The sequence below is a fragment of the Carassius carassius genome, chromosome 48, assembly GCF_963082965.1.
Source record: "Carassius carassius chromosome 48, fCarCar2.1, whole genome shotgun sequence".
NCBI lineage: Eukaryota > Metazoa > Chordata > Actinopteri > Cypriniformes > Cyprinidae > Carassius > Carassius carassius.
The window spans coordinates 2538865-2679020 of record NC_081802.1 but is presented as its reverse complement, the minus strand read 5'-3'; the positions used below and the strand labels follow the sequence as shown (position 1 = coordinate 2679020).

General features: G+C 36.9%; 16 protein-coding genes and 1 long non-coding RNA gene across 26 annotated transcripts; 11 read left to right on the top strand and 6 right to left on the bottom strand.

Moving 5' to 3' along the window:
* The first annotated feature begins 17870 nt into the window (after positions 1–17870).
* LOC132131344 (uncharacterized) lies at positions 17871–22917 on the top strand. The gene is made up of 4 exons (XM_059543364.1): positions 17871–17961; positions 21173–21502; positions 22159–22491; positions 22748–22917. Exons 1-4 carry the CDS (start codon positions 17871–17873, stop codon positions 22915–22917), a joined length of 924 nt encoding a protein of 307 aa, XP_059399347.1.
* Positions 22918–24650: 1733 nt separating this feature from the next.
* Positions 24651–42717, top strand: LOC132131141 (ceramide synthase 5-like). Of its 2 annotated transcripts, none has more exons than XM_059543124.1 (10): positions 24651–25120; positions 32333–32438; positions 33875–34005; positions 34789–34846; positions 34939–34989; positions 36692–36784; positions 37344–37472; positions 38002–38108; positions 40783–40939; positions 41042–41153. In XM_059543124.1, the coding sequence occupies exons 1-10, from the start codon at positions 24948–24950 to the stop codon at positions 41105–41107; spliced, it is 1071 nt and encodes a 356-aa protein (XP_059399107.1). In that variant the 5' UTR covers positions 24651–24947; the 3' UTR covers positions 41108–41153. The 2 variants fall into 2 exon arrangements, with proteins under 2 accessions (XP_059399107.1, XP_059399106.1); XM_059543123.1 differs by lacking the exon at positions 41042–41153 and adding an exon at positions 42058–42717 and having other exon boundaries at positions 24655–25120.
* A 715-nt stretch (positions 42718–43432) lies between these two features.
* On the bottom strand, positions 43433–44806 carry LOC132131143 (cytochrome c oxidase assembly protein COX14 homolog). Its single transcript, XM_059543125.1, has 2 exons — positions 44701–44806; positions 43433–43762 (listed from the first exon to the last, which is right to left on the bottom strand). The coding sequence occupies exons 1-2, from the start codon at positions 44796–44798 to the stop codon at positions 43573–43575; spliced, it is 288 nt and encodes a 95-aa protein (XP_059399108.1). The 5' UTR covers positions 44799–44806; the 3' UTR covers positions 43433–43572.
* A 1077-nt stretch (positions 44807–45883) lies between these two features.
* On the top strand, positions 45884–50320 carry LOC132131768 (uncharacterized). Of its 2 annotated transcripts, none has more exons than XR_009428942.1 (3): positions 45884–46194; positions 49864–50055; positions 50219–50320. It is a non-coding gene; the product is annotated as an uncharacterized LOC132131768 (long non-coding RNA). The 2 variants fall into 2 exon arrangements; XR_009428943.1 differs by having other exon boundaries at positions 50178–50320.
* On the bottom strand, positions 49006–55883 carry LOC132131767 (keratin, type II cytoskeletal cochleal-like). 2 transcript variants are annotated; one of them, XM_059543866.1, is made up of 10 exons: positions 55280–55883; positions 53709–53917; positions 53406–53466; positions 52822–52917; positions 50718–50882; positions 50443–50481; positions 50145–50270; positions 49844–50064; positions 49684–49730; positions 49006–49133 (listed from the first exon to the last, which is right to left on the bottom strand). In XM_059543866.1, the coding sequence occupies exons 1-10, from the start codon at positions 55808–55810 to the stop codon at positions 49030–49032; spliced, it is 1599 nt and encodes a 532-aa protein (XP_059399849.1). In that variant the 5' UTR covers positions 55811–55883; the 3' UTR covers positions 49006–49029. The 2 variants fall into 2 exon arrangements, with proteins under 2 accessions (XP_059399849.1, XP_059399850.1); XM_059543867.1 differs by lacking the exon at positions 50443–50481 and having other exon boundaries at positions 55280–55878.
* A 5715-nt stretch (positions 55884–61598) lies between these two features.
* On the top strand, positions 61599–66669 carry LOC132131697 (piggyBac transposable element-derived protein 4-like). The gene is made up of 3 exons (XM_059543763.1): positions 61599–61791; positions 64404–65675; positions 66017–66669. The coding sequence occupies exons 1-3, from the start codon at positions 61640–61642 to the stop codon at positions 66456–66458; spliced, it is 1866 nt and encodes a 621-aa protein (XP_059399746.1). The 5' UTR covers positions 61599–61639; the 3' UTR covers positions 66459–66669.
* Positions 66670–70737: 4068 nt separating this feature from the next.
* Positions 70738–75233, top strand: LOC132131811 (piggyBac transposable element-derived protein 4-like). Its single transcript, XM_059543933.1, has 3 exons — positions 70738–71093; positions 73085–74356; positions 74449–75233. Exons 1-3 carry the CDS (start codon positions 70906–70908, stop codon positions 74879–74881), a joined length of 1893 nt encoding a protein of 630 aa, XP_059399916.1. The 5' UTR covers positions 70738–70905; the 3' UTR covers positions 74882–75233.
* A 3105-nt stretch (positions 75234–78338) lies between these two features.
* Positions 78339–83521, bottom strand: LOC132131813 (deoxyribonuclease gamma-like). Of its 3 annotated transcripts, XM_059543937.1 has the most exons (10): positions 83425–83476; positions 82278–82338; positions 81688–81777; positions 81505–81599; positions 81325–81411; positions 80996–81108; positions 80560–80672; positions 80212–80369; positions 78736–78832; positions 78339–78652 (listed from the first exon to the last, which is right to left on the bottom strand). In XM_059543937.1, exons 3-10 carry the CDS (start codon positions 81766–81768, stop codon positions 78545–78547), a joined length of 852 nt encoding a protein of 283 aa, XP_059399920.1. In that variant the 5' UTR covers positions 81769–81777; positions 82278–82338; positions 83425–83476; the 3' UTR covers positions 78339–78544. The 3 variants fall into 3 exon arrangements, with proteins under 3 accessions (XP_059399920.1, XP_059399921.1, XP_059399919.1); XM_059543938.1 differs by lacking the exon at positions 82278–82338 and having other exon boundaries at positions 83425–83521; XM_059543936.1 differs by lacking the exon at positions 83425–83476 and having other exon boundaries at positions 82278–82609.
* Positions 83522–83525: 4 nt separating this feature from the next.
* LOC132131815 (deoxyribonuclease gamma-like) lies at positions 83526–88941 on the top strand. The gene is made up of 10 exons (XM_059543939.1): positions 83526–83641; positions 84987–85072; positions 85222–85310; positions 85397–85483; positions 86859–86971; positions 87289–87401; positions 88197–88354; positions 88437–88533; positions 88652–88724; positions 88803–88941. The coding sequence occupies exons 2-10, from the start codon at positions 84992–84994 to the stop codon at positions 88805–88807; spliced, it is 816 nt and encodes a 271-aa protein (XP_059399922.1). The 5' UTR covers positions 83526–83641; positions 84987–84991; the 3' UTR covers positions 88808–88941.
* On the bottom strand, positions 88548–89950 carry LOC132131816 (translation machinery-associated protein 7). Its single transcript, XM_059543940.1, has 4 exons — positions 89855–89950; positions 89477–89532; positions 89240–89327; positions 88548–89158 (listed from the first exon to the last, which is right to left on the bottom strand). The coding sequence occupies exons 1-4, from the start codon at positions 89868–89870 to the stop codon at positions 89124–89126; spliced, it is 195 nt and encodes a 64-aa protein (XP_059399923.1). The 5' UTR covers positions 89871–89950; the 3' UTR covers positions 88548–89123.
* Positions 89951–90202: 252 nt separating this feature from the next.
* On the top strand, positions 90203–93267 carry LOC132131812 (mitochondrial potassium channel-like). 2 transcript variants are annotated; one of them, XM_059543934.1, is made up of 4 exons: positions 90203–90347; positions 90739–91097; positions 91296–91460; positions 92375–93267. In XM_059543934.1, the coding sequence occupies exons 2-4, from the start codon at positions 90783–90785 to the stop codon at positions 93152–93154; spliced, it is 1260 nt and encodes a 419-aa protein (XP_059399917.1). In that variant the 5' UTR covers positions 90203–90347; positions 90739–90782; the 3' UTR covers positions 93155–93267. The 2 variants fall into 2 exon arrangements, with proteins under 2 accessions (XP_059399917.1, XP_059399918.1); XM_059543935.1 differs by having other exon boundaries at positions 90209–90362.
* Positions 93268–93684: 417 nt separating this feature from the next.
* On the top strand, positions 93685–100233 carry LOC132131284 (DNA replication licensing factor mcm2). The gene is made up of 16 exons (XM_059543312.1): positions 93685–93801; positions 94470–94654; positions 95112–95284; positions 95377–95649; positions 95729–95948; positions 96056–96263; positions 96584–96718; positions 97225–97416; positions 97495–97588; positions 97676–97926; positions 98072–98198; positions 98386–98498; positions 98978–99220; positions 99317–99499; positions 99622–99777; positions 99877–100233. Exons 1-16 carry the CDS (start codon positions 93796–93798, stop codon positions 99985–99987), a joined length of 2670 nt encoding a protein of 889 aa, XP_059399295.1. The 5' UTR covers positions 93685–93795; the 3' UTR covers positions 99988–100233.
* A 593-nt stretch (positions 100234–100826) lies between these two features.
* On the top strand, positions 100827–116629 carry LOC132131221 (podocalyxin-like protein 2). Of its 2 annotated transcripts, XM_059543231.1 has the most exons (9): positions 100829–101213; positions 105571–105795; positions 107800–107970; positions 109371–110056; positions 110737–110811; positions 114584–114740; positions 115429–115490; positions 115606–115785; positions 116029–116629. In XM_059543231.1, the coding sequence occupies exons 1-9, from the start codon at positions 101180–101182 to the stop codon at positions 116254–116256; spliced, it is 1818 nt and encodes a 605-aa protein (XP_059399214.1). In that variant the 5' UTR covers positions 100829–101179; the 3' UTR covers positions 116257–116629. The 2 variants fall into 2 exon arrangements, with proteins under 2 accessions (XP_059399215.1, XP_059399214.1); XM_059543232.1 differs by lacking the exon at positions 107800–107970 and having other exon boundaries at positions 100827–101213.
* A 1167-nt stretch (positions 116630–117796) lies between these two features.
* On the bottom strand, positions 117797–122257 carry LOC132131685 (gamma-glutamyl hydrolase-like). The gene is made up of 9 exons (XM_059543749.1): positions 121929–122257; positions 121040–121154; positions 120887–120937; positions 120681–120765; positions 120447–120585; positions 119963–120069; positions 119199–119289; positions 118826–118963; positions 117797–118643 (listed from the first exon to the last, which is right to left on the bottom strand). The coding sequence occupies exons 1-9, from the start codon at positions 122023–122025 to the stop codon at positions 118522–118524; spliced, it is 945 nt and encodes a 314-aa protein (XP_059399732.1). The 5' UTR covers positions 122026–122257; the 3' UTR covers positions 117797–118521.
* Positions 122258–123578: 1321 nt separating this feature from the next.
* On the bottom strand, positions 123579–126835 carry LOC132131717 (natural killer cell receptor 2B4-like). 2 transcript variants are annotated; one of them, XM_059543807.1, is made up of 4 exons: positions 126702–126835; positions 124287–124607; positions 123917–124213; positions 123579–123812 (listed from the first exon to the last, which is right to left on the bottom strand). In XM_059543807.1, the coding sequence occupies exons 2-4, from the start codon at positions 124561–124563 to the stop codon at positions 123655–123657; spliced, it is 732 nt and encodes a 243-aa protein (XP_059399790.1). In that variant the 5' UTR covers positions 124564–124607; positions 126702–126835; the 3' UTR covers positions 123579–123654. The 2 variants fall into 2 exon arrangements, with proteins under 2 accessions (XP_059399790.1, XP_059399789.1); XM_059543806.1 differs by lacking the exon at positions 126702–126835 and adding an exon at positions 125143–125269.
* zgc:171601 (SLAM family member 5) lies at positions 126391–129473 on the top strand. Of its 2 annotated transcripts, none has more exons than XM_059543805.1 (6): positions 126391–126510; positions 127053–127379; positions 127840–128121; positions 128218–128361; positions 128724–129095; positions 129220–129473. In XM_059543805.1, exons 2-6 carry the CDS (start codon positions 127082–127084, stop codon positions 129300–129302), a joined length of 1179 nt encoding a protein of 392 aa, XP_059399788.1. In that variant the 5' UTR covers positions 126391–126510; positions 127053–127081; the 3' UTR covers positions 129303–129473. The 2 variants fall into 2 exon arrangements, with proteins under 2 accessions (XP_059399788.1, XP_059399787.1); XM_059543804.1 differs by lacking the exon at positions 126391–126510 and adding an exon at positions 126578–126748.
* A 4522-nt stretch (positions 129474–133995) lies between these two features.
* On the top strand, positions 133996–135873 carry LOC132131343 (SLAM family member 5-like). Its single transcript, XM_059543363.1, has 3 exons — positions 133996–134886; positions 135025–135321; positions 135417–135873. The coding sequence occupies exons 1-3, from the start codon at positions 134580–134582 to the stop codon at positions 135578–135580; spliced, it is 768 nt and encodes a 255-aa protein (XP_059399346.1). The 5' UTR covers positions 133996–134579; the 3' UTR covers positions 135581–135873.
* Positions 135874–140156: the final 4283 nt, after the last annotated feature.

Sequence of the window (140156 nt, the reverse complement as noted above, 5' to 3'; positions counted from 1 at the left end):
GTCACATGACCTGCAAAACATCAAATATTTATTTTTTTTATTAAATGATTGCAAAAAAATGACATTTTTGGTTCACATATAGCTTATATATACATGCAGTATTAATGAAACTCAAACATCATCGTACACTATGTAAAATGTTGCTGCAGTTCCTCAAACTCACTGCTAGAGGTCATCAAACGGAAAAGGACTTGACGTGTAGCCAATAGTGATGGGAAGTTCGGCTCTTTTCAGAGAGCCGGCTCTTTCGACGCCTGAATGGCTCTTAATTTAGGATTTTATGTAGGCCTTTGTTTTACCATAACAAAAATTAATGGTTTGTGTGTTGAAAACTCTTTCATGGGCAGTGTTTTTATGAGAATCCTTATAATTGCCTAATGTTGTGCATTTATTTTGTTACAAAACCACTCTTTTTTTCATATTTTAATCAAACATTTTATTGCACAAATTAACAACAAAACCGCAAATAAATCTACAGAACTAGAACCAAACTCAAGCAAACAGTATTAATGTCCTCAGTGAAGATTGGCATTCAAAAAAATCAGATGCCTCAGCTTTGATGGACTGATCCTATTTCTTCTTTCTGTGATTATCTGCCCTGTTTTTGAGAAGATTCTCTCTGAAGGAACCGATGTTGCCACAATACAGTCTCCCCTCCATTAACGTTGTTACGACTCGTTAACTTGCAGTGGAGTGCCGCTTCACTTCACCCCCCTCTGTTTTTACATAATGGTATGATCCCATATACTCACATCTGATTGGCCGCGATGCGATTGCTGACCAATCAAAACAAAGTTCTGCCTTGAGTTAAGCAGTCAAAAGAAAAAAACTGGGTCACTCGATGCGAGCCGGCTCTTCTGATTCACTACAAAGCATCGGCTCTCAGAGCCGCATCTTTTGACCATGACCCATCACTAGCCAAGTGTGGTGACTCATACTGGGAATTGTGCTCTGTATTTCACCCATCCAAGTGCACACACACACTGGTGAGTAGTGAACACAAACACACACACAGTGAACACACACCTGAAGCAGCGGCACAGTGTTGCCAACTTGGCAACTTCTCCTTCCAAAAGCAAATAGCAACAAAATTAGCTATTTTTATTATTATTATTTGGCAAATTTTAGTAAGTGACTCCTTCAAACGATAAACATTTTCCATTCAAACTTCACAAAAAAAAAAAGGAAACCAAAGATGCCTAGCAGTAGCCTACACACATCATGTGATTTAAGTTAACAGATTTGGTGTTTAACCCACCAAAAACACTCAACCTGTGTGATTCCTCCCCCAACAGAGTTTGACCCTCCTCTTCCCACACACACACCTACACACACAAACATACACTCACTTTTAACAGAGTATAGTTATATATAATTGCTGTCATCTATTATTGAATCTTCAACTGTTCTTAATGGGGAAACAGAAACAAACAAAAAAATAAAAATTTAAAAATTTAACCATCTCCCATTTCACCATCAGTAAATGGCACTAGCAGCTCATCTGAGTCAAACCGAAACCTGCTGTGGTCTGTTTTCTTTGAAATCTGGATTGAGCTGCTATATGAAGCTTGCGTGAGTGACCATTTAGAGTATGTGTGATTAGTTCGGTGAAGAGCTTCCTCTTGTGCTGTTAACTCACAAGCTATGTTTCCGTTCACCTATTTTATGCGCATTTTGGATTATCACATAAAAACCGCTGGATGGAAATGTCAAGATGCGCTTAAAATCTAAAAATGTATGCGCACAAGTGAGTGAATAAATGTTTTACCCGTTAATTAGAAATGCGCATTAACTACGATGGAAACACATTTACCGAATATTGCTCCATGTGCAGGAGTAGCCCATGTTCCTGCAAAACCGGGGGCTGCATTTTCAGAACCGCATTTCTAGGACCCTAGGTTTTCAGTGACAACACCTCCTAACTAATTAGAAGACCAACGAAGATGGATGACAATCAGATTGTGAGTATCATATAAGAATCAATCATTATTTGTTTAACATTAAAAACAAATGTGATGCATTTCATTGGAAAGTTAACGCAACCGAGGTGATATGCTAAATAGTCTTGAATGCATATAGTCATCCTATATTAGCCTCTAATGCTGTAAAATGAATGAGCACATTCGTTTAACTAAGTACAATAAACTATAGCACGTTCGTTGTGAAAGCTTGTTAATTACTCATTGTTTTTCCATTTTAATCATGGTAAAATAATGTAAGTTAATGTTTTAACTGTCACGTGCTCACAATCAGCCTCTTTAATATTACTTCATGTTATGAGTGCGTCTCTTCATTTTGAGGTGGTTTTATAATGTTGATTGAACACATTACATTTTAACCACTTAGTTGCCCCACTAACAAAAAGGCATTTGAATTTTTTTTTTTTTTTGCATTTCTTGTCTCCTTATGTTGCTAGTTACCACACTCAATGTATTTTTTTTTCAACACACCCCATTATTATTCTTTTTTTTAATATCGGCCTCTAACAAATGGTTGATATGTCAGTTTAAGGTAAAAGTACTGGAATTCATACACATACTATGAAGATCAGAAAATATGAACTATAATAATAATTTATTTAAAAACAATCAAAATAAGACAGTTTTGTATATTCAATATTCTTTATTTATTGAAGTATGCCATAAAATATTTCAGGTTTTCATTTTAACACAGGAAATTATACGTTTACTTGTTTTTAGCAATAAACAGAAATAACTAAAAGTAACAAAGCCAAAGGCATTAAATTCTTTTTGTATAAAAAAAAGAAAAGCAAAAGATAATATAATGGCATTTTAGACTTTCATGATTCAAGAAACATGCCGTAAAGTGTGGTAGTGCAACAGGATTTTTTTTCTTTCTTTTTGTAGATAAATGAACATTTCTTTGTAAATCAGCAATACTGTGTAGTGTAAGTCTTGAGCCAGGAGTGTCCTCTGGCTCCTTCAAAGAAACTGTTTTTAGAGTGTGTTTTCTTCTTTTCTAACATGGAAGCTTAGTAGAGGATGTGCTTGTTGAGAGAGCATCATTTTCATCCAGGGACTCTGGAAACTGTCACTAGCTACCTCTTCTTGGAAGGGGTAATAATTCAGATTCTCTATGTCAGTGGTTCTCAAACCTCTCCATGAAGTACCCCCATCACAGCACGTGTTGTATGTCTCCCTATATGAAAGGGAAAGTGAAAGTCGTGACATTTGCCTAGTATGTTAACCCATACTCGGAATTGGTGCTCTGCATTTAACCCATCCAAGTGCACACACACTGCAGTGAGAAGTGAACACACACCCAGTGCAGTGGGCAGCTATAGATCCAGCTCCGGGTAGCAACTGGGGGTTCAGTGACTTGCTCAAGGGCACTTCAGCCACGGGTATTGAGGGTGGAAGAGAGCACTGTTCATTCTCTGTTAATTATGATTTCCATACATTTACTCTATGAATTCATTATATTTACTTAAATATCCAAAAGTGGCCAAAAAATGCACACTTAAGAAATTATCTCAGTATATTAATGAAGAATTAACAAGAGCGTGTCATATTCATAGCTATGAAAGATCAGAAGTTTATATTTCTCAGCAAATTGTACATTCTGACTTCCAGAGGTGGGTAATAACGAATTACATTTACTTCGTTACATTTACTTGAATAATTTTTGGGGGTAACTAATACTTTTCGGAGTATATTTAAAGATGGGTACTTTATACTCTTACTTGAGTAAATTTTTGGGGAAACATCTGTACTTTTACTTCGTTACTGTGTGTTACGCTCCTCTCGTTACTTTATCTTAATGCAATAAATGTTATAAATGCTTCAGTTTATTCCAAACGCACCGTCTACTTTTCTCTGGGCAATGAGCGATGCCCATTCGCGAATGATTCATTCTTTTGAGTCAATTCTGTTCAAAGGCTTGATCAAACCAATTGGCAAACGAGTGAATTGGTTCATGAATCAGTTTGAATGAGTCGTTCAGTTCCCTGCCGCACGCGCTGAGCATCTGAAGTGGTTCACTCAGAGTTGTAACGTTTAAGAACAGAAAGAGCGTTGAAAACGTGGCTGGAACTGCACTGAATTGAAATCTGCAAAGGTTATTATTTGCTAGCGATGGAGATCCTTATTAGATGAACACCACGTGTGCTGTCTACTGTTTAACAGGTAATAACTTGGGCTACATTCGATTACAGTACACGATACTGTGACATTAGTTTGTTGTACGTGTGACTTATAACAGAGGGGAGTCAAGTTGAATGCAGCTTCCAAAAGACAAAAAATAGCCGATTAAGATTTAATTAATTTTAATACATATCATCAGCTGTTAAATTCAGATCTGTGATTGCTTGCTAGCGCTGAGCCAGAGGTAGATGTGTTTTTACAGCGCTGCGCATTATAACCAATCACACATGATTCTTTTGAGCTTATTAAAGCATTGGCCAATCAGAGGTGTTCCGATGAGTCATCACTGAAATGCGGTGCTTCCTTCACTCGCTCACTGACTGAATACCTCTTTCTGGCGAATTCTCTCGCAGGAACAACAAAGTGCAGATGTGTGTACGAATCTTTAATTAAGATATTGATTTCACAGTGTTAACAGTTTCAGTGATTTTAATGGGAGTTTCTGAGAGTGATTGAAATCTAGACTGTCAGTGAAAATGATCTTTGATAATGTAAATGTTATTTGCTCTCTTTCTGAACAATGAAAGATTAGTAGCAATATTTATATCACATTAACTTTCAATGTTAAATTCACATTTAATATAAAGTCAGTCGTATTAAAAATATGTTATGGCATAACACCTATATCTGTTACTTAATAAACAGACAGGGTTTTATAATAAATTACATAAATTGGAGTAAAGGCTGATGAAATATATACATTTATACACGCACACATACATTACATACATTTTATCTATATATCTAAATAAAAATAGGCTCAGTATATATGACCCAAAGTAACTAGTAACTAACTACTTGAGTAGATTTTTTATCCGATACTCTTTTACTCTTACTCAAGTAACTATTCAAGACTAGTACTTTTACTTTTACTTGAGTAAATATTTCTAGAAGTACTTTTACTTTTACTTGAGTACAGTTTTTGGGTACCCACCTCTGCTGACTTCAGAAATGGATGGTCTGAAAACATTAGCTAAGCTTTTCTAAGTTTACATAAAGTGACAAATCAACCGTTTGGTCGAGCACGTTTTTGAAAAATTATTATAAACGTAAAGTTTTTGCATGGCACCAAGTAACATCATTTTGTAAAGTTAGAGCTCTTACAGTGTAATATGTAAAAAATGTATATGATTACTGTGATGTATGCTGGTTCTTACAACTAGGTGGTGCTCTGTATTCAAGTAATCAGAGAACAGAATATTATCAGAATAAGAAACACAGTCAGAGTGAACAGTTCGTGTGTCGTGTCTTCATTAATATCTTTGAACTCTTAAACCAGTAAGTTTAAACAGCTGACAAGAGTTACCAAAATATATCACATGGTGTCAGAAGTTAAAGATGGATCAGCTAAAACCGCTAAACAAATTACTTTTTGAAGGCAACACTGCAGAGAATTGGAGAATTTGGATTCAGAAATGTGTGCTATATATTGCCAGGGATGAAGCACTGAAGGTATTGAATACCATGGATTTTTCTGAGAAGGAAGCTAATGATTACAGTGTACTGAAAGAAAAGTGCAGACGTTACTGTCAACCAAGGAAAAATCTAACATATCTAAGACACTTTTTCTTGACTCGTGCACTGGCACGATGCATATGTGACTGATTTAAAAAAACAAGGCTATAGAATGCGAATTCGCACCATTGACAGAATCACTGATACGAGACAGTGTGTGGTGTGAACAATGATCAAATCACAGCTAGACTCTTGAGAGAACCGGATCTGGTTCTGAACAAAGCCATAGATATCTGCATAGCTAGTGAAGTCACAAAAAGCCAGATTAAAGCCCTTCACGAGGAAACTGCAGTGACAGTAAACAAAATTAGTAAAATGCAGCTTACAAAGAAGTCAACTGAGAAGAATGCTCTTTCAAGTGCAGTGTCCAAGAAAGAAGCAGAGTGTACTAGATGAGTTTATAGCCACGGCATATGGACAAATATGCAAGATATGTTGCAGAAAAAACAAAGTAGAGATGCAAGTTAATAGAGTAACTGATGCCACAGTACTGAAGAAAGACAAATGGACTGAAACACTAAAAGTAAACAAAAAAGCACTTTCTTCTAAATTGGATAGGGGAGCAGAGTGCAACATCATCTCGTACAAAGATTTTCAAGTTGTTTCAGGGAAATCAGAGTCACTGTGAAAGTCAAACTGTATGTTAGTTTTGTATTGTGGCCACAAGATGGAGCCAAAAGGTACAACAAAACTCATCTGCCAGTTTAAAGACGGTGAAGCTGAGATTGCCATCCTGGGAAGATCAGTGTTAGGACTGGTAAAAAGAATCTACCGAGTAGACTGTGAAGGAAACACAGACATCCTGAAAGAATTTGATGATGTGTTCAATGGTTTGTGGTGCATCACATCAAGATTGATCCAGCCATGGCACCTGTGATACATCCACCCAGAAAAGTCCCAATAGCACTAAAATACAAAATAAAGACAGAACTCAACGTCATTGGAGTCATTGAGTAACAAACAGAACCAACAGATTGGGTCAATAGTATGGTGACTGTTGTAAAACCAAACAAACTTTGCATCAGCTTTGACCCAAAAGACTTAAACAAAGCCATAAAAAGAGAACACTTTCCACTCAAGACAGTTGAAGAAGTTGTGAGTGAAATGCCAAAAGCAAATGTTTCCTGAGTTTTAAATGCTAATCCATCTATTTTGGCAGTTAGATGAAGAAAGTTCCAAGCTTTGCACGTTCAATACACCTTTCGGAAAGTACTCTTTCAAGAGGTTACCCTTTGGCATATCTTCAGCTCCAGAAGTCTTCCAGAAGTGCATAGCTCAAAGGTTTGAAGACCTGGAAGGTGTTGTAAATATCATGGATGATATACTCGTATGGGGAGAAAATGTGGAACAGCATGATGCAAGGCTTAGGCAGCTACTGGAGAGAGAAAGAAGTATCAATTTGAAATTGAGTCTGGAAAAGTGAGATCAGAATGGATGAAATAAAGTACATCGAGCATGTACTAAGTGGAGAAGGTCTGAAGCCATCCAAGCCAAGATCAAAGCAATTCTGGAGATGCCCAAACCACAAGACAAATCTGCTTTAATGAGGTTTCTTGGCATGGTTCAATACCTTGCAAAGTTTGTTCCAATCCTGTCTGAGACCAGTGCGCCACTGAGGAAACCTTTGGAAAGTGGAGTGGCACATGGAAACGTCACAGCAAAAGAGTTTTGAGGCACTTAAGTTACAGCTGAGCACTGCCCCAGTTCTCAGATACTTTGATGTCAACAAGGAAGTGACTCATTCTGCTGATGATAGTTCGGAGGGTTTGGGAGCTGTTAGCCTGCAGGAAGAACATCCTGTAGCATATGGTTCGAGATCACTGACTGACTGCCAGAAAAGATATGCTCCGATTGAAAAAGCTTTAAAAAAAGCTCCGATTGAAAAAGCTTTAAGCCATCGTGTATGGATGTGAAAAATTCAGCCAATACCTTTTATGGAAAGACAGTAAGGGTACAGTCAGACCACAAGCCACTGGAGACGGTGTTTAAAAAGCCTCTTCAGAAAGTCCCACCACATTTGTAGAGGATGTTGATGAAACTCCAGCCATATGACCTGCAGGTAATCTATAAACCTAGAAAAGAGTTTAAAATAGCAGATACGCTTAGCAGAGCCTACCTCGTGGAAGAAACAGAACAACTACTGGACAGAGACTTGGGAGTACATCAGTTGTCAGAATGTCTGCCTATTTCGGAAGAGAAATTGAGAGCTGTCAAGCAAGCTACTGCAGCAGATAAAGAACAGATGGTGTTGGCAGTAGTCAAAACAGGATGGCCTAAACAAATAAGAAGTGTGCCACCTGCAATACGGAAGTACTGGACTTTCAAAGAAGAACTGACAATCTCAGAAGGACTGTTGTTCAAAAATACAAGACTCGTAGTGCCACAGAGCCTGCAAGCAGAAATACTGAAGAAAAAAATTCATGAAGCTCATTTGGGAGTGGTGAAATGCAAAGAGCGAGCGAGAGATGTACTGTTCTGGCTGGGAATGGGAAAACAAATTGAAGATATAGTGTCAATGTTTGCTGTGTGCAATACCTTCAGAAGGAACAACACCAGACAAAGTTACTTATCAGACAGAGCGTGGGCAAAGGTAGGAGTTGACCTCTTTCATTTCAACCAAGCAGACTCTCTGCTATGTGTGGACTACTTCTTGAAATTTCCTGAAATTGCGAAATTAACACAGACAACAAGCCAAAGTTTATTTTTGCAAGACATGGGATTCCAGACGAAGTTATCTAAGATAACCAGCCACAATTTGTGAGTGCACAATTTAGAAACTTCAGGGATAAATGGGAGTTCAAACACTCAACTTCAAGCCCCATAAATCCTCAGTCGAATGGTCAAAGTGAAAGAGCTATACAGACCATTTAGAATCTGCTCAAGAAAGCACAAGAAAGTCATGGAGACCCGTACATTGTTTCTTGAGTACCGGAATATGCCACTTGAAGATTTAAAGTTGTCTCCTGCACAACTGCGAGTAAGTTGTTACAAGCACAGCTTTATAAAGGAGTTCTGAAAAGCCTAAAAGACAGACAGTTAAAGCAAAAGCTCTACTGTGATCAAGGAGCAAGAGATCTACCTGCTCTGAAGGAACGCAAAAATGTGAGGTTGAGAGCAGAAAAGTCACTAGCAGCCAGCTGTCGTGGTGGAAAAGCATGAAAGCCAAGGTCATACCTGGTTCAAACGCAGGATGGAGAAATTTACAGCAGAAATCAAAATCACCTGCTGAAGACGAAATAAGTTTCCAGAATTTGCATATTCAGGATTCATTTGATCCAGTGATAAATGACTGTGTCCCAGATGTAGTGGCTGAAATACCAGTGTCACTGCCAATGAAAAAACATGGACTCTTTCAAAACCTGAAATTGTTTCAGAAGAGACTATAAAAGTGACACATTCTGGCAGAGTGGGTAGGCCACCAAAACATTATTCTTGCTTAAAGTTCTAAGGACTTTATCTCTAGTTAAGCAATTGTCTGAGAGTTTAAAACCTATCATTTTGATTAGTGACACAGAGTTAAAAAATTTAAAGTACGTTTCAAAACCAAAGTTTTAAAAGAAGAGTATTGTATTGTTCTTTCAAAAAAAAAGGAAGATGTGATGTATGCTGGTTCTTACCACTAGGTGGTGCTCTGTATTCAAGTATCCTGTGGAATCAGAGAACAGAATATTATCAGAATAAGAAACACAGTCAGAGTGAACAGTTCTTGTGTGTTGTGTCTTCATTAATATCTTTGAAGTCTTAAACCAGTAAGTCTAAACAGCTGGCAAGAGTTACCAAAAGACATCATAATTACCTTACAAAATGTCAACAAGAAGGGCTCACATGGCAGCGGTGATTTCTTTGTTTCTGACACCCATGTTAGAAGAAGGATTGTGATGATTGCTGTTGATTGACACTCTGACATCTAGGGGATTTTTTTTGGCATAACATACATCAACCAGATGGTAGAGATGGCTCAATTAGCTTGAGTTAAATTAGATACTTCTCTCAATAAAACAAAGTGACTCAAAATGTGCTCAACCATTTGGTCGAGCAGGCAGTTAAAGGTTAATAGTCAGACATAACAGAGAGGGCATCATAATAATTGACTGTTAAAATACCACGTGTTAGATTTAATCATGTTTTGGCTAGTTCTTTTAGCCTAATGTCTCAGAGGTCCAGTTTGGTTTTCTTTTATGTTTGCATGTCTTACTATCAGCCATGATTATTCTGCTAATTAAAAGGCTGTTTATATGCATATTACCAAAATTTTATTAGGTGCATAATCACAGGGAAAAAAAATCACATGAAGTGGTGAAATCATTCAGTCGGTGATGGACAAATCATTAATGGCTGTGGTAATATAGTACATTGGGCATCCATATGGACATCCATATGCTCACCTAATATTCATCTACCTCAAATATTGCGTATCATCTGAGATATGTATGTAGTAGCAACTTTTTTATGGCAGCTAAATCTAGTGTTAAGTATTCTAGTGTGGAAGCTAAACAGTAGTGCACTTGGGCTACTGCATGATAGATGGAGGCACCGCTGCGATCATTTGCTCTCAAAATACTTTATCATTTTGGGTCATACAGATAAGAGTAATGCATCTTTTGTATCTGTAAAGACTCATTTATTTTATTTGTCTGCAGTCACAATAGCAAGGAAATGTTGTGCTTTTGTAAAATAATGAAAGCAAACAGGATGCACTTTCTGCAGTCTTGGACTCTGTGAATGTGAGCATGTAACTTTGAAACTCTGTGGATGCTTGCCTTATTACAGACATGAAAAATATATATATAGAGAGTGAAACTTTTAAATGAACCAATTCATCAGAAACCAAATATCCTCATGTTATCGGTATTAAACATGCGTACAAGTGCTGTGGAGATGAGTCACTATCGCAGACATAATTTCTTAAACCAAAAACAGAAAGCACTAGTGTAATAACAAATTATGACATTACAATAAATTAAAACATTAATGCAGTGTACTTGATGTTTTTTTCCTAACATATACATAATTATTTTATTTGCTGGTGCTTATTAGGCTATGTAGGCAATTAAAGGCTCATTATTATGATTTATATGGTTTATTAATAAAAGTGGGACCAATAGTCGACTAATGCTTAAAATGAACGACTTCTAGTCGGCTAGAAAAATCTTTAGTCGAGGGCAGCCCTAATGCATATTGACTAACTGTTTATGAGAAGCATACAGAGGCTGACAATTAGCTTAATAAATAGCCTACTTGTTCAATTCGTGACACTTAGCATGCATTTTAAAATCTTTATTTGAATGTGGCAATTAACATTTTTATTTTAAAACCTTTATTTGAATGTGGCAACATAATATTGTGCCCTGCAATATTTCTATGAATACATCTCTGACAGAGACTATCAGCCAATCACATCATCAATGAGGTCAACCGCGCCCTTGCTCTTAGCTTAAGACTTCTGTCTATTACTTAGTAAAAGTTTGTCTCAGCAGCTTTGTGAATAGGTTTTAAGAAAAAACTCTTAACTAAAAACTTTTACTGCTATTTATGAGAACTCTTAGTGGTAAGATAAAATATTGACCCAGATCTGTGGAAATGACTGTGGGATTTTTATGCTTATGGTACAGTGTTTTTATTTTTTTATTTTTTTTGTCGAAACCATTTGCATTTTTTTGTCCACATAGTAAATTAAACATTTTCCTTCTTCTCTATTTCAGTATACACTTACCATTGTGACAAGCACAGGGTTTCAATTCAAGAGGTGAGTTGATTCAAAAATGTATATAAGGATGAAATTGATACTTTAAATGTTTCTTATATACATCCTTGTTTATCTTGAAGGAAAGAGGTATATTAAAAACTAAAGACTCTCCTTATCATTGTCAAATTTATTTCAGATGGACATGTCTTTGATTCGGAAGTGGTGTCTTCTTCTGATGGAGCATTTTAAAATTGATGGGTATGACAGCCCTAAACAATAAACAATGTGTATATTTACCTGTTGACTACATTAACTTAATGTTATAAGTAGACCTGAATCATTTTTATGCAATACTTTATATTAATCTTGTTGTTGTGAATGTTTGAAAGGAATGGCCAGAAGTTTGCCTTCTGGACTAATGAGGCCAGAAGCTTGTTGCAGGGAACCCTTCAGCCAATATTCAGAGTGCCAAGAAAGTGCCATCACTGAGTAAATTCCAGCCCACGTGCAGGCTGTCTTTAACCGCACTGTAGAGGAAATGAGTAGGGTTGGGTATCGATTGGGTTTTTTACAATACAGGTGCTAATCGATACTTTTAAAACAGTACTGGTGCCTAAACAGTGCCTGAACCGATACTTTAAAAAAAGAAGCACAAACTATGGATAACATAAAAAATATTTAAAATAATTCCATATCATTCACACGCTCCTTGGATGCTCTCATTTTCCAAGTTGTGCTTCCCTTGCTCTGAGGCTAAGAAATGTATTTCACGATCTGGGTCATTAATTAATACAAAACCACACACAATGTTTCTACTGTATCTCTGTCAATCACTCTGATATTTAGTTAAAATGAGTGCTGTCTGTCACTGTCTTTAATCAGTCCTGTGAATGTCTGTACGGTCATTCTTTATAAAGTAGCAACAATGTCGTTTGTAAAATACAGTACTGTACAAACGTCTTAGGCACATTCGTATTTTCACCCCAAAAAAAGGTTTTAAGCCAGTTATTTATATCTTTTGTTGTAATCAGTTTACATTTCCAAACATTAATTTTGCCATTAATTTAAATAATAATCTAGTGAGATTTTTGAACGCACAAGCAGTCTCACAACAGCCGGTGCTCCACACAGAGATCTGATCTCATTATCATCGAATCTGTCTGTGATTACATGAAGAAACAGATGAAACTGAGACAAACTAAATGTCTCTACAGCAAACAGACACACTACAGCAAAAGATGTAAATAACTGGCCGAACACCATTCACTAGCTAGGACCACGCCACAAACAAGCTATGAAACTGTTAGTTGAACAGAGTGTTGGGGAAGAGTAGAAAGAGGATGAAGGGGTAGAGGGAATGGGATGATGGTCAGGTTGATCAGGGCATCTAGAACTGATGGCTCAGAGAGAATGGGGGTTCCATCTCTATCATATATTTAGGCCAGACCTTTTGGGCCCCCAAATTTGGGAAGAGCTGAGTTGAGCGGGAGCTTGAGCTTGGAATGCCTGTGTCATGTACGGGAACACAGGAGACAGAAGATCCAAGTGCAGTGTGGTTTTATTAAGGGTAATCCAAATCAGGGTCAAAAACAAGCCGGGTCGTAACCAACATAATCCAAACAAACAGGAACAAGAACAGGAACTCAAGGACTAGGAAACGCGAGGAAACTAGGTGACGGAAAGTAAGGACTCCTTGACAAAAACAGAACGGTTTAAATAGGCAGGATAATGACTATGAAATTGAAGACACCTGAGTGCAATTAACAGGTGTGCAATTACCGTGATGAAGGGACAAGGCTTGTGGGAATTGTAGTGCCTGCGGTGAGGTGCCTATGGGGAAGTAAGACCACAAGTGGACACCCAGGGAAACAGAGACCAGACAGCGTGACAGCCTGATCATATGGAGAGGATGCAGAGGCTAAATAGTTCAGGCGTTCAACGGTTAATGCAGTTCCTTCTCTTCGTAAGCCTTTAGTACAAATGTGTGAGAATGAGAGAAAGCTGGGCAATCATAGCCAGTGGTTGTTCATAGGAGTAGTTGATACCTGGCAAGTTTAGAAATGCACATGTGGATCTTAAGAAGGAATGAGCGTAAGATATTAAGATGTGAATGGACGGCGGGTCAGTTGATGGGAAAGAAAGCTTTGAGACAGTTCCAGCCGGAGAGGTATTCGGTAATCATGCTTGGAGCAAGGCAATTAAGAATGGACCATTGGATAGACCATTTGGAATAGAATTGGAGGTTGAAGAAGTCCAGACTGCACCACATGAAGTAGTGGCACTGGACAAGGCTTTTGGACTGTAAGGGTAGCTATTGAGAATAACTAGGATGCATGAGAGCCATATTGCTGAAGAAATGGATGAAGGAAGGATGAAAGAATGGATGCTAGGATGAAAGGATGTCTTTGATATTGGTGGGGGTGGGGTAGAGTGAGGGAGGGAAAGAGGGAGGGAAGGAGAGAATGAGAGAGGGAGGTAGGGAGAAAGAGAGTGTGATTGGGAGGTATAGAGAGGAAAGAATAAGAAGCAATTGAGTAATATATTTTAATTTAATACCAGATCAACATCTTATGCTATTTTCATGGCAAACAATTAAAGGCCCGTTTTTCATGCTTTTTTGAAGCTTTGATTGTGTTTACAGTGTGCAATATAACATGTGTTCATGTTTTGAGTGTAAAAAAACCACAGTATTTTTCACACAATTCACCTATCTGTATACCGCTGTTTTCACTGTCATAAAAACGGGCTGATGTCTTCCTTGTTCTATGAAGTCCCTCCTTCAGAAATACGTAACGAGTTCTGATTGGGCCAGCGGTTCCTGTGTTGTGATTCGACAGCAGCTGAGCGCGCGCTGCCCTCCTGGAAACGCGATAGGGCTAGTTTTGGACTAGTTGTGAGAAGCAAGTGGGCAGGAGCATGTGCAGGAGATGTACTTATAATCACAGGAGCGTTTTTACTGACGAGATGAGCATGAAAATCGTATTTGTTTTTTTGCACAGCCCTAACATCTAGTTAACAAAGCTAAACAGCGTTGCCCTTTGTGTAATAAGTTACAGAAACTGTTAAACGCACCAACTTAAATAATAAAATACACTTACCGGTTGTGGTCTATAAACAACGCCTTCTCCAGACAAAGAGGGAACTGCTCCATCTTTCAAGAATAATCTTTGTGCGAATCCGGCATTAAACTGATTGAGATTGAGGAAGCTGTCCTCAGCAAAATGTGCTGCACATAGTTTTACATGTGGATTATAATTTTCGGGAGCCGAGTTAAACATAAATTGTAACCATTAATCTCCAAGTACAGCGTCCCTGGGAAGCCCAAACAAAGATGATTGGACTCCGAGATGAAAATCACAGCATTTCGACGACGTGGCGACAAACACAAACGCAGCTGTTCCTCTTCTCGGTCGGAGCACAACAAGACCACGCCCCCCTTTTTGTGTATTCATGTGGGCGGAGGTTAGTCAAAAAACTGTTTTTGTGATGTCATTCCTGCAGGAACTAAAGGGTCGTTTTTTGTAGGCGAATTCTGTTAAATAAAATATCTCGCTTGGCATTGAACTTTGAGCTTTAGAGTTTTACAGATATTATTTATACTCTAACAACAACATTACACACTAAATAAAGTTTAAAACATGGGATCACAAAGAACGGGACCTTTAAAATACAAGTATAGCAAATGCAATAGAACCTAAATACCTAAACTTTCTAAGTAGCTATTGAGAATTATTAGAAACACGAGAGATGAATTGCTGATAATGGCTGAAGGAAAGGGTGGAAGAATGGATGTTGGGATGAAAGGATGTTTATGAGTGGGGTGTGTTGCAAGATGCAGAGAGGGAGGGAGGGGAGAATGGATAGAAGATTTGGAAATAAAATTGGAGGTTTAAGAAGACCAGCTGGTCTGCGTGAGCAAACACTATAGAATGCCCAATACATATCACTCCTTTAGCTTCATATTTCCAATATGAAATTGATTCTTAAGCCTAGTGAACAGTTTTGGAGAATGTAATGTTTCCCCATACAAAGAGATAGGAGTTACTCTTGCATGCCCAAGAGGCGTATCAAAGATAGCCGTCAAGTGACATGACTTGTCTTAAAAGGACTTTGGCCTGAGGTAAAGTCTCAAGGGACAGTGAAAGGGCATCTGGAATTTGATTTGGCTTCTAAAACTGATTTTGGACAGGCTTCTGAGGCAGAGTAATGGTTTAATGATCTACAGCAAAATATAGACAGCTTTGGTGATAACTAAGTGGATTATTCATTACTGCAATATTAATTTCTCGCTAGAAATGACATAAAAAGTGGAAAACGTTGATCAAAAACATACATTTACACACAAACTGATCACTGACCGCAAGTTTTCAGACGCCATCTTTATTTTTTTGCTTAACTGTCACAAACTGGAATGCACAGGATTGTGGGATATCAAAGGCAGCGAAGGATACATCTATGCTGCCTTCAAAAATCAGCCAGACGAAGGCATCTCAGGAGACAGAAACTGAAGCTAACATTGAATTCGGATGCAGACCTGATGTCAACTTTCCTCGATGCTCTCAATGGCCAAATCACGCCGCGCTGCTGCTAGACGCTTCTCGACGCCAGCTCACATTGCAAATGAATGACTTCCGGCCACTTTGACGCTCTCGACGGTGGCGGTGTGAACACATGGTAAGACTAAAATAAGTATAATTAAATTAAGTATATTTAAATAAGTATAATTAAAGTGTTAAAGGATCATATGTGTTAAGGGCTATTTTTTCGCTGGAGGAAACAGCTGTTGTGTGATGAGTGGTGAACGGAACGAAAACTTTTCAGTACATGGGAAACCGACTGCTCCCTCGTGACCTTTTGTAAACTGTATTTATGTCAAAAAACTGCACAGATATAGATATTGTAGCAGTCTATCGATAAACACACCTTGTGTCCCGGTGGCAGCTCATGGGTTTTAAAAAAAGAGGAGGCAAACTAATTGTATTGGTCTGGGATCCCTACCGATTATTACTATTATTATTTGCTTAAGCACATTAAAATGGCTTTTTGGTTGCTTTTATGTTTTCAGAAAATGTAAAGAAAAGGACAACAAGATAATATAAGTTCACTTACATGGCCTTTCACTTAAAGCAAACATTCATCTCTTAAAAGTCTGTTTTAAAAGAGAGCTGTCTGTTGTGCCATTTAATTAATCCGGCTGCTGTAGCCTATATCCAGCTTAAGCGTGTTTTCTCTCTTTTTTTTATATATATATATACTTTTTGAATAACAGCTTGGTACATCTGTTGGCGATCAAATATTCAATATCGGTACTCATAATAAGTACTTGGATCATAATCAGCGCAGCGCAAGACGTTCAAACGAATAGCATATAATTTACGTCTCTATGATTGGTTGATACCAGAAGGGAGGCTAGCCTCCTTTACGAGGTTTCTTTTCTCAACACTTCTCAGTACTGAATGTGAACACGCAATGATAATTGGCTAATTTTTTTTTTACCATCAGAGGCACGAGAGCTCAACTTTCCCACAGCCTCCACTTCCCTTCTCTATCACTTATCAGTTGTAATTACATCAGCAGATTTAGCACATTTGTGAAAAGAAAAGAGTGCTTTCCAACTTCAGTAACGTGTTATGGTATTACAGCTGTGAAATTACAAAACAAAAATACACATTCTGAGACATTAACTGAAATGAATTGTGAATTTTATTAACATTAAATAGTCTCTCATTTTCACCTAAAAATTTTTAGGAGGCTGTGCCTCCCCTGATGAGCTGCCACTGTTGTGTCCTCTGTTGTTTGAGTCTGCTCGTGCTGATCCGCCGCGGTCTACGGATTGAAGAGCGCACTGAAAGACGGGGAGGAGAACGGTCTGCTGCTGTTTTTATATGAAATTTAAGAGAATTGACACTGAGGTCATTGCGATTTGTGTGCTGTTTGGTGATGGTGCAATATTTTCGGTTGATTGCTTTCAAAATCTACCTTAGTCTTTCTCGTTTCTCCAATTCTGCATATTCTAGTTTTAAAGTCAGTTGTTCCTTCACTAACAACTATCACACAATACACTTTAAAATCCTATTACCACATAATAATTGTGGCAAAATAATTTGCCTGTCTAACTTAACAGTGAAGAACAATAGGACAACCTTTTTTTGCTTTTCTCTACATAAAACACAGCAACTGAGCTTCATGGATGAAGTGCAGTTAATCTGTGGTGTTCTATTGGTGTTCTATTTCCAGAGGTATGCGTAGCTATATGATGTATTAAATAGTTTTTTGTTTTTCTACTATGGAAATACCACCAACTGTTTGATTACACGTAATCTTCAAAATATCTACTTTGATGTACAAAATAAGAAAGCAACTCATACATTTTTAGAACGACACAAGGGTGAGCAAATGATGACAGAATTTTTGGGTGAACTATCCCTTTAAATGCACAAAAGCACCTTTTGACTAATCTGCTGGAGCGGAACGTAAATTAAATTACTGTGCACGTGCACATCAGCATGGCGGCTGTGCTACTGCTAACCGGAGAATTCTGTCTGAAAAAGAAGTTTATCCTTAGTTTGTTCGCAGTATTTGGATTCCTCGTGCGCGGTAAGACAGTTGTTACAATTAATCTTCCTGTCAAAGATAAAACAATGAATGAATAAATAAATAAATAACCGCGGAACCGGTGTTACAGCAAACTATGTGACAATCGCATCCTGTGACCCTAGTAGGCGCTGTTACACTGTTTGGCTTGAACTCGATCACACAGTAAATCACCTATCCAGGAAAGAAGCTTGGTCTAATATGAACAGTACAGATGTTACATTAAATGATTTGTATTTATTTATTCATTTTGAAATACTTTTAAATGGATAAAAATCTACTTTTTTATATAAAAAAAATCTGCTCATGTTTTAACCTATGTAAGCTAATGTAGATACTCTTAAATGTTTTTTAATAGGTTAGTTCAAATTCTTAACCGTTTCTCAAATAAAAATTTAAGTGGAATGTTTGTTTAGAAATGCTCGTTATTCTACAGACTTAAAACCAATTAAAATTTGTCACGAGAATGAACACATTTTGTATGTAATGTAAATGTTTAACAATGTTCATGAAGCCGATTTCACAAAAACAGGCTACTAATGTTTTTATAGGGGTCATCAGAATAAACAAAATATAAAACATAGCTAGCTGCGATGCATATACTGTGTGTACAGTATTCTCTTAAGAAAGATGTAGCATGCATGAATGGGGCCTCAGCATGATCAGAGCACTGAGATGTTTTGTTTTTCTCCTGTTTTGGGACAGTTAGGAAGACAAGGAAGATGCCTGTATTTTTTGTTAATTTTTATTTTGTAAGGCTATGATAGTGCTTAAAGTCAGCACTGCTATGTTCGTTGTTTTGGCATTTCCCGTCTCGAAGCTTGTGATGTGGAATTTATTGGAAAATGACCTGAATGCTCCCACAATAAATGAAAATGAATTGTACTCCTTGTTGCTGATATTCATCTGTTGCATGTTGCTCCTCTCTGCTCATTCACTGGGCTGTAGCAAAAATGAACAAAAATATAGCTGTCATCCCTGTCTGTTCTAAAACAGACACCCATCTCACACAAAACAATCACTTACTTATGCATGCAGTCAACACAATAACTTTTAAAACTGATACAATAAAAATAATAAAGAAAAAGGAAATATTGTCTCTCTTTACAGTTTACCTTTTAATACTGATATAGGATAATAATAATAATAGTAATAACAGAAAAGGTAAAGAGATAAAAGCCAACAAAGTGTTGTGTGTAAAAGTATCTTGACTAGCTTTGAAACAACAGTTGTAAAGGAACGGGACGCTAACACCTCTCGGTCCTCTCAATACAACACATCCGCAATCACTCAGTCTTGTATGGATGTGACTTTTAAAAGATGCACACGTGCAGAAGAAGCCAATCCACTTCTCCATGAGCATGAACCTGGAGTAAAGGAGAGAGAGCAACTGGACACAGAGAAGAGAAACAATGCACAAAAAAAACACAATTTCACACCATTATTTTTAAAATAGAAAGTACAAATGTAAAAATTTTAACTATTAGAAAATGAATAAATAAATTCCAGTTAAATATTGTAAAAACTGTACTGTTCATATTAAAACTTCTTAAAATGTTTAGTGTATTTTTTATTTATAAAGTACACCGTGCATTTGGAGAACATCAGTCTTTCTGTGTGAAAGAATTTCCCTTAGACTATATGTATATATATATGTGTGTGTGTGTGTGTTGATGTAAAGAAATCTTTTGTGAACCGTTCATTTGCCGCACGCGACCAGACTGTTGAGATGCGCTCATTCAATATGCACTGGCGCAAGGAACCTGCGTTTGTATCTAATTGTGTATAAATTAAACATTAATGCTGTTGCCTGCTAATATTTTGGCCTACTACTAAGAATGGTTTCTTTATGAGATGTTTAGCACTTATTACGTAAGCTATAACAAATTCTGAATATCTGATAAATCTAGGTCTTTATTCTTATTACTGTTTACTGTAATTACCCAATAATGTTGGAGAACCCACAGTTTGCTCCTTGCAAATACGTGAGTTTGTCATGGTCACTGAATCTGACAAGTAAAAATATCATAAGCTAGAAATTTTTCCACTCTTAATTTCATAATAACCGACTATAAATGTTTAATAGCATGGCTCTATGTATGAACTCCTTGTTCTTTCTATTTTATAAAGCATATTTATCAGATATAGTATGGTACGATAGGTCAAAATTATAGCTAACCAAAATGTCACCCGTCTTTAAGTCTGTATTCTTTAAAATCTTTCAAGTGATGTAAAGATTTCTCCTTTTTCCTATAAGTTTATTCTTGTTGTCTTTTGAGTAGTAGTCACCATTACCATTACAGAAAAAAAAAAAAACAATTATTTAGTTTTTTGTTTAGGTTATCATTCGTTTCTTGTTGCACCTCTAACATTGCTGATTACAATTATCCACTGTAAATTCAGTAAATTAAAAAAGATTACTTTAAGTTTAAGTAGCCTACAGTCAACATAGCTGTATAATTCGTTTCAACTTTAATTACATTAAACTGACTTAAAAACATGTGTTTCTTAACACACCTTTGTCTAGACAATGCATTTATTAGTGTTTTTCCTCCTAACACAGAAAGTTTGTTAAAATTCTTTACACACTAATGTGTCACAGTTACACAATTTGTGTCAAGTATGTGCTATTTTTGATCAAACATTGTATGCAATAAAAACACTGCAACTCACATATAGATTATTGAAGTGAGGAAACTTGCCCTTCAGCAGAGTAATAGCTCATGAAGTGATGGAAGCAGCAGTATGATTGGTTGATAAATAAAAAAAAAACAGCTTTTGCTTTTCTCAATTCCTTTACAACTTTATTACATAAGTGCTGAAACATCCTTCTATCATGAGCTGATAGAAAACGGTTTTCAAATAAGCCTGAAGGACTTGCTTACCAGGATAAGGGTGTGTTTAATTGGGGCTGCATCTAAACTCTGCTGGGTTGCGGCCCTCCAGGACACCCCTGATCTACACCACTGTGTATTATAGCCAAAAGAAATCTGAATATCAAACCGCAAACTACTTTACTTCAACAAGAGCCGGTCCTACAAATACATGCAAAACTGAAACGATATATGTGACAGAAATATTTCGAATAGGTATTTTAAAGGGACAGTATTCATCGGGGATCTGAGAGTTTGTGAAAGAATATTCAAAATTATCATTTTATTTTTTCTTTCTATCTAAAAACAGAAGTATAATCAGCTGTTTATTTCTTCCCCAGGTGCATCTGATGATGTCAGCGCAGTCTCCGTGTCAGCGATGGAGGGAGATTCAGTCACTCTACACACTGATGTTAAAATAAACCAACGGGAACGAGTTAGATGGTATTTTAATGACACTCGCATCGCTCAAATCAATGGAGATCTCCGTCATATCTGTACAGATGTTCAGTGTGAAGGCGGTACTGAGAGATTCAGAGACAGACTGAAGCTGGACAATCAGACTGGATCTCTGACCATCACAAACCTCACAAACACAGACTCTGGACTTTATAAACTAGTGGTAATCAGCAGCAGACCCACTGGAAAGGATTTTGATGTTGTTGTCTATGGTGAGTCATTAATGGATGTTTAAAAGCAGGTTATATGTGTTCGAATCACAGAGTGAATATGTTTATTGTAATACGGACATTCAGAACTGCTTTCAGACATTACAAGAAGAATCACTATGATTTTCAACATCTCATTTCTGACCACCTTTTAAATTTCTCTGTTGTTTCATACTCATTGTTTTTTAGTTTACTGGATTGCAGAGGATTTGTAAACACATAAATTGAGTAATGTTGCTTTACATATTGACGGTAAAGAAACCTAAAATAATTGCTACAAATATACTCCAGCGACTTCAGACTGGTTTAGTACTCCAGGGTCACATTTTTCGATCACAAGAATATTCCAAATGTGTAATTTATATTCTCCTGTAGTAATACGTTTCTTGTGTAGTAATAAAAACTCTGTATTATGCATGTCTGTGTGTAATACATGTATCGGTCAATGATACATTTTTTTATTCTGCAGAGACATTCCTAAATCTGTATGAATAAAGATAGATGGACAGAATGCTTTTAAACACAGTTAATTTTATAGTTTGCATTTAATGCTGGTTCTACTGATTTTATTAATATCCGAGAAATTAATCTGCTAAATGATTTTTCCTAGTTTGTTCCTATTGTAGAGTTTCCTCAGCGGCTTTTGTTTTGTGTTTAAGATGATGCTGCTGCCGGTGTGAAGAGAAAGTCAGTGGCAGAGGGAGAATCTGTCACTTTAGATTCTGGAGAAATAAGAAAGTCTAATAGGTCAGTGATGTGGTATTTTAATGACATTCTCATCGCTGATATCACTGGAGATCAGAGTAAGATCTGTACAGATGATCAGTGTGATGAGAGATTCAGAGACAGACTGAAGCTGGATCATCAGACTGGATCTCTGACCATCACAAACACGAGAACCACAGACTCTGGACTTTATCATCTACAGATCAGCATCAGCAGAAACCGCTACAGTACCACCAGCATTAAGAGCTTCACTGTGTCTGTTACTGGTGGTGAGTATTGCTTTGGCCATATGGAAGGAGAACAACTCTTACAAGACAATGCAATGTAAAGAAAAATGTTGTTACATCATTTTTTTATTTTTAGTACATTGATGTCTTGGAACTAAAACATTGGTGCTTTTGACGTCACTATGAAACCAATTCAGATGCACTCTCTGAGACGAGCTGATATCTCTTATTGTTTGCTATAGATCGGTCCAGCATACTGACTCACACTAATGACTGTCTGTCTCTTTTGTTTCAGATTCAGGTCCATCTTCAGCTGCTGTAACAGGAATATTTGCTGCTGTTTTTGTTCTGGTGGTAATTGCAGCTTTTGGTGTGATTAACTATTGCAATAAGAGGAAAGAAAATTATTGTTGTGCCTTTGGATATCAGAATCGTAATACAAATCATTTTTACACAGACGTTTAAACAGACAGACTATGGATGAAACCTGCTATGATTACCCTACTTTTAATGCATGGATCTGATCTAAATAGGTCTATATATTGTATTAGCCCTAGAGTTGAAATACATGCATGAAATTCTGTTTTAACCTATAACATTTACTTATTTCACTATTCTGACCTTTTTTCTTGCAAATGCATATTTATTTCTCCTAGTTCAGACTTTATACGTTTTTATAATTGTGAGTTTGTCAATTCTGAGGGAGGAAAAAAGCCAGAAGTGTGGGATTATAAACTAAAGAGAAAGAATGAAGAGTGGGTATTTCTCACCAGAATTCCGAGATATAATCTCGAATTGCAAAAAAAAACATTTTAGTTCAGAATTTTAAAATACAAACTCAATTACATTTTTAATTATTTTATTCCATGGCTTGAATAGACTGCTATGTTAAAACTGTCATTTTTTGCCACCAGAATTGCATGCTTTCTTGAGCCTCAGCAAATGCACACGGCTCATTTGCTCATTTGGGCCCCCTCTAGAAATCTAAAATAAATATAAATTATCCATTACTGTAAGCATAGATCGTTTTAGCAATGTATATGCCTTCAATTATGTGTTTTAATGATTTGATAGTTGCAGCTTATAAGAGTATATTTATTCATTTGTGGTAGCATCTTTATAAGAAGTGTCAAATAAGCAAGAAAATATAAACAAAACTATTATAATAAGTGTTTTTGTTTACTGGTTGTGGGTTAGTTAAGGGCTTGTGGAGAAAGTTTCATATTTCAGCAGATCCAGGTAAATGTGTCTTAAGTAAAGCTTCCGGAAAGAGCCTCCTCACTATAATGTAACCAGCTGGTACTTTTTATCTTCATCCTCAAAGGACTATTGTTCTGCTTTATATTTGTAATTGTAGCATTCAGCTTTCTTGCTAAGATTTTGCAACACATGCTTTATGAGCATTAGGAAGATGGAAACACACTTTTCAGCATTTAACACTCATTTAAACCCAGTGTTTAAACCTTTAAAAACAGAGGATCATGAACTCTCAGGTTATCAGTCAATGCTTCTGTTAAAGCCACTTTAACATCATCGGTAACAAAATATATTATTTATTTCCATTCATGACATTCACTATGCATCATGGGCTCTTATTTCTTCATAAAAGGCATCAATTAGCAAGTCTTATACTTTTGTTTTTCCTTTTCCCTGTTTTCATGTGCCATTTTTCTTTTAAAAAAAGTTTGTATTATTATTTTTCAGATCAGAGCTGTTTTGTTTGTACTGTAGATAATCCACCTTATTTTTAATTTGCACAGCCAATTGTAACTTGAATGTGTGAGGCTCCTGTTTCATTCCTTTGGACTTTATAACGTAATAGCTTTACTGTTTACTGCACTTTGTTATAGTGGTTGGCTGTCACTTTTGCACTCTTATTTGTATGTTTAAGTTATTGAAAATCTGCTGTAGATATATTGTGTAAATTCATAAATTATTTCCATGTGGTTAATGTTGACATATTTAAGCCCTTGACCGATGTCTAAAAATAAATACATTTTGTTACAGTTGTTATTCATATTTTGTCCACAACGGGTCACCATATAACAAGCGGCGAAGTTGTCATTATTATGCGACGACGGATATGATTCATTCTAGCGAATCGATTCGTTCGCTCGGCTCGCTTAAAGAATCGATTCAAGAATCGATTCAAATTTTTAATTTTCTGCTGTTTATAACTACGTTTTCGATCACAATAGCTCGCTGATAATATGCGAAACGCATCAGCAATAATACCTATCTTTGCTCCATGCATTATGTATTATTAATGAGCATTCTGTAATGTCGTAACATGTTTTGTGCTCTACGTAGTGCGGGTGGATCAGTGCACTTCCTCACGACGGGTGTGTGTGGAAACACCTTCAACACGTCTACACACACTCCAGAGGAAGAGAGAGGGAGAAAGGGGGCGGTGAATTGTTTGCCACCCGCAAATCTTCTTTCTCTGTGTCCTCTTCTCTCTCTAAACCTCTAAGTTAGTTTGTTCTCTTCCTGACATGGCTGCGCTCTCAGCCTGGTTCTGGAACGAGCGCTTCTGGCTTCCGCACAATGTCACTTGGGCGGATCTGGCCGACCCTGCGCCCGGGGTGGAGTACCCGAAAGCCGGCCACTTGCTCTCCGCGCTGCCGCTGGCCTTCGGGATCTTCGCGGTGCGGATCTTTTTCGAGAGGTATGGTTTGATGGTTTGGCCTCTGGGACCATCCAACACTTCAGCCTAGCTTTAAGTGATCTATAAATTTCAGTCTTTTAAACTCACATCACATGCTTTCCCTGGTCTTAATACTAAACTAGCTTATGCATGCACGTGTCTAAAAACATAGTTTTGATGTCCATTTGGGCTGGTTGACGTTATGAACTTTCAGCCTGATGCATCTGTCAGCTGACCAGCATAAGGCCTCGATTTATTAAGAGAATTGCATTTATTTTTCTTTGCTTTTTGTGTGTACTTTTTTCATCCCTACCTTTACAAACGCACTCTCAAAAGCATGCTTTTTAGTCAGACTTCCTTGTTGAGCAGAAGTGCAGGCACATGTGTAATGATTCTCCTAATGTTGATTTTGCATAATATCTGAAATCGTGTCAGAAATGAACACCACATGTCTCAAATATGCTTTGAATTTGAGTGGAAATGACATCAGCGTGTCAGGAAAGCTTGGTTTTAAAGGCACAGCGCGCTCAAAAATGAGCAACCCTTTTCTGTCAAAGCCCACACACCATCATGTTTTTTTGCAAACCCTTTTTTGGTTTTTGAAGATTTATTTATATGTGGAATATGACTGGAGACATTTGGTACTATGTTCACGCTGCTTTTTTCCATAAACTGAAAGTGAATGGGAACCGGTGCTGTCAAGCTCTAAAGAAAACACTAAACTGCTTGTGTGCCAAGTTAAGAATGACTTAAAAGTTCTGTAGGTTTGTTAAACTATCTTCAAAAGTGTGAGTAATGCATGATAATCTTTTAAGTTTTGGGTGAACTATTCATTTAAAACTAAACATTTTAAAAAGGCGAATTACTCAATAATGATTATGTTCATGTATAATGAATGCCTCCAATGTGTTACGTCCAAAACAACCTCTTTTTTATTTAGGTTTCATTGGAGTGTGATAAGTATCTTGAGGAACCTGTTAGGAGAAACTACTTCTTACCGATCCAGTTGTGGTAAAAATATTTGTGGATTTGATTCTAGTCGCACCAGTTCTGTTGAAATGGTTTAAAATTTGCCTTTGACTAGTTTCAATTACGTGGTTTGTGGCACGTCGCTAAAAACAGCGAGTGAAACCAGTCCACAGAACCAACTTGGACACAAGGCATCACCAAATGTTTTTTGGTTTCCTCTTAAAACGTGAAACATTGACGTAGCTGTGTCAATTCTCTTGACGCTTTTGTTTTGGGGCCAGTCTTTTTCAGATTACATACAAGTTACATACGAAATAGTGTTAATTAAAATAGCCAACTTCTGTAGGTTTTATTAGTATTTTGAATTTGTTTTTATTGATATATTTTCCATGCTAATTTTAGATAAAATATTAGCAACATAATTGTCATTTTATTAACATGTCTATATAGGTTTTATACATTTTTTATTTCAGTTTTAATTATTTTAGCGCGTTAAACTAAATGGATATGAGAAATGTTGCATTGGCAACTAGATATATCTCGTTAACTCTCGTTTTACATTCTTTATATTCTTGTTTGTTTGTTTGTTTTTCTCTCCAAGTTACGTTTCTCATCACTGTTTAGTCGTTTGATTTTCCTTCAGGGAAGTCTAAAGCTTTGTTTGTGGATAAGCAAGTTCTGCAAATCCCACCAGACCTCATTCTTGCCAAAGAACTCGTAAATGTTCAGTATATCTCTCGAGGAGTGTTCAGTTTATGGACCGGTTCATGGTTTATGATGGTTCATGGTTGTTTAGTTTCCTGATAGAACATATCACATTGACTCTGGGTGAATAGGGCTTCTTTTGTTGTGCTGGCCGTCTTGGTTTCACAGAAGAGCGTTGTCAAACAAACACCCATGTCATGTTTCACTGTCATGTCCTCATGTTTGGGGTCTGACCGAGCCTCTGAGGAGGCCAATTAGCCTAGTTGGTCCAGAGGGGGTTGGTCTGGTTACAGGGGGCAGTTGCATGCATTCGGTCAGGATGACTTCAGCATTCTCTCTCTTCATTTATTTATCAGTGGCAACTGCAGACCACAGATAGTGTTGATGTGCTTTAGCAATGATCAGTTACACACTTGCACGGTTTTAAACATCTAAACCAGAGACTTTTCTTTTTTTAACTATGGGAGTTTTTGATGATATTCTAGCAGTTCATTTTTATGGAACTCAACAGATTTCAGACTCAAAGTTCTTTCGTTGATATATTAGGGGAATTTAAAGAGGGGATCTTTTTTATTACTTCGCAAATATACTGAAATATTTGAATACTGCATAAACTGAAATAGATTCACAGGGCTGTTCTGGAAATGTGTCAACACCCGTTTCCAGGATCCTTCCCTCTAGAGTTAAGTCTGTCACTGAATAGTTAATGCTCTAGACAGCTCTAGTACTGTGGGATTATTGGGTTTTTCTGAATCAAACGTTGCCTTGGTTTGGTTTTAACTTACATGCATTGTCATGAGTATGTGGCATCTTATTTGATTATATCATTGCATTTAACTAACAAATAACATATTCAATTACATTATATTTTTACATAGGATACACTAGTTATTTTTGGAACATAAGCAACCACAACCTCTTTTGAATTTGACAGAGTTTTCTATTTTAAAGTTTTTAATTTAGGATTAAATAAAAAAAACTATAAATTCAGAACGACCACTCCAGTCGTCACTTTACCAACTAGAGTTTAAAAGCATTTTTTTTTACCTGGATTGAAAAATATTAATTATGCATTAATTTTTTTTGAAAGCCACTTAAGCGATAACTTTTTTTAGTGGCCCAAAATTTCAATGTAGGGGGAAAAAACATGGTTACGTTAATGGATCCAAACCATCAGAAATTAAAATCTTAAATCTTGGTTGTACTTGGTTTTAATGATGTTGGGATTTTTGTATTTAATTTTTTTTAATAAATGTGGTCTAAATGGAAAACATGGTTATTGTTATTTTTAAGTATTTCACAGTGATGTTAATGATCTTTAATTTATGAATTGTACTAATATGATCAAATCTCGATTCTTGAACTGAATGATAATCAGAAGTCAGATTCCATGATGCATCACATCATTTAGTGTAAAACTGTAATCAAATCGACCTAATTTGAAATTTTGTAAAGACTCTCAACTGTATTGAATTCAATTGTACCCAAATTTCTTGTTTTCTGATGCATTAAATCTAATTGTTGGTAAAATTTTCATCCGTATCTTTAGCTTATTCTAAAAATGTAACATTGAAAACTTCTTAAGTATGTGATTATCAAAATGTAATTCACTTTATTTTTATTTGAAGTTAAAGGGAAAGTTCACCCAAAAATTCTAATTCTGTCATTTGCTCGCCCTCAGTTGATGGTAGCCATTGACTTCCATAGTCAATATTGAAGGAAACACTATGGAAGTCTACGGGTACAGCCAACTATCCAGATACCCATATTCTTCAAAATATCTTTTTTAGCATTCAGCAGAAGAAAGAAACTCATACAGGTTTTTTTTAAGGTGAGTAAATGATGACCAAATTTAAATTTTTAGGTGAACTATCCCTTTAACCTTGACTGTCACATAGTTTTATTAGTCATTGAGTTATCTGTAGACTTTTGTTGGGGTTACGTTGAGCTGACTTTTTTTCAGGGGCAGGTGTCACATTCTGCTTTTACGTCCGGTTAAGACATAGAGACACACAGATCAAGTGTCCACGCACATGGGTCACGCTCAGGTCATGTTTCACGAAATCGAATTAGTGAGGAAATGGCAAACGTTGTTAGCTGGTTGTCCTGGCATGGCGAGGTTGCATGCAGCATTGAACACGAGCCTGATACACAAACGCCCACACAATTGGCAAAACGTTAATCATTCAGTGTCCCTGCTATGACAGCATCAGCAAAATCTGTGCCAGAAATTGTGTGTGTGACATCAGTGATGTGATCCGCATGAATCGAGCATTCAGCTTTTGACCCTGAGCTGTTGCACCACTTCATCCTGTTTCACAGAGCACCAGTGCTGTTGCTTTTTACCGCTTCGTTTTGGGTCATCACCCTTTGTTTCAGAAGCTCTTCAAAACCTTGTGATTTCATTCAAACCAGCATGGAAATGCTCTACTTCCCTTTCATAGTTCATATAAAGAAGTGCGGTTCTTCCTTAGCTTTGCTTTGTTTTCCAGTACTGATATATAGACTTTTTTTAATATCAAGATACATTTACATTCATGGCCAAAAGTATTGGCACCCTTGAAAATCTTCCAGAAAATTACGTATATCTCACAGACAAGTATTGCAATTACATACGTTTTGCTATACACTTATCAATTCCCTTTGTGGGTATTGGATCAAATATTTTAAAAAAAATTAAAAAGAGGAAAAAAAGCTAATTTGACAATTTCACACAAAACTCCAAAAATGGGCCATGATTGTACTTGAAAAGAATGACTTAAGTCTTATTTTCTAAGCATGTATAAAATTACATTAAATTGTTGAAATAAAAAAAAAAAAACTTTCAGTGTGGTGAGAAAAATACACTTAAATTGAATGGAAAACCAAGTGATTTTTCTCAACCAACTGATAGATATTTGCGCACAGCAAATCATTTTGCTAGAACTCAGAGACTCAGACTTTTCCAACGGTGTGCATTTTGTCAATATTGTGAAAAGTTTTGATTATAAAACATTGCAGTACAGTTTAAGGAGGAGTTCATTTTCCACTTTTTTTAAATTTTGTTTTAGAAAGTACATTTTCTAAAATGGTTTTCACATAAACAATTTTTGAGTTTTTAAGCTTTCAAATTCTATTTAATTTACGATGATTACTAAAATATGTGCAAGGGAATAAAAAAAGAGCACAGAGTGTCCCGCTAGTTTAAACGTAGCATAATTGTAAATTTAAACTTAGTCTTGTTTTCTGAGAAATTCATCAAAATTATCTTGTCATATAAATAATCTTCCTTCTCAAGTAAATGTTTGGTATTTGTAATGGGAAAACAAGAGTAAAATACTGATGAATAACACTTTTTTTTTTTTTCTTCTTATTTAATTTTCCCAGTTTAAACAGGCAGTTATGCACCTAGATCAGGTTTTATACCCAACAAAAGATCACGTGTGTGCTTTGACAAGACCTTCTATTGTCTCAAACTAGGAAAAGCCCTTGTCCCACGAGGACTCTGCTCTCTTGGAGCTGACCGTTTGTGTCTTCTGCAGCCCACCGGCCTGAAACAAAACACAGACGGTCATGTGATGCAACACGCCAAGTCCGCCTGGTGCAGCTTTAGTGATTGAGATTTTTGCTGAGACTGGCTTTCACAGATTAACTGAGATTGCATTGTTCAAAACATCTGTTTACTGTTGAACTAGCTGAGATTTTAGAGTAGTCTCTCAGCGGGCTAATGTTTAGACCCACGTGTCACTTTGACCCTGCTGGCAAAGGGACTATTGTGAATGTGTTAAATAGGGAACGTCACTGTTTACTCGGTTTAAGTCTTAGCCTTAGATGCTTAACTTCGCCATGAGAAACACAAAATGTCTTTCCCTCTGCTTTAGTTAAGACATATTGTAAGCTTTTTAAGGTGAGGGTCAGATTCTGCAGTTCACTATGTAGTGTCTGTGGGCCGGCGGGGGAAGTATAATGGGCTTGGAGACATAGTTCACCCGCGTGTGCCAATTCTGGGTTAATGAACTGGTGAAAACAACCATTGCCAACACATTGCTAGTAAGGCCAGTGAGCGGTGTGTTTATTAAGCTGGTCCGGTTTTATTTGAGAGACATGAAGCGAGTTTTATATTAAGAACTTTGACCATAATTAACTGCCATTTTTGTTGTTATGTGTTGTTTAAATACAGTACAAATCTGCAATAAGAATGACTATATTTGACTAAAACTTACATTTCAATGAACATTTCTAAGTGATGATAAATGACGAGTGTTTAGAAAATCATTTAATGAAACTATCATACATTTAAAAGTTGAATTACAGAAACTCTGTTGTGTAGTTTTCCAAATTTGCCAAAGATAATGATAATTCATTATTTCTTTTTATCTCAAAATTGCTTTCACTTTTTCATTCCATGCACTTTTTTTATTTTAGTTTAATAGTTTTATATAATTGTATTATTTAAAAAAAATGTATAGCATCTTAACAGCTTTTTGGAGATGTTATGAAAATGGCATTCAGAAATTGCATTGTGAAATAAACCTATAGATTTTTTTTCCATTTACTCATTTATAGATTTTTTTTTTTTTTACTTGATGAGAAATTCTGAAAAGTTTTGTTTGAATGTTTTGTATACAACCTGTTTTCGCTTGTGAGATTTTTATATATTTTTTCTGTATTTTGCCTGTATTTTGTATTTATTTTCAGAAGCCATATTTTTGATCAAGTAATATCAATTATTGCTAAGAGCATTAAAAATGTTCAATGAAAAACATAAAAAAATGTTTAATATATAAATACCCACAACAATATTTTTATCTAACAATTACAATTTTTTTCACCAAATTAACAATAAATAAAAGTAAATGGCAATATTTTACTACATATATTTTTTCTAAAACTTTACCAAATTTTACCAATACATTTTTTTTTACAAAAACACATATTTTTGTGAACATTTTTGTGCCAGAAATTCATGTTTTGCAAAAGATTTTCTTGCCCAAAATTCACCTCATTGGTTGAATTAAGTGCAATGTTTGGAAACACCACGATGTTCATAGTTTTCAAAGAAATTTGCATTCAGTGAGGTTTTAGGAATGTAGCTGGATTTTGCATGAGTCAAATCAATGGCTTTTTGTATGTGCTGTCAGAAAAGAAAACTAGTTAAACTAGCCACTAAGTTTAACTTTATTTTTTAACTGTAAGTTTTAGGGCAATTTTTTCCCCTTTTTCTAGATCTATGTTAATTGTGTTAATTTGATTTGTTTGAGTAAAAGGTTTTAATTAAATTGAAAAAAAGGTTTTAAACGTAGCACATTGTTCAAATGTTTACGCAAAGTTGGTAGCATGTTAGCATGTTTTAGCACATTGATAGCATGATTATAACATGTCAGATCAGTCTGAAGGAGTCGATGGAGCTCAGTGTTTGTAGCTTGAAAACTGTGCCAAGCCACCATAATAATAAGATCTGTAAAACAGTTTATATAAGTGCCTGGTTTTGATCTAGAAGAGTAGGAAGGTATGTAAATCACATGAATTCTGTCTAGATGGCGAAGGATAAGATGTTTAATCTCTGCTTTCGTCCCGCAGGTGTATCGCAGGTCCGTGTGCCTCCATCCTTCAGATCCAGACGGAGGTGAGTCGGAGAGCTCAGCCCAACGCCGTCCTGGAGAAAGTGTTTACATCCATCACAAAGGTATGCTAACGCCATGAGAGAGAAAGAGTCATTCACCAAAGCTGAGGCTCCATGTAAAGTAATATGATTAAAATACAATCAGCCCCATTTGTAGACATTTTTTTTTGTCTATTATCCCTGGGTTTTCTTTTTTATGAACCTGTTAATTTTCTGCTGTCACTGTGTGTGTGTTTTATGAGGCCCACAGAGCAATATCTTCAACTTTAGTCTAGAAACTGACTATAAATACAGCTCAAACAGGTTTAACATTAGCAAACATGTGAATAGAGTTGTGACGCTCTTTACAATCATCAAAGGCCTGTTTGTGGAGCTGCTGTAAATCGTCTTTCTTGAACTTCAGGCATCTTTGTGTATTTTATTTATTATATTAAAGCAATTTATGTTCCACGTTTTTTGTTGTTGTTTTTGTTTTTTATATGTTATATATAAATATATTTATATATTATATATAATTAAATAAGTGCAACTAATTAATCATTTATTGTGTGATTTACACAAATTGTTACATTAACTTCAGCATATTTATGTTAGATGTTTGATTTTCTTTTCAGTTTTTTTTGGGTTTTTTTTTTTTTTTTTGTCTTTTGAATGAAAACTATAATTTATTTACATTTGTCTCAGACCCAGACTTTAAAGACTTTGTCAAAACCCATTATAAATATATTATTTCCAATTTAAAACTGACACGAAGAAAAAGAAATTAAAATAAATGTAACTTATTCAATATTTATTGTGATTTACATACATGTTAACATAAATTATGCCTATGACAATTTTCGCGTATAAAATGATTTACCTTACAATGTTTTATTACTTTATTAAGTATTTATTAATATACAAATGTGTCAGTTAAGATCTTGAGACATAAGACCTAAGTAAAATCAAATCAATTGAGTTACTAAAGCAATGAGCCCCAAGAAGCCGTGGTTTATTGTGAATTTATAACAGCTAAAGGGCGTTAGCTGTTATAAATGTACTGTAAACCACGGCTTCACGGGGCTTACTGCTTTTATAAAACAGTTATTCCATACGTAGTAAGGTTTCACAAAATAAAACGGCACATAAAATGTAATGATATTAATAAAAACAATATTCTTACACCAAACAATGTGGTTGTTGTGGTCCCAACAAAGTGGTTGCCGAGCAACACACGAACGTAAACAAAGGCGTATGTTTGTAGCAGCTTAGAACATGGCTCAGCCAATCAGAATCAAGGACCGGAACTCTCAGTTTTAAATTAATAATTTTATGGAATTCTAATTCTGTGTCATTTCCTGTTTAGCTGTAGTTCTGTCAAATTATGCAAAAAGTGTGAAAACCTTAATTGCCCGTGTGTATTTAGGACAAATATATCACATGCTAGCTACAGTGTATTCATAATTTCAGAATTATGCTTACATGATTACATTTTCTCTCCATTTGTCTTTTTAATTTAGTCCCCGGACTCGAGGCACTTAGAGGGTCTGTCTAAGCAGCTGGACTGGGACGTGAGGAAGATCCAGCGATGGTTTCGACAACGGAGGAACCAGGACAAACCCAGCACAAGAACCAAGTTTTGCGAGAGCATGTATGGTTTTCCATTTATTTTAATTGCATTTTTTAAGCAAACTTGCATGCTAGTGCTGTACCATATAAAAACATGGCATTTAAACCCTGAGCTTTTACATTTATTAGACACTTTTATTGAAAATGATGAGGAATTTAACAGGAATATTTGCTGTACATTATGCCCTTTTCACTATTTTTTTATATCTTACTTTATTCATCATTTAGCATATTAACAGTTTCTTGGTTATATAGTGGAAATGCCATTCAGAAATATAATTGAGAAATGTATGCATTTACATTTATTCATTTATTTAATGCTTTTATTGGAAGTAATGAGGAATTTATCAATAATATTTGCACTACACCATGCTTCCAGTTTCTAGTCTAATTCCTCTTGGTTTGCTTCATTAGAAATCTTTACTGAGGAATATTTTGAAGGTTAAATGGAAATTGAATGGAAAAGTACTCCTGGAGTAGTAGTGGGTGGAGACTCCTCCTGCATTGGTCAGTTTTTCTGTCACAGTTTTGCAATGTAAGTGCTCTAGAAGGCTGTAAAAGTATAAATGCATGTTGAAGTTTTCACATTTTTACATCATTCGTCCTATATTTTGGAAACAGAGCCATATGTGGTCTTTCCTGATTTTGCTGGTTGTGTTCAGATGCATTTGTTGTCACCACCCACGTTCTGTGATTCACCAGTAAAATCCGGCCTCTGGTTTGACTGAATGCAGTACTGTGGTTCCTCTTACATGCAGTCGTGTATTTGAGTTTCAGATATCTGTTTTCTCTGATTTCTCTGCAGGTGGAGGTTTACATTTTATCTGTGTATATTTATATATGGGATCCGTTTCCTGTGGCAGGTGACTTACAACTGCAAGATTTGACTTTTTTTAGGGTCTATTATACAATTTATCAATTGACTGTGTGTGTGTGTGCGTGTGTGTTTTTCTAGTCTCTCTGGATGTGGGATACGAGACAATGCTGGTACAATTACCCCTATCAGGTAATGCTTAAATGTTGTCCATTCTCTAATGTAAGTTTAATTCAATCTTTTGGCCATTACGTGTACATTTTGCGAACACAATGGGCCCTATTTTAACGATCTAAACTCAAAGTGTAAAGCACAGGTGCACTCAGGGCGTGTTCAAATCCACTTTTGCTATTTTAACGACGGTAAAACGGTTGGCGCACGCGGGCGCATGGTCTAAACGGGTTGTCCCTATTCTTTTAATGAGTAATGGTTGTTTTTTGGGCATAACGTGCAATAAACCAATCAGAGTCTCATCTTCCATTCCCTTTAAGAGGCAGTTGCGCTCGTGCCATGACGGATTTACTATTTACACAGCTGAATTTGGCAAGCGCAAAGACAGAACGAGTCACCGAGATGAAACGGAGCTGCTCGTGTGTGAGCAAATAGCCTAACTCTGATACATGTGATGTCTATCCAATATGACATGTAGGCATTTATATATTTAATTAGCCTACAAAAAATCTTATGCATTGCAATCCTTTAATTTTTCATATTTGGCATGTTTGTGTGCTGCTGTGCATCCCTGTGTTTAATAAGCAGCATGTACGCTCTTTTTAAATTACAAAGAAAAAACACTGCGCCAGACTTAAGACCAGGTTTGAGTTGGTCTATGGGGCAGTCTATTTTTTTTAGCTCCTTAAAATAGCAATGCGCCTGACAATGCGAAAGGCGCCGGACTGAAACTAGCGCTGCGCCTTGCGTCGCATTATGCCCGGTGTATTATAGGGCCCTAATGTCTACAATTGTGCATGTGAAAGAAACTAGTTAACATGTTATTCTGAAACCAAGAATGGAAAAGAAAAGCAATTATATTTCGCATAAAGAAAGTTTGGAGTATTTAGTTTTTGATGCATTTTGACATTATTTTATAGTTATAACCTTGTTTTTAACTCAATGTAATGTAAAAAAAAAATGTATAATATAAATGGTATGTTATATATAAAATTCAATTATAATACATAATATATTATGTAGTAGTTTATATATAATTGACTTTATTATATTAACAGAACATCTGTCACTGTCAAATGTATGCAGATTTAAATATCATCTTAAAATGAAATAATAAGTATATAAATGATTGCATTGCTGTATGATAGAAATTAAATAAAACTTGAATGATAATCTCAAAGGAGAATGCAAAAATGTATTTTATTCAGTTGTATTTATAATAATAATGATAAGGATTTAGGGAGTAAATGTGCTTAGTTGTTATTAAAGTTTGCATAAAATAAATAAGATCCTAAAATTGCTGTCACTTCATGCATTTTATTTTATTTATTATTTAATTGTATTTATTTAGTTAAAATGGAAGATTATTCACTGTCGTGAATAAAATTTGACATTAAAACTTTTTTTGATTTTATGCACATTTAAAAATAAAAATGTCTTATTTTTTGCCATATTTAATTGCGTTGTGTTTAATTTAATTTGTTCTGTATTTTATTTTATTTACTGAATTGTAAAATAATGAGAATTTATGGAGTAACTGCACTATCATGAATAAAATTTCACTATAAAAACAACTTTTTAAATGAATGCAATTTTTTTTTATTGTTTTATATTTGTGTATTTAATTTTATTGTTATTATTTATTTATCACCTGACATATTGACCATTTGCTCTGATGCAGTGTCTTATCTATAATCTGTGCGTGTGTGTGTGTGTGTCGCAGGTGCTGACCTCAGGCCTGTATAATTATTATATAGCAGAACTGGCCTTCTACTGGTCGCTCATGTTCTCACAGTTCACAGACATCAAAAGAAAGGTGAGCGTTGATGGATCAAACATCAACTGTTCATTTCTGTTGTGTTTAATACACTTCTCTCACACTTCTAAACTTCCCTCCACATCAGACACACTCAGACGAGTTGCTTATGAGGTCAAAATCCTGCAGTTTTACATGTTTAACACAGCATTGTTCTCGACAGCAGCTCCGTCATGTGATACAGATTAAAACAGGTGGTGTGTTAGAGAAGGAGAAGGCCTTCAACTGAATCAGCAGCTGTCAGATGCACATCTGTCAGGTTTTCAGCCACATGTAAAGAGCGTCTTCAGGGCACGGCTCGTCTGTTTGTTTAGGACACGGCCCGCGGCGGTGACCATTATGAGCTGACAGATTTGTATAATAACTTACAGCGAGTGAATCATAACAGAGAGAGATTGTTCTTTTTTATTTGACACGGCGGAAACAATCTGAAGAATTCGGCTTGTGTCCAGCAGAAAGGAAGAGTTACAAATCTGACTCAATGCTTCTGTATTTCATTTGCATCATATTTTCATGTCCTGCTGGTAGTTTTGAACACATTTCTGGTGTATTTCTGCAGGATTTCCTCATCATGTTCGTCCATCATCTAGCGACGATCAGCCTGATCAGTTTCTCGTATGCAAATAACATGTTGCGTGTTGGGAGTCTGGTCATGTGTATTCACGACTCTTCGGACTTCCTGCTGGAGGTAAGAATGCAACAACGCTTTTACGGTCTTGTTATATTCATAAACTAGCATTTAAATGAGGGGCCATGTGAAATTTTATGCATAATTACCTGCATGACCTTTTTTTTTTTTTTAATGATTCATGAATAATTGCTTTATAAATCAACATTTAACTAGATTTTGATGTAAAATTGCACCTACAATTACTAGTATTTTGGTACTTTTATAAAAAGACATACATACATTAAAAAAAAAATATATATATATATATATATATATATATATAATTTTTTTTTTTTATTATTAGTTAAAAACATGTTATTGTAGTATCATTAATACGCTAATATAGTATTTATTACTGATATTTTTTATTTTCAAATTGATGTCATTTTAATTTGTTATATTTTTAGTTCTAGTATTCTTGTTTTACCCCCAAGAACATTTACGTTTTAACTGTATTTAAATGAATAATTCCATCCCAGTGTATTTTTTCCCAATGCAACGTAATTAATTTTTATGAATATTTTTCTGTTTATTTTTTATCTTGCAGGCTGCAAAGTTAGCAAACTATGCCAAATCCCAGCGTTTATGTGACTTCTTGTTTGTGGTGTTCGGGATGATCTTCTTTGTGACGAGGCTGGTCATTTTCCCATTCTGGTCAGTATCGTGTGTGTGTGTGTGTGTGTGTGTGTGTGTTTGCTCATTTAATAGACCAATCAACTATGTTTGAGAGCCGCTGATGGTCTCCTGCAGAGCCAAACCACTGTTTGAAATCACTGTTATATGCATATATTATAAGATTATTTGTACTGTTTTAGAAAACCATTGGCTCCAGTCCTTGATTCTGATTGGTCAACAGCTGTGTTTTATTGACTGCTTCACCCAACGGTAACATAAATGGTCAATAATATAGTCTCGAAACAGTTCCATGTGTTACATACACACCGTTTATTATTTATGTAATGAATTATGAGTGAAGGGTTTCGAGCCGTGACTCACTCACTATACAGCACAGGCCTCTCATACCTTATCACAATCTATTATATTAAATATTGCATACTATTAATGCTTAAATAAGTATTAAAGGTGTTGAAACTGTCATGCATTTTGGAAAGAAACTGAATTTTTAGGATCATTGAGATTTTTTGCACCGTGACCCAAAATGGGAGGAAATAATCAAATATTATTTCAGTGGTTCATTGTTTTATTACTTCAAAGTATTTATGTATGATGGTAGTATTTCTCATTGTCGACATTTATGCAAATTTAAATTAAAGGATCTCAAATTAACTAATGATTTAGAAAGTATATAAATAATTGCATTGCTGTTATCATTATAATTAAATTCCTGTTTAACTTTAATTAAAATGGCAATGGGGAATGCAAATGTTTATAAATGATTTCATGTTGCACAAAAAAAGATCCTAAAATCTCCTTCATTTATTTAATTTTATTTGGATGAGGATTTAGGGATGCTGTTTTAAAAGTTAAAGATTACGTTAATAATTCAAACATTGTTTACAAATTTTTAGTTTTTTTAAATTGTTTTATTGTTTTTTTATCAAAACAACAAATTAATGTTTATGTAAATAATGATTATTAGAATTTTAATGTTATTAAATTTGATAAATTATTTTGGAAAATTCTAAGCAGCTATGTTTCTATATATTTATTTTATGTTATTTTGTGTTTGTGTGCGTGTGTGTGTCTGTATGGATTTTGGGATATCACATGAAAAATACTGGACGGAAACACCAAGATTAGCATAAAATCTTTAAATGTGCTTTAAAAAAAACTCCATTAAAGGCGGGTGGACACGGTGCGATTTTTGCTGCCGTACGAACTCGCTGACGTTTTTCTTTCTTTCGGGGGATAGTTTCAGATGCTCGCGGCTTGTACTTTGTGAGAATAATTACAGACCGATCCGAGAACGTTACGAGCATCTCCGATAATTTTCAAACATGTAAAAAAAAAATGGGACACTGATGTACTTAAATTTATGACGATTTGGCGATCCATCTGAAGTTGACCAATCAGAATACAAAACCCACATATTTATATAAGTAATCTATATAGTAATTTTAGTTAATTATACAACTCTTTCTTTTTTTTTGTTATTCCGAATTGTGCTAAATTTGCCAAATTCAGAAATAGCCTTCTAACCTCGAGTTGTTAATGAAGAACAAAGTCCAAAGCCATAGCTGCCACAAAGAAAACAATTTTGTCCTCAGTCAGAATACATATTTTTATAAATGACGCAAAACGTAATGTTTACGTCAGAGTTTGTCAAATCAAATCGTGTGTGACTGCCTCATTGTCGTTTTTACGCCCGCCTTTAAGTGGATTTTTTTTAATCCAATAATAATATATCCAATATTTTTATTGTTGATACTTTTTGCACTATTTCCCAAAACATGTGTTTTCTTGAGTACATGGGATAGAAACAGTGCTTTATTCACAAAAGTTAGATATTTCACGTTCAAATTCACAACTTTTAAGCTATTATATATATGAAAAATGTTACACATGATACACATTGTCAATATAAAGTATTTTTTTTTCATATAAACTAATGTTAGTAGTATACAAAATAGTAAATAAGATGTAGATTAGTTTCTTCACACCAGACGCGAATGAAGCTTTAAGCGCGAGTGATTTACATGTTAAGTCAATGCAAAGACGTGAATAGACAACATGTGGCGTGATCCCCGCGAGTTGAAAAATCTGAACTTTGGCGAAAATTTGCGCTACGTTAACCAATCAGGAGTTTGGTCTAGTAGTGACGTGATTACGACGTAGCAAGCTGAGGCAAAATCCAAAACAATAATGGAGGAATTATTTTTCAGTTGAGTCAAGACTGAGCTCCTGCTGATCACATAGAGCTGATCGTCTCTGAAATCAGCGAAACACATTAAATAGGCGCTGTCTTTATAAATAAACTACATATTTGAGTTTAAAACAACTACATTCTCGCCTGAAATACTTTTAAAACTACATTTCATGACACGATAACAGTAATATTTTGAAAATTATCCGAATAAATGGCGGTTGAAATCAGAATGTTGCGTAAACTCAACTTTCAGAAGCCCCTCCCATGACGCGAATTCGAGTCTGAAGTGAGTTTCACACAGGAATGGAGCGAGTAAACTCAAAATGTTCAAGCGTCCAACTACGCGCTATTTATTCGCCCAAGTCGCGTCTGGTGTGAACGCCCCATTAGAAACAAATCCATAACTTTTTACTTCAACCATTGTTTCTGGCTGAAATACGAGTCCATGATAATGCACAGTAATGCAGTTTTAGATGAGATGAAGTGTTTTGGATGTTGCAGGATCCTGAACACGACACTCTTCGAGAGCTGGGAGATCATCGGGCCGTACCCGTCCTGGTGGCTCTTCAACTCTCTGCTGCTGGTGCTGCAGCTGCTGCACATCATCTGGTTCTACCTCATCGCCCGCATCGCCTTCAAAGCCATCATGAGAGGAAAGGTGCGCGCGCACACTCCCGCCGCTCTGAGCCACATGTTCAGGAGGATCACCTTAATGTTGTGTAGTTACATTTGTTTCCTCTCTTTTTCTCTTTCTCTCTAGCTACTGGAAGGCTGTTCCCATCTTTCAGCTTCTGTCCTGATAGAAATCTTTTCCTATTTCTGCTAAACTCACTCGCTTTAGAGTCTTTCCCTCTCTGTCTCTGTCGCTTAGGCTGTAAGTCTGCTTTCTTTACTTGTTTTCCTGGTTGGTTTTCTAGAGGTTTTGTATCCCAGACTATGTATTTAATCTGTTTAATGTGTTTCAAAAGAATAGTTCACCTAAAAACGCAATTCCGCATAACATTTCCTCACCCTCAGGTCATGCAACATTAGGATGAGTTTGTTTCTTCATCAGATTTTGAGAAATGTAGCACTTGCTCAGCAATGGATGCTCTGCAGTTAATTGGTGGCATCAGAATGAGAGTCCAAACAGCTGATAAACACATTACAGTAATTCACACCGCTTTAGTCCATCAGTTAATGTCTTGAGAAACCAAAATCTGTGTGTTTGTAAGAAACAAATCCATCACTGAGACATATTTAACTTCTAACTGTCGATTCTGGCCGAAAGAGAAACTGTTGTCATGGATTATGGATTATGGATTTTAAGCAACAGTTTGAGGTTAAAAAGAAAAAACTTGATGGATTTTTTTCCTACAAATACACAGCTTTTGGCTTCTCAAGACATTGACTGATGGACAGGAATGGTGTGAATAACAGTAATGTTTTTATCAGCTGTTTGGACTCTCATTCTGACGGCACCCATTCACTGCAGAGCATCCATTGCTGAGCAAGTGATGCAATGCTTCATTTCTCTAAATCTGATTGAAAAACAAACTCATCCTAATCTTTGAGTGGAGGATTTGGAATTTAAGCGCCCTCTTGAGGAAGCCTGCTAACATTTCCCAACCAGAGTACTGAACTAAACCAGTACTTTAATTAAAAGCCCACCACTGGATTGGTCTGCATATTAAAACAGTTGAACTTGATAAAATAATGAAACAATTTTTAACCATACTCACTACATCCAAACCATTAAAAGTACTACAGCTAATAACCCCAATGTGTCCAACCCAGGTGTCCAAAGACGACCGCAGTGACATTGAAAGCAGCTCGGAGGAAGAAACTGAAACGATACCCAAAGAGCGACTCAAGATGGCTTTAACCCGAGGAGAAAATGGCACAAACGGCCATTTTGGCTCCAAAACCTGGAGCCAGAATCACAACAACTGGTGACGCTCTCTCCGTTTGGCCTCGCGCTCAAAGAACTCGTGTCCTAGAAATATCACAACGGGACTATCCCTCATCCCTGTACCTCACTCCAACAACAAAAACACCAATGAAATAAGCCTGATGTGGGACTTTTGAGACTCGATGACGGAGTTTGGGGCGTCATTCCGGTGATGATGGGACATTAATGACAACATGGCCACTGTGAGAAGCTTGTGAAAGAGAAAAACGATTAAATTAGTGATATTTGCATTCCCTCGTTTCCTTGTTTCGGGAGCTGAGAAGATGTTTCTGTTCCACACTTCGTTTTACTGAAGTCACAGAAGATTATTCTCTTCAGATTTTAACTGTCGGATGTACTTGAGTTCCTATATACAGTTGCGTTACTTTATGTTTTGGTTTCTGACATGTTTGTAATTTGTTTCCTGTGCTGTTTTTCATTTTACTTTTTTATTTTTGGAAACCAAATAAGGTTATTAAAATGAAAGCTGGGCGTTTGTTCTGTAATGAGATGCTGTTTTGATTAAAAATGTGTTGTTGTTGTTTTTTTTAATCTTCCACTGGAAATCAGGGTAGATTAAATGAAATAAATATATGAAAAGTGAAATAAGTTTAGGGTTCCCATGTTCATCCTAGAAATGTCTTGGTTTTGAAACTCTGGTTTCCAGTCTTGTAGCCAATTTTGACATCTATAAAATGTACATTTCTATACTGCAGAAATTTTTTTATTTTCTGATCATAAAGAGCTTTGGAAATGCTAAACGCAAATAATAAATTAGTTTTTAAATATCTAGGTCCTGGAGCAAAACCAGTTGAGAAGCACTGGTATGGTGAATAAAACTGTTAATTTAATATTTTTTCCACTTTTATAGCGTTTATTAATATTGTCATTTTATTTTATATTTCCATTTAGTTTTTAAGATATAGGATTATTTTAGCACTCCAACCTAAATTTGTTTTCGGTAAGCTGATGCATTTAAGTTGTTCAACTAGTATTGGTTTTATTTCAGGTTTATTCTAATTAACAAAAACTATTTTAACAGTTTTAGTTGTAGTTCATAACAACACTAGAATATAATATTCTAAATGCATATTCAGCTCTAAAATGTCACGTCTAGTCTTTAAAACCATTTTCACACCTGGAAAACATGGTAAAATCATTTGGTAACAGGTGTGAGATCCCTGCAGATCTACAGGACATGGACAAACACTCATGATAGAGGATTTTTATAAGGACATGTAATATATTACAACACATAAGTACTCCACTGAAAGGCAAATGAACCCTTTGAGGGTCATGAACACAGGTGGGTTTCTGCACGCGTCACGTGATCAGTGTGTGGTTATTTACAGCCGGTTTCTTCAGTCTTTAATGGTCTCAGAGGCCGCGCTCTCATTCTGTGCCGCCAGTTCCAGCTGTTTCTGTCTCTGCATGAAGCGTTGAGCCCGCAGGACACACAGGTATCCGCCATACACCGTCAACAGCATCATGGAGCCCGAGACCAGCTTGTAACCCACATCAGCGATGCGCTTCCCACTCAGCATGACAGATCTGTGAAAACATCTGGAGAGTTAGGAGCATCCTATTAAACTGTGAACGTTCCCATTTGGTTGTTTTTAGGAACTAAATATGAATGTTCCCGAAACCTAAAAAGAATGTTAGACATCTGTAACTTTTCCTGGCCAACTAAAAACAAAACGTAACGTCATGGGAGTCAAAAACGAATGTTTCCAGAATTCCAGAGCATTCTAGTAAGCAAAAAACTAAGCAAGCAGGGATACACGTCAAAGACGTGAGGCCTTAAAGGCCTTCAACTCCAACACAGTGGATTAGAGATGTGCTCTTTTCCCTAAAGTTAGAAAACAACTCTAAAATTCTATTTAGAGACCCATTTAATAGAGCTTGGGGCCCTTTTAAGCAATGTCACAGAACGTGTTTATTGTCAGACGTAGACTGATTTTTTGCTTTTTTTTTCAGTTAAACTTTATTGTATTATATAGACTGCAATTTCATTGTTTTGCTAAGCCGCACTTTTATTATTTACTATTTGTATTTATTATTATCATTTAATCTGTTGCATTACTAAGTTGGTCTTGTCTTTTGTTCTGCTTTTTCTTCATTGTAATATTGTCGTAAAACTTGTTTTTTAAAAAGAGCCTCTGAAATATCATGAATTATATCAAACTAATCATTATAATCTGTATGTTTTAGGTTCGTGGCTATAGATTCAAACTACTATGGTATAACCATGGTACATGGCACCGTATTTTTGCACCATTTGTTCGTGAATAATAATTATATTTTTCTTCAGTTTTACCACACATTAGCATGAGTTTGCATCTCAGCTCTATTATCTCAACTGCAATTCAATTGTTTTCCAGCAAAAAGGTCTAAAACAGGTTTGATTAATCTTTCTTCAACATAAATAACGTTTTAGGTCGTTTAATGTAACTGCGTTCACATAAAATATGGCAAATGTGGAGTCTTACCTATTAAATCTCCAATTAAAAGTACGAGGAAATGCAGCTCTGTTCTCAATGTCAGGCGAATTACTTTTGCGCATGCGCATTGCGCAGTTTCGTTTCATGACGTATGGCGAAGCGGAAGGGACAAATGTAGTAAAAGCGTTTTTCGCTCATAGGTTTCTTGTGGGTTTCTAAAATAAATCTTCTGAAAATGTATGTTTTAGCAGTGAGCAATAAAAATCTTGGTAACAGTAATTTCTGCTTTATTGTGTTCAAACATGGAGACACATTCCCCATGTTTATGACGTGACTTGCCTTATTATCCTTCATATTTTGAAATTCTCTAATACATTAACCGTTCATATGTATCTATTTTAATTATTATATGTAAAACCAGTATAAATTAGGTCATAAGATGATTAAATATTGTCTTTTTTTCTCTCTCTGATTATGCTCAGTAGTAAAATATTTTATTGTCTAGATGTTGCTAAATTCGTATTTATTTAAACTATAATTATATATAAATTATTCATTATTAACTGATTGGTTTCAATATGAACAATCAAGCATATCATTTAAACGTAGTTTTAATCACCAAAATGTGTTTTGCATGTGACTTTGTGGGTGCATCTCAATTGTGCATCTCTCTTAAAGATTCAAGAGTCTACAACATGGGACAGAAGTCTTCTTCTCTTCAGAAGATGATGATAAAGACTAAAGAGCAACACAGTCGGGCAGAAGATGAATCCGTTAAAATCAGTCCTCAGTCACTTGTGCTGACTATATGGATTGACAAGACTCTAATACTAATTTGATGGACTGTAATTCTATTCACCAACCACAAGGAAGCACTAGTGATGTTTGCTTTTGCCATGAGTTCGACAGTCAGTATGAATGAGTGCAAGACATTTTTTTTGTAGCATTTTGTTAGTATTATTATTCTTAAAAATGTGTCCTCTGGCTTTTATTTATAATTCTAAATTATTGTTTCGTATAAAACTAATTTTAAAGTTGTTAATTATTTAATAGCAACTGTTTCAGGCAGAGCTAGCATATTCTCTGAATGTTTTAATTTAACGAACAGGCCTATCCACTTTGATGCTAAAGTAAAAACACGTTTGTGATTAACCATATAATGACACCATACGAGGATTATAACGCCCAAACGAATTATTTATAATATTTTTTAATTTATATGATCATTTATAATTATTCCATGTTATTTATTTATAATTAATCAATCGTTATAATTAATCTAAAAGAATTAATCAGAAATCGGCGCGCTTTTCCCGACGTCACGTCTTACCGCGCTTTCAGAATTCAAAAACTAACAGACAAACAACTTAACGGTGAAGTGGCTGTTTGCTTTCTTCGTATATATAATTTATGTTTATATAGGCCTAGATGTTTCATGAAATAGGACACATTAAGTTTAAAAAATCTAGTGAAAGTAACAGAAGTACGTGAAACGGAGATGTTTTGGATGAGGACCTGCCTCTGCGAAACTGAAGCTTTGTGGTAAGAACTATAATAGTCAAACTTTTCATTAGGATATTAAATAGGTCTAGGTAGGTGTATTCTGGCCTTTATATTGGTCATTGTGTCTTCGCCATGATGCTTTTCATCACCAAAAGCTCTTCAGGATGTAATTTTGAGGATATGTGGTGTTTGTCTGATTCAAGGTAATGTTAAACCCTCATTGGCCATAATGCGCTAAAGAAAACCCCTTTTATATCAAATGACTTCTCTCTTCCTCAAAAATTACTCTAATTCTGATTGTTGGGATTACAGTAGAGTTGAAACCAATGAGCTAGTTATACTTCTGTTGAAATATTACTTAAACACATGTCTTCCTGAGGCTGCTGTTGATGTTTGTATGGGTTTACGAAGCCTCAATGATACCAGAGAGCATTGAGGGCATATGCAGAATTTCATTGTATCATGTTTTACTGTCGCTGACTATCCAGTATCCAATGTGTGTATTTGCCTGTAACCAAATAACAAATTATGTGTTACATTTGAACAGGTTTTACAGGAAGAAATACTCAAACTGCACTGTCGAGAATTTATTTTCTTTGGTGTTATTTTTCTTAAAAATCTCCTTTCATCTTGATGAAGGTTTTTTTATGGTTTGTGTTCAGACATTGACTAATCTGAGTTTTTTTGTTCACAATGCACACAATAATAATCATCTTCATCTTTTTTCACCTTCAATCTTTAGGACTGTAATTTTGAAAGTGGTGAAATCAGATCTGTTTGTTCAGATGGTGTATCAGATTGAAGGTATATCTACGTTACATACTTATATTGATACACACTGTGTCCAAAATAATAAGTAAATAAACAGATGCCCTAGAGATTGTCAGATTGTATTGCAAGTGTAAATGAGACTTGATGCAAAATGATCCCTTTAAATATTTAATTCTGTAGAATAAAACATTCCACTACTTCATGTTATATCATCATTTAATTTCAGAGTATTTATATTGAATACATGTGTGTGTGTGTATATATATATATATATATATATATATATATATATATATAGTATATGAATCATGCAAAAAGTTCCTTCAGGAAAATGAATATCTGATTCTTTCCATTGATTCACAGAAAGACAAAAGAAAACTACTTCTATGTTTATGTCTATAGGTATATATATGTAGGTCATAGGTATAGTGTAGCTTTATATATATATATATATATATATATATATAGGGCTGTGGCGATAACCGCAATATTGTAATACCGCGCTATTGACAAGCAAACCGCAGAGGAAAGATAGCAAGCGCAGAAACCGCGGCAACCGCAGTGTTCAGTTTTTTTTGTTTTTTTTTTTTTATGAGGCTGTGGCCTTATTGTTTTTTTGTTTTTTTCAATTTGTCACTGTGCATTCAATGTTAAATAAATTAATGATACAATATGGTTACGACTGTAATTTTCTCGCGAGCCGTTGTAGCTTTATGGTGCTTCGTTTGTTTTGAATAGGCCGACTGAAACGATGGGAGACGCTCGATCTCGTCCCAAAACCTAATGTCACGGCGCCAGTTTGGGAACATTTTGGCTTTCAACCCAATGAAAAGGGCGAGCCAGCGAATATAAATGAGCCGATATGCAAAATGTGCTGCAAAAAAGGTTCCTGTGACGCGGCAATACATCTAATTTGAGGTCATCGGGACATTCTAAAATGCTTAACGTAGTTTAATACAATACAGTGATATTAACAGACCAAACTCACTAAACATCATATTAATAAAGTATATTATCTACAAAAAATCAGATGATCCCTGAATATGAATTCAACGCGTTTAATAACACGTTAAGCCTTTTCCTCTCATAGAAAACCATCATAAGGCTTAACGTGTTATTAAACGACTTGCATTCATATTCAGGGATCATCTGTTTTTTTGTTTTGTTTTTTGTACATTGTATACTACTTTATTAGTATAATGTTTAGTGAGTTTGGTTTTTAAAAATCACTGTCTTAGTACATTAAGCCACATTAAGCGTTTACTTATAACGGTTGTCTATGGGAGGAAAAGGCTTAACGTGTTATTAAACGAGTTGCATTTATACTTGGGGCTCATCTGATTTTTTTTATAGATAGTATACTTTATAAGTATGATTTTTTTAGTGAGTTTGGTCTGTTAATATCACTGTCTTAGTACATTAAGGCATGTTAAGCGTTTTAGAGTGTCCCCTGTCATCCAGCGAAGCTGCCCCCTCAAGCATCAGGTCGCGGAGCAACATCAAAAAGAACAGCTGAGACCGGTCGAAAGTTAGGAGTAGCTGAAGCCTTTGCGAAATCTGTAAAATACAGCCGTGAAAGTAACAGGCATACCTGCTGAAGTCACGGACAACCTCAGCGTCAGTGCCCATACCCAAGAGAGCTTGAGCAAATAACGAGTTCACACACGCTATCTGCTTGAGGAGTGCATCGACTCCAACGCGAATCCACTGTCCTGGTGGGCAAGAGGTGACGCGATAATCAGTCTAGATTTCCGCTGCTGTCCAAAGTCGCGCACAATAACGTGTAATACATGTTAGAACTCTTTGATTTCTTTAAAAAAAAAAACGTATTGGAAAACGCATGTTCTTGTTGCTGTTTGGCATTTAACAATAAACAAATGTTTTAAAACGTGTCTCTCTGTCAGTTAAAAAAAAGCAACAATATATGCTACATAACTCAACGATAGAGCTTTGTATGCAGCAAAATCAGGATAAATTAGGTATGTAAAAAAAAAAAACGGCGGTAATACCGCATATCGCGCTATTGAGCCACCCATAATAACCGCAGGGGAAATTTCTTAACCGCGACAGCCCTATATATATATATATATATTGGTTGACACTTTAGTGATTGCTGAATCTGGTGTTGTTTCTGATTTCAGTAGTCTTGATCAGTATTTTAGGGGATGGAGAGCTGTTCTGCTGAAAACCATTCACCCCTTTGGAACCTGTGAAGAAAAACAATAATATGTAGCTTTATTTCTTCATACAAATTGTGTATGAAGGTTATATTGTATGTGTCTTAAAATGCTGCTGATGAACGGGTTTTACTCAACATGAAATGGAATTTGTAACCCATTTTACTTTTGTAATAGGATGTTGAATATACTCTTTCAGACAAAGACTGACTTTATTTTTTTATGAACAATTGGTTGGATGGTGTGTAATGGGTTTTTAATTAAGTAATGGACCAGCAGAAAACACTTTTGAGAAGCCTTTTGACCAAGATGTATCAAAAGGTCATGGGCATCTCCAAATGTACCAATAGCAACAATGGTAATGCTGCCTTTTAAATTACACACAAAACCAGTAACTTATTACTACTTGTGTACTGTAACTCAATTTTCCTGTTTGAAAATAAAGAATATAAAAAATTAAATAAAAACAGTAACTTATAATAAAAGTAAATGGCGTAATTTTGGATTTGATGCTCACTGTATGTGTTTTCTGTGGTCATTGTTGTAATTAATAATGTCCCATTAGTTAATTTACACCTACTGTAGTTAGATACAGCCTGGATGTTCACAATGGACTGCTGTCCAATTCTGTAAGGTAAAAAAAAAAAATTTACATAGTCAATATTTGTAAATGTAAACGATTACAGTTCCACCCCTCTTAGGTAAAATACAACATGCTATAAGAGGACTTAATGTGTTACCTGTCCTCCTCGCCCTCCAGCAGCTTCCTGTAAGTGGCGATCTCAATGTCCATCGCCAACTTGACGTTCATTAGCTCCTGGTACTCACGGAGTTGCCGAGCCATGTCCTGCTTGGCTCTCTGTAGCGCCTCCTCCAAGTCCTTAATACGACATTTGGCCTCCTTCACAGTCATCTCGCCACGATCCTCAGCCTCCGCCATCTGGTTCTCCAGGTTAGCTCGCTAAAACAATTGTAGCCTTGAGATAGGCGACCACCAATAGGTTGAGGTTAAAGCGATGGTTAATTTTGAACATTTCTCACCTGTGATTTAATAACCTCGATCTCACTCTGCAGACGGCTGATCATGCGATTGATATCTGCAATCTCTCCTTTAGTGTTTCGCAGTTCATCGTTGTACTGACTGGCCTGAGAGGACATCTGATCAAACTGACCAAAACGAGATGGAAAAAGAAAAAAGCTCAGTACGTCAGATACAATTTACTGTAGTCATTTGACGTGTGTGCCGTAATGAAAGATGTTTCATCTAAACTAAATGAATTCCTAGATGTTTATGAATCTTTATGAAGAAAAACACCTTAAGTCAACATGAAAAGCTTACTTTCTTAATCCACCTTCCTGGTCTCATTGTTAACGATTCCTTATTCCAAAGGGAAAAAATCTTTTATCAAAATGTAATGACCTTCTCTTTCTTTGAAACAGCTTTTTGATCCAACCAATTCCCATTGGAGGCAATCCCGCTCTACATTTCATGACACTTGAGTTTCCATTTTCAATCAGAAATACAAGTTGAAAAGGGTATTGTCTGATGACTTTAAGTTAAAAATCTCTATGCAACCAATTCATCAAGGGACAAAGTTTGCATTTTGTGTTTACCTTGGACTTGTACCAGGATTCAGCCTCTTCGCGGCTCTTGACTGCGATCTCCTCATATTGAGCCTTGACCTCGGCCACAATATGATCCATGTTGAGGTTTCGTGAGTTGTCCATCTGCACGATGACGGACGTGTCTTTAATGCTTGCCTGCAGCTCACGCAATTCCTGATCCAGAGAGACAAGGTAAGTTTGTGTTTAAGGGAGTTTTTTTTAGCTGTGTGGAAACTAGTTAGGAAGGTGTGTATGTAAAAATGTAATTGCACCACATTGGACTAGATATTTTCTTTTGGTCCAACCACCCTTAAGAAAAATATGTTTATTCAAGTGTGCTATTAGTACTGTATACTTATTTTAAACTAATATAGGAAAGTATGCTTTTAGTTTACTTTTTATGTTCTTCTCAGAAATGGGCTTTATGTACTCCTCAGGAATATACTTAAAATGACATTTAAGTATACTTATACTTTTTAAAATTATAATTTCATTATTATAGGGTAGAGGGCGCTAGTCTTCTGCACAGAAATCCCCCCCCCCACCCCAAATACACAAGTTAAGAAGAAAAAAGAAACAACAGATACTAATGCTGTGTTCCAGGAAGGTTTTTGAGCCCTTTTTTTGAAGTAAATCACAACTTCAAACCATGACTCATTACTTTGTAGCATACCAGGCAAGTCAGGCCAAACTTCCTGGGTGCAAGGAATTGTAGCTAGATTATTAATTTTATTGCAATGTTATAATTGTCCTAAAATCTATTTTCAACGTGTACGACTTGATAAAATCTGCATCCGTAGGCAATATAATCCGTAGGGGCTGCCATTGTTGTTTCGCGGGCTGTGTGACGTCAGAGTTCGGAACTGGGAGTACATTGATCTAGTACGAGTTCACAGGTGGGAAGTCACTGGTTTGACTGCTGTTCCAGTGCACTTTCACGGGTATAAGGTTGGAAAAACACAGGTTACGGGTTGCCTGAAATCGCATCAAAACTGTAACGTTATGGAATAAAATGACAGATGAAGAGGTAATAATTACAGTCAAGATTTGGGTTGTTGATTGACTCCATCTACGTTTTTATTATCATTCTTAATCCAATTTATAGTCTTTTTTCAGCTTTTTGTTAAAAATGTTATTTCTTTATTTTTTATGAAACCATATCAACATTAAAGTGTCTAAAAAACAATGCATGAAGCTTGAATAAAATGTTTTTGTTTACAAGCAGATACCCTGTTCTTTCTTTGGATGTTCTGTATGTTCAGATATTCATATAACAAAATATATACAAATTAAAACCTAAATAGGGACATAGTAGTATACTTAAAGTATGATGTAAAGTTCACTTAAAGAAAACTTATGAGTATACTTGCAGTATAAAACTACTAAACTAGTAGTTTACTGAGATTATGCTTCAAAGTGTACAAAGGTTTTAATTAGTAAAGATCAGTAAACCTATAAGTTCACTGTTAATTGCAGTACAAACTACAAACATAGAGGTAAACAAAGTTTGATTCTCTTATACTTAAAGGGAAAAAGGGCCATTTTAGTCCCAACGAGTATTGAAACAGTACACTTACAAGTATACTATTAGAACACTGATATTTGTATACTTGCCACATAAAGTATACTTAAAAATATACTTGAACTTTACTTAAGTCTACTTAGTAAAATAAACTTGAAGTATACTACTTTTTCGTAAGGGCAGTTATATGGCCATGTGTTTTGTTAAAGATTTAAAGACAAAACATTAGTATTGTATAGCTTGTGGACTATAAATCATGTTGCAACTTATATTATGCAATTAAAGTCAAGCACACAAAACATGCATAAAGGCATGTAAGCCTACATTTATTGAGTTGGCTTTAAATACATTTGTTTGTATTGGCGTTTATTGTAAATATTGTTTATAATGAATGCCACCATAATTTATGTTTGTTTTAAACTTACATTTTTCATGTTCTGTTCTGAATACTATTCAATTTAAAGGGTTTGTTATGGAGTGAAGGGAACTAAAATATGTTTATATTGTTTCAAATGTTTGAAAGGGGTGTGTGTGTGTGTGTGTGTGTGTGTGTGTGTGTGTGTGTGTGTGTGTGTGTGTGGTGTGTGTCACCTCATCGTAGATGGTTCTCAGGAAGTTGATCTCGTCAGTCAGGGCACCAACTTTGTCCTCCAAATCAGCTTTCACCAGATAAGCAGAGTCTACATCCTGCAGGACACACAGTACTCAGTTTTTCCTCTTCTCAATTGCAACTTTTAATGACTTGTGTGTCGTCCTTCTCACATTCACCAGAAAAGACTTGTATCGATATATCAAGAGCCATATCTTGTAGATCTTTAATATGCAACTTTGACTTCTTGCTACTCTCAGTAGGGAGGCCATTGAAAACAGATCTCCTCTAGTGTATAAATAATGCTGTGTCCCAACCCAGGCTTTTGTCAATGGTGATCTGATCCCTTCAGGCTCAACTTTAGCAGCTTAACTCTTCACCCCTCCCAAATATCTCATTGTTTCCTCTCCTGGGCTGCTTTTATTCAACGTGTTGTGAAAGTTTTAACTTTCCCTGGTCCCAGAAGTCCAACTGTTTAACTTGGTAACCTGCCTTAACCCCGTATTACAGTCAGTGAGGTCATACCTATTGTGTTTCATAATGTGTAAAAATACTATTTTTGACATCTGACTTCTAGGCATTGCACCTTTTTCAGAATCACAAAGTCGTTCTCCAGATTGTTCCTTTTGTTGATCTCATCTTCATATCTGAGTCAAAGGAAATACAAAGTGGATATCTGTCAGTCTGTGAATGTGGTCACAGATTAAATATTAAACACATTTATTGCAAATACAGTCGTATGTTGTTTTTAAAATCAAATTCATTTAATGAGCTGCGTCGGTTCAAGTTAAGAAGAAAATCATTAGCAGCTGGGGCTTCACAATCAATTTCTCAAAGAAAAACAGGAGAGACTCTCGTCAAAGGCATAGTGTAGATCTAAATACATTACTTGTGCTTGAAGTCCTCCACCAGGCCCTGCATGTTCCTCAGCTCTCCATCCAGCTTGCTCCTGTCGTTGTTGACCACGTCCATCTGTCTGCGCAGGTTGGCCATGTAAGCATCAAACATGGGCTCGACGTTGGAGCGGCCCGGGGTCTGGCTCTCCAGAAGCTCCCACTTGGTCTCCAGCATCTTATTCTGCTGCTCCAGGAAACGTACCTGTAGAGGTAACAGTAAATCATTTGATTCTTCATTCATTCATGTAAAAATAAATAAATAATAAATTAAAAAAAATCAATTCGTCTTTCATATGGAATAGATATAAACATAAAGAGAAAGGATATACATCAAATTTGGGCCTTTGTATTGAAAGGAGTGTTTTTAGTTCTAATGCATTGTGATACATTTATTATAAAATATATACTCAATATTTGATTTAATATTAAAAATATATTTTTAATTTATTATAATTTTTTATATAATTTTATGTATTTATATATATATATATATGTATATTATTATTTTTGTGTGTGTGTGTGTGTGTGTGTATGAATGTATCAAAATATATAAAAGTATAAATATTTTACTGTATCAAAAATTTGAACAGAAATATAATTTTTGTTGTTTTCCGGAACTAATGAGTCCAGTATGGCTGATCCATTTCAGTATTCAGTGTTATAAGAAACATTATGCAGTTTAATCCAGCGCTAACTGAAACTACAGGTGAATCCTCAGATGGCATCTATAACTCCTAAGTTTTCTGCTCAAAGAAACCATTTCTTTGTACCGAACATAGTGGAAAGTTGTAGTAAATGTAAATCTTCCTTGAGGAACATGAGGTAGTAAAATTAAAGCATTCAACTGATGCTCTGCTACGAATTTTTACATTACAAGTTTTCCTGTCATGATTCTGCAAAAACAAAGAAGAAAGAGTCCACTTCTGTGAAATTTTAGCATTTTAAGAGCTCTTTTTTGAGACCTCTTCAGTTCACTGTACATCCTGAAAGCCTGGCCGCTTTAAGCGATGCCCACCCTGCAAGGATGTACTCATTAACAGAGCAATATGACTCTCCATTAGCTGAACGGTAACACTCAGGAGAGTAGTGACTGACCTAGATGGGTTTTTTGCAAATCCTTAATTTCAAGCACTTTAAAAGCCGACCCGAGACCCGTGTTGGAAGACCCAGCCCTGCCCCAACCCACAACAGTGACTTGGTTGTACTTCAGTGCGATTGAAGTGTCGATTACAGTCCAGCGGGCTCCTGGGATTCGGTTGCATTGTCCTCCGGCACACAAAAGCTTCCTTCATACTCGCTGGCATAGTGCTGTCTTCAGTTGGCTTGGTCAGATCTGACCTGCTTTTTATCGGGTTACAGACTTGAGAGAAATGGGTCACGCTACACAACTATCGTTTTCATGTGACTCTACCAAATCACCTTTCCCTTAGAGGTTTGGGATGTTGATCGTATTAAGACTTTATCATCACCATCAACACTCCATTGGTCTTAACATTCAAAGACCACTAACTTTTTGGCTGAAACTCTACAAAATGTTCCCTGGGAACAAGAGACCAAACTGTACCTTATCGATGAAGCTGGCGAAGCGGTTGTTCAGCGACTTGATCTGCTCCTTCTCATGAGTGCGCACCATTTGGATGTTGGGGTCGATCTCCAAGTTGAGGGGAGCCAGTAGGCTCTTGTTGACGGAGATGCTGGAGATGGGAGGTCCCAGATAGGCCGAGCTGGTGCTGAAGCTCGGGGCTGATGCTCCCAGGGAGATCCCACTTAAACTGCTGTAACCATAGCCTCCCATCTTTCCGCTGCTCCTCACAGAGCTGCTGGAACTGATGCGCTTGCTTCTCAGACTCATAGCTGGACAAGACAAACCGAGGGGAGCTGCAATGGAAGACGTTTCAGATGAGAACAGGTGGGCAGAACTGAGCGAAATGGTCTCTCTGTGGGGAGGCTGGGCTTTTAAAGTCCAACCAGGATGGGGTGGAGAGTTCCTTTTGTGGGAAAACCTGTTTGAGATTAGACACACATACACACGGTCCGCTTTATCTGAGCTCCCAGATCGGCAGTGAACACACGCTCTCAGTCTCTCTTTCACCATGCTCCTATTTCATCTAAATGTTTAATATGGCCCGTGTCAACAACATTCCCATACTGCATGCCCAGTAGTAATCATTTTATAAGAAAACAGTAACACTATCATGCATTTGAGGTGTGCATTGAAGTGTTTTATATTTAAGAGCCACATTATCAAGCAGGAACTTTTCAGTTTACACAAGATGACAATTATAAAATGCAATGTGCTTCCATGCTTTGCTTAATTAGAGTGAAAATCAATTTTTTTGAGAGTTTGTATTACCCGTTTAGTATTACAGGCATTTCATGTAACAGTGTATTTCTATGCAAGCAAAATCTTGATATTCTTCCCTTTCGCTGACATCTTGTTAAATTAAAGATGTGTTGAGAGCTCTACCTACTGGTAAGACATTTTTGCTCCCCTTACTGTTTTGACACACATATTTGAAACTTATTAGCAAAACCATGTTTTTATATATGGATTTGAATGTTAACATTTAGCTGGTAAAATGGCCTTATTTGCCCGTTATCAGATGCTATTACATTTTATGTTTTATTTTACCAAGAAACTCCATGTAAAATGTTTATTTTTACAGAAAGACATTTGGTAATATTAAATGAGCCGTTGCTTTAAATTACTGGTTTGATACGCCAGAATAGCAAAAACAGTGAAAGCAGACAAAACCATGATATTGTTCCCTCAAGCAGTCATGCAGTTTAAGAAGTGTTGAGAGCGCCACCTACTGGAAAGTCATGCAGGTAGGGGTTTTGCTTGCTTCATTTGATTTTAATTTTTTTATATTGTGATAGATGGTTTGGTAGCCACATTGTTTTGATAGATGTTGAAGTCCTATTGTAGTAATATACATTTATAAATGTTATGCAAGGTCATATTAACATTTATCTGATTAAAGACAATAGGGGTTTGTGATTTGACCAAAAAAAAAAAAAAAAAAAAATATATATATATATATATATATATAGATAGATAGATATCACGATAACGATATATATCTTGATATAGTTATTTTTTTCTATTTTTTTTCTTTCTTTCTTTGATACCAATTTTCATAATATTTGTTACCAATGTCGATATCAAACTAATACAAGAAAATAACACAAAAAACTCAAGCTCACTGGAGATAAATAAACAGTCAGTGATGGAATAAGAACAAGAAACTAATTACAAGCAATAGGACAAAAACTACAATAAATAAAAAATACATTGTGTAAATGAGTTGATCTTCACTGTGCAAGTTATATCCACCTATCTATCTATCTATCTATCTATCTATCTATCTATCTATCTTCTTAGTCTAGTTACTAAAAGTGATTTAGGCAAGAGCAGTGAGAGATTTTCATGAATGACAGACAGGACGAATATTGGACAGCTTCCCCTTTAAGACCGAAGTCCAATATACAGTTACATATGTGCTTTCTCTCGCAATTGTTTACATTGCCTTAAGACCTATATGTAAGGATGGCTGAAGCGAAACAGTCGTTCCGAAGCTTTGCGAGATCCCGAAGCGCAGATGTGTCGAAACACTGATCCGAAGCGTGATTCGAAACACCCATGTCACGTGACTATGACCAAACGAAGCCTCGAAGTGTTTCACTAATTGTTTCATCAGGTGTGGTCCGCCGAATCAGCGTTTGATTGGAACGGTCGGGAACAGACCACACAATCGCACATCTGTATAAAAGTGAAATAAACGCATTTTGACCTCGTGGGTTTTTGTGAGAGGAGTTTGACTTTGAGATAGCGGATTTTTGGTGATATAGTGACATAGTGCGATTTGATTAGTTATAGGCAATTTAGACTTACATTTAAATTTACACAACACATTGACTGAGAGGCTAGAGACAGACAGAGTATACATATAGTGACACATTAATAGATACATAGATATAAATATATATAGACAGCTAGATTAATAGATAGATACATATATAGATAGATTACAGATACATATATAAATACATATATTATAGATAGATTATAGATACATATATAAATACATATATTATAGATAGATACATATATAGATACATAGATTATAGATACATATCTAGATACATAGATCGATTCATATATAGATAGATAGATTTGGATAGATAGATAAAATGGAAGCTCCCCAGAAGAGATGCCGTACATCTGTGGTGTGGGAGCATTTCCATTTAGAAACCCCAAATAAAGTGAGATGTGTGTATTGTGATCGGCAGCTAGCCTACTGCAACAATACATCATCCATGATGCGCCATTTGAGGAGCACTCATCCTGCCATTTTGCAGGGTGCAGAGGATGGCATTCCCCCTGTACCTAGGCCTGCTACTGACACTGCTGGGCCATCTAAGCAAGGTATGCATTGTTTGGGATATAATTATAATTGAAATATAATTACAACCTTTTGGGACACTGTTTATAAAGTTTATAAGTTATATAAAGCACTGATTATAAACACTGGAAGGTTTCCAAATAATGAACCAGTAGGCTATACTTTTAATAGATGTGCACTAATTGAAGCTGTATTTTTCCAATGTATTTGTCTGAAAGTATGTTTTGTCTTCTCTTTTAAAAGTCAGACAGAGGGAATTGGATGAGGCTCTTATAAACATGGTGGTGAAGGATCTGCAGCCCTTCACCATCGTGGACGATGAGGGATTCAGGGCATTTGTGAACAAGCTTGATCCAAGCTATGTCCTCCCATCCCGGAAGGTGCTTAAAATAATGGCCAGCGAAAAGTACAACAAAGCCAAGGAGAAGACAATGGAGGACCTACAAAAGGCCGAATTTGTTAGCCTTACAGCTGACATGTGGTCCTCCATTAATATGGATGGATATCTTGGTGTGACTTGCCATTACATAACACCAGAGGCAAAAATGGCAACTGTTGTACTGGGTGTAAGGAGGTTTTACCAAACCCACACAGCCCAGCATCTCATGGAGGCTAAAGCCTTGCTAATGGCTGAGTGGGGAATAACCTCCAAAGTTCAGTGCATGGTGACTGACAATGCATCTAACATGATCCTAAGTGCCCAGCTACTCCACCTTCGCCATGTCCCATGTTTTGCTCATACTTTAAATTTGATTGTGAAAAAGGCACTAGATCAAACCCCAGTCATCAATGAAATACGCCAGAAGGCCAGAAAGATAGTGGGGTTGTTCAGATCCAGCTGCAAAGCAAAGGACAAGCTTGTGGAGATGCAGAGCTTGATGGGAAGACCAACTCTGAAACTGATACAGGAGGTTGACACGAGATGGAACAACACATTTGACATGCTACAGCGCTTGTATGACCAACGTGAACCAGTGGCTGCTGCACTTTCCAACTTAAACAATGATACTGCTCCCCTGACAAGTATTGATTATGACATTATTGAACAATCATTGTCAATACTGCAACCATTCAAACTCGCAACAACAGAGATGTCAGAGGAAAAGAGAGTGTCTGCTTCAAAGCTTATACCACTGTACAGGATGTTGCAGCACAAGCTTGCACAGAAAAAAGGAAATGCAACGCAGGAATCAACTGTTCAATTAGGTAGGCCACAATGACCATACTACCCATGTGATTGGCCATAACTGTCATATTATTGTCATTATTATAAATATGTGTTTCTCCTGTTTTGGCTCATAGGCTCACATCTGCAAGAAGGTCTGCACTCCAGATGTGGAGGTTATGAGAGTTTTAGAGCCTTGGCACTGGCTACACTGCTGGACCCAAGGTTCAAAAATGTGGCATTTGGAAATGCTGCCAAAGCCCAGGAAGCTGAAAAGCATATCACACTGGAGTGTGCTTCACTGATGCGTTCAAACACAAATCCTGGTGAGCAGTTTCAGTCTGTGTTATGTTATGTAATCTGAATCATGTAATATAATATATCCTTCATATATGCCGTCAGTTTAGGATTTGTTACTAATTGCTGTTTTCATTTTTATTCAGACCCAGAAATGTCAACATCACACCCATCATCATCATCATCACCATCACCATCAACATCAACACCAGTAGAAACACAGGACAGTTTATGGGAACTTTTTGATACTCGCATCCATCAAACCAAGATGATACACAATGCTACAGCTGATGCCACAGTGGAAGTGAAAAAATACATCAACGATGCGTATTTGCCCAGAACTCATGATCCACTAACTTATTGGAAAGAGAGAGCAGTAATCTTTCCTCATTTGTATGTCCTTGCAAAAAAATATCTTTGTATGCCAGCAACAAGTGTCCCTTGTGAGAGGATTTTTTCAAAGGCTGGAGAAATTATCTGTAAAAAAAAGAAGTAGGCTAAGTCCTTCCACAGCAGATAAATTAATATTTTTGAATAAAAATCTCTAAAAAAGTGAGACATTGTGGCTTGATTTCTTTTATTAATATTCATTTTTCATGACCAAAATAACATTATGCACAGTGAGGAGCCTATAGGTTACAAGCTTCACATACTAGAACATTATAATAATAAAAAAACAACACATTTTTTTAATGGCTCGTCAAGGTTGTTTCAGATCAACACCTGCAAGTGACCACTAGGTTTCAACGTTGAGACGGGTGTCGGATTGATTCGAAGCCTCGAAACAATATGGCACATTTGGTTCAACTGTTTCATTGGTTCACGAGGCCTCGATTTTGCCATCACTACCTATATGACTGTGCTTATGAGGATACTTTGCAAAGCCGAGCATTTGCACGCATATAAATGTTTATGCAATCGTTCAAAGCCAATAAAGCAGGCAAAAATGCTCACGACTCGAGTATTAGCAGCTGATGCGCGGCTTAAGTGTTGTCGTAAACAATGTATTTTGCAGCACCACGAAATAAACGATAGAGCACAATATGAAACGATTGAGAGTGAGGAGTCACGTGCCGATTCGTCCATCCGATATATATCGGCATATCGCCCAACCCTAAAAGACAAGTAAAAAAGAAAACGTGATAAGAGCACCACCTCATGATAAGACTTTCAGATGTAAGATGAAAGCAATATCAAACTCTAAAACCTCAATAAATAATAATAATTACTATTAACCCATTTTTTAAAACACACACACACACACACACACACACAGAAATAGATTAAACTAGCTGACAGTGACTAATGCCATTAAGGACTTGCCTGCCTTTAATATTGATTAACTGGAAATTATATAGAAAAAAAGTTGTGTTGGTATTATTATTGTAAATAGTTACAAAAAACACGTTTTTTTATTCTGATGTACTCTAACATTTGAAACACACGTTTAACGCTGTTCCAATATTTTGCACTTCTGTTCCAATTCTTATATCATTATATTACGATTTTTGTTGTCTCTTAATATAGGACTGCATGCATTTCGCTGTTAATTTTACTCCTCTCACTCTCATTCCATTAGATCATTCTTATGCGTTATTTTAATGCATTTTTATTAATACAAAGACAGGACCTATTCTGCATGCCAAATTAATGTTGAAATTTAATTTTTATGTTTTATAGGCTATTCCTTAAGTGTTCCTTATATTGAGCCATCTCGGTCAGTTTTCAGATCTGCCCGATATAGTAAATAACTCTTTTAAAAGCAGCTGTTTAACTTGCTTCATCACTATCACTAGAGCTGGAGATCTTCACAGGGGTGCCATTTCTATAGGGGGTCCATAGTCGGGCCAAATGGTGGATGTTTGCACGTGAATACAGGTTTCCTCCAGGTTCCCGCTGCCTGGCGCTTTGGCCAATAACATTAGGACGGATAAGAAAAGGAGCCAATAAGAGAGCGTTACTCTCAACACGAGCCTCGGCAGTCGCCTGTGCGAGATTTATTTGCTGCAGCTAGCTGCCGAATTGCATTTTGCGACCAGCGCTAATAAAAGAGAAAATGGACGAAACGGTTCAGGAAAACACTGAGGAGCGTGTGAGCAATATCACTGATGAACAGGACGAGGCGATGGTTTTGGAGGAATCGTCGGATGATAGTGATGACTCCACAGAAGACATGTTCCTCGATGATCTGGATCACCTCTGGGATCGGTAAGTTTACACACCTTTTTAAAGCCTCTTTTATAAATTTTATACCACATGTAATGAAGTATATGCATGATAATTCGTTTGGAGCTGAATAGAGTCTTGATGGCATTTAACTGTTTAATTGTCGCCATACAAGTTAAAATTATTCTAGTTTATTAATATATATTATATTATATTATTCGTTTTAAAGTAATTTTATGTTGCATCTTGAATTGCTTTATTAACCCTTGTGTGTCATTAAAAAAAAGTTACTCATAGATTCAGAGGAAAAAAATGTTCATGTCCAAAAAAACTGCCATAAAAATGTAAAGCTTGGCAGTACAGACTTGTTTATTATTGTTGTTGTTGATTATTGTTGAAGTTAAAGGGTTACTCCACCCAAAAATGAAAATGTTGTCATTAATCACTTACCTTTATTTCGTTCCAAACCCATAAAAGCTTAGTTCATCCTCGGAACACAATTTAAGATATTTTGGATGAAAACAAAATATCATGTCATGGGAGGCATGTCACTGTCACATAGACTGCCAAGTAAAATACACTGTCAAGGTCCAGAAAAGAATGAAAGACATCTTCAGAAAAGTCCATCCGCCATCAATGGTTTAACCGTAACGTTATGAAGCGTCAAGAATAATTTGTACACGAAGAAAACTAAAATAACAACTTTATTAAAAAATTCCTCTCCTCTGTGTCTCCCCATTTCAGTGTAACGCCATATTGGAGAACTGCTCAGATTCTCCAAAATGGCGCTACGCTGATGTGGGGAAAAACAGATTTTATTTTTATTTTCTTTGTGTTCAAAAAGTATTCTCATCACTTCAACACGTTACGGTATTTGCAAACGAGAAAGTATTATAATGTTCGCCTTTCTATTACTAATAATATAAAAACAATCGTTATAATACTTTCTGTATACATTTATTCCTTTGTTTAACCGTTCTATCTGATTATTAGACAGACTTCTATCCGTATTAGACAGAACTGTTAACGACAATGACAAACGAGAGAAAGTGTGAGCACTGTGTGCGCTCAGGCTCTGCCATTCTCAGCGCCGTCAAAATAAAGTAAAACTTATCGTCTAATGTCGATATTTAAAAAATGCCTAATATCGGCTGATATATCAGCCTTGGCAATATATCGGTCGACCACTAATTTATACTCATTTACAACTTCAATGCCCTCATTATTAACAGTTATTTGTTGATGAGTGCATCTTCTTCTTTTGAACTAAAAAATCATTTAATTTTCCTGATGTTTAACTGAAGGAAACTAGATTGACACCAATCAACAAACTCACCGACACCTCTATGATACTCCACTTTATCTTCAGTGATGAAACCAACAATTGCTGTATCGTCTGCATATTTGACATTGAAAGCAGATGAGAAACCTCTGTATGAAGGGAAAATAACACTGGGGAGATAGTACTCCCCTGTGGGGCCCCTATGTTGGTAACAATAGATGAAGGAAAAGCAGAGTCTACCCATCTCTGCTATTCACACCCAGCTTAAACAATCTTTCCATTAGAATATGTGGTGTTATGCAGATGAGAAATCTGTAAACATAGCACGGGCATGTCTCTTTAGTTGATCAACATGACAAAAGCGTCTTTGCAGCATATGCAAGAGGGCTTCTTCTGTGCTCCTCACCCTCCTATATGCAAATTTTAAAAGATCATGTTTGTTTCACACCTCAGAAAAAAACACAATCTAACACTAAAGTGTTGAGGTGCAGTACCAAACTTTTCCCATTAGATTCCAGCAAAGCTCCGCTGGCATACACATTACCTACAATAAGGACATGCATACAAACCACACTCTGACATCCATACCAACATACATATTTATCCAATTGACTCTATAATAGCTGAAAAGCGTAATAAAGCTAGTATTTGCTTTATATGCCAAACTTCAAAAAAGTTAGAAATAGTAAAAATTTTAATTTTGAAGCCTTGCCAACTGAATGAAAGCCTATTAACAAATATCAATGCATCATTTTATAGTTAAATGGCCCTAGGATTTAAAATTGCCGTTTTTTTTATGGGTTTCAATGATGACATTTTTGTCCTTGAGGTCATGAGAGGAACTATTTTTTGTACCTAGTGTAAAATAGATTTATTAAAGGAAATGTGAGTTAAATATTAAAACTCCAGTAGAAATACACAACTGTGCCAAAATGTATAGCATTAACACTGGCAAAATTATATATAAAAAAAAAACACTGCAAAAGACAAAAATGTCAATAATGTAATACAAGGGTTAAAATCCCTTCTTTCTCATTTCTGTTCTATACTCAAGTAATGTTAAGAATTAACTAACCATTACTTTATAAGTAATAATCGAAACAATGTTTACTGACTTGAGCTGAATAATAATAGTATGGCTTCTGTAGAGCTGCTTTATAGTTTTAATAAATTTGTTTCATAATTGGTAAACATTCTAAACTTGATACTACTTATTAAGTTTAGTGACTGAACTAAACGGAGGTAAACTTTAATAATTGTTGGATGTTTTAACACTATTTGCTGTTTATTCTATGAAGCTTCATTCTATTTTTGAATGTGTCGCATCTGTGCCTGTATATTTACTGTTTCGTTTTCTTGCTTAATGCGACAGGCTTTCGGAACCCTCTGATGATGACTGGTATCCTGAGGTCACTCCACGAAAAAAGAAGAGATCTGGTCTGTCTTCTGTATCACCATCTCCAGCAAAGTCTTGCAGGTCTGGATCGCCTGCCTCTGTGCAAAGTAGCAAAGGGAAAGCTAGGAAAAGAAGCACGAGACGATCCCTACCTTTCTCCAATAGCATCTCTGAAAAGAAGTGGAGGAGTGTAGATGAGCCTGACATAGACCCGGCACAGCCAATATTCAGACCTAAAAACACACCCGGCCCACAGTTAATCTCCACTGCAACATGCAGTCCTCTGCAGTATTTTGAGTTGTTCTTTTCAAAATCAGTGCTAAAGACAATTTTAGAAAATACAAATGTGTATGGAGCCATGCGTCAAGATGACAAGAAGATGCCATGGGAGGATATTACAATCAAAGATCTGAAGGCATTCATAGCACTGGTGATTTATATGGGAGTGCTGAAATGCTTCTCGCTGACAGACTACTGGAAAACATCAGACTTATACAGTCTGCCTTATCCTGCACGAATCATGTCTGGGAGGAAATTTTATAAAATCTCTAGCGCTCTCCATATTAGTGATCCCAAAGTGGATGCAGAGAATGACAAGAAAAGGGGAACACCTGAATACGACCGCCTGTGTAAGATCAAACCACTGTACCAGGACATCAGGGACGCCTGCAGAGCCTCTTTCCATCCCTTTCAGAACATCGCCATTGATGAACGAATGGTGGCCTCAAAGGCTAGAACTGGACTCAAACAATACATGAAAAACAAACCGACAAGAAAGGGGTACAAACTTTTTGTACTGGCGGATTCCCTCTGTGGCTACACATGGGACTTCTTCATTTATGAAGGAAAGGCCAATTTGGTGGAGAGCAAGGGTATTAGCTATGATTCTGTCATGATTCTGGCAAATGAAAGGTTGTTGGGAAGCGGCTACAAGCTGTTTGTTGACAACTTTTACACCAGTCCCAAACTCTTCAGAGACTTGCTCCGTAAAAAGATCTGGGCTTGTGGCACTGTTCGCTCTAACCGGATTGGCCACTCAAAGACACAGGCTCCTCGTGGCAATATTCGCTGGTTTAGGGAAGAAGATCTGCTGTTTGTTGAGTGGAAGGACAAGAGGGACGTCCTGATGTGCTCCACCTTTCATAAAGCCTTTAATGGGGACACCATAAAGAGAAATGTGAAAGGAGCCGATGGAGTTTGGGCTCCTCAGGAATTCCCCGTTCCAGCCGCAGTGCTGGACTACAACAAGTCAGTAGATTTCTTTCAGTGGTGTGAAGTTTGTTGCAGTGGTGTCAAGCGCAGGGCCCGGTGTGGCTGCAAAAGTTGCACCCCCCTAAGGACAGCCCTGCTTTTACATTTTTAAGAAAATATCTGATATTGATATATATATGAATAAACAAGCGCAGCTCGGATGACAAAAAGTAATGCAAAATTAAAGTAATGCATTACTGTCCATAAAAAGTAACTAAGTAATGCAATTAGTTACATTATTAATGAAGTAACGCAATATTGTAATGCATTTCTTTTCAAAGTAACTTGTGTTATTAAATGACAAACCTTATGATAAATCACAATTTTCTTTATTCCAGGCACATGGGAGGAGTGGATCTATCTGACGCACTCATAGGGTATTACACGGTTCTGCATAAAACAAGAAGGTGGTATCGATCCTTCTTTTTCCACTTTGTGGACATCGCTGTAGTCAATGCCTTCATTCTGCACCAGCAGATGGCAAAGATGAAGAACCAGAAGCCTCTGTCCCAGAAAGCCTTCAGAGAGGCGCTTGTTACAGAGCTTGCGGAAACAGGGCGTGCATATGCCTCTGAAAGAGTACGCCCGACTCCTACTTCAGAATCCCACCTACCTGATTACTTAAATGGGGACAGCACTTATGGAAGACGGAAATGCAAAATGTGCTTAAACAAAACTCCAGTCGTATGTGTAACTTGCAAGGTGCATTTATGCTTTGTTCCAAAGCGTAACTGTTACAGTAAATGGCATGGATTAGATGGTGAGGTTGATACGGAGTAATGCCCAAGTTATACATCATATACTAAAGTTTGCGTACTTTTGAACGAATAGCCTTTCAAAGTATACACTGTTTGGTGCAGGTGGTTGACGCATGCCCTCTAGAAATTGCTTTTTTTTCTAGTGTCTACAGTATTTTTCTCTAGAAGTTTTGACTGATAAAAATATCTTTGTAGTCTTTTAAACTAAAGTTATGCCTCATAATCCTGTGTCAGTACAGGCGTCTGTTGTGGTTGTGTTTTCTGTCTCTTTAGTTTTGTTTTCTATTGTGAAACAGCAGCCTGGAAAAACTGATTGAGTGGAATAACAGATTTGTGCATAAAAAAATTCAATGCACATGTGCTACCTGTATATACTAAGTAGGTGTCGTTACAAAAATCGGCTGTGAGCATACAGTACCCATGTACTATCTTGGGGACAAATCTGCATAACATGCACTGTGCATGCACCCTCGCATACATGTCAAAACCGAAGTATACTTTGGCCTTAACGCTTACAGTGCAGTTTATTCATAAACCAGTCCAAACTGCCAACCAATATTTAGAAATCAAAGTAAGGTCATTATCAAACCCCAGAAATGTGTGAAACTAGCAAGACATTGAAGTCAGTCTAAAGGCATTTGAGGCTTATAAAAACTGATAAACTGGGAAAATATTGGAAAAGACTGGTGGGTTTTAAAGATTCGCATTGTAAGTAGATATACGGAAAAAAACTCCCCTTTATATTATTTTGCACTTGAACCACACTGGAACTGTATTTTAAAGACTTTTGCACCATGTGTTTTAAAACTGCAGAACCGATCCAGACTTATTAACACAGTTATAGTTTCTTTGTCCATTGTGGTGCTGCAAAATTAGAATATATGTGGCTAGTCGTGTGACTAAAACCTTTTGACCACTGTAGCTGTCCTGAGCATAGCTAGCTAGCTTTGCTGAAGCTTTTCTGCGTAGAATGGTTTGTAATTGTACCAAACCCTGTCAGATACTGCGCTATGTGACCTGATGATAGAAAAGTGCTTTATATTAGTCTTGCAAATGAATAGACATTCAAAACACAATATATCACTGTATATATTCTAAAGGTCTAGAAATGTCTTTGTCTAGTTTAAGAGATGTATGAGCTGTTTGTAAATTGTTGCATGCCATTAAACACATTTGTTTTAAAGTGCTCTTTTAGAGAGTCTCTTTTTGGATATGCATGCACACAAACATACACATAAAAGATATTTTTTCCATAGCGGACACTTTCCCCTATTTCATCAGTAGACATGTTCATTCAAAAACGTCCTCTCCTGTATTGCAAACATGTCTTCAGGGTATAAAACTAAAAAGTCCCTTTAAGTACCTTGAAACATGCAACATTATGCTGCATTCCAGGCAGGTTTTTGAGTCCGTAAGTCAAGACTTCAAACCACGAATTTATAGCGTTCCAGGCAAGTTACGCCAAACTTCCTGGGCGCAAGGAATTGTAGCTTATTTATTTTATTGCAACATTATGTTGTCCTAAAATCGTTTTTTTCAATGTGTACCAATATGCATAAACACTGCATCTGTAGGCAATATTATCCGTAGGGGCTGCCATTGTTGTTTCGCGGGCTATGTGACGTCAGAGCTCGGAACTGGGAGTACATTGATCTAGTACGAGTTCACAGGTGGGAAGTCATGGGTTTGACTGCCATTCCAGTGCACTTTCCCGGATATAAGTTTGGAAACATCGGTTACCGATTGTCTGGAATACTGCATTATTCTATGTGGTGACATAATTTCAACTGAAACAGGAAAAAAGGGTGGGGCATGTATAGTTACCCCGCCCCTTTTAAAAAATTGCCAATAGACCGTTTCATCGGGTGCACACGCCTGTCCTTAAGTTAACTTCCTGTCTGTGTTTGTTTATCGGTTTAGCTATAGCGCCGTATACAAAAGCAGTTAAAGTTAAGTTGACTAGTAGACTGAAGTTGGGCTCAGGTGGTTTTGCTGTGAGATTTCTTTCCTATAAATTTAACAATTTGTGGCGCTCACAATATCAAAACTGACCGAATTTCCAAAAGGCTTTGCTGAATAAACATGAGCACGTACTGCACGATTGAAAATTAAATTGATCCACGGGTATTTCATATCACAGTATTTATAAAGGAAGACTCTCTTTAATTAGTCTAGTAAATTTTCAATGTAATTTTAATTTAATCTTGCATGTTATATGCCTGATAAAGCAGTGTTTGTGAGCTCAGCGCTGCTTTGTGTACAGCAGTTACTGAAGCACCTCCTGCTGGCAGAGAATAAATTTAAATTTTTCAGTAAATCTAACGTACGCAGCAGCAAACATATTTTGCTTGTTATCAAAAATAATCTACTCTAGAGGGACTTCTTAGCTGTTGTTATTGATTCTATTTGGAAGTCTACCGGAGTTAGGTTAGGGCTCGGGATGGGCAAATCAATCCTGAAGTATCAATATATCGATACTGATGTGAGTATCGAAAGTATCGATACTCAAATAAAAAATATTGATACTAAGGTTTTTTTATTTACCAGTGATTTTGTTTATTAAACAAAAAATAATGACTACACTATGCCTTAAATTGGACTAATAACATATGTAAGCAAATAATTGTGTGGAAAGGATTTTCCTGCTCATCTGAACACAAACAAGGCAGAATCAATCAATTCAACTGAAGGAGTGGATGCCGAGTTGCCATATCCTTCATACTGATATTAATTATATTATTACATGATTTCTTGTTTGACTATTAATCAAGTTATGGCAAGAGTGAAATGTGTAACCTTATGTGCGCTTATGAGATATTAAAGAATCCTGTTCTACCCTCTATTTCTTTTCCTCAAGATTAATGTCCACTTATTATGTGTGTGTATCCAACCGTAAGGATAAGACACTCGCCAGTGTTAGAAAGCCCTGAATTTTATATAAGTTCTCCGTGTATGTGTGTTAGTATCTGTCTGTACAGGGAGAAGCTCAGACAGTCCCAGGACAAACGATCAACTGCCAGTGTCCAGCGTATCAGATATACGTCTTTGGAGAGTTTATCTAGGTTTTGGAACCAATCAGAATTTTGTTGACTTATGTATTGATGCAATTAGTATCCTCTGTCAGGGTATAACTGTGGTTGATTTTGAGTTGTACGGGGGCGGTCTACGAACTCCATCGAGAGTATTGAAGCTGACTTCTGCTGATGAAATTGCAAACTATTTTCTTCAAGTAAAATTATTATTATTAATTGAACTCATCTCTGACTCCTGGTCTTCATTGCGACATATCTGGTCCTTGGGTTTTAACTGTAAATTCCCCTACACAATCAAATCAAATCAATCAATTACACAGAACGTTCATTCACTTCTCACAGTGCATTTAAATAGAGCTGTGTTTCCCAAGAGTAGCCTATAATAAGAAAGCATTTATGTTTTTGGAAAAGGCAGCCCAGAACAGTGCAGGAAAAACATAGGCTAAACATTTGAGTTATTTCACAATAAAACTATTGAAATTGTACCCTAGTATGTGCAGTAAATGTATTTAAATTTGAATGTTAAAAGTTCATATTGCTCATGTTATATTCTGTATTGTTAATATAAATCATACACCCTCTGAATAAAAAGGTTGCATTTTATGCATGCAACAGCCAATTACTGGCAGTCCCTTATGACAATGAACCATGGTAGAGTAAACATAGTTTAACTATATTATTTGTTCATTTCCTTGATTACCTCTACAGTAAACATATTTTGACCATGTGTAAACAATATAACCTAATAAGTTGCAATTAAGGCGTATTGAATGTTAAAATGCATTTCAGATAAAAAAGTTAAGTAGGTATTATTACCCATTGTACTATAATAATAAAATAAATTTCATAATCTAAAAGTTCAGTTTAGAAGTATCATTCGATATCGACGATACTGTACATTAAAAGTATCGGTATCGTATCGCAAACTAATTTGTGGTATCACCCATCCCAAGTTAGGGCCACAAAAGTTCGCATGTGCAGTGACGTTTGTTTATGTTGTTGCCGTTCAAACCGTCTATAGTGCAGGGGGCGGGCGCTTCGGATTCTTGAGAGCATTTGATTGGTCAGTAGATTTGATGAGACGATGAAGTACGATGTGACGTCAAAAAAATCGTTGAGCCGTTTTTGGCGGAAGTGACGAACTACTCATCTAATAAATATGAATTTATGCAAGGTTTTGGAGCACACTGCCTTATAGATAACCTTAAGATTAACATTGATACTAACACCCAAATTATTTTAAATTTTGTTGTCATGGGGACGTGAAGTGCTTGATTTCAAAATATCCAATCAGGGCCACAAATCTCTGTACGGGATAGCCTACTTGCTGTTTTTCCAGGGCGGAGCTGGTCAATAATATGGGAGGGGAGAAAAAACTCCCTATGGTCATTTTTTTTCTATTTGTTGGAGCGACCCTGTTTAGCGCTGCGTTTAACGATGGACGCGTGCAAAACAGGGAAGGTTAATATCGTTATGGACGGCTCGGAGGAATGCGTGAATGGAGATGAAGAGCAACACGAGAAGAAAGAATGGGATGAATCATCGGACAATGAGAGCGTGGCTTCTAGCGTGGACTCTGCAGTGGAGGAGATGTCCAGCGATTATCTCGAAACCCTTCTGGATGAGTAAGTTAACTAATATTTGAATATAGCCTATATCTATACGAAAAGCGTGCATGCCAAAAATCACACGTGAATGAATGATTGATCGAATGAGACTTTAACATTTAGACATTTAATATGAACTTACTCTCGTTGTCTCGCTTGGATTCTAATCAATTCAAATCACGCAATGAATGAATGAACACGTGTGCAAACATACACCTCAAAGGGGACTTGCTACCTGTCCTTTTTTCTTCCTCGAGAAAAATACTCTTTTTTTGGGGGGGGGGGGGGTTAAATTATTATATATAAATGAATATAGCCTGTGTATGTGTGCGTGCGTGCGTGTGTGTTTCTGTTTGCGCGCGTCTGGTTCGGAAATATTTAGAATCCGTCGAGTTCCGATGCTTTTCTAAGCTCCGTGTCTTCGCTAGTTTGCATACATTTTGACAAAAGTAATTTCAGATGAATAGGATAAACTAAATATCCCAAGCATATCACCACCAATGTTGCCAAGTCTGCGGTTTTCGGGTTGAAGCGACCCCAATAACGTGATATTTACCCCCTGGGATGCAAATTTTACCCCAAAAAACCCATGCATTTTATCACCCGGTTCGAGATTTTCACCGAGGCAGTTGGGCTAGATTTGAGTAGCAAAGAGCTCCCCCCACGTTACATAAACCTAAACCTAACCCCCTAAATGTGGATCCATACTGGGAACTTTCCCTAGTTTTTAGTTAATGACTTGAATTAAAATAGTCTTTTCCCTCTAAATGTAATGTTTGTTGATTTAGAAGTGTTATATATTATAATAACACCAAAAACTAAAATTAATTATTAGTGGAAAAATTGGCTCTCTCCTTTGTGCAGTAATCTATTCTAAATATATACTTGAAACTAGTAGCATAGAAGACATTCACATTGTGTAATGACCATTGTCTCTACGTGAACTGATTCTTCTGTAAACTTCTGTTGAAAGTGAAATGTCATGATGCATTTGGATGGTAGGGATTTAAAATAAATTGGTAAATCAAAATTATGTTAATATATTTAACGTTTTGTTAAGAAAAAAAAACGAAAAGGCCCCTTAAAATGTCTGTGCATGTCTCTGGCGTAGAGTTATTAGCAGTGTAGTAGATTAACTTGCCATTATACATAAGAAACCGATTCAACTGTCTGTTGACCCTGTAACAGCAAGAGAATAGTGTTTGCATTCTTTCATTGTGAGTGTACTCTGTGAAAAGTACTATAACAATCAAATTGACTCTGTCCTGACTTTTTTTTTTTTTTAGGTTTTGCAATTGAATATTTATTTATACATTATTATATGCTAGAATTTAACAAATTTAGATTTTTTTTTTTTTTTCAAAATGTTAAGCGTAAAAAGTTTATTTGCATTTTGGCCTAATGGTTAGGGATTTGCACTTGTAACCTGAAGGTCATGAGTTTGAGTCTCAGCACTGGGAAAAATCGTAGGTGGAGGGAGTGAATGAACAGACTTGTGCACTTGGATGAGATAAATGCAGAGCATGTTTTCTTAAGGTTGCTCACCATACTACTTACAACGCCAAACATGTTTAGAAAGGTGTTCTTTATTTCCAACATGTGTAGCAAGTTTGTGCGAATCGTGATATCCCAAAAACACACATGGATGTTATATATTCCCGTTCCAATCCTTGGTGGAAGACCTGGGTGTGTCATACATCCAAAAATGTATTTTAGGACCAGGTGTGGTTATTAAATTGCCACCCTGTCTTTTTAAATGTGCAGAGTAGATGGATTTTTTACTGTAACCACTACATTTTGTATTATTATAATCACACTTGCTCATTAATCAATTTCGCTTTTCAACACAGCTGTAATGCACACATACAAAACCTAGAAAAGCTATACCACCTTATTGAAAGACACATTATAAGGGATATAAATTCAGAAATGTAGCATAACTCATTTGTTGTTGCAAGTGCAGCGCGTATGAAATGTTATATTTTTTTTCTTCTTGCCTCATGCAACAGGTTTTCAGATGATGATGATGATGACTGGTATCCTGAGGTCACTCCACGAAAAAAGAAGAGATCTGGTCTGTCTTCTGTATCACCATCTCCAGCAAAGTCTTGCAGGTCTGGATCGCCTGCCTCTGTGCAAAGTAGCAAAGGGAAAGCTAGGAAAAGAAGCACGAGACGATCCCTACCTTTCTCCAATAGCATCTCTGAAAAGAAGTGGAGGAGTGTAGATGAGCCTGACATAGACCCGGCACAGCCAATATTCAGACCTAAAAACACACCCGGCCCACAGTTAATCTCCACTGCAACATGCAGTCCTCTGCAGTATTTTGAGTTGTTCTTTTCAAAATCAGTGCTAAAGACAATTTTAGAAAATACAAATGCGAATGGAGCCATGCGTCAAGATGACAAGAAGATGCCATGGGAGGATATTACAATCAAAGATCTGAAGGCATTCATAGCACTGGTGATTTATATGGGAGTGCTGAAATGCTTCTCGCTGACAGACTACTGGAAAACATCAGACTTATACAGTCTGCCTTATCCTGCACGAATCATGACTGGGAAGAAATTTCTTACAATCTCTCGGGCTCTCCATATTAGTGATCCCAAAGTGGATGCAGAGAATGACAAGAAGAGGGGAACACCTGAATACGACCGCCTGTGTAAGATCAAACCACTGTACCAGGACATCAGGGACGCCTGCAGAGCCTCTTTCCATCCCTTTCAGAACATCGCCATTGATGAACGAATGGTGGCCTCAAAGGCTAGAACTGGACTCAAACAATACATGAAAAACAAACCGACAAGAAAGGGGTACAAACTTTTTGTACTGGCGGATTCCCTCTGTGGCTACACATGGGACTTCTTCATTTATGAAGGAAAGGCCAATTTGGTGGAGAGCAAGGGTATTAGCTATGATTCTGTCATGATTCTGGCAAATGAAAGGTTGTTGGGAAGCGGCTACAAGCTGTTTGTTGACAACTTTTACACCAGTCCCAAACTCTTCAGAGACTTGCTCCGTAAAAATATCTGGGCTTGTGGCACTGTTCGCTCTAACCGCATTGGCCACTCAAAGACACAGGCTCCTCATGGCAATATTCGCTGGTTTAGGGAAGAAGATCTGCTGTTTGTTGAGTGGAAGGACAAGAGGGACGTCCTGATGTGCTCCACCTTTCATAAAGCCTTTAATGGGGACACCATAAAGAGAAATGTGAAAGGAGCCGATGGAGTTTGGGCTCCTCAGGAATTCCCCGTTCCAGCCGCAGTGCTGGACTACAACAAGTCAGTAGATTTCTTTCAGTGGTGTGAAGTTTGTTCTTGTACCTTTTAAATTACACATCTTATGATGAATTAATGAATTTTCCTTATTACAGGCACATGGGAGGAGTGGATCTATCTGACGCACTCATAGGGTATTACACGGTTCTGCATAAGACACAAAGGTGGTATCGGACCTTCTTTTTCCACTTTGTGGACATCGCTGTAGTCAATGCCTTCATTCTGCACCAGCAGATGGCCAAGATGAAGAAAGAGAAGCCTCTGTCCCAGAAAGCCTTCAGGGAGGCGCTTGTAAATGAGCTTGCATCTCCCCCTCCACCAGTACGAGCGACTCTTACCCCATACTCCCATTTGCCCAAGTACATCAGTGGGGACAGCACCAATGGAAGACGAAGATGCAAAGTTTGCCAGAACAAAACTCCAGTCATGTGCGTGACTTGTGAAATGCCGTTTTGCTTCGTTCCTAAGCGCGACTGTTTCACTAAATGGCATAACCCAGATGGCAGTAGTGAGAATGAGAACGATTAATGGCCTAAGTACTGGGATTTTGTGTCTAGTGTGAAACTCATAGATGAATACAACATCAAGCACAAGACAATACTCAAAACTGGAGTATGACATTTTCATAGTAGTGTGAATTGGTCATTGGTCAATTGGTCAAGATTTGGTCATGAACTGGGGGTTTGTCGCAGACTGTGGAAATCTGTCCAGAACTGCAAGATCCAACCAAAAATCTTGTAGTGTAAGCCCGGTGTTGTGTCGACGTCTGTTCGCACTATGTTTCCCCTCAGTTTAGCGAAGGTTTGGAAGGCTTTGCAACTCTGTTGTATATGTATGAGATATAAATTCAAATAAATGTACAACGTAATTCTACCTCTAACAGTTGTATATTTCTTCTTCTTGTGTGTGCTTCTCAATCTCAGTTTCAAATAGTTTATTGGAATTTTATATTTATATATAGAGAGAGAGAGAGAGAGTGCAATTGTATAATATATATAATACAATACATTGGCCTTTTATGCTTTTGAGAATATGTGGTACTTTACCTATTTACTGTAGAAGTGCTCCACTACATCATTAGCTTGCATAATTATGTTTTTATGAAAAAATTCACTTATCAATGATAATCAAATGTAAAATTTGAGTTGAATCTGGATATGATTGAACTTCTAGGAACACAGGCAGCTTCTAACATTTATCAGACCGATGCTTAACTAATAGCCAATTTTTCTATCACGTCATAATGTTAATTTTATATTTAGGTATTAGGTGTTTGAAGAGATCTCGCGAGATCCGATGTGCCTCGCGAGATCTGACTGGTCTTGCGAGAACGTGACGATATACTCACCCAGACCGTACAAATATATTTGCATTACACTCCCTTTCACCAGAGGTGGTTTTTAATATATTTTATGTTCACATCAGGCAAGTGGACGCTTGATGAGCGGGGAAATTACGCAGTGTAGTTTTTATCTGGTCATAGAAACAGAATTTAACGTGTAATGTCATAGAATTTGTCAAACTTTGAATTAATGAATCAATCAAATGTTGGTCATTTCACTTAAATCAAATCTCGATGTGTACGTTATATAAATATCAAGCCGCAAAAGTCAATTTAAATATGAATCTTGTATGTACTGCGTGTTTCTGTTAATGAATGTCGCAGATGTGCGGTTTAATTTAGTAACACTAACACTGAAGCGATTCTCACGGACTTTATCGTCTCACGAAATTGAGGACGGAAACACATGAACAACATCTCCAGAACTGCTCGGAGAGTCACTTCATGTGCATTTTACCATTTGATTAAGTAAAATTAGTGTCATATCACATACACAGAACTGTAAAAGTATTCGCAGCAACCCGTCAAAATAAAAGTCCGGTACTAGTATTTTTCAGTAGAATGTACAAAGCCTACTATTACTTCTATAATTTTTTTTTTTTTTTTGGATTAATCGCACAACATTTCTTCCATGTTTTAATTTGAGTAGTACATCCCCTTTGTTTGAAAAAAAAATCTTAATTTTCAGTAATTAAAAGATAAATGATATATGAAATTAATGTTTTATGCCTTCATTTGATAACCAGAAAAATTTAAATACACTTCAGTGAATTTCTGACGGGTTGTGGAAAGGGGGGGGGGGGGGGGGGGGGGTTTGTCTGGTGGGGAAATCATAAGGTTACTTTAAGAAAAAATAAAATGATAAAATAAAACACAGAATTTGGTAACAAAAGAAAATATAAATAAAATAACTTAATTTTTCTCCTCAATGTACACACAACGCCCCATATTGACAGAAAAACACAGAATTGTTGACATTTTTGCAGATTTATAATATATATATATATATATATATATGGGGTGCTGTGTGTACATTAATGAGGAAAAAAATAACTTAAATGATTTTAGCAAATGGCTGCAATATAACAAAAATTTAAGGGGGTCTGAATACTTTCCATACCCAATGTAAATGTTATTTTATAATATTTTACTTAATTAGACATGCTTTTTAGTTGATCAAATTTTATTTGACACTTAAAAAGTATTTGAGAAATTAATTGGAAAAAAAAAATATTTTGGAAAAAAAAAAAACATTTTTTTAGATTTAGGAAAAAATCATATGGATTTCATAGAGCCCTAACTATCCCTCATCCTTGCTGTGCCCCCCAGTTTGGATACCACTGCTTTAATCTTTTAAATGGATATTTTAATATTATATAATATTTTAAATGTTTTTCATACAGTATATATATATATATATATATATATATATATATATATATATATATATATACATATATTGACTGCTTCACTTACACTTTAAAGGGATATGTCTTTCATTTTTTTTTATACTATTTATAATTTATGTGCAATTACTTGCCTGTCAGTTGAGTCTGTTGCAAAACCTTCTGCAGTGTTTACATGTTATTACTGCATAAAATGTATATAAATAGATGTTTAATTTCATAAAGTACAAGCCCAATAGTTTTTTTGCATTTTGTGTAAAATACTATTTTCCCTATATATTTCATCATTGAGGATTTCTTTACAAAAAAAAAAAAAAGATCTAGTATGTGTTTCTCTATTGTGTGAGTGTGGCCATTCCAATTTATTGCCATGATTGATCACATAATAACACTATAGGCCTATAAATATATATCTTTGCTCACTGGGAGAATACTGCAATGGGCCTCTTGCCAAGTCATTTTTATTTTTTATAGTGATGCGATATGCAATAGTGAAAAAGCAGCTTTTCAAACAGGCAAACTGTGCGTTTAACTTACCTGAGGTTCTTCCCTGATCTCCATCATCAGTCTCCCTCGTATCTCCTTCATTAAGTTCCTGTAAAGGCAGTTATAGTCAATATTGAATCTAGGTGTCAAGATTGTGGTGTGTGAACTTACCTGTCTGTGCATGTTCATAGATTCCTTCCTTTGGGTACCAAATATCTCAGCCCGTTAGTTCCTACCAACAGTATCAGCAAGCTTGGCTGTAAATATGAAGAGCTTATAATGAAAAAAAAAAAACGAACATCCTCTTCCACGCAGATTTGTAACATTTTCTGTTGATTGGTCTTTCCTAATACATTCCTTTGAAACAGGAAGACATGGCTGGATAATTTAATGTACATAGTCACCCTGGTGTGATATAAATGCAAATATGAATTAAGATATTTTAATCTGAAGAATTTCTAGAAGTACCGAGCCATTGTGTAATAAAGAAAAATATTTATTTCATAATGTGATTCCCCCTACTTTCATTTATTTATTTATTTTTTCTTCTACTAAAGATTAGATTTTTTTGGAAACGTTTTAATGGAAGATCATATGGATAAACAATTCAGACTTATTTTCACAGTTTTGATCAAATATACCAAGGGTATGAAGAAATTCAAGCACAACTGTATATTTTATGTATTTATTTAAAAGTTAATGGTAATGCTAAATGTTAATGTAGTTACAGAAGTTGCTGATACTTGAAAATGGCATTAAATATATTAAAATGAAAGTTTATTTTGAGATTTCAGTCATTCCAAATGTTTATAGGCATGCAAACTTTACTGAAAAAAATAGCTTGAAAAGCTAATTTCTTTTGAATTATTTTAAGCCCTGAATTTCCTTATGAAGGGGTAGCATCTCTCCTCCAGTAGAGTGAAGTTAAGATCACATACACTGTGCATTGGTATCCCATCATGCTTTGCGTTTTCGTGCTTTGCTTTTGGCTTTGCCGCTGGTCTTTGCCGCGGACGACTTCTTCAGACTCACCTCCACTGGGTAATGATCACTGATTTCCAGGGCCTGCCATAAATCAATCATATCAATATATTATTTACTTTATATCTATGCAAACCTCAAATTCACAATGTAATTAATACACTCACCATTTCCTCTGAAAGTTTGTAGGCTTGCTGAAAGTTAAAAGGTTTTGCAGACTTTGGCACAACAGCTTTCAACATGTCATCTTTATACACCACAATCCTAGAAGAAAAAAAAACTTGCCATCAACATTTTCCTAAACTTGACTGGCAGACTGAACTTTCCTTTAAAAGGTACGTTTACCAGTGTTTGGGAAAGTTACTTTTAAAAGTAATGCATTACAATATTGCGTTACTCCCTAAAAAAGTAACTAATTACGCTACTTGTTTACTTGTTATGGAAAGTAATGCATTGAGTTACTTTTGCGTTACTTTCGCATTACTTTTTAAATATGAGCAGGGCTGGATTGTTTTTAATATAAGAAGTTCTATTTATAGCAAATGTAAAAGCCCTTTCACACCAAAAAGTGTAATGAATAAACCTCAGGCTGAAGGAAAAGTAAATTTAAATCTGTACAGTAGAACACAGGAGAAGGTTCAACACTCTTAAAAAATAAAAAACTGCAATAAAGCACAATTGTTAGTTTATCTAAAGTCATTTCTTTCTTTTATTATGGTTGGCAGGTCAGCAGCAAATACATTAGTTAATCAAATGGGATTAATTATTTAACATATTTAACCATTGCATGTTTGCGTCATATTCTGAGTTTAATTCAGTTTGATGAATACTAAATCGAGTGGGATGAATTAATGCACATTCACATTTAGTCTAGAGCGACACAGCGCACGAAATGCCTCTGTACTTCAGATTGTCTTGCTCAAGGGCACTTCAGCCATGAGTATTGAGTGTGGAAGAGAGCACTGTTCATTCACTCTCTCCCACCTACAACTCCTGCCAGCACCGAGACTCGAGCCGGCGACCTTCGGGTAACTAGTCACAGTCTCTAACCATTAGGCCACAGCTGCCCCCCCCAAAAATAAATCAGTGGGCAGCCATTTATGCTGCAGCGCCCGGTGAGCAGTTTGGGGTTCGATGCCTTGCTCGTGGTATTGCCAGCACAAGATTCAAACCCACAACCTTAGAGTTAGGAGTCCTACTCTCAAAACCACTATGCCACAACTCCCCCTTATGCCAGAAATCATTAGGATATTAAGTAAAGATCATGTTCCATTAAAATATTTGGTAAATTTCCTACCTTAAATATATCAAAACTTAATTTTTGATTAGTAATATGCATTGCTAAGAATTCACTCAGACAACTTCAAAGGCGATTTTCTCAGTATTTAAATTGTTTTGCACCCTCAGATTCCAGTTTTTCAAATAGTTGTATCTCGGCCAAATATTGTCCGTTCCTAATAAACCATAAATCAATGGATAGCTTATTTATTAATCTTTCAGATGATATATAAATCTAACATTAGAAAAAATTTCAATTAAGACTGGTGCGGATAAGTAATGGGGCTCTATTTGCTGTTGTCGGATTTGGTCGAGGCAGCAGATGAAGGGTGAGTACATTTTTACTTATATTTGTTCTGCCTCACCTGTCGTAGGTGTGGTCATTGGACTCAATGACTGTGGTGTCCACATCGTCTCCAATCAGCCAATGGAAATCGGGATCGGTGCGGATCCTGATGGCCTTCATCTTCTTCTTAGAGACGTAAGCGCCGTCTGCGTTGAAGTCGCCAAGGATCATGACGTTCTGTGAGACAGTGTAATCAATGTTTGGCCACAATTTAAGTTGGACAAAAAATTATCAACATATCTCCACATTAGACAAACTATGGTCAATCCACCTACATTTTTTAAATGTGTACATTCTTGCATTTTGCTTTAACCAAAACAATTAAATGACATTTTCTCTGAAATGTGTTGCATAGGACTAGACTCACATCCGTGTTCCATTTATTTATGACCTCTAGAAAGACGTCGTACAGTTCGTCCAGTTCCTTCTGTGAGTCTTTAGGCTTTGTGTGAACAGGGATCAGCACCAAATCTTTCAGCACTGAAAGAGACGTACAAAAACAATTAGCAATGATTGAGCACATGTGATCAACCTCCTGAAATATTACCGGTTATGTAAGAAGATGCAATTGCAATGAACGGGTGAATACGGCCTTCAGTTTTGGACAGTTTCTTAAATTAGTTCACTGTTGATGAAGTTAAAAGCTCCAAATCACATTTATTCCCATTGCACAGAAGACATTCACACAGGAAGGCATGTGAATGAGTTGATGATCCCAGTCTTTTCGTTTTGGGTAAAGTATATAAATCATACCGCCACTGAAGACTTTTAGGCTAGAGTTGAAGCAGAAATTGAAGCATTACCTGTGTGTTTACAGTGGAAACGCAGGATGAAAGGCTCTCGAGAGAAAGCGTCCTCGTCACCCACTTGATTGTCTTCATATTGGTACGTGTTAACCAGGTTAGCCTCATCTTCTCTGTATAAGAAATGAGCAAAAAGTTTTTTTCACCATGCAATATGAATGACTATTCATTCAGAATTGAATATCCAAGTTCATTAAGGTGCGAGGAAGGTGTATCACATGCTTCAAAATGTAAAAAGAAAAAAAAAAGCATGATTCAATCCTTTTGCTTTTTGCGCCAATTTTTATGCTGATAATATATTCATTTTTACTAATTTCCAATTGTTGTACCTGTAGAAACAGACGAACTGCTCCTTATAAAGAGTTCGTCCCAGCCTGGAGCTTCCGACCATTGTGAAAGGGCGTTTCTTGTTAGCTCTTAATAGTGGGAGAAAAAGGGAGTTAAATTTGGGCTACGTTTAGGCTTTTGAGCTACAGTTGGTGAGACGATCTCTGAAGGTTCATACAGACCCAGTGCTGTTGAGCTCCTGCAGAAATTTGTCTATGGATTTGCCCGATTTGTCCACCACCTCCAGAAGAATGATAATACTGTACCGAGAGAAGATCTGAGGGAAAGAGTGTTGTGGTCTATTTTCATAACTTCCTGTGAGCTTTATTGTGTGATTTTCTTAAACAATCAGATAATAAACTCACCTTTATAAGATAATTTACAATATTTTTGTTTGCCAGTTTGCTTGGACCCATACGTCTGATGTTAAAAGATGCGATCTTCATTGTGTCAACCTTCAGAAGACCAGAAAAACAACGCAAATTGAGTTTCAAGACAATAAACACTGGATGTTCTCAGGTCTGTTCGCTACATCACGCAAACAAACATTTAAGGCATTTCTATACCAGTTTCCTGTTGTAAAATGCCAATGGAAGTTAACATTCAGTTCAAGGATGCATTGTTCATTCACAGGAAGTACATATAGCTTATTAACAGCTGAAATGTCAGATTACGCAGAACCACAGGAGGTCCTTTAGAGACAGAAAGGAAAACCACAAAGGCTTTTGTTCCAAAACTTTGAAAGCAAAATGTAATCAAAACAACACAAAATTAGTTTTGATTGAAGATTGGAAAGAAGCTCCAATGCACCAATATGAAGTGGAAAAACAGCATATTAACACATTCAAGGATCACCTTTGATCTATCTTATATTCTATTATTTAATACAAGCTAAACATGTTATTTATTTCAATTTATTTTAATATGAATAAATAAACAGATAATCAGCTCTTACCGAAGCTGCTTTTGTTTGCTGTGAAGTCTCAAATTGTTTTCCAGTGTTGTCCGTTAGGCAGCTAGTGAATAATGAATGGCATTTGAAAAACAGCCCATGCATACTTCCTGTTTTAAATCAGATTGGGTTTCTGTAGCACAGATGTCTCGTAAAATGGGGAATTTATAGACTGAAAACAACTGAAAAGAGAAAATCTCTTTGGTTGTAGAATTATTTACAGCAGGCTTGACGACTAGAGGTAACCATATAACCATGGCTTTAAAGATAAGTTGAGCTGACTGTCAAAAACAAGGGACTTTTTGAATGAATTTGGATTTGTGACACCACACCCATCAGGGTAATTGTGCAGTTCAGACTCAAACATGCAGGAGCACTTAATGCACTTTTGTTTTTTATTTTTTTATAAAGCATGGTATAAAATGTCACTAGCTTTGACCTCAAAACCACCAGATTTCCCTATATGCTTTGCAAACAACTTATTCCATTAAAACAAGTCATAATGAGTCTTGACCTTGGTTTCCCATAATGCAATGTTTTGGTGGCACTCTACTGTATTAAAAAAAATTAAGTTTAATTGGATGACTTTGCTGTACATTAACATGACTGATATATCTATGTAAACCTGAATATACATTTCCTGCCATTTTCCAGAGATTCATTTTTGTGTTATAGTTTAAATTCCTCAAACCTGTTGTAGCTTACATGTTGTTTTTGGCTCACTATGGAGGCACTGACTGCATTTCAAGCAGAAAAAACAACAATACACCTGGATTGTCTCGACATGAATCAATCTCAATAAAAACAAAGGAACTTTGACACTGAATGTATGCTTTAAGTTATAATAATTTAACAAACATCCACTTTAATTAATGTCTAAGACAATGTCTCCTTGGTTTACTACCTTCAAATGCAGAATTTGTAATCCAGTTTCTATATATTTCCAAAAATAAGAACAATGCATCCAGCAGCTTCATGTTACACCTGACTGATGGAAACTGAAGGAAACTTCTTAATTTACAGGTTTACTTTGCTCTCGAACAACATAAAGATCTCATTCTGTCCAACATGGGATTTATTTCTCAACCTTGCAGTGCATCTTAAAATGTGTTGTGGCTGTAATGAGGATGATTGTATTGTCTGTACTCACCTGTACTCTTTAGCTTTCCACTTCCGAGTTAATGTTTGCCCAGAGGGAGGGACTGTTTTGTTGTTTTGAGGGATGTCCATGTTGGGGCTGGGCCAAATCACTCGACTGGTTCCTGCGTCAAGCCAATCAGGTCACAGGTGTCCAATATAAACAATGCTGCAGCTTTTTTGAATCTTCACAGTCCTTTTCTTTAGTCCATCTACAGACCGATACTTGGGTAAGTTAAGTAATGTTCTCTCAGTCCTTAAATCTTTATCTTAATTTGTACAATTTAAAAACACCACAGATTCAAGATTAGGTTCTTGTGTTTTAGATTCCTACCATGTTTGGCGTTTAAATTATATATATATATATATATATATAAATAATATTTGGTGTAAATTAAGTTTTGTTCTATGGACTAAATAATCTTAATTTTTAGAATTCTTTAAAAAGTGTCCAGATAACTTAATCCCAGCATCTGCACTCCAAATAAATAAAATATAAAAAATCTTAGCTGACATTTACTTGATATATAGGCAAAAACAAAAAACCTTTCTGAGAGATTTATAAAAAATGTTTTTCCCTCAAAACAAGAACAAAACATCTGCCTATGGGATAAGAGAAATAATCTTAATTAAAAGGGAAAACAAAAATGTTATACATTGGGGTTTTTTTTGCAGTGTGAGAATCAAACAAGCTTCTTGTGTTTTTTATATTCCTGCTGTGTTGTTTGGTAAAATATTCTAAAAATGTATGCTTTTTTTTTTTGACTGTAAAAAAATAATACTCCTCTCAGTCTCTCAGTCACACCCATAAACTAAAAGCCTGGAAATGAAGCCCCCAAACTTGTCTTCGCTTGTGTGTTGAATGAGATGGAATGTGAAAACTCTTTGTTCAAATCCATGACATTGGATTTAAAACTACAGCCATTGCCACAAATAAGGTTTCCGATTGTGCTGTCATGTTCATGACAAATTGTCGTCCATATGTCTCTTGTATAGGAGTCCGAGCACTGGAACTAATTTCTATCCCTTTCAGAGAGCCATAGAGAAAACCTCTGGGCAAAATGACCCTCTGCACCAATTGGGCCGAAACCAAGTCACTAAAATGGTCTTTCTTGTTTAGTCAAACTGCTGCATTCATCCGATTGCATTTGTGAATGAATATAGACATGTTCCTCTGCCTGAGTTTAGAATTTCATTTTCCTTCTCCAATAGATCAAATTTACCTTTTTTAATTAAATTTTTTATTTTTCACAACGTTTAAGCTGTTGTTTTAACCATCTGGTGATCTCAAACTCTTATTAAGCAGCTCTGGCAACTCCTGAAACAAGTTCTTCCACTTGTAATTGCTTTAAAAAGAATCAGCAACAGCTTTTTAAGAAAAGAAGAGAGCGTTTCACTTCGTTTGTTGAATGCTGCATAATAAAGTCTTTCATGAATGTGTAAATGTCACGACTGCTGTAGGCATGGCCAGAAATTAGATCTATTATTATATTAGTCATGTATTTTTTGCAATGTCATTTGAGCATTAGTTTCATTGAAAGCGCCATTATAAATCACTAATTTCATGTTCATCAGACATCATGAAGGTTGCCGCTTTCAACATCCAGAAATTTGGGAAATCTAAACTATCAGATCCATTTGTGCTGAAAAACCTGATCAAGGTGAGGCTCATCCATGACAGTTTGGACAGTTAACCTCCTATTGAATGAGTCTGTTACATGACATTTCTCATAATCCTTTCTGGGGAGGAGCTGCTTGTGCAGTACGATGATGCTGATGGGTTTGTGTTTTCTTCGCTCCCTTTCTTCAGATTGTGTCACGCTATGACATCATTGTTATTCTAGAAGTGGTGGATTCTAGCGGAGATTCAGTGGATAATTTTCTCGAAGAGCTGAATAAGTGAGTCAAACAGGTTTGTTTGTTTTTTCTTTAAAACCCTCGCTATTACATGATTTAGGTAACCACGACTGACTACTCATCAACAGGTTCAACAAGACGCATCATTACACATTGGAGATCAGCACACGCCTGGGAAGAGGAAACTACAAGGAACAGTTTATGTTCCTTTACAGGTAACAGTGTCATTTTAGACACTTTATGTCAGGGTAGATGAAATTTTAATTGGTCAAAACGAGGCTGCAACAAACACTCAACACTCCCTAACATTCCAGTTTGGTTAGTTTTTGGAAACCAAAAAAGAAGATTGTAGATTGTTTTGGAAAACAGACTGTAGCAGGGAGTTGTTTTGCGATAACTTAAAAGGAACTTATACAGAATATTACATAATGATTGTTTGGAGGTTTTATTTTTACAACCAGGAATGAATGTTCCCTCGAGATAAGGGGAAATGAGTCAGAAGTACAGTGAAAATATCTAAAGTCATTTCAGGATACTTCCTGCCATTTGAATTCTTTAAGACTGTATCCATTACAAAAGGTTCTAAACATACTGTATGACTTATAAAATAAAATAAAAAGTTTCCCCCGTAGCTTAGGGGTAAGTTGATCCAAGTTGTTGGGTAAGATGCACCATATGGGTGTAAACTGACCCATTTATTTCTGAAACAATATGCTGAACACCAAAGTTGTAACCTACCCAAAATCAGATTAAACAGAGTTTGGGCAAAATTAAATAAAAACTGAATAAGGAATCAGTGTCACTGAAACTGATAAACATTGTAGTCAACAGGTTCTTGGCATTGCAGCTTTTCTGCATTGTCAAACATACCAATACTGTCTACAAGTGGAAAGATATATCTGATTATAATGTGATGAAAAGAATCATCTGGTTCTTATCAGAGAAGGATTTGGTGCACTTGTACACTGTCACTATCAATGAAACTTGAATGAAACTTCTAGCAGAAATTATGGCTGGTTCTAAAATACATGGTCACATGATAGTTACAGGGGGTGGGTCAACTTACCCACTGGCTCAACTTACCCCACTCTCCCAACATTTCTCATTTTAACAACTCACTTTGTTTTATGGTGTTGCTTCTTCTATAAGTTTTTTAAAATATGTTCAATCAGCTGAACGACTGATACAGTTGTTAAAAATAAAAGTGTCATTTGCATTCCTTTAAAAAATACAGGGAAATGGCGAAACACTGAATAATGTCTATATCTCTACCAATTTCTGATGTCTGATAAATAAATGCATTTGTCAATGGCTCTAATTCTAAATAAAATAACTTGCCATGCCTGTTCACTTTGAGCATTGTTTACTTTGTCGTAAAGGCACAGTGACAATAAAAACATAAAACAGGCTGGAATTCTAAAGATCAGAGAATCATAAAAGGTCATAAAAACTAATGTATTACTGTATTAGCACGTAAACATTGTGCAAACATTACAGGTGGACCTCAGGGAAAGTAAAGGTTTAAATATTTACAGACTAACCCTTCAGGTTGTTTCTTTTTTAACTACATGGTCTGTTTTAAATATAAAGGGATGACCTGGTGGATTTGGTTGGGTCTTACCAATACCAAGACGATCAGCCTGGAGATGAAGATGCCTTTGCCAGAGAACCATATGTTCTCCGATTCAAATGTCATAAAACAGGTAAAGTACAACATATTATCATGTGAAACATTATGGGTGAAAGAATCTCATGATTTTTGGTACAATTAATGCACGATGTGGTGTAATTTTACTGGCTCTAACTTTGAATCGATGCTGCAAAAGAAAAGACTTTTTATTTTTTATTTTATTGTTTCCTTGTATTGTATAATAACTCAAATCCCACTTTACGCAGCTGACAGAAAGACAAATGAAACAAATGACTCAGTAATTTACATTAATCCCCAGGTTGGGCTGTGACCGAGGGTGTGTGTGGAGATAAATTATTGTAATTATTACTCGTGTTCATGTCTCTGCAGTGTTGGAAGATTTGGTGCTGATGCCCGTCCACACCAAGCCTGAAGATTCAGTGAAGGAACTTGACGAACTGTATGACGTGTTTCAGAATGTCAAGACGAAATGGAAGACTGATGTAAAACCTTATACACAACTATAATACCTTAATGACAGTCAACCATTGGTTGAGACAAAAATTGCTGATAATGTATGCCATCAAAGATGTTGATGAGTTTGTTTCTTTATTGGAACGGAGTTGGAGAAAAGTAGCATTGCATCACTTGCTCACTAATGGATGTTCTGCAATGAATGGGTGCCCAGTCCAAAAAGCTGATAAAAACATAAAAATAATCCACACCACTCCATCAGTTAATTGTCTTGACAAGCATAAAGATGTGCTTTTGTAAGAAACAAATCTATCCAGACATTTTAACTTCAAACTGTTATCCAAAATTCATTATAAAGCTTTAGAACTGTTTCTTCTTGTAAATGGTGCTCGATCTCTGCATATTTCTCTCCCGATTCAGATTAAATCACTTTTGCACTGGTGAAAGCAGTATTATTGACTATTTTGGACTTTTAATTGAAGTGAAAACACCTTTATGATGGATTTGTTTCTTACAAGTGGCATATGACTTTACAAGACATGCATCATTGGGCTTGAGTTGTGTGGATAACTGTGTTGTTTTATAAGTTGTTTGGACTCTCATTCTGAAGGCACCCATTCAATGCAGAGCATCCATTGGTGAGCAAGTGATGCAATGCTACATTTCTCCAAATCTGATGAAGAACCAAACACATCTACATCTTAGATGGCCTGAGGGTGAATACAATTTAAACCAATTAAAATATTTGGGTGAACATTGTGCAATCACATACCATGCATTTTTGCATTTACAAACATAAAACAAAAATGTGTTCATCCATACAGAACATCATGATTTTGGGGGACTTCAATGCAGACGGCAGTTACGTGTCTGGTAAGGAAATGAAAACGATCCGCATCAGAAGTGACGAGGACTTCCACTGGCTGATCACGGATGATGTGGACACCACAGCCAGCACCAAAAACGACAACACTTACGACCGGTAATTACTCACGGTGTAAAAAAAAAAAAAAAAAAGAAATATGATTTTAAGTCACTCATTCATGTGACGTGTTCATACACAGGATCGTGATATATGGAGACGATATGCTGAATGCTGTCGTTCCAAATTCGGCAAAACCGTTCAACTTCCAGAAGGCCTACAAACTGAAAGAGGAGGATGTAATCAAGAATCATTTTACATTTGAATTGATATTTAATCAGACTTACCATAAAGACACAAGTTATTACCGAACTGTAGCTTATAGAGTTTTATAACACAGATTTAATGTCTTCACAGGCGCTGAAAGTGAGTGACCACTATCCAGTAGAAGTGGAACTGAAGAAAAACCGAAAACAGCTTAAACGTCAACGTAAGACACATGAAGAGCAGCTCAATGACTGATACTATACATCAAAAATTAAATATCAATTTTTTTGTTGTTGTTTAGGTTGAACAAAGATGATATTGTGAGATGGAACATTCGTGGACAAGAAAAGTGCGACTCCAGAGATCAGATGGATAAGCTTAACACTTTTGTGATCTGTACATGATACTGAAATCTGCTTGAAATGTTTCAATGTTGTAGTTCTTTTTCATGAGCTTTGACTGTCAACATTTCACAAAGATATTAAACATCTAAAAATCGAAATGTACAGTCACTACAAACTTTATTCCTTTACAAGAGAAATATAAACGAACAAAAATAAATTTTACGTCGCCACTGTGGACCCAAGTTGAGTTGGTTGAAAAGGCAAGAAAATATACACATTCACTTCTTCCCAGATTTCTTGATTCCACCTCCAGCTACGGAAAGAAAACAAAACAGAATTGTTTGTGCGCAAAAAACTATATAGGAAGATTGTTTGGTGGCTTTATGTCTCTTACTTAAAGGTCCTTTTCCAGAAGCCTTGGCTTTCAACTGTTCCATTGCTTTCTGCTCCTCTTTCTGTTTCTGTTTGAAAGCCATGTCCTCCTGTAGAAATGAATGCAAGTCATGAAAATGCACAAAGCATTATTTCTAAATTTCCTCCATTCATAACTTCATTCGAAGCAGCTTATCTGCCCACAAACCATGTTATTCTCAGTGTTTATGTAGAAACACTTCAGCAGAATTGAACTTACATCATCCATATCCTTCGACTGCTTTTTGGGAGCCTTGAGGGGTTTCTTTTTACCTCCTGCAGAAGTAAGTATTTGGAAACCATTATAACACAAATAGATAAAAAATAATACATTTGACAAAAATGTTTGATATACACATTAAAGTTAAAAATGATTTTAAATAGATTTTCAGCGTAACATTAAAATGATAAACCAACCCATTCATTAAAATGTGAATTGTCTTAACACGGCTAATGCTAAATATAAAGTTTAATCATCGACGAGTTTACATTCTGAACGTCAAAGACTCGGGGAAAAAATTATCGGAATTCTAGTTTTTATTCCATAATACGTACTACAACATGATGAAACGGTCTTTGTATTTTATTTGATTTTTACCTTCTCTTCCAGACATACTGCTCGGATTATTTAGCGAACGCTTTATTCCCCCGCGCTGTTAGGACCCCAGCGGTTACCCGGATGTAGTGTACCTGTAAAGTGCCTGATATATCTTGGCGAATCGGTTCGTTCGGACGGTAAGTGGAAATGAACTGGATCATTAGCTAATTTGATTCGTACGAGTCGTGGAGTTCCTAGAAGATTCTGACACGTTTTTACCCCGATCTTATGATCTCCCCGCTGTTGTTTGTTTTGGTTAATGCTGTAAATAAATCTTATAGTCGAGTTCTTATAAAATTATTTGCGAATCGATTCAATTGAATCGTTAAAAAAGAATCTATTGAAAAGAGCACCAGCAAGTGCCTGAAAGAAATGCTATCGTGCCGCAGCATGATATTTCAGGAAACTAGACAGATATTTTATATACAATACAGACTGTAAACATGAGAAATAACTGACCAGAGCAGAAACGTATCGAAACGGAGAGTCGCTGGTATGAGTTTTGTTGGTTCGTGTCCTGAAATTAATTCAGTAAACATTGTTTGACGATTCATTCATCAGCTCGACAATCAGATTAAATCAATTTATAAAAACAGTTTCGGGACACATATATAACAGCAAAATCAGCGTCACTTACTTTAAACCTAATGATTTTTATGTGTAATTCACTTGTAAATGACCAACATGGACAAATTTAATTTATGTTGTGTTTCTGACTCTCAAAAATGCAAACTGAATCCGAAACTGATTTTAAGTAAATGTCCTATTTAGTGTAGATTTATCATGGCTAACCTGTCTATTTTATGTTTTTGCTTCTTGTACATGTTTTTGCCAATGAAAATAAACCTAGCTATATATATGAAGCATTTTTAGTATGTTTACAGGTTGCCTATTTGACGTGCATTGGCTCCACATATGAGGCTCTTCAATGAGGTTCAGAGCGAAAACTGTATTTCCAAGTGGCTCCATGTGTCTCTATCGACACCAGGTGTCCGGTCCGGTCCAATGGAACCTCCACAGAACCTATTGCACCCAGCAGCAAGGTCCCAAAAATGAGCAGAATAAAATAACATCTGTTAAGGAGCGCACAGCATCTGTGTTAACATATGCAGGAGAGCTGGGAAGGCAGTGGGGACGAAATGTGGTGAAAACTGCAACAGTGACCGTCAACTACTGGTGGGAGAGATATGAGGAGTTTGTCGGGCTTAATGAAGTCCGAGATGCTCAGTCCAATGTCACAGAGGTAATGTATGACAGGTGACCCAGAAAAGATTACGTTTACATGTATTGACACCTGGGGTGGCCAACCATATTTTATTGTAGACCCACTTCTACCTCTCAATCGGATTCAATATATTACGATTGACAAAAAACTGTGCATGCAAACTACTGTTAGATGCATTTAAATGTGAGTATAATCTGGATTATGTTTTGCTGGTAGGCCGAAAAGGCCTTCATGGTCGCCAGAGGAATCGTCAAAGAAGCTCACGCCAGCCTGGAGGCTCTCCAAGTTCGGCTTAAGGAAGTGAGGGACCGTTTGGACCGTGTGTCACGTGAAGAAGCACATTATTTAGAGTTAGCCACACTGGAACATAAGTTACTGCAGGTGAGTTGGATCTAGTAATGTATATGGGAACGATAAAGACAAAAAAATTATCATTTACAATAAAGTTTTTCATTTTAGTCGATATCCATAATTATTTTGCTCCTAAGTGAAAATTGTAAAAACCCGGTTGTTAATTGTGGTTTTAAAACTACGTACTCTTTATGGTCAGAACATGTTTTTGAATTTTACACTTTTTCCGCCAGCAGGATGGCGTTTTCCATTTCTCCCTAAAATAAATATCTTAATAGAAAAAGACAACTATAATTTCTGCATGTTCTAATGAGTGATATTGTTTCAAATCATGAATCAGGGTTGTGTTGCCTGACTTTGATGACGTGTATCTTCAGCACAGTTTGCCGTGCAGGCACAAATATTACTATTTTGTCTATTAAACATATTATAATATCACATTTTTTGTCTCTTAGAGATGGCATTAGTACTAGCTTGAGTTACAGTGCAGATGTAAGTTTATGTTCGTTATCAAAAACTGTAACATCTGTAAAATTTTAACCATTGTCTTCTATAATAGCATACATTTAGATCATGATAACCAGATAAAACCACACATACAGCCCCTCAATACCATGTTAAAAATATAACTATATGGTTTTTAGGTATCTGTTTGAAAAACAGTAGTCTAAATACAGTGAATCCATGTGACCAATACTCTAGTAAACTCGTGCTTCGCTGCCATTTGAAGTTTGAGCCGAATGGATAAATGGTCCGTGTGACCGGGATCACATGAATATCACTGATTCGTTCTGCTTTTGGTGCATAATCACTGTTTAAAACTCTTGTTATTGTTTTATAAAGTACATTTATATCACGATTATTATTATCATTTTATATCGCCCAGCCATACATATATGGATTGCACAATTTCACCTATCCTTTAACGTTTTTCTCGTTTACAGGAAGAACGGCGTCTCAGAACGGCCTATGAGAACGCAGAAGGCGGCGAGCGAGAGAAGTTTGCACTTTTCTCTGCTGCCGTGCGAGGGAGCCACGAGAAAGAGCGGACCAGGGCTGAACGGACCAAAAACTGGTCTGTTATTGGTTCGGTGTTGGGCGCTGTCATTGGCGTGATGGGTTCGACTTATATAAACCGGGTGCGGTTGCAGGAACTCAAGAGTTTGTTGCTGGAAGCCCAGAAGGGACCGGTGAGTCTTCAGGAAGCCATCAAGGACCAGGCCAGCATGCACAAAACGCAACAAGACGAACTCCGCATCCTCATCGACTCACTCAGGATGGCTTTGAAAGGCAGCGGAAAAGATGTGAAAACAGTCAAACCAGCGTTTGTCTCACCAGCAGCTGACGTCGTCCCAACTTTTGCATCCAGTGCTTCAGAAGAAGCGATTCGAGAGATTCTCCAGCACAGCCAAAGAGCCCAAGGGCTCATTGAAAGCCTTAAACCACATCTGGAACAGCTGGAGGAGAATGTCGGGAAGGTCGAGACGGAGTTGCAGGCAGTCAAGACGACCCTTCAATACCGTCCCACGGAGAAGCCAGTCATTCGAACCCAAGATGCGCAGCTTTTTGTATGCGATACAGAGACAGTCGTTCAGGGCCTCGGTCAAACAGAGAAAAGATTGGAGGCGCAGATCAACAAAACAAGTCTATACAATACAGTCCTGACCTGTGCTGCGTTTGCTGTGACTGTGCCAGTTCTGTACATATTGTTAAGAGGCACTTGAAAAGTATGCAGACTGTGCACTTTAGGGGCCAATTAATACACTAGAGAATAATGTAACTAAAGAGTGTAATCTATTGTCTGAGGCTTGATTAAATATTGTCAATACTAAGTTTCTTTGTTGTATGTACATTCTTTGTATACTTCCTCATACTAAACCAGATAACATATTGTACTTAAAAACGTGATAATTTTAATGATATCCATTCCACAAAGAAACACCACTCATGTTTTCTTTAGAAAATGTAAAAAAAAATGTTTTATTATAAACTTTAAAAACGGTAGACTAAAGAACAATGAGGAGTCACATAATTTGCCACTTATGTGAGTCTTCACTGTAGTTCCGACTGATTATTTTATTTAACAGAAAATGTGAACCTTTTATTTAACAGAAAATGTGAACCTTTTATTGCGCGTTGTGTAGTTTTTTTCCTATCAACTTCCGCTTCCTTTCACGCGTCAAACCAATGAACGTTCAGCTCGGAATGACGTGTTTGCCTCCGAACCAATCACAGCGCTCAGACACTCTTTCTCGTTACATATTCATAGCGCTTCGCGCGCTTTGTGGTCACGTGGAGCTTTCGCGCGAAAAGTCTTCCCGGGAAAGTTTACAGACTTGCTGCTGTTCGTGACGGACGTGAGGAGATGGCGGTGAGTGTATTTCTGAGTAATATTATGTTTATGTAAAAAGATAGTTCAAACGATAGCTCAGATATGTTTTAAAGTATTTTAAGCTTGCAAACGTGTTCGAAATTATGCGTGCATTGCTCATCTTGTAGGATTGTCTTAGTAAAGTTAAAATGTACTGGTCTTGATATTAAAATCAACGCAATGCAATAAACATTAACAAATGTGCGTTCACATTTAAAAATACGTTGTGATCTCAATTCGATTTCTGTATTTTATACATTTTTGTTACAACCGTAACTGTCAAATAATTGAATAGCGGAAAATGTTAACTATATAAATATAATAGAAATGTGTGGTCTTAATTTGACAAAAAAAAAAACGAAGTATGACATACTGTATTCATATAAATATATTAATAATAGTGTCTGTCGAAGAGTTATCCTGGGCTAAAAAGGTCCCACGTGGTTCAAACTAGTTTCTTTGTTGTGGTTCAGTAGTTGTTACAAGTTATAACTGTATTTTCTTAAATAATATGGTAGTAGAGATTCAGTGTGTAACACATTGGCAGAAAGACAGGCCTGTTTTTCAGAAGTTATGAGATACTTGGTTTCAGTATTATTCAGTTATTTAAGTATTATTACCTATTATCTATTGCAAAGACTTGACTTTGTTTGTTTGTTCCAAAACAGGATTCATCAGAGTCGTTTCACATGGCCACCAGCCCCAGTCGTGGCTCGCGGCGGGGTGACCTGACCTCCAGCCCCGGTCGAGATCTGCCCCCGTTTGAGGACGAGTCCGAGGGGCTTCTGGGAGACACTATTCCTGATGAGGAGGACGGAGACGGAGAGGAGCTGATCGGAGATGGGATGGAGAGGTGAGAGACTGTGCTTCTGATAGGGTGCAATAACCCAAACAATTACAATATGTAGACTAACAATTATAGGTGTCCATAAGACAGTTTTATAACCATGTAGTCATATGAAATGCATACTGACCACTTCCTTATTGTTATACAAATTTTGGGATGGTGTGTTAAAACACACAATTGAATTTCCAAACATCAGGTGGTCTGAAATTATCGGTCCACATGGTAGCGATTATTATTGCATGTAGTTAATTATGTAGGAAACAAGCAATTAATGGCTATCCCAGTTGCAGCAACTTTTATTTTTATAAAACTTTGTTCTGATTTACAAGGGTATTGGCAGTTTTATTCACTTGATTTCATGGGATGAAAACGGTGCTTTATAGTAAACGATTAATCCAATATTCAAGTTAACTTTGGATGTAAATACAGCTAACAAGCTAAATTTATTACTGTATTTTTGCAGAGACTACCGTGTTATCCCAGAACTGGACCGCTACGAAGAGGAGGGTCTGGATGAGGATGAAGATCTCAGTGAACTTTCCCCCAGTGCTCGGGCGGAAGCTGAAGCGGCCATGAGACGGCGCGACAGAGAACAGGGACTTGGTATGGGCCGCATCGGACGCGGACTTCTGTACGGTGGGTGTTCTAGTCATCGAAAAATAATTGTACTGCAAGCCACTTAAGGAAAAACTCTGTCTAAACCTTGTTTGTGATTCTGCGTTGGACAGACAGTGAAGACGAGGACGACAAACGACCCACGAAGAGGCAGCGTGTTCTCGCAGAGAGGGCAGCTGAGGGCGTCGCGATCGATGGCGAGGATGAAGAGATGATTGAAAGCATTGAGAACCTCGAGGACATGAAGGGCCACACGGTCAGGGAGTGGGTTTCAATGGCCGCCCCGCGACTGGAGATCTACCACCGCTTCAAGAACTTCCTGCGCACGCACGTGGACGAGCACGGACACAACGTCTTCAAAGAGCGAATCAGCGATATGTGCAAAGGTGGGAGACGGACGGTCTGGGAAAACTGTAATATAGTCCAAACGCATTGATTTGACTTGATATTTTACGACTTTTACAGAAAATAAGGAGAGTTTATTGGTGAACTATGAAGAGCTGGCATCTAGGGAGCATGTGTTGGCGTATTTTCTGCCGGAGGCTCCTGCCGAGATGCTGAAGATCTTCGACGAAGCCGCCAAAGAGGTGGTGCTTGCAATGTACCCCAAATACGACAGAATCGCACATGAAATCCACGTCCGCATCGGCAACCTGCCATTGGTCGAAGAACTTCGATCTCTCAGGTACAAACATTTTCATGTCTTCAGGGTTTCGTAAAACATTTTAGACACACAATGCACAGCTGTGATCTCTATTCATTGATATTTATTTTAAATTTATATTTTTTCAGACAACTTCACCTGAACCAGTTGATCCGCACCAGTGGTGTGGTGACCAGCTGCACTGGAGTTCTGCCGCAGCTCGGTATGGTGAAATATAACTGTAACAAGTGTAACTTCATCTTGGGACCCTTCTTCCAGTCCCAGAACCAGGAGGTGAAGCCTGGCTCCTGTCCCGAGTGTCAGTCACTCGGTCCGTTTGACATCAACATGGAGCAGGTGCATGAGTTAAACATTTCTGTGCGATTTGTGTATAATGTATTTGGGAGAATCTTAAAATTTCGAAAGAGAATGGGTTTAACCATATATTTTTCTGTTGACTGAAACGAACCTAACGACCATTTTCCACATTTTTGAGAGATTTATCTATATTTTATCAGATCCAAACAGAATTTAGCAGCTGCAAGGTTATTCATTAATAAAACAATACATTTCTTGGTTCTTTTGCCATCTCATTCTTGCCGTTTGTTACCATAACAACAGGAAGCAGATGTTTCTTTTTTTCCTCTGATGTTATCTAAGGTTCTTGCCTTTCACAGACCGTGTACCAGAACTACCAGCGTATCACCATTCAGGAGAGCCCTGGCAAAGTTGCGGCGGGCCGCCTGCCTCGCTCTAAAGACGCCATCCTGTTGGCTGACTTGGTGGACACCTGCAAACCCGGAGACGAGATAGTGAGTCAACAGACACTGATGAATACAATATTTATCAAATCTCCTTTAATGTAAGTATGTAAGAATACATGCCCCCAAATATGTCACTTTGGACCTGGAAACATAAAAACATTTAAAAAAATACATAAATATAACTAATGTATGTACAAAAGAGTCCCTTAATGTGTATTGTTTTTCCTGGAGCGACACAAGAGCTACATCTTTTTATGTTTGTTAATGTAGATAAATCTAATATTCAAGTAAAGTATACCCATCTTAATGTTAATGTATTTTTCTACACAGTTTATAATGCTTCAATATACATTTAAATAAAATACACAAAAATTAATTATTTTGGCTGAATCTTCCACCCCAGCATCTTGTGTATATATATCCCAATAAGTAATATTCAAGTAAAACATGTTCTTCTAAAAGTATTTATTTGTCTTTCCACTATATAACATTGCAAGTAATACTTGAATTTATATTTAAATACAGTATATCCTAAAAATGGTTTGTTTTTGCAGGAGCTCACAGGAATCTACCACAACAACTACGACGGCTCTCTCAACATGGCTAACGGCTTCCCTGTCTTCGCTACTGTAATCCTGGCCAATCACATTGCCCGTAAGGATGAGGGCGTGGCCGTGGCAGAGCTTACTGATGAAGACATCAAAGCCATCATTGCGCTCTCCAAAGACGAGCGCATTGGAGAACGGGTGAGCGAGTGAACTTCTAAACTTGAACTTCTGAGTAAATCCTAAATTTCCATATTAAGCTAAATTTTCCTCATACAGATTTTCGCAAGTATTGGTCCCTCCATTTATGGGCATGAGGACATCAAACGTGGTTTGGCGCTTGCTCTGTTTGGCGGCGAAGCCAAGAATCCAGGTATCCTGCTCATGCTCCTTTCACAGCTGTTCATTTACACGTCCGAGTCCTTTAAGTTGCTCAATTGTCTTCTGGTTCTCTCAACAGGTGGGAAGCACAAGGTGCGTGGTGATATTAACGTTCTCCTTTGTGGAGATCCAGGCACAGCCAAGTCCCAGTTCCTAAAGTACGTCGAGAAGGTTGCGAGTCGCGCGGTCTTCACTACAGGTCAGGGTGCTTCCGCCGTGGGTCTGACGGCTTACGTGCAACGTCATCCCGTGAGTCGAGAGTGGACGCTGGAGGCGGGAGCTTTGGTGCTGGCGGACCGAGGTGTCTGCCTCATTGATGAGTTTGATAAGGTGAGTGAACATTAAAATTGGTATCGTGTGTTGTTGCGAATGGTTTGTAGCTTTAAAGAAGTTTTTGAAGCGCCGTTCCACCAGTTTTTGGACCAGCAATTTTTAGGTGAATACTTGAAGCTGTTTATATATATTTTTTTTTTAGATGAACGATCAGGACAGGACCAGCATCCATGAGGCCATGGAGCAGCAGAGCATCTCCATTTCTAAAGCAGGGATCGTCACATCGCTGCAGGCTCGCTGCACGGTCATCGCTGCCGCCAATCCCATCGGTGCGTTCTGGGAGCGCTTAATGAAAGTCTAAATGAGGGTCATAACTTCAATTTTGCCATCAGCACTTTGTTGCATGTTAATCTAAAGCACAGTCATGTTCTTAATTACTTTCTGATGGACTAGAAGTTGCAGCCAAGATTTTGGCAGCTGTAATATTTCTTAGAAGAGTTTTCTTTCTCTTAAAAGGTGGGCGTTACGACCCGTCACTCACGTTCTCGGAAAATGTGGACCTGACAGAGCCCATTATTTCTCGATTTGACATTCTGTGCATTGTAAGAGACACCATCGACCCTGTGCAGGTAAGTCCATTGATGTCTTTTGATGCGAGTTAACACAGCGTTTTTAACTGAACATTTAAAACTTTTTATACATTTTGGCCGTTCATTTACTCATCAATGGCATTTTGGGGGGCTGAAGATGTGAAAATTTGAAAACCGGTTTTCAAAGGGCAGGTTTTGGAAAACGATACCCCTTTTTGTCTCTGTGTAAACTACAGAAACACAAGTTTGTGAAAACTGACCTGTTCAGTCTATAGGTACATGCCCAGGTGTAGTGTTTATTTACAATGTGACATCTCCAACTACTGGCCTGTCATGCATAATACAGCATTTTAGCCACTTTCACAGATCAGTGTAAACTGGGATTATTTTGACAACATGTCTTTATACTAAACTTTTTCAAAAAGGCTAACTTTTAAATTTGTATTACATTGTTGTCGTGTAAACATGCCCTGCCCAAGCTTTGCCAATCGATTTACCCATAATTCTCTTTGGTTTAGGATGAGATGCTGGCACGCTTCGTGGTGGGCAGCCACATCAAACATCACCCAAGCAACAAAGAAGGGGGCGTGGCCAGTCTAGAGGAGGTGGTGCTGCCAAACACCTTCGATGTCCCACCCATCCCTCAGGAGCTGCTCAGGAAGTACATCATGTATGCCAAAGAGCGCGTGCGACCCAAACTCAATCAGATGGACCAGGACAAGGTGGCCCGGATTTACAGCGACCTTCGAAGAGAGTCTATGGTAAGAGTTGAATCTATAGCTAAAGGCAATTTTAAGAAGTTCCACCATTTTTCAGGCCATTCAAGGCAAGTTTTAATCATGTATGTTGTCTCGCAGGCTACGGGAAGTATCCCAATCACTGTGCGTCACATAGAGTCCATGATCCGCATGGCTGAGGCACACGCCCGCATGCATCTGCGGGACTATGTGCTGGAGGACGACGTGAACATGGCCATCCGTGTCATGCTGGAAAGCTTCATCGACACGCAGAAGTTCAGTGTAATGAGGAGCATGCGGAAGGTGAGAAAACTGATCAGGCGTCGGTTTTCATGTGTGCTTGGCTGCGCATGTCTTGCGACTGCAAGGATTCGGTCTCATCCTGCTTAAGTTGGTAACTGAAGTCATTTATTGCATTTCTACAGACGTTCGCACGGTATCTAGCCTTCAGACGAGACAACAACGAGCTGTTGCTCTTCATCCTGAAGCAACTGGTTTCCGAGCAGGTCGCATATCAGCGCAACCGTTACGGAGCCCAGCAGGACACCATCGAGATCCCTGAGAAGGATCTGGTGGACAAGGTATCTAATAAATGTTTCAATTTCAAATTCCCCATTAAGTACGATATTACATGTCATTTGCGAATTTGAGTTGTAACGCTGCCTTTTTTCTGTCCTCAGGCCCGACAGATCAACATACACAACCTGTCTGCATTTTACGACAGCGACCTGTTCCGCTCAAACAAATTCTCCCATGATGCTAAGAAAAAGCTGATCGCACAGCAGTTCTAGGCATTTGTTATGGATTTGTTCGCAAGCAGTTGTGTAGAATCCCTTGGACTTGTATATATTCTGTCATGCGGTTGTCGGAGCAGCTGTTGTGTGGATTGAACGTTGTTTTTGGTCCTTAAATGAACTTGTTACCGTAGTCATTACGGTGGTAGTGATCTGCTGTGAGATTAAGTCATTCTTGAAATTTTCTCTAGTGTCAGTTTTGCAGAAGTACTGCATTTATCGAATTTGTGGTGTAAAAAAAAAACAAAAAAAAACGTTTGTATAGTTTGTTCTGAACAATCTTACTCTGTATGTTATTGACTGCTTTGTATTATTATAGTAGTGTAATCTCTACTTAGAAAGAAGCTTGTTTGCACCCGTGAATAAAAATGTAATTGCAAATATTTCACAGTTCAGATTCTTTCCTTATTTTAAGTTTATACCTTGCAAACAAAAATAAAGGTAACTGCAACTGTTTGTCTTGAATTAATGGCGTTTTTTCTAACAATTCGAACTGCAAGTTTATAACCTCACAACTTTCTTCTTGAGCTCACGCTGCGGGGGGGGGGGCGGGGGGGGGGGGATAAATTGTGAGATGTAAACTTTCAATTGTGAAGTTTAAACTTGTAATTCTGAGAAAAGTAAGAATTGAGAAATAAAGCTCCATCAATTCAATACAAACAGTTGCTGTTACCTTTTATTTTGTTTGCAGAAACAAGCTCGCAAAACATACCGAAAGCAAATAAAAAGAAAAAAATGGAAAAGGGTTAACTTTGTAGATAGCTGAAATCAGTACTTCATTGCATTATTGTTTATGTACTGTTAGTAATGGGTGTGGTTCATCTTAATCGGGGCTTTCTGATTGGCCGATGTCAGGATTCCATCGCTGACAGTCTCCTGAAAAAAAAAAAGTTCGGCGGAGTTTAGGACCCTGCGTCGCTGCAACGGCTCGCCTGCAATCACTGCGCCAGGAATCAAACCCTCCAAAATAATCTATCGCTGCAAATCCATTGACTGCAAGAAGAGCAGCAGACAAACCCACCGTCTAGTTTCCCTCGCAGTCTCACCACGCTTCGTCTCAATTCCGATGATTAATTCGTGTTAGTGCGTCTTGTCTAGCGCACGCTGAGGTCAGTAAGTCCCATATGATGCACATGCGAACGATCTGAAACACGATTATTTCTCACCGCGATCATTTAAAGCTGTAGAGATGTCAGTCGCGTCTGTCCAGTGCCTGATGTCTGGTGAGTTCAGTCATTTTTGTGTTGTATGAATGCATATGTAAATATATTACAACATATTTAATTTTTTATTGTTTTTATAAAAAAATAAATAAATGCATTGTGCTATTATTATTGCTTGGTATTATTATTCTGTATTATATTTTTTTATACTGATCTGTTTTAAATGAGAATGTATGAATTTAAAAAGATTTATACCCTGATGTAATGTTAATGTGGTTAAAAACAGAAATTCTGATCATTTAATCACCAGAATACTAGTTTTGTAAGCTTGCACAGTAATCACAATGTTTGATATACACTGTGTCTGAAACCAATAAGCATCATCAACACTTGGCAACAATGAGGAGGGAAAAAAAATAAATTTTCTGAGATGATCATTTATGATTTGTTTGATGTGCTTTGCTTGTCCTCATCCCCAGTATGAAGAGTCCAGTCATTGAAATCATTCAGATATTTGTGTTATTGATCTGGCAGATTATGGCACACGCCCCTTTTTCCTCTCTATCTGGAGACCGAGCTGATGTATTCAGGTCTGGTCAGCATGATTCATCGTGTAACTGAGAAAAGAACATTTCGCAGCTGTTGTGGACGCTGATTGTGTTTGGCACGCCGTGTGTGTGAGGGCTTGTCATGCCCATGAGGCCACGGCTGACAGATTGTGCTGGTCAAAAGCTGCTCCAGACAGACCGATGACCAGACACAACAGTCATAGGTCAGCTTTGTTTAGTCTAATGGGCAGCACAGATTCAGGCTAAAGACAAGTCTCTGTTCAACACCCCATTTCACCCTGAAATCAATTTGCATTTGATTCTGTTCTCACCCTCTTTGAGTATTAAATAACTTACCATGGTAATAGTTTAGTATTATTATATTATGAATATATATTAGACTACCATTTGCTATATATAATGGAAATGGTGCCATGTTTTTTTATTTTTTTTTTGCATGGTAATCACTCACTAACAATGTATATCAAAATATGATATATTTTGGTATATGTCAAAATACTGTATAAATATTAACTTTATAGTTACTGTCCCTTAATGAAAATCCATGGTAACCTCAAATGAACCATGGTTTTGCTACACTGACCATAGTTTAACCATTATATTTGTAGTAAAAATGTGGTTATATCAATGGTAATCAATTTACCAAATACCATGGTTACACTTTAACTGTAATTATTATTTTTTTAAATGTTTTTTGGAGTACCCAGTTATCATTGGTAATACTACTATGCATATCAAAATATCACCCTGTTTTTGTGGCATAACTCTGGTAATACAATGCTTTTTGTACTTATATCATTGTATACCTTGGTTGTACCACATAGTAAACATTTGATGTCATTGTATACCTTGGAGTACTATGGTAAAACTCAATTTTATGATGTATATCAAAGTATTTTTGACACATCCACAGGTTTTGTGAGATTACCATGTTTTTTTTTTTAGCTTATTCCAATGGTATTCTTTAAGTACTTGAGCATACCATGGTATTGCCGTTTTAATTTAGGTTATTACTACAATATCACTGGAGATACCATAGTATTTTCTTGAAATAATCACCTAATGCTATAGTATATACCAAAGTATTACCCTGTTTTTGTGGAATAGCTTTACTAATACAATGTTTTTGGAATACAATGGTATTTTTTTTAAAAGTATATTGGCATACAATATTGAGAACATTTGATGCCTTGGTCAAAGTACTGTAATGCAATTTAATTAAGGTTACAGTACAGTTGTTTATAGATGTCATCTTTAATTGAACATTGTACCACTAGAAATACCATGGTATATGGTAATCATTCAGTACTCATTCACTCTTCAGCAGTATCAGGCACTGCAGACCTGCAGCTGCCAGTCTTATAAATCTGACTCCTAACGCTCAGTGCCACCTATACCCGCAGGGACTGCTGCATTGTAAGCTGGCACAGCCCAGAAACCCATTCAGGTCAGGTGACACCATTTATCTCGCCACTGAGCCCGTCTTGACTTGAGCTGCTCGTGTCAGATGTGGCTTTTTCTCTGAGAGGTAAGAAAAAAAGACGGAGAGGATTTTAGACTGGGAAATAATTTGCAGCTTTATGTATTCACAGTGTGTTGCTGAAGTCCAAGCTTCATGGGGTTTTATGATTTATGAATCATTTTATTCTGTGTTCAGGCTACTCGTCTCTTTCAGAGAGTCTGATGCTGGCGCTGGCTGAAGTGCTCATATATTTAGTACAATAGCTGCTATGTGACGGATCTGTGTGATCGTATCAGATGGCAAAGGATTGTGTCTGAACGGATGAATGTGCAATATTTCAAGACATCTGAAATCAGTCAGACAGAAACAGGTGGGCGCTGGACGTGCTGCAACTGCTTTGATATGAAACCAGAGTGTTAAAGATGTCAAGAACATGTCTGTTTCATATTCATTGCCATTTGGATTTTTTGGGTGGTCATTTGACATTATTTTCATGATATTTATAACGGTTATTGACCATTTTTATTGATCAATTGATTTATTTTCTGTATGCATCAAATCTTCCTGAAATTAGAACTTAAATTACCAAATATCCTGTATTTTCATCGCGAGGTTGGAAAAATTTTTGGGGTACATTATTTGTCTCAGGAAACACACTTTATATTAAATAAGCATAAGTAGATTTGTTATTAATTCAGAGAACAGAGTAAAGAGGTTTTTTTGAAGATCTTACAAACATTTTCGGCAAGATATGTCCTCCTAAAGTTCTTCTTCTGTCCTTCCAAGTTTATGTGCAAATGATTCATCTTTGTGATTTTCATTAGATTTTGTGATTAATGTACCATCAAACTTTGAGAGCATCTCTGGGGCACAAGGCCAAGAAGCATCCTGAGAGATAGATGTGTTTAGGTTCAGCCGTCAGCAAATCCACATTCTTTATTCGCTGTTTAACCAAGGTCAGAAGTAGCCTTGAAGAAACCGGAGTCCACTGAGGCACTATTCGATTACGTCGACCATAATTAATGTGATCTGCTGGGGTGGGATGTTGATGGTTTCTAAGGACATACATCACAGAGATAGAGCTGACTGTGTGTTTGTTACAACACTTGGACTGGTCTATTCAGTGGTACATGTTTAGGAAGCATATAAAGTTGGAGGAAAAGGCCCATAATTTTAATTCTGTAATTAGTCTTTTTGTTGTAAACTAATATGACCATTGTTGACAAGTGACCATGTAGGGATTGTGAAGCTCCAAAAATGACAAAGGCATGAGGAAATCCCATTGTATTCCAAGTCTTTTGAAGTCAATAGTTTTGCATTAAGATCAGTAATTATTCACTACCAATCTTGGCTCTAAAATACCATTTAGACTTATCAAGATCCAAGAATGTTCAGCATTATTGACATCAAGCTGTTTTCAGAGTTCATCAAAGAGTTTTTACGCCATTTTTGAATGCAAATAAGAAAATCCTATGGCAACAAAGTTATATAATGTCCAAATTGTGGAGAATTGTATGCTAGCTCTTACTCTGCAGGTGTACAAGTGATGATTTGTATCTTCAAGTGACATTTCACTGAACTTTTCCATGTTGAACGCAAGATATATTCAGACATCCAAATGCAGAATTCAAACTTGAATGTAGAATTACTTAATGTAATTTAGTCATTTGGTATTGTACTCTCCAGCAATATCCCATTTTGGAAGTTTCCGCAGCATTGCATGGCTTGAGTTCACTGGTTGCACCAGGTCTGTAAAACCACTGGAACGTTTCCAGAAAACAAAGTTGGTCAATTTATAAATTGGAGCATGAAGTGCCTGGTTTTTCCATCCTGTTAATTACCACACAGTCACACACTTGCTAGATATAATACCAGAGTCGCCGAGACGTACACCTGCTGGTCTCCCTAATTAAACCAAGCATTGCTAGAGAATATATTTCATTAAACTGATCAATGAATAAAAACCCTGTCAGAATTCGAGAACTCTCTAATTGGCTTTGAAACTCCAACTTGGCTCAAACAGAAGGGTAGATGCAGATTCCCCCCCAGTTGTTGCCATTTTTGGCTGTCCAGTGTTAAAAGCAGCACTAATCCTGTGGTGACCTGGTAGGGTGAGGAAAGATAAGACCGAGTGGTTTGAAAGACAACACTAAGCCGCCATGATAAGGAGCCATCTGTGGTTAAAGTCCATCAGGACTCAAGACGTCTCCAGTCAGTGATGGATCTATAGATCCTTTAAAGGATCTTTCACTGTTGAATCTATTAAGAATGATTCATTTGTAGTAAAAGAGTTTATTTGGTTTATTAATGCTGATTTTGATGTGTGTATTCAATGAGTCCGAGTTCAAAAAGTGAGCTTTTTAAATCTCCTTTTCCTTTCATTTAGGTTCAGTTCTCCTGGTTCTGGTGTGTGCCAAGGTTCTGAGCGCTGGTCCAGTTCTTGATGTTCACGTAGGATTTAAGGAACACGATGAGGTCTCGAAGGATCACAGGCCTGGCTTCACAGAGAGTTCACAGGAGAGCTCTGGGTTCTTCAGCGAAGACAGCGAGGATGGCAAGAATGCTCAAATCGAGACCAAAGACAGCGGTGTTGACCTAAGTGCCATTAATGGTGAGTAGAAGCAGTAAGTCAAAACATGATTCACGCATGTTACTCCAAAGTCATCAAGTTTGTCTATGTAAACTTTCAAAGGCATAAAGACCTTTCCTTTTTCGTCTGATGTCATGAATCCCGTTTGTCAAGTAGAGATGTAAACTGTAACTGTTGACAAAGAAATTGTTGAATAAAGTCGTTATTTTTGTTTTATTCGTGTACAAATAGTATTCTAGTCACTTGATAGCGTTACGGTTGAACCACTGAAGGCAGATGGGAGTATTCTATGATGACTTTCATACTTTTCTGGACTTTGACAGTGTATTTTACGTGGCAGTCTATGGGACAGTCATAAGCCTCCCAGTTTCCATCCAAAATATCTTAAATTGTGTTCCAATTATGAACTAAGCTTTTACGGGTTTGGAACGACATGGGGGTAAGTTCTAATTTTGGGGTGGAGTATCCCTTTAATACAGTAGTCTCTCTGACAATGATTTGACTTAATTACTAGCAAAATGGGGTTGCAATATTACATTCGAAATTGGGTCAAGTGCTTGACATTTATCAACTAGATGTGTCAATATATTTGCTCTGACAATTATTTGACACGTTTAATTTCCTAATTTGGTGGCATATTTATGTTTGAATATGGTTGCAAAATGATACACTGCATCTGTAAATTGTGCAAAGGCACTGAATGATGACAGATTCATGTTAAGTCAGTATCTCTGTATGACTCAGCCTCTAGACAGTTATTTGAACTCCAGTTAGAGGTGTAAAATGGTGTGAACAGCAGCTTTTAGTACTCATTATCGTGCGTCATTTCCTCGACGCCTACGGTCCACTCCTGATGTTTACCTTATTTTTGTTGATTTGAGTTTTGTCGGCTTTAACAATTCTATTGATGATTATTCAGTCCACCTTTCGCTCATGGACGTGTTTGGCAGCAGTGAGTAGAGAAAATATACCCACTTTCTACACAACTTCTGGGAATTAATGTGCCCGAAAAAAGTATTATTTTTAGTCGTCTGCTAGCTCGCTAAGTGCAGTGGCCTGTTTCCGGTTTGTGTGTATGAGACCGAGAGAAGGATGGAGCTATCCAATCATTTTCTGCCATGAGGAGAGTGAAAATTTGTGTGTATAACAGCAATGTCTCGTGGCACACTCATGAGACATTACTGTTATAATTTATCATATTAGTGATTTGAGCAAACCCATAATCCTATGTATTAACTTTGGCACGTAACTCACTCTCATGAAACAATTTTAGGTTGATAGTTGGTCTCTGTGGGTAAACGGAATGGATCTGAAGACAACAACACAACTATCTTTAGCTTTAGAACTTGAGACAAACTTGAAAATGTTCGATTAATTGTTTTACACAAGCACATATGGAAGATTAGTGGATTTGCACGCACAGCAGTTAATCTGAGCGTGAACACGAGAGCCCTTCACAGTCAACCGCTGCTGAATGAGTAACGCGCATGCCGTGTCACACCGCAAACAGACTCGACTGATCAGCCATATGGAGAGACAGGTGGACACAACTATGACTGAGAGCTCCTGTGTGTGTGTATGTGTGTGTGAAGACACTTCCAGGTGTGGTGTTCTCTCCTGGCTCTGTGCCTGTACCTTCTCAAAATAAAATGAGCATTCATCAGTTCAGAAAATAGACAGAGATCTTTTGCTCAGTCTATCGATCTATCATTCAGTCTGTCTAGATGTTCGTTTAGACATTTTGCCATCCATCCATCCATCCATCCATCCATCCATCCCTGTTCTCTTATTGTGTTCTCTCGCTGGAGTTTTCAGTCTTCTTATCCCTTTTACACATCCACTGTCTTTAATTAGTGTGAAGATTTCCAGTTACCTGATGCTGTTCATCCCAAGCCAGTAGCTGTATAGTTATTAAACGCAGAGAAGAATGACTCCACTGGATCTTAGGCGATGTTGAGAAACACTATTGTTTTCTAAAAGATGCTTTCAGAAGTAGTAGATGTATCTGTTTGTTTTTGTTCTCAGAGCGCTGTCTGATGCCCAAGAAGGTAGGACCTTGTCGTGGGGCGATCCCTCGCTGGCACTTTAACCCCGTCACTAAAAAGTGCGAAAACTTCATATTTGGGGGCTGCAGAGAAAATCACAATAACTTCCTGTCACTGGAGGAGTGTGCCAAAGCTTGCCACACAGTCTCTGGTACGCTGCTTTTTTTTTTTTTATTACATCCAGTTATGATAATTATCTTGATAAAGTATAGATAGATGGTCTCCCTCCTGCTGACTCTAGACAATAGCTCTCCTCATTACAGCGCTTCAGTGTGGCAGTGTGTGTGTCTCATGAATAATCAGGCTGTGTTCGAGAGCTCTCGGTCTCTGATGTGTGTGTTGTGCCAGACGCAGGTGCAGTGCTGCAGTGCAGCTACTCCAATCTGCTGTACTCAAGAAACTAAAGGCAAATAAGACAGCATGCTCCCGTCAGATCTTACTATACCACATCCTACTATACTAAACTGTGAAAACAGCATTTTCTTAATCAGTGTTTTGTAATCATGTACTGGATTGCTCTATATCAATGAACTATCATGTAAACTAAATGTTTACAAGGCTATGCTATATTATAACATGCTTTTAAAATGCTTTAGTATATTTTATGCTTTACTATATTATACACAACTTTGGCATCTTTGACTTTTCAGTATATGGCATTTTTGACCCGTTTACCGATATTCACACTTTTAAACTTAGATTATCGGTTGTTTAATATTAAGTCTACCGATAAATAGTGGGTCTCTAAAGACAATGTTAAGCTATGTTTAGATGTAGCCCTAAAGAAAGATGAAAATAAGTTTAAGACTATTTATATCACAACTTTGCATCAGTATAATGGCATAAATAAAATGTAATATTTCATATTAAAAACATTTTAAAATTTTAATATAGTAAATTATTATAATATATCATATTGTTAAATATCTGTAATGCATATAATGATTTTATTGGTGTAGTCCAGAGTTGTTTTAGTTTCATTAATGCACTTTAAATTTTTAATAATATTTTTAAATGTTTTTTTTTTTTTTATATATTAAATGTTAGCAAAAGTTGTATAAAATTTTTTTTTTAGCATTTTCACTAGTTTTTGCCTTAAGTCGCTAGATTTTTATAAATTCTATTTCAGTTTAAGATTTAGTAATTTCATAATATTTATATTTAGATAAATATATTTATAAAAGTTATATTTAGATAAATAATAAATCTTACTAACTGATTTTTTTTTATTTTTTGTTATTAATTAACGGAAATGTTTTTAGTTTTAGTTCATTATAATAACCCTGATGTAGTCTAACAGCATAAATAAAGAAATAATCACTGGCTTTCAGACACATTTTAAAATAATCGGTATTGTATCAATCATATAAAATCAGTATCGGTTGGTCTCTAAAATCCAATACTTCCAAACTTGAAAAACCAACTATAAATACAAACTATACAGTTATAGCTAAGTATAAACATACTTTAGAATAGTTAAGTACAGTTTAGTTTAGAATATGTGTACTTTGTCTCTGAAATGTTTACTTTTCTTGCTTTATTTCATCATAGATTACAACCCTTCGTCCCCAGAACCACCATCTTCATCACTTTCTCTGAGCCAAAAGCCCATTGTGACGAACCTCTCTTCCTCATTGTTTGTCCCTACGACGGGGTCTGTGGACCTGGAGCGGTGGGAGCGTGATTCAGAATCGAGTGGCTTCTCACCGCACACCTCCCCGGGGCCGTCAATCACCAGTGCTGAAGGCCACGCCCACTCCACTGCCACGCCCCCTCTCCTTAGACTCACACGTCGGAACCAGACTGAGGCCACAGCTGAGCCTGACAGGAGTCAGACGTCCGACAACTTGTTTGATGATGAGAGGAGCCATGAGGTAACACAAGCACCCACGGCTCCTGAAATTGGCCCCCTTCCCAGCCGGGAGCCCCTGCAGCCTGACAAACCACATCAGGATGATTCTGAGGAAGAGGAGAATGAGGAAGAGTTGGTGGTTTTCCCCACCGCACTGGATGAGGAGGAAGAGAACGAATGGCGGTACCTCACGCCGCTAACAACCGCACCATCATCCTCCCCCACTTCAGACCTGCCACCCGTGGTTTTCACCAAAACCACCTGGCAGGGGGCGCTGCTCACCACAATGGCGGATGAGGAGGGGGTGGAGCTTCGTCACGGCAGCACCGAATATCTCACCGAAACAGAGCTTCACGACTCAGAGCTGTCCCAGGAGGCCGAGCAGGTACTCAACAGCATTAAATGACAAATTAATTGAGCTCTGCAATAATATTTAATACAATATTATATACCTCCTTGCACTAAATGTTCAAAGAATTCAGAATTCAGCTGTTGGTTAGATACTCTGATCAAAAATAAAAAAATGTATTATTGAATAAAATATTTTTTTTCTTTTAAATATATATGTGAATATATAACAGTATCTTATTAATATATATTATTATATTAAAAGTTTACACGTTTCTTATTATGTCTAATTATAAATATATGCCAAATAGTAAAGTATATTATGATATGAAGTGCTGTAAAAAATATATATATAACAAGAAAAGCCTTTAAAGAATCAGTGTTATTAAGGTATTTATTTTGAAACTGTTTTTATTCTTATAAAACAGCTCGAGTTATATTACTTTTGTTTTGTAATTTTTATTAGTTTTTTTTTGCTATAACTTTTAACTTTTTATTATAGTTTGATTTTATTTCATTTTTAATTTTAGTACTTCAATTTAAAAGCTGTTTAGTTCAGTAAGTGCCAATCAATCAAAATTGATTGATTTTATCTGACAGTGTTGGAAGAGTAATGCGTTTATAGATTTGTTGTCAGTCAACGTTTTGGTTAAACCACAACAATTCACTGCGATCCTTCGACTGCTAAACATCCTCTTTGTTTTTCTCTCTATGCAGGTGATTTGCGTCGACTGGAGCAACCTCGCAGGAAAGGGCTACGTTATACTCAACATGACAGACAACTTTGACTGTGTAAGAGCCATTTTTATTATTATTATTATTATTTTTTTTTTTTTTTTTTACAAAACCCAACCCAGAACTCTCTAGCTTACCTTAACCCAGCCACACATTGTTCTTGCATATGCAAACCACTTGCATTTTCTTCATAAAAATCAGATTTTCCATCACTTGCTTACCAATGGATGCTCTGCAGTGAATGGGTGCCGTCAGAATTAGAGTCCAAACAGCTGATAAAAACAGCACTCCAGTCCATCAACTAACATCTTCACTTATAAACGGTGCTTGATCGGTGCATATTTCTTTCCTGATTCAGACAAAAAATTGATGGCTTTCACTTTACTAGACATTAACTGATGGACTGAAGTGCTGTGGATTATTGTGATGTTTTTATCAGCTGTTTGGACTGTCATTCTGACGGCACCCATTCACCACAGTGTCTGTTCTTCACTGTGACGAGTGGGGCGGGGCCGAGGGACATGGGAGCGAGGCCGGGGGAGTGATTGGAGATGAACTACACCTGTTCGTCCCACCGGTCTCGAGGCCCATGGAGGAGATGGAAGGATATAAAACTGGAGCGACGACAGTGAAGGACGAGAGAGGACCAGGCCTGGGTTTTTAGTTGTGTTTTGGTTTTTATTTTATGCGCACCAGTCGTCCGTGAGGGGCTGGTGCGCTGTTTTGTGTTTATTTTGTTTTATTAAAATGTTGTTGATTGTCCGCCGGTTCCCGCCTCCTTCTTCCGAATGAATATGAAGGTTGATATCATTACAGTGGTGCCGAAGCCCGGGAGAAGGAGGGACGCGCTGCTGAAGATCCCTCGCCGCTGTGGTGAATCCGCGGTGCCATCGAGCTGGCGAGGAGTGTGCCGCCATGGACGCTCGAGGCGGTGGGCTGGAGCGAGTTGCCGGGGACGGGCGAGCTCGCTACCGGCCGCCCACGATGTGGAGAGACGGCTGCCGTCCGTGAGGGAGCGGAGGAGTCGGCGCCGTTCGCCAGGTGGCCGGAGCCTGCTGCCATCCGCCGGAACGGGGAGGAGCAGGGAACGGGGGACTCCTGCCGGCTGCCCAAAACCGGAGGAGCCGTCGCCGTCCACCGGGCGGCGGAGGAGTGTCGTGCCGTCCGCCGAGGGCCGTCCAGTGCCACCGCCAGGCACCGCGGAGGAGATCGCCCAGCTGGTGGAGGGCCGAGCAGCGGTGCGTCTGGGAACCGGAATTTTTTTTTTTTTTTCTTTTTTTCCTCTCTCCCCTCTCTCGTCTCTGTCGCTCCTCCTTCCATCTCCTTTTCTCTCGCCTCGCCTGTCCTACCCCCAGGTTCCCGCAGGTCCCCGTGAGCGGCCCCCCCGGAGGGAGGGGGGGGGGGTAGAGCGCAGTCTCGGGAGTACCCCCCGGCCTGCGAGGGGCGATGGGGGTATGTGACGAGTGGGGCGGGGCCGAGGGACATGGGAGCGAGGCCGGGGGAGTGATTGGAGATGAACTACACCTGTTCGTCCCACCGGTCTCGAGGCCCATGGAGGAGATGGAAGGATATAAAACTGGAGCGACGACAGTGAAGGACGAGAGAGGACCAGGCCTGGGCTTTTAGTTGTGTTTTGGGTTTTATTTGCGCGCACCAGTCGTCCGTGAGGGGCTGGTGCGCTGTTTTTGTGTTTATTTTGTTATTAAAATGTTTTTGATTGTCCGCCGGTTCCCGCCTCCTTCTTCCGGAAGAATATGAAGGTTATATCGTTACATTCACATAAAGTCATAATGGCAACTTTTACGATGGTTCAGTGGTAGTTTTATGTAATGTTTTGGAGCTTGACAGTCCCATTCATTTTGGTTAATAATTGGCATAGAAGAATAAAGATCATAAACAGATCGTTTGATTTGTGACGATTTGATCAGAAATATTCATTTTGAGATGTCACACCAGTGTTATTTTCATATCATTACATCTAATTTTAGTTATTTTGTAGCAATTATGTTGCGTTTTAGTCATTTGTATTAGTTTGTCTAAGTAGTTTTTATTTCAGTTTTACTTTGTCATTTTAGTACTTCAACTTTAAACAAATATTTTAACTTTCGCAACTAACTGAAATATATAGAGTCCCACACATTACATGCAGTTAATACATATATATATATATATATATATATATATATATATATATATATATATATATTGCCCATTAACAATTTGTTTCCTCGACTTACTAATTCATCTATTTGTTCTCTTTCAGTAAAACCTGGCCATGTTGTAGCTATTCGTTCCCTCATTTAAATTTGGGTAAATCAAAAGCCATGATTTAACTAAAATGAAGGAACAAATTAGTACAATGTGGCTGTGACTTATTAAATTTAGCTAACTAATAAGTTTATAATAATATTATAATAATATTTTGTATAATAATAATATTTTGGTTTTATTCAACGATAACAGCCGTGTGATGAGAGGAGACAGCATCCTCTCTCTCATCCGAGACTTCAGTTCAGTTCTTTGTTGAATAGGCTACTGCTGTCTAAAGCGACCCGGTGATGTTTCATCGGCACATACACGGTCTCGCTGGCGTAGAAGAAGCCGGTTGTCTGTTTCCACATGAAACGCTCCAGTGCCACGTAATTGCAGTACAATCACGGAGAACTTTCCCCCCGGCGGTGCTCCGACAGAAGCGCGCTAAACTGCCAAATCTCCTGCGATCGAGCCCTGCTTTATGCTTTGATCAGAAACCAATCCAGCCCACACGACGAGAGCTCAGAGACTCTGCTCTGGAAAACTGAGTCTGATTTCCGTTCAGAAGACGTCTGTTACTGAGCCTCTTGGGCGCAAACGGAAGGTGGAGAAACATCGTAGACATGACGTCTCAGTAACAGACAAAGCAGACTTGTTTTTTTAGGTGTCACTGGTTCTCAGTTTATTTCAAAGGATATTTTTATGTCACTCTTCCTTTTAATAACCAATAGGTATGCAATTATATCATCATAGATTTATTACTTGATTTTGTTTGCTATATTACATTTCAGCCTTCTGATAAACTCCATGTGCATTCTCTTTTATATAAATACAATGTACATCATATGGGCTCACATTTTATCTTATTTATTAATTGCATTATTTGATGCATCAATGATGTATCTTTTTCATACTGTCCACTATATTACATTTACATGCATTTTAATTCTACATAAATTTTGTGCATTTATACTCCCATTTTATTGTATTTATTTATTCATGATGCATTACAGCATGTATAATTATATACTAGTTTTATTTTATTTTGCTTGCTATAGCACATTTCGATGTCTATTATTTGACAAATTTCATGTTATTTATTTATTTTTTAATAAATGCAACTTTTTATGCTCACATTTTACTGTATTTTTATTTATTTGTTACACCATTTTATGATGTATTTAATATTCCTGTCCACTATATTGCTCTGAGATTTGTGAATATTTATTCTCCATTTTCATTTATTTATTTATTGTTTGCAACGTTGCATGGTGCATTATATAATTATATAATCATATATGTATTAAAATTTTGTTTGCTATATTGATTACACCGTTTATTTTTTATTCTGTCCACTATATTACAATGAAATATATTTTATTTTGAAATAAATATTTTTGTGCACATTTATACTCCCATTTTATTGTATTTGTTTGTTATTAGCTTAATTGTATATGTATTTTAATTTGTCCTCTATATTACATTTCAGTGTGTATTTTCATTTACATTAATCGGTTTTATCATTTTAGGACAGTGACATTTACATGATGGTGTGTGTCTTATGTGTATTTCACAGGATGAGTTTCGTATGGAGAGCGGCGACAGACTCCTGGAGATGCTGGAAAACACTTTCTCCAGAAAGATGAACATCCCACAAGGCTCCTGGCTTATTTTCCTCAGCAAACCCACAAAACAGGACCAGCAGCTCCTGATGGCCTTAGCCAGCGAGCAGGGTAACACACACACACACACACTTAGGGCCTCTGTGGTCACATGTAATGTAAGGTTAATTGTTAAAATGATATAGTAATATCTAAGAAAGCTTGTCAAAGGCTTGTTCGAGGTTGCAAAATCAAAAGAATAAAATGAGTAATCATGTTTTGTTTGAAGAAAATATACGCTGTTTAAGTACCTGTTTTAAGATGTTTTGCATTTTTGACATTTTTATAAAGTTCTTTATTGTTTATTCTTCTTTATAATGTGAATACTTAAAAAAAAAAAATAGGAATCATACTAAATGCATGTTATTTTTTTTATTTAGTACTGTCCTGACTAAGATATTTTACATAAAAGATGTTTGCATTTAGTCCATAAGACAAAAAAAATTGCTGAATTATTAAAATAACCCCATTCAAAAGTTTGTGAACCCTTGGTTCTGAATACTGTGTGTGGTTACCTGGATGATCCACGACTGTCTTTCTGTTTTGTGATGTTTGTGCATGAGTCCCTTGTTTGTTCTGAACAGTTAAACTGAAAAATCTTCAAGGTCCTGCAGATTCTTCAGTTTTCCAGCATTTAGTATGATCTCTCTTATTTTGTTAAAATTATTCCCATTTTCACAGATTCTGCAAGGGGTTCCCAAACTTGTATTTCTATAGTATTTTAGTCTAATTTTCTTTTCATAATGTCTTTTCGCTAAAGGAATCATCCCTCCAAAAGATGTTGTGTCAATGCTGGGGGAAATCAGAAGAGGTCTATATGAGGTGAGATTGAAATGCAGCAAATAATGATAAAATAAATACATTTATGCAATATGTATAATATATTATTATTAATAATACTGTTATATTTTTGTATTTTATTATTATTATTATTCAGATCGGAATTCAGAATTATTCGACCGTGAGCACGTGCCACTCGAGGCCCAGTCAGACACGTGGCCACTTCGGAAATCTGTTTGTGGTTCTAGTAATCATCGGATCGGTTTGTGTGCTCATTATTGCTTCTGGAATCATCTATATCTGCTGGCAGCGACGTCTACCCAAACTCAAAAACATGGTAGGTCTTTGATGGGGTGTTTGTACTCGTAACGTTAATCTGAGGTAACGTTAACTTCGTAAGTACAAATATTCTGTGGTAATGACAAATGATGCTGTCAATAGAGCTCAAGCGTGATTAATATGCAACTCAAATTCTTATTACTAACCTCAACAATCTATGAATGACGTTTCGGGTTCAAAATCATTAACTTAATTGCACCCCCCCCCCCCCCCCCCCCTCTTGTATACGACGCTTCTGAAGTCGAGAGGCGAGGAACTTAACTTTGTGGAGAACGGTTGCCATGACAACCCCACACTGGACGTTACCAGCGACAGCCAATCAGAGACGCAGGAGAAGAAGCTCAGCGCCAATGGGGTGGCGGCGGGCGGAGACGCGGGAAGCGGATGGCGGGTGCTCGTCAATAAACCCGGGAAAGACGAGGAAGACGACCAGGAGGAATACGACCAGGAGGAAGACACGCACCTTTAATCGCGGGAATACTGTCAGAGAAAACGGCGCGGGAAAGCATCACATTACAGACTGTGAAGGCACAAAACATTTTTAAGCTTTTTCAAAACATCTGCTCTATAAAATGTGATGTATTTTGGCTTGTTTTACGTTTTTCTTTATCTGTATTAATAAATTCAGACGGACTAAAAAGTGCATTAAAATGCGACTTGTATGATATGAGACCATTTTCAGTGCAGAATTTATTTAAATCGAATGTGTCAAACAATCAGTGAGGCAATTTAAAATTAGTTATAATATTCTTATACAATAGTTTCTTGCACTGTTGAAGCAATAGTTTAATCCAAAAGTGAAATATGTCGTTTAACTCGCTCTCGTCATTCCAAATTTATGCAAAAATATGATTTTTGATGATGCTCCAATTTTTTTTAAACTTTTTTTTTTCTTTATAGGATCTTCATAACATTTTGTTTCCATACAAAACGGTTCATAGTGACCACTAATAATAATAATAAAAGTGGATAATATTATATATAGTTGATTTCTTTTTTCTTTTTGTTAACCAATGGTAGCAAACCTAACGCCATATTAAAATCTGCGTGAAGCAATATTAAATGTGTTCTGAGTTTGCACACCACAGAAAGATTATTAACCACCAGCCAAATTTGAATGTGAACAAAAAGGTACATAAAGGTATCCAAATCTTGAAAAAATAAGCCTTTACACAGACTTTAAAATACGTTTTATGAAATTGTGCATAAAGATTCTTCAAATCTTTTTTAATGGAAAATGGCATACACGTTTGAAACAGCTTTAAGGCAGTTAAATTATTATTATTATTATTTTCCTTTGGGTGAATTGCGGAAAAAAACACTAGTGTACTTGAAGACAGAGATTGAACCAATGTTGTTTTCTAGATGTAGACAGTGTATCTCTAATACACTATAATCAGTCATTCTCGTTTTATATGTATTTCAATGCAAGTATTTACAGTTAAGCAGGCTGCATATTTTGTTTTTACATGCTGAATGCTGGATGGTCGCCTAGCCTTGCTCCTTTATTGTACATCGGAATGGCTGCTCCGCACTAGATTAATGTTGCTATTTATTTATTATATTGCACCTTTAACATTGCTCAGCACCAACAGCCTCCAAAGCAGAACACGATTCTTCCTACAAAAGAATCTTTCTTATAGAAAAGTGTTGAATTGTGCTAGGTAACGATTTATTTTATATTTTTCAGTGTTCATTGAAATTGTTACATTTTTTAAACATAAACTGTGATCACAATTAATAAAAATAGTTATCATTGTGATTATCTTGTTTATGGTACTCCTATGTGTCAAAGAACAAACTTATTTGTCACAATAGAAAGGATTTTTCTTTATTTATTTTAAGTGCATGAAGAAATGTATCGTCTATGCACATGTCAGGGGTCAACTGATTGTACCCAATTTAGCAAACGTGAACCGTTCATGTTTTACGGATTTAAATGGTTAGTACTCCAGAAAGCTTTATACATGCATTTTGTTTGTTTATTAAGCATTGACGACGTAGGAGAGTGACGCCGGTGTTGAACGCTTGTTTTGTATCTTTCTGTCCTGGTACAAGAGCTATTAGCAAATTTGCACTTTTTCCATTTTGATTTTGTACTTCAAACTGCTTTATGTATCCGATTGTAAGGAGGTTTAGATCTCGTCATTTTCTGGTAATTATATGTTATCCCACCTCTTAAAAATGCAAAAAAAAAAAAAAAAAAAAAAATGTTTTGAGAACTCTTGTCTGGTCCTTCTTAAATGCACCACAAAGTATGGACTGTCATTGCTGCCCTCTACTGAATAATGAATGAATTACCATCTACAATTAAAATATTTATGGATTTCGAAAAGTTAAAACAAGATTAAAGTTTAAATCCATACTTTATTTTCTCTGATATTGATAAAGTACTAGAATGCATTGGTCATGCCACTGAACCCTGTGAAACGTTACAATGTTCAACTTCTGAATGATGGCACTAGAAGATATATTATATGACTTCTGAATTGGACATAACTGCATCTATACATTCAGCCATGATGATTCTAGAACACTTCACATCTACATCCAGAATCTACAATCAAGAGAAACATGAGTGAATTAGAAGCATGAACGTTACAATTATGCATCGCAGCATTCCAAACATCAAGTTCTGCTGAACTTTGGGGAACGAAATAAAAACAATACTTAAAAACAAATAAATTAACTATTATTCATTATAATTTTTCTGCCACAAAGATACTGTAAGCACTTAATCGAAGTAGTAATTTTGCAGGAAGATGCTGTTCAGGCCTTTGAAGATGGGTTGATAGTTGTAAATCAGAGCTTTTTCTTCTTCGCTTTGTGGAGAAAACCGATGATGGTTTTTCATTGCTGAAAAAGACCATTAGCACATGAATGCATAAATTAAGTGGTCAGAAAGAATATACATTTAAAAAATGTTTTTCAAAACAAAACCAAGTTTAACCCCAAGAAAAATTAAAAGGGTTAATGAAAGAGCCAAGATGAGGGATCTTATTTTTCATATTATATTTTCCATTTTTTAGAAGACTAACCTTCAGAAACAAAGAAGTGGGCAGTGTAGAAAGTGGCTTTGATGGCTGAGAGCGTGTGCACCATACCGGCTTTCTCAATCCACTCAAATGGGCTTTTCTCTGGGTGCCACTGAACAGCATAGAAGGGATATCGATACGCTACAGGATAAATGACAGAGCAACACATAAGTAATATACAAGTATAGAAATGTCATTATTTACATAGTGATCACTTACTGAACATTTGAACAAACCAACATCTACATATTTACTTCTACATGTTAAACCAAACAATTAGCTCACTACAGCACTGTATTATGGGTGAAATCTACGGCTGCTGATTGATGGGTTACATCACACACATACACTAAGAGATGCTCTGTAGCATTCATACCCTCCATTGTGGAAATGAACTCCTTCTTGCCATCTGTATTTGTAGTTAGGACTCGATAAAAACGCTTAAGCTTGGCATTGCTACTGTAATTCTGTAAGAGCAAATCATGTTCAGACAACTCGAATAAGAACATACAACAGTTGTGGTATACAGTGACTGGTCAGATGTGTTGGGGGTAATGCATTACAAACACGCAATCAGATTACTTTTCCCAAGTAACTAGTAAAGTTTTTAAATGTACACTAAAATAGTTGTTTTTCCAAATAAGTAACTCCAATTACTTTGTTTTCCCATTTATTGGCCAACAGCTCTAATGTCCATGTTGAGAGAAATCATGAGAAAGGTGCAGATGCACTGTGTGCCCTGTGTAAACATGATGCTCAAAAACAGATTTAGCATTCCTAGAAATTAATACAAAATGTGTAATGCAAAGTCAGAATATTGTGCAATAATTAAATCTGTTAAATAGCACAAATATACTCTATGCATTTAATCTCACTGTTGACTTTTTTTGTTTGTTGATCAAATAAGAGTGTTACTGCGATTAATTTATTATATTTGTTAGCAAGCCCACTCCAGGTAAGAAAAAAATATATGCAATATTGGAATGCATTACTTTTAAAAGTAACCTTCCCCAACAATGGTGGTCAGTATGCAAAAATTAGAAGTGTGAGAAATACAGAAGTCAGTGTTTCTGGTTTTGTTTCAGTTGATGCATAGTGAAATTACATCTGAAAAACAAAAAAACATTATTAGATTGGTACCTGCATGGACAAGCTCCAGCTGTGGAAATTAGACGTGATATTTTCTTCTGCCAGGGACTGAAGGACATCCTTTGGAAACTTCTTGAACAACCTGCTTTTCTGGGCTCCTGTAATTAGTCAAAATCACTGACCAAACGTCAACTCATAGCAAACAACATTAATGAGCTAATGCAAGACTGGTCAACCAGACAGCACAAACTGTCCTTAGCAATTTTGGACATTTTTGTTGCGGGCTCACCTATTTGTGAAAATTAGCAAGTCTTACAAATGTATAGGTTTAGTAAGCCACATCATGTTGTACATCCAGTTAATCATTTTGGAAATAACTATATAAATATGTTTATATAAACACAAACAATAGAAGTATGCGTTGTTATATGTTCCCTCCCATTAACCATCACTTGTAATCACTATAATGGACAACAGTGCTGTAATACTAGTAAGAATGTGACACATTTGGAGAAAAGCACGCACTGTTACCAACCTGGACTGAAGGTCAACGGCAGGGCGACTGCTTTGGTGTCAGTCAAGGTCAACAAGTTCTTGTTGCTGGTAAGAACTGTGAGCTGCTGGAAGCCCTGGCAGGTTCCCCAGATCGGAAAATAATCTGAAGCATCATTAGCCTGTCATGGTTAATAAAGAAGAACCATCAAACCACATCCATCAGATCAAGATCAATTCAAACTAATTTTGACATGTTGTTTTTTTTTAAACTAACCTTTATTGCAAGTTCATAGAAAACCTTTGCCGCTCTGGTAAACTGAGACTTTTCAATGTCCACATTCCCACCAGGCAGCAGCAAACTAAATGGGTTAAAAGCAGTCAATCAATGTAAATATGGATTCAAAGAAAAACCAAATATAAACCAATTTCCATTTTCCAAACACATCTACCAGAAAAGTCAAAGTATTCACAAACACTCACCCATTTATTGCGTTGAACAATTTTTCGTACTCTTCCTTGGTGTGATTTATTCTGCAAAAATACATATTTATTTTTATGTATTCTTTACCTATATATATATATATATTTACATTTGTGTTAATGTAGCCTGTATGTAGCCTGTGTTTAACATACCGAATTGGTACAACCCTGGCACCTGCTGACTCCAAGTGCTTCACATATGATGCAGCTATATAAGAAGATCCCTGTGCATGAGGGTCATCCTCCAAGTTTTCCTGGGCTAAAATTCCTGAAATGCAAAAACACACACACACACACACACACACACACATACATACATACATACATACATACATACATATATATAGTCACCTTGGAATTATAAGGCTCTACCCTGCATTTGCAAAGTTTTTGCATTCCATATAGTGATATGGGGAACAAGTCTCTACATCAGTCCCAAAATGTACACAACTTGAAAAAATCATAATCTAAATAAATTGTGACAGCATAAGAATGTGAATAACTCAATTTTGACAAATTCACCATGGTTTTGCAAAACTCACCATAGTTTTATTATTTGTAATAAAAATATGGCTACTGTATGCAAATAGTAATCAATCCGCATAAAAACCATGGTTACTTTGCTTTTACTACAACAAACCAATAGTTAATTTTCATAAGGCTGTACTTGTTTGCTGGTTAAGTTGGTTTTTCAGATTAGTCATGCTGTTGTTTAGCAGCTGGTGCCACAAGCACAAATGCCCACAACCCTTTTAAAACCATCAAAGCAGACCAATTAACCACTGGCTGGTTTAACCTTTTTTCGTCAAGGTTAGGTGGTCTTCCAAGCATGTTTAAAACGTGTTGCCGTGACAGTGCTTTTAAGAGTAAAAAAAAAAGAATCCAGAAGAAACTAGAACGTTCTAGCAACAGAGCCGCGCGGGGAAGGATGCTGCGATTCAAAAAGCGAGAGACGTAATATTACAACTAACATCAGCTATCAGACATCATGCACTAATTTAACGGGACATTAAACCGCTAAAAATAATCGTTTTATTCTTACCGATGATGGGTCTGTAATTTAAATTACGAGCGCATGATGCTGGAAAACCGCATAGAAGAGCGGCGAACACCGCGAGCACGAGCACCTGGCGATACATCCACCTCAGGTAGCACAGCAAAGGACGAAATAAATGACAGCTCCTCGATGGTATCAGTAAAAGAAGGCAATGTCAGCTCCAATGCCGATGTCCTGCTTTTTAACGAAAGCTGCACCCGGATCCGCTTATCCGCAATCGTCACGTTAACTTGACGCGCGTGAATTATCCAGGCGTTGGCTGTTCTCCAGCGAGGATCAGCTCTGATGACGAATTCAGAATAGCGAAGAGTCACGGCTGGCCCCGCCCACTCGAATCGTCACCATACGAATTAAACTGTTCTTAAATGGCAAGTGCATTCTCCTCAGAAGCTAATTGAAATGCCACGTGTGTTTTAAATAAATAATTACACCTTTAAAAGATTAACTGATAATCGCATAAATGCACAATGGAGAGGCTTTGATTATAATGATTAGCTATTTACTACATTCAATACAAAAAAAAAGCATTGCATGGCATTATTAAAACAATATCAAGACAATCTCCCAGTGACGACCATCATAATCAACATTGATGACATTTCATAACAGGGTAGCCTAACCACTTACACTAATGGTGCATCAGTTCTGTAGAATGAATAAGTGCACTGGAGGAAGTATATGATGTAATACACAGCCATATAAGACTTTTACTGTGGGTTGCTAAAAAGTAAACTTGGTTCTCAAACAGAGGTGTGTAATTGTGTAAGTTCAAAAGTTCCTGTAGGTCAGTTTAGGCCATAGATAACTTTCTGAAAGTTTTGTGTGACAGTATTAATGTACTGCCAGTAAAGGGTAAGTTCTTCTGAAGTCGCAAGTTGTTGTTTTTTTGTAAAACTAACCAACTTCCTGTCAGGTCTGCTACCTACCAAGACCACAAGAACAGCAGAAAGTGTTAAGTTAGCAGAGCTTTAAAATGTGATTGCACTAGAATAAAAATTCGTTATGAGCTCTGAGCAAATTGGGTATTCATAGTGGGATCAGTTATGTTGTTTTAAGGCACGTTTATAAAAATTACTTAAACGTCCCAATTGAACTATGGCATTATCCTGACTTAGTCTAAGCTCTGTTTGTGAAACCAGGCCTTTGATATATATATATATAGAGAGAGAGAGATTCTGTAGTCTGTTACTGATTCCAAATTACATATAAAAAATTGTAGTTTGTAACATAATCCATTACATTACACATTAAAAAATTTAAATATTTAATTTGTTTACCTGCATGTAATACATTAGGTGGGGGAAAAAAGTTTGGGAATCCCTCTATTAAATGTTAATAAGAAATAATCTGAATTTGTGGATTTTAATGTGTTTGGAAGACAAAAGACTTCCAAAGACAAAATTATAATATGGTTAAATAACTGAGTGTTTATCAGTTTATCAGTAGTTGATGCAATGTTGAAATGTTAAGAAAACACTTCTTAAAACTGAAATGATTTCTGTAAATCCAGTGGTCAGATGCTGTATGTCCTCTTGAATTATAGCCACTTGACTAGTGACTGGTCTCTGTGTGAATGTCCACAAAACTGGAAGACTTTGTGAATATACAGTATATTCAGAATGCAGAATAGCAGTAGGCTTTTTAAAAAGGGTATATTTAAAGATGAAAGTTACTACCCAGCTCCCATTTTTGATATTCTTGTTATATTAAGTCAGTTATGATCTGATGATGATTTCCGAGCTCTTCTTTTCTGTTCAGCTCTTCTGGATCTGATGTCATAAACCAGAACGACAACAATAGCCACGCCCACCAGAGCAGAGACGACCAATTGGATCACAGCTTCAGTTGAATTACAACAGCAGACACATTCTGAAGGAAAAGAAGAACTAAAGTATATCATACTTATAATATAAGTTTGTGGAATGATTGATAATATGCTGCTGATGTGCTGTTTAGTGATGGTTTGATGCTACCTGAACATGTGTGACAGAGCTGAGTGATGTCCAGATGTTGAGTCTGGTTGCTGATGGGATTGTTGAGCACACAGCTGTAGCTGTTTTTATCCTGATATTCCACCTCCAGAGGTAGAGAGAGACTGATGCTGAGATCAGACACACTGATGCTGGACAATAAACTGTTTCCTTTGTACCAGGAGAGAGTCACATGACTCACATTCACCACTGAACACAGCAGCACACATCTGGACGCTGATGATCCTGATGGAGGATTTTGAGGACAGTAACTGGTGATGACAGGAACGGGAAGACGAGCTGGAAAATATTAAAGAAATATAACTAAATCAGAATAAATTGTTTGCGTCTGAGTCTGTGAGTTTTTACTCACCGATGACAGAAACATTGAAAGTTTTCCTTGACACTTGTTGTCCAATCATCTGTGCTTTATAAAGTCCAGAGTCTGTGGTTCTGATGTTTGTGATGATCAGAGATCCAGTCTGATGATCCAGCTTCAGTCTGTCTCGGAATCTGTCATGAGTCTCAGCAATGACTTCTGATGAAACGTTGAGTTTAGCGATGCAATAGTCTCCGCATGTCCACATGATCAGATCGTCCTCTTGTATTTTAGTCACACCAGTCGGTAGGGAGACAGAATCGCCCTCCATCACCAACAACGACTCGATTTCATCTGCCTCAACCCCAAACACACCTGAAACATGCAAGAGCATTTCCTCAATCACTGACTAAACCGCTTTTCTAACTTTCTGTTGGTTCACTATTTTAGATTTCATCATCAAACCACTTTACCACTTTACACGCATACCAGGTAGTCACAGTAAAACCACAGATTGATACGATTGTCAATGAGGACAAAGCCAGAAAAAAAAAACACGGCTTAAAGTTTCTTCTTAAAGTTTAAAGTACACCATTAACACACAACAATAGGTTTACTGATGACCAGCACTACATAAAAATGACAAGACGCATCCAAAATGCATTTTTCAATCAAATAATTGCTTACTATACTACTATAAGCTTGCTAAACATTGCATAATAATAATAAAATAAATGAATAAAATAATAAATTAAAATATTAGTAAAAATTACAATAAAAACAGGTTCAGACATTTTGATATCTGTTATAAGGAAATATAAACTCTTCATTAATTTTAAACAGTAGATTTATACTCCATTATAAAACTTCAAGAGCTAAAATGGCTTTAAAAAAGGCATTTTTTACTTACCAACGAGACGCCAGAAGCACAAACCAAACAAAAGAAACCCATGAAGCATTTTTATCAGCCGTGTTCTGTGCTGTCTGAGAGAACATCACTCAAAATGCGACCAGGTCTGAATCCTCCCCTATTTTACACCCTCCCTGTACACACGCACTAACTGTGCATTTGCTTTTGTCCTATATGCATCTGTTGGTAGAAAGTATTCTATACATCTTGATTGAAAAATCATGATAAGGATAGGCCTATATGTCAAAACTGCTTATATTAAAAAGGAATAAAACTCAATAACTTACTTTACTAGAGTGTGTAAACTGCAACCTACTTGAGTGCAATTTCTCATAATGGTTACGTTTGGTTTTTTTCTACATTAAATATTAAATAGTCATTGGCAAATGGATAGCTAATTTTAAATAGCATTATTGTTGACAGACTAACTACTTTAAGAGTTTATTTATTTTAACAGGAAAACGTTTGTGGTTCATGTTAGCAAGACAGGAAGAAGCCATTCAACCGCATGCAACATAGATACAAACACAAGCTATTCCGTCCACCCAACAAAACAAAACCACCTTTATAAGAAATCAGCTCTAGGTTTCAGTTCGACTCAGAAACTGAGTTTGTCAAGCTTCTCTTGATCCGCTTAATGAGTGTGATAATGAAAACCAATCCAACTACCAATACTATTTTTGTTCCTAATATAACATTAACCATTTTCAAAACCAGACCTAATTTTATAAGCACAGACATAATTTTTATGAATTTGATTAGAGGTATCCCTTACAAATATTAACCATGGTTTTACTACAAAAAAAAAACAAAAAACATGGTTATTATTAAATTAACCATGGCTTTGCAACACTAACCATGGTTTAACTATGGTATTTGTAGTAAAACTGTGAAACCATGGACACTACAATATTACTATAATAAAACCATGGTTAATTTTTCTAAGTGTAAATCTGATTTCATATTGACTTACACCAGCCAGTACCAAAAAAAATGTCACACCAACCCTGTTTCCTGTTCATGAGGTGGAAATGCATTGCAATGCACACCTAGGACACACAAATGCGTTTTACTACGTTGAACGACTCGTATTCATGAGGTAAAGTTACTTTATTTTATTGAAAACAGCTCTGTTATCTGAAGCCGACGTGATTACACGTATTTTGGAAAATCATAAGGAAACTATAATTAAAGCTCAAAACAATTAAAGTTAATGTTGTTGTTTGCAGGTGACGAGGTGGAACTTCCTGATATTTATCGGATTCTACTTCCGATCTTCGGAATGCGTTTGTTTTGGCTTATCAGCAGTGGAATAATCATGAATACGACTCCAAAGGCGAATATAATTCACAAATGAATTTTAACCGGGTATAAATATATATATATATATATATATATATATATATATATATATATATAGATAGTGTTGTAAGTCGGTTACATACAATAATGTTAGTTAGAAAGGCGTGTTGTCGTTGGGTCTGATACGAGCTATTTTAATGCTAATCACTCGAAAACAACGTAACAGTTTGCTAACTACACTCATCATCTTTACTCACCAAAATGAAGACCCCTGTTTTACTTTTATGCTTTTTGCTCGCGATAGGTGAGTATTTAAAAAGCTTTAGACATTCAGTTTCACTTTGTCGCTCTTTAACAGCTTTGCTTGAGTTTAAGTGTGCAGTTGAAATCAAACTAGCCAATATATGTAAATTCATTTTGTTGTTGAGCGGTATACGTAGGTGTAATATTTACATAACAATTACAATCACACATATCTCGTTCTGTGGTAGCGTACTACTGTTTCCCCACAAACGACTAGCCTGCTAACCTTTTTTAAGTATTAGCTGATTAGCATTTGGATTTGCTCAATGTTGTCAGTCTGTGCAGCTGTTTCTGTATTTCTCCAGGTGTGTTTGGTGCTGATGTAAAGTCAGTGATGGAGGGAGATTCTGTCACGCTACACACTGATCTTACTGATTTACGGGGATATGATCTTATACTGTGGATATTTGGACCTGACAGCACCCGTATAGCTCAGATCAACAATGTAGTCAATAAGATCTCCATATACAATGATGCTCTTGATGGGAAATTCAGAGACAGACTGCAGCTGGATAATCGGACTGGGTCTCTGACCATCACTAACAGCAGAGCCGAAGACTCTGGACTTTACAAACTGCAGATCATTGGTGGAAAAGACATCCCACCCAAGAAATTCAGTATTATTGTTTCTGGTGAGTCGGTTTGTAGTTGAATTACTGTTGATTTCGGTCATTGAACCACATTAAGAACACTGGACTAGTCACCTGAGTCGGTCAGCAGGTAAAGTGCAAAATTAGCCAAGTCGAATGTTGTTACTTTTGTAACTTTACGATCTTCCAATCATCCTATATCCTCTTGGAGACAAAGCCAAGGTGGATGTACAGTATCAGGTTTCTTGTGTAAAGAGTAATATGAGACCTTTGTCCCAGCCTGGTATGTGTAATTTGTGGCGAGTGACCCAGAGAAACAAAACTAGTGGAAATTTTTTGTTGATGTAGGTGTTGTTTAGGACTCTTGTCTTTATATTTTTATTAGTATTATGGTTTATTTCCGAGTCAATGAGATGAATGGATGCTGGTAAATAGATGTGTGTGAAACTCTACTGCACAGTTTTGGATTGTCTGTTTATTTTGTTGTGTTTTCCATCTCTAGCTCCTCTGTCTGTTCCTGTCATCAGCACAAACTCTTCACAATGTTCTTCATCATTTTGTTCATTGGTGTGTTCAGTGGTGAATGTGAGTCATGTGACTCTCTCCTGGTACAAAGGAAACAGTTTATTGTCCAGCATCAGTGTGTCTGATCTCAGCATCAGTCTCTCTCTACCTCTGGAGGTGGAATATCAGGATAAAAACAGCTACAGCTGTGTGCTCAACAATCCCATCAGCAACCAGACTCAACATCTGGACATCACTCAGCTCTGTCACACATGTTCAGGTACAGCTCATATTAGTTGATTTGTTCTGTTCTTCTCTTGTTCTTCTAGCACATCAAAAGTTGTATTTGTTAACTCTGTCTCTGATCTCTCTGTAGTGGATGGATCGAGTTTAACCACAGGAGACGGCTTATCTTTAGGTCACATGGTGCTGATCTGTGTTGTTATAGTTGCTGTACTAGTCTTGGCTGTGGTTGGGATGTTCAGTATCTACTGGAAATATAGAAAAAAGGATCAACTGGGTAGGTTCAATTACATTTAACAGAGCAAGATGTATCTGTCATGTAATTTTGATCACATTTACTGTATATAATTGATTTACTTCATTATAACTGATTTACTTACCATATTCATTGTTTCAGTGGCTTACTGCACTTTTAATATCTTGTTTTAATAACAAGCATGTCTTACTCTCTGATCATTCATCCAAGTTTTTTTTATCACTCATTGCTTCATCACACGTAATAATTTTATTATCAATCTCAATTTGTTTGAAAAGTAGATTGTGCACCACTGATCCAGTCTGTAATCAAACACCATTACAAAGTTGCATCTGCTGTGGTTATAAGCACTTGTAGCCTACTGATGTTTTCTCTTTGTCTAGATTCTCCAGATGATGATTTGGCTGAGATGGATGAACTGAAGACAGTCTCTGCGAGGTTGGGAGAGTCAGTCACTCTAAACACTGGTGTTACTGCAATACAAAGTTTTGATGTGCTGCAGTGGAGGTTTGGAGAATTAAACACAGCAAGCACAAACCCATTCATTGTCATCGCCAAACTGAATGAACCGAACAATATCGATTGTACTGGTCATGATGAGAAATTCAGAGACAGCTACAGACGCAGAGTACAACTGGATAAAAAAACTGGTTATCTTACAATTAATGAAATCCGATCCACAGATTTTGGAATTTATAAACTAAATATCTCCAGGAAGGGGAGAAATGTGATTTCCAAGTCATTTATCGTCCGAGGTGAGAAGCTCAAATCATTTAGTAGATTTAAGATACATTAACAGAAGATAGATGATCTGAAATGACCGATTTAATTCATGCATCCTTGTTTCAAACAATAATCGTTTGACTTTTTTCTTTACAGACTCCTCAGAAAACGAAGAGAATGTTCAAGAAGAGACAAAAACATTAATGAATGGAGAGATTACTGCAAACACTTGTCTATAGCGACTGTTACATTATCCTTACTATATAAAACATCTCTAATTTTATGAGCCTTTAAAACTACAAAATGTGTTTGAAATAACGCTTCATACTGTTAACCGATGAAAAGTAACATAACAAAGGGTTGCTTTTGACTTTACACTAACCATTTTATTGTTGTTGTTTTTGTTGTTTACAGTTAGGGTTAGATACAGATACTGTAAATTGTACAGATTTGATCATTGTAAATGAACAAAATATATATTTTTTTATGGTGTCTGCCCTCTAGTGTCCAATTTATAAAAGGGCGTGTTTTTTTAAGCTGTAAATGATGCCGCGTTCCAGGCAACCCGTAACCCGTGTTTTTCCAACCTTAAACCCATGAAAGTGCACAGGAACGGCAATCAAACCCGTGACTTCCCACCCGTGAACTCGTGTCTCGTACTAGATCGATGTACTCCGAGTTCTGAGGTCACACAGCACGCGAAACAACAATGACAGCCCCTACGGATAATACTGCCTACGGATGCAGTTTATGCAAGTGGCATACGTTGAAAAAACGATTTTAGGTCAATGTACCGTTGCAATAAAAAAAAATTATCTAGTTACAATTCCTTGCACTCAGAAAGTTTGGCGTAACTTGCCTGGAACGGTACAAAGTTGTTAGTCGTGGTATGAAATAGTGATTACGAGCTCAAAAACCTGCCTGGAACGCAGCATCATAATATGAATGAGAGGCTGCAATTTTGTTCTGAATGTAATTTAAGCATCATTAAGAACAAAGTATGAGTTTATTTTATAACTTTAATTTAAAAAAATTAAACTTGTTCTTTTAAAGTAATTGTACTATACATTTTGGAAAAACCTTAAGGGAAACCTTATTCCATAAATGCAAAACACAAACACATATCAGGGGTGTGATTCTTCCGGAAAAATCCGGAAATCCGGCTTTTCCGACCTAAAAATTATGCTCTGGTAAATCATGCAAAAAAAAAAAAAAAGTGTGGGGGTTGGGGGGTGGGTTCGGGTATTGGTAAAAATAATGACAGCTCACCGCTGTCAATGTTTTTTGTGCCTCTGATTTATGTCGTCGTGTCACTCCGCAAGTAGTCCAATCATTTGTCACGATTGAAGTTCAAAGTGTACGCGCACTGTTCTGAATGCGCACACACCCAACCATCTACACGTGAACAGCTTCAGTTGACTGACGAAGACCGTGAACACGGGTGATTCATGTAAGCAAATCCAATATATTGTCTTTCATTTTTATATGCAGGTCTAGTAAAATTTAACCAATCTATTGATCACTTTTTTCATGATTCCATAACATTAATGTTAAACGATTCTGGGCTAACTTAGCAAAGTAACGCCATGTTAGTTATTGCTTACTTCTAGCTAGAAAGTTTAGCAGCTTCTACAAGGCTCGAAATTGCCAACATTTTTGTCGCATATGCTCCTTAAATTTAATCTGTGCGACCTAAAAATATATTTGGGAGTAACGTGTATATGCGCGGAGCATATGAACATATCTGTCCACTGTTGACTCGTCCGATTTGCAAACTAATGACTCCTTTGAACCGATTCACTTTAATGAATGCTTAAATCTGATCTGGGTCGAGTTTCCCGATAACGATGTATCTTCGCTCTGAAGAGCGCTCTCAACATGCAAGGTTATAAACGCACGCCACAATTCCACGCGCTTTTCCCAAAAACTTTACTTGACATGAACGCATTCTAAGCAGACCTGCCAACCTGTATGCATTTTGCGTACCGGCTACGCATTTTGACCTCAAAGTAGGCTGGTACGATTTGTAACTCTAAACTACGCAAAAATCTAGTGACGCCTCTGTCCACGCGCAGTATTCAAAACATGCAACAGATAAAGGTGAAAAGTTCAACCAATAATAGCGTTTTTTTGTTTGTTTTGCATTTAAATAATTTTTGCGTTTATTTCTCACCTAGTAGCCTATAGTTTATAGTTTCAGTTCAAAGCGGCTCGCGCTCGCCCCGTTAGAAGCTCTGACAGAAAGGCTGCGTGTGAGGCTGACAGATACGCGCTGTTAATGTGTTTGAGATGTGCTGTTTTCCTTAATGCTTGACTTACATTGCACAGGTATATTCTGTAAATGTTAAAATCCAATAGAAAATTTCCATTTTGCTGTCAGAAGTGCATGAGTTTCAGCTTTAACGATTCTAAGCTAAACTCCACAGACTTCATTTAGAAAGAGCGCCGCCGCGCGCATGCGCTCCAAACAGACAGCGCAATGAAATAGGAGCGCAATAACTCTGACTAAAGTATACATTTTGATGAAATACTTGTAGCTGCAAAATACCGTAAATGTGACATGTAGAATTTTAAACCTACAAGTAAGTGTATTTGTATGATAGCACAAGTGTAATGGGTTAATCAAAATAGCCTTTTTACTTAATTAGTCTGTGATTTTTATTATTTTAATTTTTAGTTTAGTAACTTTAACTTATGCTTTAATATTTTTGTTTTAGATTGCAATGTTAAAATGTAATGTGACTTTACCCCTTTTTGCACATAATATATGCCTATACATATAGGCTACAGTATACCGCAAATCAGATAAAAAATACAGAGATATGAATTTTTGCTCATACTGCCCAGCCCTATACAGAAGTGTACTGGAGGTTTTTTTTCTTTTCTTTTTTTTTAAATTAAAACATGGCTGTCGCCACGTCATGGTAAGTGCACCGTATAGTTTCCTGCTTTTTTGTCCTTTGCCAATCACACCTATGTAGAAACCATTGAGACTAACGTAACACACTTAATACTAGCATCTTTTTAGTTGGGCTTTTGTATAAAAGTGATCGCGTTGACATTCGGAAAAGCAACACTCTTGTTATAGTTAGACATTACTTAACGATCATGACATAAATATTAAAAACAATACAGGGCATTTTTGCCTCATATCTTGAATTATCTTGTAACCTGATAGCCTTCATCTGACACTGAAAAACTCTCACAATGTGTTTTTTTTTTTGCAAAGTTACAAAATGTCAGTTCGCACATCATTAAAACAACAGTTAGGATAATTAGTAGGCCTACACGATAAATATTGCACACTCCTTGCTCATTTACTTTCTCCGTTCGAAGCTGTCCAGTGCGTCAGAGTGTAATTTAATATCAGAGTTGTGATTAAACTTACATGTTGGTGTTGAGATAATATTTTTTTTCCATTTCTCTTTAGCCTGTCCGTCGTTCCAGGCCAAATGTCTTTTTTTGGACATGTTTAAAATCACAAGAAAATTGCCACACAAGCATCAGTTACAACGCATCTATCATCAAAGAGATTGGACACCTCTGTGGGCCGCATTTGGCCCGCGGGCCGTATGTTTGACACCCCTGTTATAGAACAAGGAAGACATCAGCCCGTTTTTATGACAGTGAAAACAGCGGTATAAAATTGTGTGAAAAATACTGTGTTTTTTTACACGCGAAACATGAACACATGTTATATTGCACACTGTTAACACAATCAAAGCTTCAAAAAAGCACAAAAAACAGGACCTTTAATCAAAATAGTGTTTAAAAATTACTTTCTGTTTTACTTTGTGTTTGTATCGACCATAACGCATAAAAGCGCAAAACAATGGGAACATTAAAGAAAGTTCTTTAAAAAAGTAACTAAAAAGTTACTTTTAACAGTAATGCATTACTTTTTGGTGTAAGTAATCAACAAAGTAATTGAGTTACTTTTTTAATTAAGTAACTAGTAACTGTAACTAGTTACTATTTCTTAGTAACTAGCACAACACTGCTTACGATATTGTTTTTAGATACACAGCGATAGTTTAGAAAAGTGTTTTATAATTACTATTCCCCGTCTCCAGTTCACTCACGTGTTCGAAGATGAAACATTACACAGAGGATGTTGCATTCTTGGAAACAGTAGCCCATGGCTACATCATTTCAGCAAATGTAGCAGGTAATCCAGGCATTCCATGCATACAAAACATTATTTTACTATTCACAGTATACATGCAGCTTACTGCAATATAGTAGGAGTTGTGTGAAAGTATGCCATTCCGAACACAGCTTCTGTACTGATTTCAGTGTACTTGAGTTATATTCAGCAGATTCTGGTAAATATAGTAGGTCATCCGGGTAATTGATGCATACAGAAAATTTCACCCTATGCACAGCATACATACTGGATACTGCAGAAATAGTAAGGGTATGATAGTACGGCATTTCCAACAAATAAACTGTTTTCCCAGCATAGTTTCGTCAATGACGTTTTTAGCTTTTTACTCGTATTGATCCGAATTGAAAACTGAAATAATATGTTAATAATGACAGATTGCTGGTAGCCTAATCAATCAGTTCGTGGTTGCCATTGACTTCCATTATTTATTTTTTCCTACTATGGAAGTCAATGGCAACCACCAATTGTTTAATTACCAGCAATCTTGAAAATATCTTCTTCTATGTTCAACATAAGAAAGCAAGTCATACAGGTTTGGAGCGACATGAGGGTGAGTAAATGATGAATGAATTCTAATCTTTGGATGCACTGTCCCTTTAAACCACGTTAAGCTGTTTCCTTATAATGGACTGATATGGGGGAGAAAATGCTTGACCTGATGTTTTTGAATGTCCCATTGAAGGAATCTGAATTAAAAATAAAGCCAACTAACAATACCCACAACTATGCGAAACTGCTGTTGATCTACTTAATTTTTATCCTCTCTCCCATAAACATAGAGGAAAAATAAAATCATAAGTTGTGAGAAAAGCTGCACCTTTTTCATGCAATATTTAATGTTCTTAGTAGCTATCTCAGATCAACTATGTGCGCATTAAAGGACTTTCAGCACTGGGTTACTCACGTGATTAAAAAAAAAACACAGTTCCTGACAGGTAACTTGAGCTGCAGGTTTTCCTCGAAAGGTAACGTTCTTAATGTAGGCCTACAATTAAGAACGCAACGAAACAGGTTATTGACTAGTCAACATTATTAAATCACAATTCACTCAAATCTACACCAAAATGAAGAGTTTCTTTTTATTTTCATACGTTTTACTTTTGAAAGGTAAGTGTTTAAAGAGTTCATGAGACTTTCTCTTTCACTTAGCTTGCTAATGTTTGTTTGAGTTCAAGTTTATGTATGCTATTTGTAAATTCAAGTAAAGACGTGATTAATTAAAGTAGAAATAATTCACTTATGCATGTAACTTTTGTAAAGGTTTACTTTAGTTCTTAGCAGTCATGTGCAAATGTTCAACTTGAATCTCTTTTGAGAAACAGGTGTGTTTGGTGCTTCAGATGAAGAGATGTCGGTGACGGAGGGAGATTCTGTCACTCTACACACTGATCTTACTGAAACACAGAAAGTTGAGCTGATACGTTGGAGATATGGACCTGATAGTGCTCCTATAGCTCAACTCAACAGAGAGATTAATAAGATCTCATTTGATGTTCTTGACGGGAGATTCAGAGACAGACTGAAGCTGGACGATCAAACTGGATCTCTGACCATCACAAACATCACAAATGAACACAGTGGACTCTATGAACTACAGATCAGCAGCAGAAACAAGGTTTCATCTAAGAAATTCAGTATTGTTGTTTCTGGTGAGTGATTTGAATTTGATCCATACTTGTGTAAGTTAAAAATCTAAAAAGGTACTTTTCTGCAATATGTGGTTAATATATGGCTTATATAATATAGCTTTTGATACTGATAGGGAACTAGATAAATAAATACTCTACTTTCAGCTCGTCTGCCTGTTCCTGTTATCAGCAGAAACTGTTCTTCATTATCCTCATCATCATCCTCAGAGCAGAATTGTTCATTGCTGTGTTCAGTGGTGAATGTGAGTCATGTGACTCTCTCCTGGTACAAAGGAAACAGTTTATTGTCCAGCATCAGTGTGTCTGATCTCAGCATCAGTCTCTCTCTACCTCTGGAGGTGGAATATCAGGATAAAAACAGCTACAGCTGTGTGCTCAACAATCCCATCAGCAACCAGACTCAACATCTGGACATCACTCAGCTCTGTCACACATGTTCAGGTACAGCTCATATTAGTTGATTTGTTCTTTTATTCTCTTGTTCTATAGCACTTTAAAAGTTGTATTTGTTAACTCTCTCTCTGATCTCTCTGTAGTGGATGGATCGAGTTTAACCACAGGAGACGGCTTATCTTTAGGTCACATGGTGCTGATCTGCGTTGTTGTAGTTGCTGTACTAGTCTTGGCTGTGGTTGGGATGTTCAGTATCTACTGGAAATATAGAAAAACAGATCAACCGCGTAAGTTTACTCACATTTAACCTGTTAAATGTCACTCACATTTTTGAACATAGACTTGAAAGTGCATGATCCAAACCTAAATTTTTATAATTCATGACTGAAAACATTTTGTGACATGATTTTGATGTACCATTTTCATGATAATGCAATGTTTGAATTTAAAATGGGTTTCAAAGGATGAATTTTGAGATTTTAAGTTTTCAAGTGATATATAATTTCTGAGGATTTCTAAAGTGTGATAGAGAAAAAGGCAATAAAGAAGACTTTCTTTTGACAAAGGTCAAAACTTCTGTTATGATGCATGGTTTTTGAGGTGCACTCTAGCCATAAATTAATCAATTACTTTTCCTACATAATTTTTAATAAAAAAGATTGGTAAACTATCTATTTAGGAGTCTCAGAAAACAAGTGAATTGTCAGAACAAACAAACAAAAGACCAGCAATAGAACAAATAAACACTATAGAACTAAGTTACAAATTAAATAAACAGTGATTTAAATTCTAATATTCTAATAATTCTAACAATCAAATGTTAAATACAATAGCATATGAATTAAATATACATATTAATGCTTTTTCTTTTGTTGTTTTGTAAACATTAATGACAGAGAGCAACAGGTTAGGCTGTTGTCACTTTAAGACCTAATGCATGGATGTCATGTACTGAAACGCCTTCAGTCTTCTCCCTTTTCTGTCATTTAAATGCAATTACAAAGAAACAATGGTTTTCCATGGTTTTTAATCAAATATAATGCTTGTACTGAATGTTTACTCTCTGTCTGGGTTCTCCAGCTGATGATTTAACTGAGACACATAAACTGAAGACAGTCTCTGCAAGGTTGGGAGAGTCAGTCACTCTAAACACTGGTGTTACTGAAATACAAAGTTTTGATGTGCTGCAGTGGAGGTTTGGAGAATTAAACACAGAAAACACAAACCCATTCACCGTCATCGCCAAACTGAATGGTTTTGATGAGCAATCCACACACAGCAGAGTACAGCTGGATAAAATAACTGGTTATCTTACAATTAAGGACATCCGATCCACAGATTTTGGAATGTATAAACTGAATATCTCCAGGAAGGGGAGAAATGTGATTTGCAAGTCATTTATCGTCCGAGGTGAGAAGCTCAAATCATTTAAGATACATTAACAAAAGATAGATTATCTGAAATGACTGATTAATTCATGCAGAATTCACCAAATCTGAGATAATTGTTTCATACAATAATCTTTTGATGTTTTTTTATACAGATTCCGCAGAAAATGGAGAGAACGTCCAACAGGAGGCAACAACATTAATGAATGGAGAAATTACGGAAAACACTTCTCTATAGTGACTGTTACATTTAAATAAAACCATTCTGCTTTTATGAGCTTTTAAAACTGGAAAAAATTCTAAAATGAAAACTGCATGCTATTAGCCTGTGAAAAGTAACATGACAGAGGGTTTCTTTTTTTTGTTTTTATGGTTATTTTTTCAGTCTGGGGATGGTTGTTTAGGGGTAGAAAAGTGAAGTACAAGTCAAGGTGTGGAACCAAATGTTTTCTGTGTAAACTTTGTTGATGAGTCAGGACAGATAAGCGCTATTTGTTGGCCCCAGGGAAAAGTAAAAATAATACCAGCACAGTCAAAGGTTGTGATCGAGGCATGCACACTTGTTCGGCCCGATAGGAAGGGTTATGTGAGCTTGGTAGAACCATGTCACGATGATGTATTGCCAGGCCTGTTATTGGTAGCCTGATCATTGAGCGCAGTTTCAAATGGTAGAGTTATAGTCAGAATCTTAAACCTTTCTCCAGTTCCGTTGATGCTTTTTCAGAGTTGTCGGTTATGTCTGATGTTGAGTTGTGTCAATTAAGGTCGCAGGGAAATGTAGAGTTAAGACCATTGGTTAATGAGACTTTGGAGGTCCGTATTGCCCATCTAGATTTGGTCTTCAACCATCTATGGGGACTTTGTCAAACTCAGTAAGTGTTCCCTTTTCCAGAGTCAAGTTCATTATTTGGGCCATGTGATTGCAGAAGGAGGGGTGTCATCAGACCCAGAGACGTTCCGGGCAGTGGTGGCCTGGGTAACCCCTCAAAATATTACTCAATTGCATACTTTTTTATAGATTATAGGTGTTTTATAGAAGACTTTGCCCAGATTGCAGCACCACTGAACGCAATGTTGTGGGGGACATCAAAGCAACGTGCAGTACCAGAGGTGGAAAGTAACGAATTACATTTACTCGCGTTACTGTAATTGAGTAGCTTTTTTGTGTACTAATACTTTTTAAAGTAATTTTTTAAATTTGTAATTTTACTTTTACTTAAGTATATTTTGATTGAAGTATTGTACTTCGCTACATTTTGAAAACACATTAATTACTGAGTAAAAAAAAATTAAAATAAAAAAAATAAATCGCTCCCTGGAAACTACGGCAGTAAATAATGGGCAGGAGGGCAAACTGACGCTAAAATCATAAGAAAGATGCAGACGGACAAAACAGGCGTTAGTGGTGCAGACACCGCTGAAAACGAAACCGCGTCATATTCTGAAGTTGAACTCGAAGGAAATGAAGTGAACCCCTGGCCATATGTATGCTCTATTATGCTGTGTATGCTGTACTTGCCTAGGAAGACCAAACTAGCAGCTTATAAAATCTCGACAAGACATCAACCCTTCGCAAGAAGAGGTAAGCTAAATAATTGCATCGTTGCATTGGTGGTTAAAATGAAGCTTTGACATTTTAGCAAGAGGTTTTGCACAAATTAGCCAAAAAGACAGTGGTGAGGAGTGTGCTATTTTTGTTTTAATGATGTGCGCGCGCATTTATAGTGCGTTCTTTCACTGTGTGATTCAGTCTCCTAAAATGCATTTAGAATGATCACAAAATTGAAGATATAGGGGCAGAAAATTCAAATATTTATATAATTTCATATATTAAATCAAAATCACACAAAGAATGCCATCTTTTCCTCCAAAAATCATCATGAATATATACATACAGTTCAGTAAACAAGTTAATCAAGAGACTTGCGTTTTAGACACCATATTGCCTTTTTTAGCTCTATTTCTACAACAGAAAATAATTCCAAACACAGCCACCAAAGCACAGTTTTGCGTCTCTGAGCAACGTGACAGTGTTTCGTTTCTGAATTAATCAAACGTTTAAATGATTCGGTTCAGTCGCAATGACTCACTTATTAACAGTGACTTGCTGACACATACTGGCCATTTTAATTTCACATTTAAAGTAGGCTATCTTTTGATTTTTTTAAATAATTAATTTCTTATTATTTCAAATGAGTATTCAACATTTTATGTCTTGTATATCAAAACATTATTCATGCATTTGTAACTGCAGGTTAAATGCATTCTTGTCCAGCACTACACAGTGTGATACATCTAAATGCCACTTCCAATTAATCTTCTGCATTTCCTCTGCATTAAAAATTAGTTTGTTGATACTGATTTCCCTGGCAACAGCCCAAATGTATTATTATTCTAAATAACTGATTCCTTTAATTAAAAACAACTACAATAGTTTGAGATTAATAGACCTATCCCAGGGGTGTCAAACTCAGTTCCTGGAGGGCCGTAGCCCTGCAGAGTTTAGTTCTAACCCTGCTCCAGCACACATATCATGTAGTTTTCAAATAAACCTAAATTATTAGATTAGCTGGATCAGGTGTGTTTAATTAGGGTTATATCTAAACTGTGCAGGACTGTGGCCCTCCAGGAACTGAGTTTGACAACCTTGGCCTGTCCCATTTTTGACTCCCTCCCACTGTTAAAATGTAACTAAGTAATTTTTACTCTGAGTAAATTTTAAATGAGCTACTTTTTACTTTTACTTGATTAGATTTTTAGACTGGTACTTTTACTTGTACTTAAGTAAAATTTCATTAATGTAATGGTACTTTTACTTGAGTAGAATATTTTTGTACTCTTTCCACCTCTGTGCAGTACTCAACCTGTGTCCATGCCTTTGTTCCAGTTACTGAGGAACTGGAGGAGGGTCACGAGTTCGAGACAGTGGTACATATGGATCATGGAGACAGGCCCCAGTCTGTTGGCCGAGGAGAGGAGGGCCCAACGGACTGATCCAGTGCTATTACGACTCTGGATCTATGCGGACAGAGGGAGAGGGCCCTCTCCAAGAGAGCGAGCAGCAGAAGATCAATCTACCCAAGTGCTGTTGCGACATTGGGCCCGCCTCTGTGTGGATCAGTGACTGCTGTGTATGGAGGTATGTGATCCAAAGACATTTAACAAATGGAAGCAAATAGCAGTGTCTGCATTCACAAGTTCTGGAATGGTTGCATGATCATGCAGGACACCTGGTTGTTTTTATCTTTGGGCCAAGACTGGTACGAGAAGTGGAGAGGTTGTGCCTTCAGTGTGTTCGATGCAGGCTGCACAAGACTCCTGCAAATAAAGTGAGTCCCCCTCTTGTATCTAAACAATCAGAATACCCTCTTCAGAATGTTTCTGTTTTTATTTTTTTGTCACTGGAGACTGCACTCTGTAATATCTTGGTTATGATGGACCACCTCACTCATTATACCATTGTATTTTAAAACAGAGACTGCTCAATATTGGTCT

Coding starts and splice junctions, on each gene's coding strand:
- LOC132131344 (XM_059543364.1), top strand. CDS start 17,871: ATGGCGGCTGTGCTACTGCTAACCGGAGAATTCTGTCTGAAAAAGAAG. Junction 17,962..21,172: donor ATTTGGATTCCTCGTGCGCG/GTAAGACAGTTG, acceptor TTTCTTCCCCAG/GTGCATCTGATGATGTCAGC. Junction 22,492..22,747: donor CTTCACTGTGTCTGTTACTG/GTGGTGAGTATT, acceptor CTTTTGTTTCAG/ATTCAGGTCCATCTTCAGCT.
- LOC132131141 (XM_059543123.1), top strand. CDS start 24,948: ATGGCTGCGCTCTCAGCCTGGTTCTGGAACGAGCGCTTCTGGCTTCCG. Junction 34,847..34,938: donor GGATCCGTTTCCTGTGGCAG/GTGACTTACAAC, acceptor GTGTTTTTCTAG/TCTCTCTGGATGTGGGATAC. Junction 36,785..37,343: donor TCACAGACATCAAAAGAAAG/GTGAGCGTTGAT, acceptor GTATTTCTGCAG/GATTTCCTCATCATGTTCGT.
- LOC132131143 (XM_059543125.1), bottom strand. CDS start 44,798: ATGAAACGAAACTGCGCAATGCGCATGCGCAAAAGTAATTCGCCTGAC. Junction 43,763..44,700: donor TTTAATTGGAGATTTAATAG/GTAAGACTCCAC, acceptor ATGTTTTCACAG/ATCTGTCATGCTGAGTGGGA.
- LOC132131767 (XM_059543866.1), bottom strand. CDS start 55,810: ATGGTGAAAGAGAGACTGAGAGCGTGTGTTCACTGCCGATCTGGGAGC. Junction 53,918..55,279: donor TCGCCAGCTTCATCGATAAG/GTACAGTTTGGT, acceptor TTACCTCTACAG/GTACGTTTCCTGGAGCAGCA. Junction 49,134..49,683: donor CCAGGCTGTATCTAACTACA/GTAGGTGTAAAT, acceptor TTTTCTTCACAG/GTTCCAAAGGGGTGAATGGT.
- LOC132131697 (XM_059543763.1), top strand. CDS start 61,640: ATGGACGAAACGGTTCAGGAAAACACTGAGGAGCGTGTGAGCAATATC. Junction 61,792..64,403: donor CTGGATCACCTCTGGGATCG/GTAAGTTTACAC, acceptor TTAATGCGACAG/GCTTTCGGAACCCTCTGATG. Junction 65,676..66,016: donor GCAGTGCTGGACTACAACAA/GTCAGTAGATTT, acceptor TCTTTATTCCAG/GCACATGGGAGGAGTGGATC.
- LOC132131811 (XM_059543933.1), top strand. CDS start 70,906: ATGGACGCGTGCAAAACAGGGAAGGTTAATATCGTTATGGACGGCTCG. Junction 71,094..73,084: donor CTCGAAACCCTTCTGGATGA/GTAAGTTAACTA, acceptor CTCATGCAACAG/GTTTTCAGATGATGATGATG. Junction 74,357..74,448: donor GCAGTGCTGGACTACAACAA/GTCAGTAGATTT, acceptor TCCTTATTACAG/GCACATGGGAGGAGTGGATC.
- LOC132131813 (XM_059543936.1), bottom strand. CDS start 82,379: ATGCATGGGCTGTTTTTCAAATGCCATTCATTATTCACTAGCTGCCTA. Junction 81,600..81,687: donor TTGTAAATTATCTTATAAAG/GTGAGTTTATTA, acceptor TCTTTCCCTCAG/ATCTTCTCTCGGTACAGTAT. Junction 78,833..80,211: donor AATGACCACACCTACGACAG/GTGAGGCAGAAC, acceptor TTTTTCTTCTAG/GATTGTGGTGTATAAAGATG.
- LOC132131815 (XM_059543939.1), top strand. CDS start 84,992: ATGAAGGTTGCCGCTTTCAACATCCAGAAATTTGGGAAATCTAAACTA. Junction 87,402..88,196: donor AGACGAAATGGAAGACTGAT/GTAAAACCTTAT, acceptor TCATCCATACAG/AACATCATGATTTTGGGGGA. Junction 88,355..88,436: donor AACGACAACACTTACGACCG/GTAATTACTCAC, acceptor GTTCATACACAG/GATCGTGATATATGGAGACG.
- LOC132131816 (XM_059543940.1), bottom strand. Junction 89,328..89,476: donor AGTCGAAGGATATGGATGAT/GTAAGTTCAATT, acceptor TCATTTCTACAG/GAGGACATGGCTTTCAAACA. Junction 89,159..89,239: donor TTCTGGAAAAGGACCTTTAA/GTAAGAGACATA, acceptor TTCTTTCCGTAG/CTGGAGGTGGAATCAAGAAA.
- LOC132131812 (XM_059543934.1), top strand. CDS start 90,783: ATGAGGTTCAGAGCGAAAACTGTATTTCCAAGTGGCTCCATGTGTCTC. Junction 91,098..91,295: donor CTCAGTCCAATGTCACAGAG/GTAATGTATGAC, acceptor TTTTGCTGGTAG/GCCGAAAAGGCCTTCATGGT. Junction 91,461..92,374: donor TGGAACATAAGTTACTGCAG/GTGAGTTGGATC, acceptor TCTCGTTTACAG/GAAGAACGGCGTCTCAGAAC.
- LOC132131284 (XM_059543312.1), top strand. Junction 95,650..95,728: donor AATCAGCGATATGTGCAAAG/GTGGGAGACGGA, acceptor CGACTTTTACAG/AAAATAAGGAGAGTTTATTG. Junction 99,778..99,876: donor AGAAGGATCTGGTGGACAAG/GTATCTAATAAA, acceptor TTCTGTCCTCAG/GCCCGACAGATCAACATACA.
- LOC132131221 (XM_059543231.1), top strand. CDS start 101,180: ATGTCAGTCGCGTCTGTCCAGTGCCTGATGTCTG. Junction 101,214..105,570: donor TGTCCAGTGCCTGATGTCTG/GTGAGTTCAGTC, acceptor CCTTTCATTTAG/GTTCAGTTCTCCTGGTTCTG. Junction 110,057..110,736: donor TGTCCCAGGAGGCCGAGCAG/GTACTCAACAGC, acceptor CTCTCTATGCAG/GTGATTTGCGTCGACTGGAG.
- LOC132131685 (XM_059543749.1), bottom strand. CDS start 122,025: ATGTATCGCCAGGTGCTCGTGCTCGCGGTGTTCGCCGCTCTTCTATGC. Junction 121,155..121,928: donor AAATTACAGACCCATCATCG/GTAAGAATAAAA, acceptor TTTGCATTTCAG/GAATTTTAGCCCAGGAAAAC. Junction 118,964..119,198: donor GTTCATTTCCACAATGGAGG/GTATGAATGCTA, acceptor TTTATCCTGTAG/CGTATCGATATCCCTTCTAT.
- LOC132131717 (XM_059543806.1), bottom strand. CDS start 125,191: ATGCTTCATGGGTTTCTTTTGTTTGGTTTGTGCTTCTGGCGTCTCGTT. Junction 124,214..124,286: donor TTTCAATGTTTCTGTCATCG/GTGAGTAAAAAC, acceptor AATATTTTCCAG/CTCGTCTTCCCGTTCCTGTC. Junction 123,813..123,916: donor GCTCTGTCACACATGTTCAG/GTAGCATCAAAC, acceptor CTTTTCCTTCAG/AATGTGTCTGCTGTTGTAAT.
- zgc:171601 (XM_059543804.1), top strand. CDS start 126,706: ATGAAGACCCCTGTTTTACTTTTATGCTTTTTGCTCGCGATAG. Junction 128,122..128,217: donor GCTCTGTCACACATGTTCAG/GTACAGCTCATA, acceptor ATCTCTCTGTAG/TGGATGGATCGAGTTTAACC. Junction 128,362..128,723: donor TAGAAAAAAGGATCAACTGG/GTAGGTTCAATT, acceptor CTCTTTGTCTAG/ATTCTCCAGATGATGATTTG.
- LOC132131343 (XM_059543363.1), top strand. CDS start 134,580: ATGTCGGTGACGGAGGGAGATTCTGTCACTCTACACACTGATCTTACT. Junction 134,887..135,024: donor TATTGTTGTTTCTGGTGAGT/GATTTGAATTTG, acceptor CTCTACTTTCAG/CTCGTCTGCCTGTTCCTGTT. Junction 135,322..135,416: donor GCTCTGTCACACATGTTCAG/GTACAGCTCATA, acceptor ATCTCTCTGTAG/TGGATGGATCGAGTTTAACC.